General features: G+C 43.5%; 2 protein-coding genes across 6 annotated transcripts; both read left to right on the forward strand.

Annotated features, from left to right (window-relative positions):
• The first annotated feature begins 1,531 nt into the window (after positions 1-1,531).
• Positions 1,532-15,855, forward strand: cstf1 (cleavage stimulation factor, 3' pre-RNA, subunit 1). Of its 2 annotated transcripts, XM_061689014.1 has the most exons (6): positions 1,532-1,774; positions 1,885-2,071; positions 6,078-6,355; positions 6,436-6,633; positions 6,789-7,179; positions 13,823-15,855. In XM_061689014.1, the coding sequence occupies exons 2-6, from the start codon at positions 1,903-1,905 to the stop codon at positions 14,080-14,082; spliced, it is 1,296 nt and encodes a 431-aa protein (XP_061544998.1). In that variant the 5' UTR covers positions 1,532-1,774; positions 1,885-1,902; the 3' UTR covers positions 14,083-15,855. The 2 variants fall into 2 exon arrangements, with proteins under 2 accessions (XP_061544998.1, XP_061544997.1); XM_061689013.1 differs by having other exon boundaries at positions 1,532-2,071.
• Positions 15,856-18,287: 2,432 nt separating this feature from the next.
• phf2 (PHD finger protein 2) lies at positions 18,288-121,612 on the forward strand. Of its 4 annotated transcripts, none has more exons than XM_061689120.1 (22): positions 18,288-18,390; positions 30,056-30,141; positions 39,542-39,656; positions 45,760-45,920; positions 53,057-53,198; positions 53,296-53,482; positions 53,643-53,805; positions 57,110-57,197; positions 57,324-57,430; positions 77,460-77,551; positions 77,634-77,723; positions 85,223-85,546; positions 96,431-96,547; positions 97,325-97,434; positions 102,813-103,000; positions 106,302-106,369; positions 110,143-110,321; positions 111,499-111,803; positions 112,247-112,342; positions 112,425-112,534; positions 112,608-112,914; positions 117,976-121,612. In XM_061689120.1, exons 1-22 carry the CDS (start codon positions 18,293-18,295, stop codon positions 118,062-118,064), a joined length of 3,222 nt encoding a protein of 1,073 aa, XP_061545104.1. In that variant the 5' UTR covers positions 18,288-18,292; the 3' UTR covers positions 118,065-121,612. The 4 variants fall into 4 exon arrangements, with proteins under 4 accessions (XP_061545104.1, XP_061545105.1, XP_061545106.1 ...); XM_061689121.1 differs by having other exon boundaries at positions 102,813-102,988; XM_061689122.1 differs by lacking the exon at positions 18,288-18,390 and adding an exon at positions 18,483-18,980.
• The last annotated feature ends 17,462 nt before the right edge of the window (positions 121,613-139,074 follow it).

Genomic DNA, 139,074 nt, shown 5'->3' on the forward strand with positions numbered 1-139,074 from the left:
GTCTTTATGTCTCCAAAGTGTTCTCTGTCAATTGACTGTCTGTTGTCGCACAAGAGCGGTTCCAACTACCGGAGACAAATTCCTTGTGTGTTTTTTGGACATACTTGGCAAATAAAGATGATTCTGATTCTGATGCAACACAATGTACTGGAATCCTTGGTCATTTGGTCTCCTGCCCGCCCACAAACGTGGACCGCGCCGACGATTTTGACCCTCCTGGTTTAGCGTCACCGTATGCACGCAAAGCAAAGGGGGCGTATCTTATCTAGTTATAGATGTCTATGCGTTTTAAATACCTTTTATCAATAAAGTTTTGAAACAGCACAAGAAGAAGAAGACGAAGAAGAAGAAGAAGAAGACTAAGAAGAAGAAGAAGACGAAGAAGAAGAAAGAAGAATTTCTGCTTCGGTCTGTCTCAGTAGATAGCAATACGGAGTTACTAGACATTCTGTTGTCGCACAAGAGCGGTTCCAACTACCGGAGACAAATTCCTTGTGTGTTTTTTGGACATACTTGGCAAATAAAGATGATTCTGATTCTGATGCAACACAATGTACTGGAATCCTTGGTCATTTGGTCTACTGCCCGTCCACAAACATGGACCGCGCCGACGATTTTGACCCTCCTGGTTTAGCGTCACCGTATGCACGCAAAGCAAAGGGGGAGTATCTTATCTAGTTATAGATGTCTAGTCTTTTTAAATACCTTTTATCAATAAAGTTTTGAAACAGCACAAGAAGAAGAAGACGAAGAAGACGGAGAAGAAGAAGACGAAAAAGAAGAAGAAGAAAGAAGAATTTCCGCTTCGGTCTGTCTCAGTAGATAGTAATACGGAGTTACTAGACATTCTGTTGTCGCACAAGAGCGGTTCCAACTACCGGAGACAAATTCCTTGTGTGTTTTTTGGACATACTTGGCAAATAAAGATGATTCTGATGCAACACAATGTACTGGAATCCTTGGTCATTTGGTCTCCTGCCCGTCCACAAACATGGACCGCGCCGACGATTTTGACCCTCCTGGTTTAGCGTTACCGTATGCACGCAAAGCAAAGGGGGCGTATCTTATCTAGTTATAGATGGCTATGCTTTTTAAATACCTTTTATCAATAAAGTTTTGAAACAGCACAAGAAGAAGGCGAAGAAGAAGAAGAAGAAGAAGAAGACGAAGAAGAAGAAGAAGACGAAGAAGAAGAAGAAGAAGACGAAGAAGAAGAAAGAAGAATTTCCGCTTCGGTCTGTCTCAGTAGACAGCAATACGGAGTTACTAGACATTCTGTTGTCGCACAAGAGCGGTTCCAACTACCGGAGACAAATTCCTTGTGTGTTTTTTGGACATACTTGGCAAATAAAGATGATTCTGATTCTGATGCAACACAATGTACTGGAATCCTTGGTCATTTGGTCTCCTGCCCGTCTACAAACATGGACCGCGCCAACGATTTTGACCCTCCTGGTTTAGCGTCACCGTATGCACGCAAAGCAAAGGGGGCGTATCTTATCTAGTTATAGATGTCTATTCTTTTTAAATACCTTTTATCAATAAAGTTTTGAAACAGCACAAGAAGAAGACGAAGAAGAAGACGAAGAAGAAGACGACGAAGAATTAGAATTTGAATTTGAATTTCCGCTTCGGCCTGCCTCAGTAGATAAGTAATACGGTGTTACTAGACATTCGGCTATTATATCGTTTTACAGTTAACCCTAGCAAGTCGAAGCGTGCCGCCTTGGTTGAACTCAAGCTGCTAAGCTAACAGTAGCTACACTACATCCAGGTATTGGTTCATTTTAGGTGACAATCTTTTTGTGCAAGATATAAGCGCGCTGATTTCACTTAACAATTTAACAATTAAAGTACAGTGATTTTAGTTACCTACGTTTTCAGCCTTGATTTTGTCAGAAGATGTATCGAGCCAAACCAACGTTGAAAGACCGGCAGCATCTGTATAGGCTCATAATAAGCCAGCTACTTTACGATGGCTACACAAACATCGCGAACAGCTTAATCAATGAAGTTAAACCTCAAAGCGTGGTGTCACCATCTGAACAGCTGGTTCAGCTGGCAAAAATTGGTAAGTTGCATCTCCGTATTTCAGTAAGTAGTAGACAGTGTTGGGGAGTAACTAATTGCATGCAATAAGATTTGTGTCGTTGACTTATAAAATGTCTGTAAATGTTTTCTTTCACATTTGCAATAGAGCTTTGCATTGTGGGCTGTGCGGCCATTTTGGGGGCTTCTTAAACTGCTCCAAAGAATTGTAAATCGTTAACATCTCATCTGCAGTTTATCAACGTGTGAGTGCAGGACCTTAAAAGAAGTATGGGGTCTTAATGGTCAATATTTTACTAACAAGTTGCTTTTATTAATTTTTGCCCAAGAAAACTTAACTAGCAGCCATTTCCAATAATATCAATCTTTTTTGGTGCAATTTGTAAGTAACCCATTGGCTTTGGAAAATCCAGACTTTTAATATAGGCAAAAATGACACTGCAGAATATATGGAAGTCCAATGAGGAAATGTCCTCTCCGTCTGCCATGGCTATGATAGGCTGACATATCCAAAATGCAAAATCTGACTGAAAATGGGACATGGACTGCACTTATCGCGCTTTAATCAAATATTTAATCAGAAAACATGCCTCAAATGACTGCTGATTCTATTTTGGGGGGATTGTTTTGCTACAGACATAATGTTTAAGTAAACAACTATGGAAAAAGTGCCCGTCTTCTCTCGATTAACTCGTTCCTTGGACACAATGCCAACACGTCATCTCTGTCAGTGGCACTGCAGCTGAACCAAGTAGCGTGTATTTTTGCTTTTTAACCATCTGCTTTAAAAGTTCAGTCAAATTATATAAAATACATATGAACGTTCTCGGATGTTAGTCAGCAAATCTAGCTAGAATGAATGTTTCTGATATAAAGATGTCAATAAATGCAGCTGTCAGATAACGACAAATCTCACATGTTGTTGCATGTAAAAAAACAGGATGCAGATATTGTATATATTTTTTACTTGCAGTAATAAAAATGTATGGAGCACACTGGTCGTTGTGATATTGTCAAAGGTTAGGTTTTTTTTTTTCGTTGAACAGCTGACATCGAAGCCATCCGATGTCTCTGTGAGCGCTACTGTATATACTTGTATACTAAGTATCTTAAAAAATCTTCTCTATTCAGGTCATGTATTCTAATAAGTCAGGTCAAACCAACATTACAACACAGAAGTAATGGGTGCTAACTTACTGTAATCCAATTATTTTATTGTAATGAAATTACTTCACACACACCGAAACTTTAGAGCATGATTCAAGTATTGCAATATTAGTCATTCGAAGTGCTACAGGACTTTGCATCTTTTTGCACAATTATCAAAAAAACAAATTTTTTTTTTACCGGCATTACCAGATAACTAGCAACCCTTTACTGCTCAGTGACTTTTTTTTTTTTTTTTTTTTGTCAATGTCTTTCTGTCTCCAAAGTGTTCTCTGTCAATTGACCATCTGTTGTCGTACTAGAGCGGCTCCAGCTACCGGAGACAAATCCCTTGTGGGTTTTTTGGACACACTTGGCAAATAAAGATGATTCTGAGAATGCCGGGATGTTTATGTACAACCGTTAGTGCTAGCTCTAGCTTGCTAGGCTTAAGAACGTTTTTGTTGGTGGCTTGTGAGCCCTATCCCATTAAAAGTATGTGTACATACCTCAAGCAGTCCTTGAATGAAAATCTTCTCCACCACCACCCGTTTTCCCCCTTTTCTTTTTTGACCAACACAATACACACGGCATGATCCATTGTTGTTGCCGTGGTAACGGGTGAATCCGGTCACGTTTGAATTGACAAAGTCCAGTGATCATAAATAACGTCAAAAGACACGCGACAAGACTAAAAATAAAATATCTTTTGGATTCAAATATCTACTGTATACGACTGCGATGCGGAGCAAATGCCTTTTGTGCAGTCATTCATCGGATCAGAGAATTATGTCATTAAAGCCGATCAGCATAAAATGGTAATTATCGGCCGATACCAACCGAGCCGATCAGATCGGTGTAAAATCTAGTAAAAACGTAGTCTTGTCGGTTTATTTATTCCCCCCCCCCTTTGCAATCATGTGACGAGTTGCTCACCATGTAAATATTGTCTAATTTGTACTTTTGTATTTCGATCAAAATGGTATGGTGGTTTTTAACATGCTGTACATGGAATGTAACAAACAAATTTTATTCTGTATTTACATTTCATCATGTTTTGTTATCAGTTCTTTATTTGTATAAAGAACAAATATGTGGTCAATCCGGTATATGCGCAAAGTACTTCCGCATTCAGCAAATCAAGTAAAAGCACTTCCGCCTCGCTCGGGTGTATGGGGAAGGGGACCGTTTTGAAGCACCTGCAGGAGCTTTAAACGTGTACAATATATATTTTTTAAACACAAGATGTCACCACAGAGCCACCAAAGATGACGGTGTTTGGGGTTCGTTCATGTTTACATGTATGATATATTTATAAATAAATGATATACGTGTATTTAACTTTGAAGACACCAGCCCTAAAGAATACAAATATTTTAGCAAGTTCAGCTTCAAAGAATATATAATCAATCAAGGCTGGAATTAAGCGTTCTCGTATTGCTATTTTCGAGTTATAATTTGCATTTTGCGCCTCAAAAAGCACATTGACAAGCAAAACTGCGACTCAAAGTTTGACCACGGAGACTGTCCTGAAGACGTAAGCATGCAGGAGCCTATGTGACACGAGGCGGAGAGGGGGTCCGGTTATGGTGGCCTCAGTATTGCATCTCTGCTTTTTGCAAATGATGTGGTTCTGTTGGCTTCATCAAGCCGTGACCTCCAACTCTCACTGGAGCAGTTCGCAATTGAGTGTGAAGCGGCCGGGATGAGAATCAGCACCTCCAAATCTGAGACCGTGGTCCTCGGTCGGAAAAGGGTGTCGTGTCCTCTCCGGGTCGGGGATGAGATCCTGCCCCAAGTGGAGGAGTTCAAGTATCTCGGGGTCTTGTTCACGAGTGAGGGAAGAACGGAACGGGAGATCGACAGGCGGATCGGTGCGGCGTCCGCAGTGATGCGGACTTTGTATCGATCCGTTGTGGTAAAGAAGGAGCTAAGCCGAAAGGCGAAGCTCTCGATTTACCGGTCGATCTCCGTTCCTAGCCTCACCTATGGTCACGAGCTGCGGGTCGTGACCGAAAGAACGAGATCCCGGCTACGAGCGGCCGAAATTAGTTTTCCTGTGCAGGGTGTCCGGGCTCTCCCTTAGAGAGAGGGTGAGAAGCTCGGTCATCCGGGAGGATCTCAGAGTAGAGCCGCTGCTCCTCCACATCGAGAGGAACCAGATGAGGTGGCTGGGGCATCTGATTCGGATGCCTCCCGGACGCCTCCGTCCATGGTGAGAACGTCTCACCGGGAGGAGACCCCGGGGACGACCCAGGACACGCCGGAGAGACTACGTCCTTCGGCTGGGCTGGGAACGCCTCGGGATCCCCCCGGAATAGCTGGATGAAGTGGCTGGGGAGAGGGAAGTCTGGGCATCCCTGCTAAAGCCACTGCCCCCGCGACCCGACCTCAGATAAGCGGTAGAAAATGGATGGATCGTATCTCTTCCGTTTTCTAATAATTGCTCCCACGTTTGATTTCTTCACACCAAGCTGCTTACCTATTGCAGATTGAGTCTTCCCAGCCCGGTGCAGGTCTGGTGTCCTTTGACAGCTCTTTCGCATTTACAGGAAGTCGGCTATTCCGTCTTCTGCGTTGGTCTTGTGACGTTCCGCGTATAGCGGATTCCGAAAATTAGTGTTTTTAATCCGCTTTTTAAAAAGAAACATCCGAGGGTCCTGTTGATGTATTTATTCATTTAAAACTATGACAATTAATCCAAATGCAATCAAGTGTAGTTATACTTGCATTACTTTGAGAAAGTAATTGAACGACTTCCACTACGACTAGATTTTTAACAGGGTAACATGTAATCATTTCCAAAGTAATCTTCCCAACACCGGTAGTAGATGAGTCGTGTGTACGGGACCAAATGACTAAATCCATCATTTGTGTGTCAGGTATGGAGAACGATGACAGTGCCGTGCAGTACGCTATTGGGCGCTCTGATACAGTAGCGCCCGGTGTCGGAATTGATCTCGAATTTGATGCTGATGTACAGACGATGTCTCCCGAGGCATCCGAGTATGAGACGTGCTACGTTACCTCGCATAAGGGACCTTGTCGCGTTGCGACATATAGTCGTGATGGCCAACTAATTGCCACAGGCTCTGCTGATGCTTCGATAAAGATACTGGACACTGAGCGTATGCTGGCTAAAAGTGCTATGCCGATTGAGGTAAGTCAGGCCACTAGCACAAATTGGTGTCTGTTAAAAAAATCTGAGCGGATATTGTAATGTTTTTCCTCCCCGCACAGGTTATGATGAATGAGACGGCTCAGCAAAACATGGAGAATCACCCTGTGATTCGAACCCTGTACGACCACGTCGATGAAGTCACCTGCCTGGCCTTCCACCCAACCGAACAGATCCTTGCTTCCGGCTCAAGAGATTACACCCTCAAACTCTTTGACTACTCAAAGCCCTCTGCAAAAAGAGCCTTTAAATATATACAGGTCAGATTTGCTGCACATACGGATTTTGCCTTTGTCCATGTGCACGTGTTGATACCACTTGCTGACCGGTGTTAGTTTTGTATGCCGTTGAACCGACTTGTATGATTTCCTCACATTTTGTGGAAAGGGAGAAAATAAAATCTTCTCCCCTTTAGGAAGCTGAAATGCTGCGTTCCATCTCGTTTCATCCATCTGGAGACTTCCTTCTGGTTGGAACACAGCACCCGACCCTGCGTCTTTATGATGTCAACACCTTTCAGTGTTTTGTGTCCTGCAACCCTCTGGACCAGCACACAGACACTATTAGCGGTGTCAGTTACAATCCCACAGCCAACAGCTACGTCACCTGCAGCAAGGACGGCAGCATTAAACTGTGGGATGGTGTCTCCAATCGCTGCGTGACCACCTTTGACAAAGCTCATGATGGAGCAGAGGTCTGCTCGGCCATCTTTACAAAGAACTCCAAGTACATCCTCTCCAGTGGGAAAGATTCAGTGGTCAAACTGTGGGAAATATCAACAGGCCGAATGTTGGTGAAATACACAGGTGAAGATGATGCTTGTATTTTCAGAGCCAAAGAGATGCTTGAGTCACATTTACTAGTTTCGAGTCCATATCCTACCTCTACAGGGATCGTGTTTGTGTGTCCCGTGTCAGAGACGCGCAAAAAGCATTGTGAATGCGCGTCCACTGACGCGCAACATTGATTACCCACGTATGTGTGCAAGGCTCAAATTAAGCAGTCTCGCATCGCAGTTTGCGGGTCGGAATTAGCATTTTGCACATCCAAAAACACGTTGACAAGCGAAACTACAAATCGGGTTTACCGCGGAGGCGGTCGCAAAGACTGAAGCAGGCAGTGGTATATATGACATGCGCTTACGTCACCGCTGCACGGACGCGGAAGTTAAGCGTTCGATCGATTAGTAGGAAGACAGCGGTTCCAAAATGCGATGCCAAAGTGAGAAGAGAGGGGGAAAAAGACACGGCCAAAGTGTGGCAAGGCGAGCGCCCGTTTGTTGTAACACGGCCCTTTCTCTCCGCTGAGTATGACGCCGCATCGCAGGACCCAAGAGACGAAGGTGAAGTCAACATAGCGCAAATCGGTGAGCTTAACGTTAGCCTACTTTACAAACATAACGTTAGCGCTGCGTAGTGTCTCTCTTAATTCTGATTACCGTCGAATGGGTGACTTTTTAAAACAAATTTACTGTGACAGAGACTGTATAACACAACCATAATGCTACTTAGTGTGCTTTTTGCTCAGTGTAGTCACTGTGTGACATGGCCAATCTGATGATCTGTAAGTGGCAAATCTTGGAGTGAAGTTAGTGAAAAATGTGGCCACAGAGGAATAAGAGTAAAGTGGATTATCATCATGTACCCAAACAGAGGTGAAGGGAGATGAAGCAAATATTTTTCCCTCTTGAGGTTTCTTAATTTTAGTTTGAACAATTTCAACGCATCCCAAACTTACAGTCGTACAAAGAATATTTGTCTTAGTCCTAGTCAACTGGTTTATGCTCATAAATGCACAGCCATGAACCTAATGTCACAAAATGCTAGCTATTTAAGTGAAGATGCACAAAGGCTGTTAATGCTTTAAAAATGCCTCTTTTATGCACAGTGTCCATCCAGCCATTCATCAATTTTCTACCGCTTATCCGGGTCGGGTCGGGTCGCGGGGGCAGTAGCTTTAGCAGGGACGCCCAGACTTCCCTCTCCCCGGCCACTTCATCCAGCTCTTCCGGAGGGATCCCGAGGCGTTCCCGGCCCAGCCGAAGGACGTAGTCTCTCCGGCGTGTCCTGGGTCGTCCCCGGGGTCTCCTCCCGGTGGGACGTGCCCGGAACACCTGACCAGGGGGGCGTCCGGGAGGCATCCGAATCAGATGCTTCAGCCACCTCACCTGGCTCCTCTCGATGTGGAGGAGCAGCGGCTCTAAAACGGTTCAGTTAACATTTGTTAAATTAAAATATGTAAAATTGAGATGTCATTGTTGTCTCAAGATGCCAAACAGAAAAGGGGAAACTCAGGATATTTTTCATCAGTTCAACGCTTTATTTGAACACGTGCAACTTTCTATGTATTTCGTTGCGCTTGAGGAATGCAGCCCGACTGTTATTTGGTAAATGAGAGGATATTACACAATTATGCTCGTATGTTTGATTACCAGGGCAGAATTTGTAAGCTGTGTACAATTTTTTTTTATTTTTTTTTTTTTTGGCAAATCATTTTTTTTTGGCATAAAAAAAACATCGACACTATCGTTGAAGGTTTTTGGGAATATTTGTTCTTTTAAAAATGTGCTATTGTGGCCTGAACATATTAACACAAACATATTGTTCAAACAGTCTAAAAAAAATGAAATATTAAAGAGTAACAACTATAGTAAAAATCTGCAATATAAGCGTGACGGTGAACAGGTACTGCGATGTAGCGGAGGATTACTTTATCTGTATTCCGTGATGATAAATTGCAGGGACTCATTGTTTCCATGACGTGCATCCGGGACTCGCATAGTCTCAAGTGTAAAATGATCTCTGCCTCTATTGAAAAAAGTTAGAATTTTCAACTATGCTCAAACAGTTATCAGAATCCCTTGGTTTTCATTTCACTTTTATCTGAGTTGATCACTAGTCACTGTTTCTAAAGGCCTAAATACTAAAAACTTGACTGAGGGGAGTATTTGCAAAAATCACATTGGTGCTTGCTGAACTATAACTTAGCGCAAATGGTGCGCATCTCAATATTCGTACCAGCACAAGGCTTGCTGTGCGCTTGCCTATTTGGCAGACCAGTCCGTGCCAAGTTGGGCGTTGTCTGTGCAGCAAAGGGCGTCCTTTGGGTTCCACTCGGAGCATGTGACATTTTGGTGACTGAGGGCTCCATTTTCAGTGACGAATCTTCATTTTTTGTGAAAGCGCAAGCCTCGCTGCACATTGGCAGACCCCTCTTTGCTAAGGTGGGCAGTGTCAGTGCAGCGAGGGTGTGCCCTACTTGGCCGAGTGACATGGTGTCAGAAAGTCCGTCTAAACTTAGACTTGCTAAAATGCCACGTCTAAGTTGTGGCGCGGGGATCTAACGCGACTTTGGTGACTGATCGGTGGACCCGAATGCAGAAAGACACGCGAGGTCCTCGGACTTAGGTAGTGGATGACAGATTTATTTCAACAGGAGGCATCCAAACCTCTTTAGAGAAATCATTTAATTGAATGCATTATGATCATCATATATTTTTAAAATCCATTTACTGGCCGCTATGGGGGTGTGAGGTGGAGGGAAACGAACGATTGTGAGAGGGGATATCAATGAGGTCCGCGTATGCATTTCAGTCACCAGCTCATTCTGTATTTAATAAGTGAATACTGCCAAGGTTCATTGCTCCAACCTCGCACAGTGCGCCGAGACCGCTTCCATATATATGATGTCATCATAGGCGAGACTGTTACACTGTTTTTAAAGGGTATCCAATAACGCGCTTCGATTGGAGATGATTGAAGCTGGCTGTGGTGACTCCCACAGAAGCGCAGACGTCCCATTTTAAATCCGGTGGTCGTACAGCGGTCCGTCAGAGTACCATAACGGAGTGGAGCCCACCTCTTCGCATAGGGTGGGTAGATGATACACGAGCTCCGTAGACGTTGGGTGGAGCAGACTCATTTCATTCATAAATATGTGATCAGCGGATATCGAACTCATTGCGCCTCACTGAAAGGAAAGAGAGGAATTAATGAATTTGTTTGGCGGCAAATTAAGTCAGCAGTGTTTCCACGCAGACCACCCCTTTGGTGAAATACACCGCTGCGTGCGTCTGTGAAAATACGCCAACCAGCTCTAACCCGGCCCGATTTGTGCTCAGGAAAATAGTCCCGTGAGTCAACATGGTACCATAGCTAATTGACCCAATGTGTAGCTACTATGGGTGGGACTTAAATGCATTAATTGCGATTAATTCATTACGAACAAATACATTAGTCTAAAAAAATTACGTGGAACCTTTGTCATTGCCCGACTCCCTGGTACAACCGATTAAACTGACGCACACGTTGCTAGGACTGATGGGAGGCAAAAACAAACAATAAAAAACAACACTACCCGATGGAGGCCTTGATGAGCCTGGTTTTGTGCAGTCCATTCAAAAAGTAGTTTTCATACCACCGAAGCACTTAAACCCTCTAACGTGATCAAAGTTTTCAACTGCTACACCGAATCCATTTAAAGGCAATACTATAACAAACCAAAAAAATTCTTAAAATACCACTTTAATTTTGGCCAGGGATAATGTCGATTAGTTTTTCTACTGTTTTGTGTTGAAATGCAGTTAAATGCATTTTTCCAGAGTTAACAATATTCCTGTCTGTGTCAATTACAGTCTCCTCTAAAAGTATTGTAATGGCACGGTCAATTCCTTTGTTTTTGTTGGATATGGAAGACATTTGGGTTTCAGATCAAAAGATGAATATGAGACGAAAGTTGAGAATTGAAGCTTTTATTTCACGGTATTTACGTCTAGATGTGTTAAACAACTCAGACAAAGCAGATTTTGTTCGAAGCCACCCACTTTTCAAGTCAACAAAAGTATTGGAACATGTGACTGATTGGTGTTTCTAGCTCAGTTAGCAAGCATGAAGACCAGAGAGCTGTCTGTAGGAGAAAAGCAAACCATTTTGAAGCTGAGAGAAGAGGGAAAATCAGAGCTATTGGACAAACATTGGGCATAGCCAATAGAGCAATTCGCAATGTCTTGAAAAAGAGAGAAATTACCGGTGTACTGAGCAACAGACATCGAACAGGTCAGCCAATGGTGTCAGCAGCAGTTGATGACAGGAACATTGTAACAGCTCTGAAGAAACACCACAGTCAGTGGCATCACTGCCAACCTCCACAGGTCGGGGGTGAAGGTATCACAATCCACTATTCGAAGGAGACTTCAAGAGAAGATACATATATATATACAGGACATACCACAAGATGCAAACCACTCTTCAGCAAAAAGAATCGGAAGGCCAAATTGGATTTTGAAGTACAGAGATGAGCCACAAGAGTTTTGGAACAAAAAAAACAAGTGGAAGGTCTTAGACTGGCCAAGTCAATTACCGGACCTTAACCCAATTGAAGCACATATTTTCCCTCCTGAAGTGAAGACTGAAGGGACAAATCCCCAGAAACAAGAACTGAAAGAGGCTGCAGTGAAGGCCTGGAAAAGCATTTCCAATTAAGAACGCAACAGTCTGGTGAAGTTAATGGGTCGCAGGCTTGATGCAGTTATGGCATAAATGATTAAATGTTATTCAATTCAAGTTAAATTAATAATGTCTGTTCCAGTACTTTTGCTCACTTGAAAAGTAAGTGGCTTCAAACAAAAAGTGCGCTGTCCTAAGTTAACACGTAGAAGTTACTACCATGAAATAAAAACTGGAATTCTGAACTTTTGTCTCCTATTCATGTACATTTTTTCACCCCAAAAAATTGTCAAAAGTCAATAGTGGGGATAAGGCCATCTAGAGGTTATGACAAAGCTGTACACTTTCATTCCAAAATGCCACCGCCACCTAGAGGTTATGAGAAAGATGTACACTTTCATTCTAATATGCCACCGATGAAAAATGTGTAACCTACACTTTCATTCCAATATGACGGCTACGTATAAGTATAGCTCATAAGTTTACATACACTGGCAGAAATTATTTTTATTTTTTTTTAATTTTTTTTTTATTTTTTTTTTAATATGACTGAACAACAACCGGCGGCACGGTGGCCGACTGGTTAGAGCGTCCGCCTCACAGTTCTTAGGACCCGGGTTCAATCCCCGTCCCCGCCTGTGTGGAGTTTGCATGTTCTCCCCGTGCCTGCGTGGGTTTTCTCCGGGCACTCCGGTTTCCTCCCACATCCCAAAAAAACATGCATTAATTGGAGACTCTAAATTGCCCGTAGGCGTGACTGTGAGTGCGAATGGTTTGTTTGTTTGTATGTGCCCTGCGATTGGCTGGCAACCCGGTCAGGGTGTACCCCGCCTCCTGCCCGATGACAGCTGGGATAGGCTCCGGCACGCCCGCGACCCTCGTGAGGAGAAGCGGCTCAGAAAATAGATGGATGGATGGATGAACAACAACAATCATTCATTTCTGATGGTTATGTCTTGTTTCATGATAATGATTTTCTGAAATGCTTGACTGTTAATTTGAATCCCATTGAAATAAAATTTAATGTTTCGCCTGGCCCTTCATGTTTGAAAAATTGTACCCATCTTACAAATTCTGCCTGGGTAATCAAACATGAGCACAACTGTGTTTTCTAAATTACTAAATAAAAGTCGGGTTGTGAATTTCAAAATAAGAGCAAGTAAAAACAGAGCGGATTTGCAAAAGTTTGAGAAAGAAAGTCCGGGGTAGACTCCATGATGTTTAGTAAGTCTTCCCTTGTGTAATTGAGTCACGTAATGTCTCCAAAGACGAACGAAAAACACAAAAGCATAGACAATGGTAAAGAGCACGTAACCAAGGTGTCCACATGGCTAAGCGCCATCTTTCAATAATAATAATGTTGTCCTGGGTTCCTTTGTGACCTCTTTGATGAGTCATCACTGTACTCTTAGGGTCATTTGTGGAGGCTGCCCACTCCTGGTAAAGTTCGCCACTGTTCCGTTTTCTTTCCATTTGTGGATAATGGCACTCACCGTGGTTTGTTGAAGTTCTTTGCAGGCTGATAAATGTCAATTACTTTATTTCTCATCTGCTCTTAAATTCCTTTGGATCGTGGCATTTTGTTGCAGCTTTTTCAGATCTTTTTAATTTTGTCTAAGGGATTTCTTGATTGAACAGGTCTGGAGGTAATCCTGTTTGGGTTCGCTCAGTCAAAATGAACTCTGCTTTCTATTAAATATGAGCCACAGTTAATTCATGGTTTAACAAGGGGGGCAATTACCTTTTCACACAGGGCCAGGTAGCTTTGAATAGTTTTTTTTCCCCTTTCATAAATATAATCACCATTTGAAGTCTGTATTTTATGTTTTCTTGGGTTAGCTTTGATATTTACATTTGTTTGTTGATCGTAAACAGTAAAGTGGGGAAACTGCAAAAACAGAATTTGAGAAGGGGCAAAAACATGTTTACGGCACTGTACGTTTTGTGACAGACACGTCATTGTATTTTGGGCTGGGGATGCATCTTAATGTGTTTGCCGTTGCAGGTGCTGGTCTAAGTGGCCGTCAGATGCATCGTACACAGGGCGTGTTTAACCACACAGAGGATTATGTTCTTCTTCCTGATGAGCGCACCATCAGCCTGTGCTGCTGGGATTCCCGTACAGCAGAGAGGAAAAACCTGCTCTCTCTGGGTCACAACAACATTGTCCGCTGCATTGTCCACTCGCCCACCAATCCTGGTTTCATGACTTGCAGTGATGACTTCAGGGCTCGTTTCTGGTACCGGCGCACCACCACCGATTGATGACCCGTACCGCCGCATCCTTTGTCCGAGAGAAACAAAGGATTCCGCACCCAGGACTCTTGGGCAGAAACAACGAAAAAAAATGCTGTGGAGTCTTTCAGTCGGATGGATTAAAATTTAGATTTTTCTTTGCTTAGGAATTGTCCCCTCTTTTCAATACTATTTTGTCAAACTCACTCATCATCCACATAGACTATAAAGTGTTTGTTTCCCCCCAGCACTTTTTAGTTTTGCATATGTTGCAATACTTTTAAAATTGTATTTCTTATTTTTTTTTTACATTATCGTTCTGTGTATAGATAGAATTAAAAAAAATAAAAAATAAAAAAAAACAGATCCCTTAACAGTAATGACGACGACTGATTTTAGGCAAGTGGTCAACCTGCTGGAAGCACACATTTGTACTCCTTGAGCTTCTGCGGTTTCCTTTCGGTGGTCTGCTAATACAACCTCCTCTTGTGTACAAATGTCAATTCATTTTCTAATTAATGGCCTCTGCAGTAAACTTTTGATAATTACGGGGGGGCAAGACAGCTGCAGGTGTGTGCGTGTCTCCTCTGGCCAATGGAAATGTGTAAATCAGAATCATCTTAAATGACATTAAGCAGCATCTTCCCCACTCGGGGTGGAAAATGACCTGACCTGCGTGACAGCTCATACAATGTGAGACTGATGAGAACTAAATCATACTTTCACATCAGTCACATCATCCAAATGGTTCACTAAAACCAACTGTAAAAAGACTTGATCTCTGTGGGCACTGAAGACAACTTAAACATTGAGTCCTATAGTTGCCCAGTTAAACATGATAAAACGACACTTTTGAAAATGTTTTTTTGCATTTCAGCATGGAATGTAAACAAGCACAAAAGGTCATACTTTACATGTTATATTGGTTTTATGTGGTTATTGCAACACTTTTCAGGTTGAGTAATAAACTGAAAACAAATTATTTCACTTTCATTGACTGTTCATGTTTACATTTTCATCAGTTGCTGAGGGAGTGTGAATGTTAATTTTGCAACAATAAGCACTGGTTAGTATCACTATCTGACGTAACTGCGACAAGTCTCACTAAAGAGATGCAGCTGCGTCAACAACATCAAACCCATTAACTTTTTAACGGGACGATCTGCCGGTTGAACCGATTGTTCGATATGATACAATTCATTAATCAAAGTACCAAGCACACACAAATAATCGCAACAGTACAAAATGATGTATTGACTAATACGTAGTTGACTTGCCAGAACCAAAGTTGAAACAATCATTTTGGATGCTTGATCTCTGTGTGAGACAGTTTCAAAGTTGGGAATTGTTTACTTGAAAATGTGCTGAGATTTTACCCGTGCTTAGGGCATGACTCACGCATATAGAATATAAGTTAGCCGAGAAACCTGAGCAGGTACAAGTGCACCCGCGTGAATAACAATAGCTTTGTTTTCATCGCCCCCTTTGGTTTTCTTTTTTGTGCATCTTTCGCAACCAAACCTGCTTCCTTTCCTCCTGAGACAATTGAGAAAACACCATCCCTGGATCATGTGATCTATGATCGTGAGTAAACAATTGCAGTGATTACTAGAAGGTACAAATTGGTGCAGAGTAACTTGGGGTTAGATTAACGATCTCACATGAGTCCCAACTTTATTCTCTCTCACGCTTCAATTCATTCACGCTCATCTCAGAAATTCAGCCTTTACGCTATATCCTGTCGTGTTAGGTATGCTTTCTTTTGATTTTGTAGTAAAGTCCCTCTGCATTTGTCTCTAGATTCCCCTGTAGTTTACATTCAACTTTCACTATATTAAACATCCTATTGTGTTCTGTGTGTGTTCGAGTCAAGATATTGACCGCTGTAATCGAGAACGGGTTTATATAACTGAAAATCCCTTCAGAAAAAGATTGATCCACCAGGTCGTTTTTTCCCACTGTACACTAATCAACGACGTGATGCCCCATTTTTATACTAACCATCCATCCATTCTCCTTAGCCGAGGTCGGGTCACGGGGGCAGTAGCTTTAGAAGACAGGCCCATGCTTCCCTTTCCCCCCCACTTCATCCAGCTCTTCCAAGGGGATCCCGAGGGATTCCCAGGCCAGCCGAGAGACCTAGTCTCTCCAGCGTGTCCTAGGTCGTCGCCGGGGTCTCCTCCCGGTGGGAGGTGCCCGAAACACCTCACCGGGAAGGCGTCCAGGAGGTATCCTAATCAGATGTCCATGCCGCCTCATCTGGCTCCTCTTAATGTGGAGAAGCAACGGCTCTACTCTGTGCCCCTCTCGGATGACCGAGCTTCTCACCCTATCTCTAAGGGAGAGGCCGGAAACTAATTTTGGCTGCTTGTAACCGGGATCTTGTTTTTTCGGTCACGACCATCAGCTCGTGACCACAGGTGAAGGTAGGAACATAGGTTGACCGGTAAATTGAGAGCTTCGCCTTTCGGCTTTGCTCCTTCACCACAATAGACCGTTACAAAGTCTGCATCACTACAGACACTGCACCGATCCCCCTGTTGATCTCCCGTTCCATTCTTCCCTCACTTGTGAACAAGACCCCAAGATACTTTTTTTTTTTTTGTCCTGTTCGGCTGTTAGGTCAAGCAGAATGGAAAATCTGTATCCCTTTTATGCTGAAACAGTTTTACTGTGTCCCAGTAGAGTTTTTAAGCTTCTACTGTGGTATTATAATTGAGGTTTATTGAGAATCAAACTTGATCAGTGAAACAGAACAAAGTTTCTAGAAGGGAGAAAGAAACAGACAAAAGAGAAAGCACTAATTGTAAACAGGATGAGATAAGTAAATCATTACATTATCTACAACAATGAAACGTTAAATATGAGTGTTGCATGGGACTGTAGTGCTATACCCTGTGAGGGAAGGACAGGACAAGATAGAACAGCACAAGGACAGGAGAAGAAGCATGCAGGACCAGGGTCGTGAACCCGGCTGTACAACTGAAGTGTGTTGGCATTAATTATGTAAATTATAAAAGTGTACAGGACGAGAGTATAAGTGAGGGGATACTCAAGCGATTTGCATATCCATGAGTTATTTGTTACAGTAAGGGGTGTGTGCCTGCAGATACATGTAAGTGAATTGATCCTGTTTTACATGCACAAACACTGACAGAAGTGTCCTGTAATTGCTGTGGCCGCACCGCGGCGGCTGAGGACCCCACCCAATCAATTAAAGGACGGGATCAGGCCCAGGGGTCCACCCGAGAGGCACCGATTCTGTTCATAACTTTTACGGACAGAATTTCTAGGCGCAGCCGAGGCGTACAGGGGGTCCGGTTTGGTGGCCTCAGTGTTGCATCTCTGCTTTTTGCAGATGATGTGGTTCTGTTGGCTTCATCAAGCCAAGAAGAACCCCGTTTATATGTGCGGAAATTAATCTGTAGGAACGACCGTGTGTCTTCTTTCCTCGAGGGGGCTTTCACCGGTCGAAGGTTTAAACAACAAGCCTTCCAACATGTTCCACTATTTCTATTTTAACTCCTTACTGTCTTAAAAGAAAACATCCAAACTTTTAATGCAGGCAAAAATGACACTGCAGAATACATCGTCGTTCAATGAAAAACTTCCAGCTGCATTGAAACAGCCTCTTGCATTCAAAAAATGGTTTTGTAACAATAATCCTGTTCCAAATGTTATGGTTGCTTTGGTCTGCGTCATTCATCCCCCCCAAAAAAGACAAATGATTGATTTGATTGATTCAAGATATTAATTGTTGCGCATGCAGTTATCATGTTAATCCTCCGTTTCTTAACGAGGTGCTCTGAAAAGCACTTTGAACATGTCAAGGTGATGCCGAAGAATGTGATATAGTACATATGTTTAGAAAGGCTATTTTTTTGAAAAGATACATGTTCTTAACTCACGCAAAAGTGGGTCGTGGTTTAGCGATAATCGAAAAAATGTTGATCCCAGGGTGACAACATTTGAGAACCAACGCTTTCGAGACTGTCACCAAATGGAAGACAGCACATTGTCGTAAAAAATATAAAATAAAGGATATTCATGATGAGAATGGATTTCAGGAAAGCCTGTGACTCATTCGTTTGCTTCTGCTGATCCGCATGACTGAAAACTTGTACAACGGTGGGAAAGAGATGGACGTTGAGGTTCATGTGTCCGGACCGCAGGGCACGCGCCCGCGCGCGCGCGCACGCAGGCACGCACGCACGCACGCACACGTAGTTGTGAATCGAACATGGCGACTGTACCCGTCTATTGCATCTGCAGATTACCTTACGACGTGACTCAATTTATGATCGAATGCGATGCTTGCAAGGACTGGTTCCACGGCAGGTAGGGGCACTTTATTCAACGTGATGCTTTTTTTGGGGGGGGGAGGTGGGGGGCGGCGAGGGGGGGCGGTTGTTTGCATGTGAGGACTCGAAATCAACACGGCGAGCCCTCAATGTGCTTGACAGCTTTGTGACTCTCAGTCGCTCGTCGACATCTGAAGAGAGGCCGCTCGGAGAAGAAGGCGGAGTCACAGCTGAGCGGGGTCGGCAATTTTCCGCTAATAACTCCAAACAGATTCTCCTAAAAACATATATGTGGAATATAATCATGTTATTTTCCCGGTGGCCTTCACCATTTACACCAGCTTAAGTGCTACGTTCGGCATGCCCCCGCGTAGCCCCGACGAGCGCGGACTGCAACGGGGGGGGGGGGGATCATCGGTCCACATCGTTCGCTTTGAATCGTTCCATGTTTTGTGCTACGCTTGCGACGTCGCGCCAGGCTTTTAGTTTCTCACCGGAATATCGGAAAGAAAACGACTCCGAACAGTGGCTCCCAGCAGCCTTCCAAGTGAGACTGCAACTATGGCGCTGACAATGGCCCCTGTCGGATGTCGCTTCAGCGGCTGAAATGAGAACATTTCCTTCAAGGTAGGTCGTCTGTGAGCACAACTCCCCCAACCTTGAGCGTAGCGACGCGCTTTCGCCACGTAACCTTTCCCCCCGTCCCCGTTGGAAGGTTTCCGCTTATTGCGGGCATGTACAATGCCGCTCCTGCTACCAAAATGGACCAGCACACTTCGTTAACGGATGAAACGGTGTTCACCGCCCCTGATCGGGAAGCCCTTTCCAATAATTATTTCATCACGTGCTGTGTGCATTGCAAAAATCCGCTGGTGTGGCTCAACTCGCTTTCACGCGCTTGGACCGAATCTGAAATTGCCCAGCATCTGGAAGTACACTCGTGTAGTGGTTACCATTTGGGCATGGTACTGTGTAGGGTGAGCTGGTATCGAAGAAGCGTTGTTGTGAGCTGGAGATGTCAAGGGGAGACTCGAAGGGCCCCGATGAAAGTCTAGTTTCAATTTGTGGCGTTGACGTGGAGGTCCTCAAAGAGATACAGTTTCTCATTGGCCCTGTGGCAACACTTCTGGTTGTGACCTATGTGGTTCGCTTAAGAAATACGTACGTTCGTCTGAGTTTGTTCTTCTGAAGCCAGAATGTGAGCATGAACGGTTGTCTGTCTGAATGGGCCCTGTGGTTGACTGGCAACCAGTCAGCTGGACTTGGCTCCAGCTTTGCTGGGAGTTGCGGAGGAAGAAGTAGAAACTGGAGAAAAATGATCTTCACATGGTGTATCTTATCAGACTGCCGAGTTTTTAGGTCACGGGTTTTAATCCGGGCTCTGGCCTTGCTTTGTGGGGTTTGCATGTTTTCTCTTTTGTATTCTATATTTGGTTTTGTATCCCTGTTTTGCTTTGCCTCCCCCATTCCAAAAACATGCGCATGTTAGGTTAACTGAAGAGTCAAAATTGTCCTTGGGTTTAACTGTAAGGTAACCTGAATAACTTTGACTATTCCCACAGTGGGGAAAACTTGCAAATGTGAGTGTGAATGCTTGTTTCTGCATGTTTGTCCACACGTGCCATGCGGTTGGCTGGTGACCAGTCCGGGGTGATTCACCCGCCGCACGCCAGACGTCAGCTGGGATGGGCTCCAGCGCAGCTGCAACCCGAGTGAGGTTAAGCGGTATCGAAAACATGGAACATTAGACCTTTGCGCCTACACTTGGTTGACAATAATGTTAACGTTTGTATCTTAACTTGTCGTTTAATGTTTATGATGCCAACAGTTTGGAATAATTATCCCAAATATGATTGATCTCAATAATGTATAGAATTTCTAGAATAGATAATATGTTGATTATAGTTCCTTACCGTTATTTAGGAAGCAAAGCGCATCAATATTCCATTCATAACTGGGTGCCACACAGTGACTCCTCGCCAGTTTGAGTCACCCAGTTTCAGTTGCTCAGACACAATTTATACAGCCATTCATGTTGTCTATGGATGCAATTTCAAGGCTGGCTGTGTATGCCGTTTATGTAGGAATAAAGAATTATTCAGGATCCTGTGAGTCTCAAATCTGGAACAAAGGGCAGATACTTGTCTGTATAAATTATGAACTTTGAGGTTGGAACAGCAAAAGCAATGAACAACGAATATACCAATAGTAAATGATAAAATTCCCATGACACTCCTCTCTCTCACTTATAATACCATTTTTATTTCATATGATTTGAGCAATTAAACACCAGGCAGCAACTGAAATGACAACCTTCACATTGCCCAAAAGGATTAGGCAGAAGCAAAGGTTATTGGGCCCTCCCCCTTTACCCATTAACACAAAACATTTTTGAGTGTGCTTTGTTATCGGATTTCTGTGCTCATCGTGGCCTGTCTATGAATGAACACTATATATAAACCTACGGGTAGGGCTGGGCATTGTTAAGAACTTCACGATTCAATTCGATTTCGATTCTTTACGTTGTGATTCGGCGGCACGGTGGACGACTGGTTAGAGTGTCTGCCTCACAGTTCTGAGGACCTGGGTTCAGGAACCGTCCTACGGGAGGGAGAGCTAGAGGAAATGGTGGTTTGGCTCACCACGGCGCTCTTGGATTGTGGGGAGCCTGGTCTTTTGGTCGCGAGGGGCATGTCACAATTAAGTTACCAGATTGACCGCAATAAATGCACAGCCGCCGGATGGAGCAACGCTGAGGTTCCTGGGGATCTTGACGTGTGTTACCAATTTGCATAGGCTCATTAGGTGCAGTGGGGGGGGGGGGGGGGGTGATGAAGGGAAAGTTGATATGCAGAAGGCAGGTGAGATACTGACGGCGCGGTGCTCACGGTGGAAGTAATTTTATGTGCTCGGACCCCCGTCTCTTGTGTTATCTAGGCAACTGACTGGAGTACCGGGGGAGGAGTTGTGCCATCACGGGGTGGACCATTTGGCTGCTTTGCCACGGAGGAGATTCGTGACAAATGCGACCTTGGATTGTTCGGTGGGATAACTGTACGGTTGAAGGTTGAAAACTAGGAAGCAATTGAGGAGAAACTGGCTACATGCACCTCGGTCCCCGGAGTAGGGCTCGGGCGGAGGGACATGAGCTTCTTTGTACAGGAGGGCGGGGTGGCTCGGAGGCTGTGGGCTTGGAAGGAGTATTTACTTGGGGTTGGTGGGATTGCATCTTCGAACAAAGCAGGGAGACCTGTTGCGTAAGGGAGTTTAAAGATTCCATGATTTCTTGAAGAGCTTTGTCCTGTCGCCCTATGTGGGCCTTAGTGGGTGAGTGCATATTTTAGTACCTCCGGGTTTGCTGGGGCCATGATTGGCCAGAGTATTCTGTCATGAATGGATGGAGACTGGACCCAAGAGCAGGCGGAGGCAGATTGGTTGTGATGAACAGTGAAAAGGGAAATGGAGATGGTCCTTGAGATGCGCTGGCGGGATGTTAAGGCAGAGAATGCATGGCAGGAAGTAATGAGGACAGGCAGCTGGCTTGGTGGCGTGGGGCCAGAAATCCACTTGGCGAGGGACACGGAGGAAACACTGCGGACAAGGGAAAAAACACAGAGTTCAGAACGGTAGTGTTGGTAAGGAGGGCTGATTGGTGACAGGTGCGCGGCCGAGGAAAGTGCTGGAAAGGGGGCGGTGGGTGGGGATAGGAGGTTGGGCGCAAGGCGCCACCCAGGCTCCAACAATAGTACTGCAGGGCAGCTCATGACACAGTCCCCTCCAAATGTATAAGAATGGCAAGGTTAATTCCTTTGCATTTGTTTTATACTGAAGACATTTGGGTTTCAGACCAAAAGATGAATATGAGACAAAAGTTCAGAATTCCAGCTTTTATTTCATGGTATTTACATGTAGATGTGTTAAACAACTCAGAACAGAGGACCTTTTGTTTGAAGCCACGTATTTTCAAGTGAGCAAAGGTTTTGGAGCATGTGACTGGTGGGTGTTTCTAGTTGCTCAGGTCTTGCCTTTTAGATTGATTGCTTAAACATTAGTGCTTGTTTTTGGCTTTGGGTTTCACCTGCGAAAACTGCATTTGCTGTTAAGCAAACCAGAGAGCTGTCTAGGGGAGAAAAGCAAACTATTTTGAAGCTGAGAGAAGAGGAAAAATCGATCACAGCTATTGCACAAGCATTGGGCATAGCCAATAAAACAATTTGAAATGTCCTGAAGAACAACTACTGGTGTACTGAGCAACAGACATCGAACAGGTCGGCAAAGGGTATCAACAGAAAGCTGATGAAGAAACACCCAAAGACAACAGTCAGTGACATCACTGCCTACCTCCACAGGGCAGCGGTGAAGGTATCACAATCCACTGTTCGAAGAAGACTTCAAGATAAGAAATGTAAAGGCCACAAGATGTGAACCACTCATCAGCAAAAAGAATCGGAAGGCCAGGTTAGATTTTGAAAAGAAGTACAGAGATGAGCCTCAAAAGTTTTATGGACTGATGAGACCAAGATTAACCTTTACCAAAGTGACGTAAAGGCCAAATATGGAGAAAGGAAGGATCTGCTTATGATCCAAAACATCTGTGAAGCGCGGTGGAGGTAATTTCATGGCTTGGGCTTACATGGCTGCTTCTGCAACGGGCTCACTCGTCTTTATTGATGATGTAACTCATGTTGGTAGTAGTAGTAAGTCTACGTAACCATTTTGTCTGGGAATTTACAGACAAATGCATCCACCTAATCAGCACAAGCTTCATCATGCAACAAGACAATGACCCAAAACACACTGCCAACACAACAAAGGACTTCATCGGGGGGGAAAAGTGCAAGGTTTTAGACTTGCCAAGTCAGTCCCGGAGAGGAGACTGAAGAGAGAAACCCCCAGAAACAAACAAGAACTGAAGGAGGCTGCAGTAAAGGCCTGGAAAAGCATTTCAACTGAAGAATGCAACAGTCTGGTGAAGTCGATGGGTCGCAGGCTTGATGCAGTTATTGCAAGTCAGGGTTATGCTACCAAATATTAAATGTTATTCACTTGAAGTTAACTTGTCTATTTCAATACTTTTGCTCACTTGAAAAGTGATTCATCTTTTGATCTGAAACCCAAGTCTTCAGTATACAACAAAGGAATTGACCTTGCTGTTCCAATACTTTTTGAGGACACGCACGCGCACAAACTTTCAAGATAAATGACAGCGTTGTTGATGTTTTTTTGTGCCACTCATAATGATACTATTCATCCATACCTGCCCTGGTAATCAAACATGTGAGAACAACTGTCATGTTCTCTCATTCTCTCTCTCAAGATAGGCTATTCGCAAAATGTTTTCCTGGGAACAAGAAATTTGTTTGCAAAAAGCAATGCCTGGCAACACAGGCCAATTCTTTTATATAATTCAGAGTTGAAATCATGGATAAACTATAATGAATTGTTAATATAATGCCTACCTGATCAACACTAGCCATACATGATGAAAATATGTCTGGAATGCCAATCAACCACTAAAACGTAATGCCAATAGAAAAATGTTTTATCTTAACATTTGTGTATGATCTCATTGACATAAAAATAATTATGTAAACTGTACATTAAATTCACATTTTGAAGAACAGTAGTTGTGTATTTTCAGGTATCAGAATCAGAAGTATGTCCAAAAAGGAATTTGTCTCCGGTAGTTGGAGCCGCTCAAGTACGACAACAGACAGTCGATTGACAGAGAACACTTTGGTGACATAAAGACAAACAATACTCTGAGCAATAAAGGGTTGCTAGTTATCTGGTAATGCTGGTACAAATTATTTTTTTTTTTTGACAATTGTGCAAAAAGATGCAGAGTCCTCTAGCACTTGCAGTGCAGATGCAGTTCGAATGACTAATCTCGCAATAGTCCGGTGCAATGACCATTGTGCCAAGGGCGCCGAGACTTCAACGAGTGTATGCGGTTTCAAGTGCCGAGTCGTGTGATAACCAGGATTTTTGGGGCCGCTCAAGTTTAAAAAAAAAAAACAATAACCGATCACCGATCCGATCACAAGATGGAGCAATGTGGCCATTTACATAACTTGTTCATTTATTGTATATACTTGTGTACTGTATACTGAGTACTGTATCCATCCATCCATTTTCTGTACTGCTTAGCCCATCCCAGCTCAAAATTATTCTCTAGCATTTTAGACAAAAGTTAAAACATCAATGACCCCTAGGGGTTATTCAAGGATTGGCCAATGACATAAGTTTAGGTCAGATCAACATTACAGCATTACAACATTATGACAGAAAAAATGGGTGCTAACTGAGTGTAATTAAATTACTTTATTGCAATTATTCAGTCATCTTCCGTTCCGCTTATCCTCACTAGGGTCGCGGGCGTGCTGGAGCCTATCCCAGCTATCTTCGGGCGAGTTACACCCTGAACTGGTCGCCAGCCAAGCGCAGTTATTGCAATTAAATTACTTTAATAAATACTGCTAATGACATGCTTACTCTAACTTTCTCACTGCCGTCTATATGGACTGGTGTTGTCCAGAGTTTGCGTCCGTTTGGCTTTTCGTTTTTTTTCTTTTTTCCTCCACGCTGTGTTGCTTGAACGCTCCTTATGTACATTGTTCAGGTGCCCGATCAAATTTGTTGTGTTGAAGCAATTTAGATGACGCTCCTCACGACGTACTTCAGTTGTGTACAGACTGCAAATAACCGACGTGTTGCTTGTCTGAGACACCGCCAAATAGTCCGACACCGATGACGTGTTTTTATCCGACAAGATTGCAAAAAACTTTATTGGCCGTCAGATAGTTACAGTACTCTGCCACAAGACACGTGACAAGGCTAAAAATAAACTAGCTTTTGGATTCATATGAGACGGCGACGCGGAGTAAATGTCTTTTGCAGAGCTGATCGATGACGTCAATGATCGGATCGGCGAATTGTGACATGAAACCCGATCGGCACAAAATTCTAATTATCGGCCGATACCGATCAGATCGGCGTAAAGTCTAGTTTCTTCACTTCCTTACCACAGTCATCAATGTTCTGGACTGTTGACCCCAAGTATTTAAAGTCCTCCACCATCGCTATCACTTCTCCCTGTAGCCTCACTCTTCCCCCACCACCCCTCTCATTCATGCACATATTCGGTTTTACTTCGGCTAATCTTAATTCCTCTCCTTTGCAGTGCATGCCTCCAACTTTCTAACTGTTCCTCCGCCTGCTCCCTACTTTCACTGCAGATCACAACGTCATCTGCAAACATCATGGTCCACGGGGATTCCAGTCTAACCTCATCTGTCAGCCTATCCAGCACCACTGCAAACAGGAAGGGGCTCAGGGCTGATCCCTGATGCAGTCCCACTTCAATCTTAAATTCCTCTGTCACACCTACAGCACACCTCACCACTGTTCTGCTGCCCTCATACATGGCCTGTATTATGGTAACATACTTCTCTGCCACTCCAGACATCTGCATGCAGTACCATAGTTCCTCTCTGGGTACTCTGTCATAGGCGTTCTCTACATCCACAGACACAATGTAGCTCCTTCTGACCTTCTCTGTACTTTTCCATCAACATCCTCAAGGCAAATAATGCATCTGTGGTACTCTTTCTCGGCATGAAACCATACCGTTGCTCGCAAATACTCACTTCTGTCCTGAGTCGAGCCTCCACGACTCTTTCCCATGACTTAATTGTGTGGCTCATCAACGTTATTCCTCTCTAGTTCCCACAGCTCCGCACATCACCCTTGTTCTTGAAAATGGGCACCAGCACACTTTTCCTCCATTCCTCAGGCTCACCTACTGGAGTTATGTTGGACAAGCTGGTCAAAAACTCCACAGCCACCTCTCCTAGATGCTTCCATACCTCCACAGGAATGTAATCAGGACCAACTACCTTTCTGATTTTTCATCCTCTTTAATGCCTTTCTAACTTCCCCCTTACTCATCATTGCCACTTCCTGGTGCACCACACTTTCCTCTTCTATTCTTCCTTCTCTCTCATTTTCCTCATTCATCAACTGTCCAGCACATTACTGGCATGAGTCAACACATTTCCGTCTCTATCCTTAATCACCCTAACCTGCTGCACATCCTTCCGATCTCTATCCCTCTGTCTGGCCAACCTGTATAGATAATGTTCTCCTTCTTTAGTGTCCAACCCGGCATACGTGTCATCATATGCCTCTCTTTTGGCCTTTGCCACCTCTACCTTTGCCCTGTGTCGCATCGCAATGTATTCCTTTCGCCTCTCCTTGGTCCTTTCACTGTCCCACTTCTTCTTAGCTAGCCTTTTTCCTTGTATGATTTCCTGTACTGTGAGGTTACACCACGAAGTCTCCGTCTCTCCTTTCCTGCCAGAAGATACACCAAGTACGCTCCTGCCTGTCTCTCTGCTCAGCTTGGCTGTAGTGGTCCAGTCTTCTGGAAGCTCTTCCTGTCCACCGAGAGCCTGTCTCACCTCTTCACAAAAAGACGCACAACACTCGTCCTTTCTCAGCTTCCACCACATGGTTCTCTGCTCTGCCTTTGTCTTCTTAATCTTCCTCCCCACCACCAGAGTCATCTTACACACCATCCTATGCTGGCTACACACACTCTCCCCTACCGCCACATCTTTTTTACTGTAATAATTAACATTTGTGTGACATAATGAATTACGGGAACTGTGTGGCTTTTCCGTCATCATGCTAGCGGCTACTAGCCCAAACGGAGCATCCCGATTGTTACCCAGCCTCGCTGCTTTCTGCCGTTCAGTGGGTGGATTGCTTGTTGCGTTTTATGTGCCCCAGCTACCTACGAGCTACAGATAACGCGGCTAAATACGATGGCAAGCCGCGGAGGAGACCGTGCGTCTCGCGTCTGTTGTCAACGTAGCATAAGTCACTAATCATCGCCTCCATGTAAGCGAATCGTAATAACGATGGACGGAGGATGAGACAAGCGACAGATCGGAAACCATGCTAATCGCTAAGCTATCACATGAAGTTGCAAGAACACAAAAATAAGTCATTGGTTCAATACACTTGTCACATTAGTCTGGCTGGAACAGCGTTATAGCGGTGATTAACCAACTTTGAAGAGCAAAATAGTATGTATTTATAGAGGAAAATACTGTAGTATATGATGCTAAACAGCCATAACAGGGACCGGAAACAAATTAGTACTTTACCACTGCTATGTCACTTGACAAAATGAACCTATATTTAAAAAAAACATTAATATAATAAATCTTTATAATATAAGGCTATGTTCACACTGCTGGGCATGATGCCTAATTCGGAATTTTTTTTCAATCCGATCTTTTCATGCAGTCGTTCACATTACAAAAACAAATGCGACTTTTACTGCGGATGAATGCGTTCGTGACTGAAGCTCTCCCTTATCCTTGCCTATTACACAGTTGACCGTAAACAGTGACGGAAGCTTGCTTTAGACGGTGTATGCCGAGGTTCTAACAGCCACCTATAAAACACCAATCCTGTTCAAGTCATCCCGCGCCTCGACAGAGTGGCAGATGTTAGTAGAAGTTCTAACCGCGTTCCTTTCAAGGTGCTCCTTCTGTTATTGATCTATTGCACTTTGTAATGACCGAGGATTATTCAGTGGTCTTTATACGACAGTCAGGACCCGTTATTAATTTCTGTTGTAGCCGAAATATTTTCAGGATTCTGAGTAAAATGACTATAGGCTTCGCTGGTATGGAGTTATCATGTCTGCTAACATAGTTAACAGAGTGCCTATAATTTTTTTAAATAAAAGGAAGGAACATTTTTCTATAATTAGAAAAAGGCTTTAATGAATAGAATTTACAAGGGTTTACAAGGTTTGAATCATAAAAACAAAAAGAATAAAAATCACAAAAAGTAGAAGAGCGGGGACTTTCCACCAACTTTCCAGAAGGCTGTGTTGCCATGGATACAATTTACAGCTGTGGTCACAGCTGCCCCTCTCGTCAAACCTTCACACCCTACCTCTCGTCTTTCAATTTAAGAGGAGTGCACAAACATGATCAACATGCCGCTATATACACATATATACACACACACACACACACATATATATATATATATATATATATATATATATATATATATATATATATATAAAGTTATAACATTAGAAATTGCTGCAATTCTAACTAATGACTGCCTCCTAACAGTGATTTATTTGCTTGAGTCTAAAAATTCAAGTCAAGTCAGAAAGGCAGGAACACACTCTTTAAAGGCTACGTAGGTTTAGAAACAGCCAAGTAACAATAAACAACATGGGACTCTGACGTCGTTTCTTTTCCTCCGCTTAGTGATATTGTAAAATGTTTTATTTTGCTTAGGATGTGTGATGTGTTTTTATTTGAAATGTAGACATTACATTTAAAGTGATGGAAGTATGTAAGATGATTTATTTTTGCAGTGACATGTAGTGGACATATTTTATTATTTCATTTTTGTGACTAATGGAATGTAATTGCGGCGGTATATGTTTTAACGGGAGTTAGAATTAATATATATTATTCCCTCTCCGTGTGATGTTTATTCAACCCATGAGTTTCGACTCACCACTAAAGAGTGATACTGTTACAATATGCTTAAACAATTCAGTGGAGGACAGGGGGCGGCGACACGTGCAGATCTGACCAATGGGGCTTCTTGGTTGCAGCCGCCGCGAGCCAGGACGCTGGCTTCGCGAAGCGGAGGTCAATGGAAACCGATCCCGACCCATGTGTCTGCTTTTGCTGGGACTGAGGCCCGAGTGAACAAGGTGCCTCTATCTCACCCAGTCGATTGTGAAGCAACACTCTGATGAGTGTAGTACGCCGTAGAAGTTCCAACGCGCCCCGCTCCTCTCAAGGCTGCGGTCACGCGGGCCACTCAGCCAATCGGTATATTTCTTTAGACCTACACACATGGTCACATGGGTTGCCCGTCCAATGGGGTGCGTTAGACTCAAATGAGCGAAGCGCTGCAGCGGTCTGGCTAAGCGGCTTGGCTTCGTAAAGATGGCACAAAACTACATTTTAAAGCACAACTGCTCATTATTTTATGCCAAGACGAGGCCACGACGATATCGAGGCACTTTTAATTTCGCGATATGAATATTGTGACATCCCTGCACATACGACAATAATTGTTTTCATACGCCTGCCCGATCAGGAATGTTGTATGTTTTGCTAGCTTGCCCGCGAGTATTTTTGACTTGCCACGGGCAGTCGGGAATCAGTAAACCTCGAGCCCTGCCAACTCCGCAGGGAAGGGGTTAATGACAAAGCTGAGGCATGTTTTTTTTCTATTCCAGCCCCAAAACTGTAAAATAGGAACAGATTTGTCAAACATGACTTGCATCCAGTGTGCTGATTTATTTATTTCAAAAAAATAACAATACAAAGTCCCTCTGAAGCTGCTTCCCTGACGACCTGACGATAAGTGGAAGAAAATGGACGTTGTTAAAAACATCATAAATGCATTCATGCGGATAGCTATGTAAGGAATTATATTTTATGGCTATCTATTATTTGATTAATTAAATTGCTAAAATGCTCATCCCTCGTGTGAATTGATAGAGATTAGAAAAACGAACAACCGTGACTTCTTTTTCTTCTGAACACATTAATTGCCGTGCTTACCCCGAACTAATGTCGAACACATTCACCGTGTAATTCTACATGTGCTGTATGTTGAATAATTTGTTGTATTGTTTTCAGTTGTGTTGGTGTGGATGAAGATGATGCCCCAGATATTGACGTATATCATTGTCCAAACTGCGAGAAGACCCACGGCAAGTCAACATGTATGTAGAATATTTTGAAAAAGACTGAAGTTAATCAAAAATGTGCTGCTTTTGACAATATTTTGACTGCTCTAAAATAGGCATAGTCTGGTTAAAGTCATTTTCCATTGTACCGTCCATGCGGTATTACCGGTTTGTCATGTGAACGTTGTCTTGAAATGAACATTAGCAACCCGTGTTAGCGTGTCTCGCGTAGGTGAAACAAATGCTACAGTGTGACTGTGGCGTTTCTGTGCGACGGCTCAAGGTGCGTTCAAATCATACACAAAAAAATGTTGGAATCTTTGAATCAGAGCACCCCTGGTTTCCCCACCTTAATGTTTAAGATGATCAAACTCATATAAATAGCAGACATCGATGACCCGAGTTGACATAAAATGCTGTTTTTAAATGATTATTTGATTTCAGGAAAAACAATTCTAAGTTACCTGGCCCTGTGTGGAAAAAGTCATGCTCCCCTTGTTAAGTCATGAATTAACTGTGGCTAATCCAATTTTTTTGGTTCATTGTCACTCACCTCACCAAGCCTGTTGACCTCCAGATCTGTTCAAGTCAAGAAATCACTTAAAGCTGAAATAAGCAGTTAGTTTTTTGTCTGCATGTCCAGACAGTAAAATATGAAAACTCATCCCTCTCCGGCCTCATCTAACGCCTCGGAATTTAATTTTAAATCTTCATTGAGAAAGTCTCCGTGAAGGAAAGAATTGTCCACTCAGACGCTGTTTTAACGCATCATACACGTCTGTGCGGGAGGGGCACGGTCGGGTTCGGGAGGACACTTGGTCCTGGTACTCCGGCCTGCTCTCTGGCCCACCATGCTTCTCTCCCGCAGATTTGTAAGGCACTACATACGTTCGCATATCCTTTGGAGAGCTGGTTGGCCTGGGTGGGGGTGACAGTGGCATGTCATTATTGCCCTGTGACCGTCTTGCCTCACCCCCACCAGTTTCTCCAATTTGAACACTCCGCCACACACAATGACGGTACAGGGATAATGGTTGCCAGTCATGGTGGTAAGCATAGTAATAGGGTGGATAGTGGGTTTTCAGATTTCTCTTGGTTGGACTTCTGGGGCCTGTGCCCCCCCTCCCCCTTTCCGGTTGTCGGGCCGTGCAGCCCCTCTTTTTGGTCCCGCCTTCCTCTTCCCTCCCTTGGTACCCTCGCCCGTCCTTGCTCATGACTAGGGTTGGGTGTCGTTTGGGTTTGGGCTGTTCCGGTTCCTTGTTTCGGTTCCGGTTCTGGGCGGTTCTCGGTTCTTTTGGGGGGCTGGGTCGGGGAGGTTTGCGTGGTTTGGATGGGGGGTTTTGTGGGTGACCATTTCCTTGGCGGCCCGTGACGTGGACTGGGGTGGTGAGCATTTGGCTCAGGGTTCTTTGTGGCCAATATTGGTGTCGGACCTGTGGGCTGGGGGCGCGGTGTGTGGGGGGGTGCCCCCCCCCCCCCCACACACCGTTGATTAGCGTTTCGGCTTGGGGTTGGATGTAGCGTTGTTGAGGTGGATGTTTGGGACTGTTTCATTGCGTCGCGTGGCTGGGGGGTGGGGGGTGGCGATGCTTCGCACGGCGCTGGGTGCTGTGGAGCTCTGGTTCCTTTCCCGATTTTCACTGCTGGGGCGCAGGGTTGGTGTTTGTGGTGCTGTGGGACACCGTTTGTGTTTTTTTTTGTCCCGGTTCATTGTGGTGTGGGGTTGCTGTGGTAAGGTTTTGGCTCGATGGTCTTCTTTTTTTTTTTTTCCTATGTCGTCTCCGCTCGCGTTGGTTTGGGGACTGGAGTGGGTGCTGAGGACCGTCAGTGCGGGAGTGCGGCCGGCCGTTTGCCTCATTGGTTGTCTCGGTCTTGGCATGGATGTGTTTTGTGGTTTCGCTCGGCTGGTTGACTTGGGAATTGGCTTCGCTGGGGCTCCGTGCGGTGTGGGCTGGGGCTCGGGGCACGTCGTGGGGGCCTCCTTTGCGCGGTACGGTCTTGTTCCAGGTGTTATGCTGGGGTGACCGGTCATTGTTTTTAGAGGGGTTGGGGCACGCTTTTGTTCGCCACCGCTGTTGGGCGTGGGTGCGTCTTCGTGTGGGTTCTTCTTCGTTGTTTTTCGGGATGGGCAGACCGTGGGCGTCGGGGCCGGGGGCTGTGATTTTTGGGTTTGGTCCCGGCTCCGGTCGGTTCTCGATTCTCGATGCCCAACCCTACTCATGACGGGTGCTTAACTTGCCCGTGCCGCTCCCCTTGTGACTGGTCGGGGCGCTTCGGTCGGGACCTCCCTGGGTCCTGGGAGGTCGGTGGCCTCACCCTGGTTGGGTCCCCTGCTGGATGTGCACGGAGGCTCCCACGCCCCCTTGTGGGTGGAGGAGCTGGCCTCACCCTTCCTCGATGTGCCGAATATGTGATATGGTGTTCATTCACTAATAAGTTTGATAGAAACACTATAGACTTGAATTCCTTGTGACGGGGTCACCAATAACAACACAGGTTATAGTAACATATAAACTCAGAGGTTCTTACAGGTGTTTAGACACAAAAAAAGAATCCGACCGCACTGCCTTGCTCATTTTGCCACATCCTGTCTTGCCCTTTTCTGTCCTCTCTTATCTGGTTCTCTTGGTTAGTTTTTGGATGTCCTCACCGGGTTTCCCCCACCCCCCAATCTTCAAATAACTGTTGTAAATTTACTTGTGTTCAAATATCTAGACTGTCTGTCTCACTATTGTTCTGCTGTGGTTTTCACCCCTAGTCCCCTTGTCCACTCTGTCCCTCTGTCTGTCCCCTAAAACCATTTTCTGTCCAGGTGCATTTTCAATAAACATCAAAATAATACAAAAATAAGTATTTCAAACTCCCTTGTTGCGCAGCAAAACTGTTCCAGCACAAAGGCATACAGATCCACCATTCTGAAAGGCCATGGAGCTGAACAGGACAGATTTAAATAAAAAAATAAATAAAATAAAATAAAGAGAGACACTGTACAGTACTGTACTGTACTGTACCCCAGCAGTGTGTCAATCATTTCGCGTGAACGTGCCAATGCGCATTCATGCCAGAAGGCACATTGGTGGACGTGGAGGCTTTCGGAGGCTATCCCACGTTTGTCAACAACTGGGTCTTCTATAGAAGGAAACACAAGCAGAGCGAAGAGTCCAGAAAGGCTAAACAGATGGAATCTGATAAAGAGAGAGAGAAAATTAGGATACACATTGGACCTACAATTCGAGAGGTGGCTGGAGTCAACTCGGACTCCCTGAGGAAATTAATGGACACAGGAGCGATGTGGCTTCATTTCTGCTCGATGGGTAAGTCTATCACATACTTGTATTTTTAATTGATTGTGCATTTCACAAAAATATAACTTTGAACTGATAACATTAGTGTTATACAGCTGCGGTCGTGTGCGGCACGAACTAGTGGAGCCCAATTGCATTGGTCGCTAACAATACAGTAGCTAGCATTATGAGAAACCATAGCTACTATGTCGGAATGACTGCGTATGTTCGGAAATTCAATCTGAAGGCCTCTTTATACTCCGTGCTCGCGCAGGCAACAGCGCCCGCATTGCATCCCGTGTGCAGCCAAACCGTAATGCTTAGTGTAAACAAAATTAGGGGGGCTGGCTTGACTTCTTTTTGAGGAGAGGCTTGCTTGACCGCACTTTTATATTTATGATGATTTATGATGATCTTGCTCAGGTACATCGATTAATCCACTCTTATTTTAGTGATAATATTGTGCGTCAACTTAATGAGACAGAGGAAACAGCGAACAAAGCTAACATAGGATGTCTGAAAGCCACATTGCTACAAACTATGTTTCACTTTGCTGTTGAGTAATCGTGGTTAAAAATCCCAGACAATTATTATTTATATTGTATATTGTCACAGATTATGCTTCAAACATGCTTACTTCTGTACAGCTGGAAAATGTAACATACTGTAGTTGTTTTGACTTCTAAGTGCAACTCACAGATAAAACGTAAAGGCACTTGCACGTAAAAAAGAAAAAGGAATTGTATTATATTGATAACGTCTGTATGGGATATTTTCACATTCGGATAATTTTGGGCTCATTGTGTGGTGGATATTGTATGTATTTTTTTCCTGATATTCATTCATATTACATGATATATAGAGATTATTTTTTTCCTTCTGTGATTAAATGTAGTTTTTGTGTTTGTTTCGTAGTTATGCAAGGATCTCGCCTTTGAAAAAAGTGACCTGAGACCATCACCTCCTGCTGCTCCAACAAATGTTAAGGCTTCTTTATACTCGCGCGGACGTCACTGCGGCTGTCCCGCACGCAGTTTGCCTTTATACTTGAGCGCGGCCCAGGCGCGCTGTTTTGAAAGTGTGCTGCAGTTCTCCTCCAAGTCGAGAATGTCGCTACAGCTGGTATTGGCTAGGACGCCACAGGGTGGTGTTTCCTCTGCATTTTTTCATTTTTTTTCCATTTCTGGTAGATGTTTTTACTTTCATTTTTGCTCTTAAGCAAGGCAGCAGAAATTTAAAAATGAAAGCTGCTTCTGACATTCTGTTTCGAGATGATTTCTTAGAAGGTGGTAATGTATTACTTTTGCCAATGGATGTGGTTTTTTTTTTTCATTTGTGTAAAAAAAAAAATAATTGCTGTGATTAGGTGTTTTATAAAAACTAGCCAGCAAACTCCCTAACTGATCAGAAATATTTTTGAAATAGATTTTTGTCCTCAGCGTACTTGTTCTTTCGTTGTTGTGACTTTGTCACGCTGTGTTGTTTGAATAACTGTGTTTGTTCAGTATGACCCCATTTGCCTCTTTGTCTGCATTGTTTTCTCAGATCCACTGCAGAGCTGGAATTGTTATCGTGTATCTCAATAATTCAGTGTACCATGGTGAGCAAAAGGTACTGGATAACCTATGCTGCCTCTGCAACTGTCAAATTCTCTCTGTTCTTGTTTCTTTCAAATAAACCAATAAAAATAAAATGGAATTACAGCTTTTCTGTCACTAGTGGGCTGCCATAGATTAGAATGGCTAAGACCTGATGATGATCATCACTCCAAGGGGAGTTTTACTTCACTCTTATGGCTGTCTCAAGAAATAATAACCTACAAATATGTATTATGTAATTATCAATATCCATGCTTCATGACATTACTGAGTAAATCCATTTTTTTTTAAGTTCTCAATGACAGGTCTATTTGTAGTAATTTGGATTTCTTGTACACGTTTGTCAAAATCTGTAAAAAAAAAAAAAACAAACAAAAAAAACCAACTTATTAGTATTTAGGGTTGTGTGTGAAAAGCATTTAATTATCTAAATGTGAGATTCTTTCTGACGGACACTGCCCAATCAAGATTGAAGTGCCACGAGCCAATGCTGGAATACCAGACAAAGATCTTTGAATGACGTAATTGAACCATACATTCTGTATACCTTGTCAATAAAGTGTGTTTAAATACTTTTAATTAGTTTTATTTTTCTTGTTTTAAATACACAATCCAAGAACAAGCGTTATACAGGGCACTGATTGTTTATGGAAGGAGATTCCAAATGAAAAACCATTTCAAAATTGTAGAGGTAAATGTGCAAAGATTCCTGGAAATAAATGTTAAAAATAAGGTGCAAATGGATCGACAAATATTTATAAAGTAAATATAACATGCACATTTCTACTGGCGCAATGCTTTGAAAATTTGAAATGTAGTTCGTCATTGTTTGAATCCTATAGAATTTCCATATTACATATTGGCGATAGGTGGCCGTGGGGGGATTGTCTGTAGTTCTCTCCAGGGTCACCAAGGTCATCAGCGGTCCGGATGTCGCTCCACATTCGTCTGGCTCTGCGTAAAACTCCCTCGTTCAAGATGGTGTCATTTCTCCTCCAAATGTGGTGTGCATTATTATATTATTGTTCAACCAACATTAAACAAGGTTTGACATGCTTTTTTTTCTTTTTTCCCAGCAATCGGGTGTTGCGTGGTGAGCGTGCATACAGGCCATGGCGGTGGAGTACATTACTCAACTGTTTTCCTTGTGACAACAGTACCTGCTAATTCCAGGTCTTTTTGAAGGTCTCCACAGGTGGTCCTTAGCTCTTGAACAGCTCTTCTGATTATTCTTTGCACTCCTCTGTCAGAAATCTTGTGAAGAGCACCTGATGGAGGCAAATTTATGGTGCTATGATTGGATTTCCACTTATGTATTATGGCCCCAACCATGCTTCCTGGAACGTTCAGAAGCTTAGATATGGGCCTATAACCGATGCCATCGTTATGTTTTACAACAATTAGTTTATGATGGTCTTGAGACAGCGCTCTGCTGTTACCCATCTTGGGATGTGTCTTGATTCACACCCTGGTAAAGAGACTTTTTTTGTGACCATCAATTAGAACTGAACCAGCAGTTATTCATTTGCACTGACAAGGGGCTGGATTGCTGTTTTAATTATTGATAGTTTTTAGGTGTTGTCTTGGCTTTCCATGCCTTTTTGCACCTCCCTTTTCATGTGTTCTATACTTTCTCCCTGTGTCGTTGCACATTTCAACACACAACTTAATTTCTGATCTTATTTGTTCTACTTTCTTTGTATGTCTGGATTCCTTGGGTCAGTAACACCTTTGGAAGTATATTTAGTGAGAAAAAATAACATGTTAAATACTTCAGCCGCTGTAGGTTTATATATACAGACCCTTTCCAATAAGTTAGAATATCATGGAAAAGTTTATTTCCATAATTCCATTCAAAAAGTTAAACTTTAATCAACTATAGATTCAGGGGCCACAGTTTAAACAATTTCAAGTATTTACTTGTTTTTCCATCCATCCATCCATCCATTTTCTACCGCTTATCTGAGGTCGAGTCACGGGGGCAGTAGCTTTAGCAGGGACGCCCAGACTTCCCTCGCCCCAGCCACTTCATCCAGCTCTTCCGGGGGGGTCCCGAGGAGTTCCCAGGCCAGCCGAAGGACGTAGTCTCTCCAGCGTGTCCTGGGACGTCTCCAGGGTCTCCTCCCGGTGGGACGTGCCCGGAACACCTCAACAGGGAGGCGTCCGGGAGGCATCCGAGTTGTTTATTATTACATAATTTGGGCGTCAACCTCATAAAACCCACAAAATCAGGAATTCCAAATATTAGAATACTGTGAAAAAATCAGCCCAAATTTTGCAGGCCATAATTTTTTTAAACTCAGTGTCACACACTAATCATCAACTAAACTCAAAGCACCTGCACAGGTTTCCACAGGTGTCATTAAATTGCTTTAGTTTGTCTCAATAGTCTGAGTTGGGTTCAATATGGGGAAGACTGCAGACTTGACAACTGGCCAGAAGACCATCATTGATAACCCTCCATAGGATGGGTAAGACACAAAAGTTCATAGCTAAGGAGGCTGCCTGTTCACAGTGTTGTGTCCAAGCATATCAATGGAAAGTCTAGTGGAAGGACAAAATGTGGCAGGAGAAGATGCACCAGCAAAAGAGATGACCGAGGGCTTCGGCGGATTATCAAACAGAGAAGATTCAAGAATCTAGCAGAGATCCAGAAAGAGTGGAATGAGGGAGGAGTCACAGCTTCAAAAACCACCACATTCAGACACATCCGGGAGATGGGTTACAACGGTCTGGTTCCTCGGGTCAAGCCACTTCTGAGCCTGAGCCAACATAGGAAGCGTCTCATCTGGACCAAGGAGAAGAAGGACTGGACTGTTGGCCAGTGGTCTAAGGTCCTCTCTTCTGATGAAAGTGTGCCTTTAATTCGTGAATCAAGGTCCAAGGGTTTGGGGGAAGACCAGAACCCAAGCAGTTTGAGGTCCAGTGTGAAATATCCACAGTCAGTCAGGATTTGGGGAGCAATGTCCAGTGCAGGTGTTGGTAAACTCTGTTTTCTTAAATCCAAGGTCACCACATCAGTCTACCAGAATGTTTTCGAGGACATGATTCCTTCTCCTGAGGATCTGTATGGAGATGCAGATTTCATCTTCCAATCGAAGGGATATTATCAAGAGGAAAATGAGGGGCACCAGACCAAAAAACAAAGAAGAACTGACAGCAAGCATCAAGGAAACCTTGGCTTCCATAACTCCCAGGCAATGCCACAGGCTGATTGCCTCAATGCCGACATGAGTGGCTCATTGTCTTGTCCCAGACTTCAGTGCTCCTGGTGTAGTTCCTCTTTATTAGCAGGGCAATGTTTAAAGTGACCCACTATCTTGCGACATTTTGTTAATGCATCACTAAAACCACAATCAGTGGCTCTTTGCAAGATGTGCATGTTGAAATGGGAGGTGCCTCACTGCAGCTATCATTGTTGGTGCACTGTTCCTATTGTGGTTACTTTTGTTGAATTCTCCATTCCTCTGCCACAGAGAGAAAATGCTCCGCAGCTTTCTGCATAGTGTCTTGTGATTGTCTTCTGCATAGCCAAGGCAAAAGGCTGTCGCCGCCATGTTCCATCTGTGACATCAGCAATGTGTGCAGTGACGCCGACGTAATTTGTATTGGACATAGGTCCAATGATCCCCAGGCAGAGCCACATGTTGAGATTTCTGCAATGCATTCAATTGTGCTTGTTTTTCAGTGTCATAAAGCTGTTGAATTTTTCCTGAAATAGTCTTTCTGCATGGTAGTTGAAATCTTTTCTCACATGTCGCTATCTGTAGCACATTTTCTAATCCTTTGTCTTCCACTCCTAATAATGGTCTGCAGTCTAGAGCGATCCACTTTGCGAGTGAATGCGTGATTTTCTCCGATGTTGACTACCTATTTTTGGTCCTGAATCTGGTCACTTTCCCGAGTTTGGTTTGCCGACAACTCTTAGAACCCGTACCATGAGCGCTAGCGCTAACAGCTCCGGCTGTTTCGGTGCTTGTTCTGACATGCTTGGCAATTACTGTGGATGGTCCAAAGGATTGAAGTGCTCCGATGATACGCAAACTTCTTTTTGCATCATCTGCACAAAACCACGCTTTTATTGTGGCTTCCGTTGGGTATTTAGTATTTTTTTATAAATAAATTTGCCTCCCAACAGTCCATCTGATTTCTCCATTGTGTTAGCCGTTAGCCACGTAGAGAGATGTTTAGACAAGCTCTGATGTGTCCGTCAGTGGCGGAACAAGGTTCCGCTTTTGTTTGGACGGCAAACGGCGATTACTTACGTTTGGACGGCAAACGGCGATTTGTTTGGACGGCGATTACGGCGATTACAATGCATCGGTATTTTTTCCCCGCGCTATTTTTGTATAATTAATGTGTTAAAGTCCCACCACAAAAGTTATTCTTAAAGTTATCAATATTTTCAGCCTCATGTAAGATTTGCCTTCAGGAGAGTTCATGTCATACATATACATCTTTCTTGAGTATTGTAAGTAGCTCATTTTAGTTCGGGAAAATTCCTTCCGGTCAGTGAGCTGATTGTTTGTTTTGTTTTTGTTTTTTTGTCTTAAGTAAAAAGGAAAAAGAATTGGAACAAACATGACACTTGGCAAAGCACAGATATCCGAGCTGTTCAGAATGGCAGTCAAGTTTTCATAAAGGAGCTCCGTAGCAGAACATTTCCAAGGTAAGCATGTTTTACTGTTTATACATTGTATTATTCAAACTATAAGTTATTGAATATTATCGTAGTCAGACCACTCTACAGGGCACAGGCATCAAATTTATTTTATGTGGCCAGTAAAAGTTTGCCACTATTGTTTCTTGACTTCTGTTTTAAAACTAGCTAAGCTATATGATGATAATCAAATGCAATATAATTTAATATTATGACGAAGCGATTATCAGCAGAGTATATGTGTTCAGATTTATATTTTTCAGTACTGAAAATTCGATACGGAGGTGGGCATGATGGCACAAGGTACCACACAGAATATCTGAAGTACGGGACTGAGAAGAAGACTAAGAAGGGACTCTGTAAACAAATACAGTGCAGCTCCATCTCCGGCTAGCAGATGTCATGACTAACAATATACTTTTCGCTGTACGTCAAAACCCGACTCTTTTGAACATGAATATCAGTGTCGTATGAAAAAAGCAAAATGCCAATGTTTTTGTTGTTGTTGTTTTTAAGCATAATGCAGACTTATCAAACTGTGAGGGTCGAACTTGTCTGCATTCTTAATTTTCTAAAAGGAAGACAAACTCTTGATGTTGCACTTGACCGTGATTTTATTTTTTGCACCCTTTAGGGTTATACAGTGGAACCTCAATTTAACGGACTAATAGGGGCGGGGGATCGTCCGTTACAGCCAATTATCCATCATATTGAAGCACTTTTTCTTTGTTTGGCCATATGTACCCATATTACTGGACAGTACAAAATTATTTTCTTGTACTGTACTTTTTTTCAGGGCCTAAAGCACCCAGTACAGTACAAAGTTATTGTAAATAAATAATAAAAGCTTGAAAATGTCTGAAAAGTTTTACATTTTATTCAAACTTACCACGCTGGTGTGGTTTATGGTGAAATTGTTGTCGTCATAGGCGAGTCGAGGCGGGTCGCTTTCATGAGCTATGAGGAAATAGTGTACGGGGAGAGAGATGTCTCAAAATTATTTGCACGTGTTTTTGAAATCCACCAATATATCCACTATTTAAACGTGTTTTTGAAATCCACAAATATAGCCGTGAGTCATACGTGTGTTTTTCAAATTCACAAATACTGTATATCCGCGCTTTACATTTTTTAATGTTGTGTTTGCATTTATCATGACTTATTAGTAAATATTAAATTTTGCTTGTGAATTGTTGAAAGTGCGTTTGTGGATCAGCGGGCACGTGCATTTATTTTTTAGGCAAATAATGCAGTTTTAAGATTCACACATGTCGGAAGGCCCTCCCTCCATCCGCTAGGCGGCAGTGTTGCGGTCTCCGTCGATGACTTGACTGCAAGTCAGTTTTATAGGATTCCAACAGTCTATGGTCCAACCCTGCTGAAATGCCCAATAAACTGACCATGGCTGAACAAGGTGGACAACCAGCATTAGTTGGACAACCGTCATTAGTAAGTAAAATATAAAAGTAAAAGTAAAATATAAATGTAAAATATAATATAAATATAAAATATAGTCGCCTGCGTCATCTGTCAGCAAGATACAAAAAACTGCTTATTATTACAGTGTTTAAATAACAGTAGCTCGCTCTTAAACATCTACAGTATGTATATGTTAGACTTTACACCGATCTGATCGGTATCGGCCGATAATTAGCATTTTATGCTGACCGGCTTTAATGTCATAATTTGCCGATCCGATCAATGACCACAAAAGACATTTACTCCGCGTCGCCATCATGTACGGTATATTTGAATCCAAAAGCTAGTTTATTTTTAGCCTTGTCGCGTGTCTTTTGTCATAGTACTGTAACTATCTGACCACCAATAAAGTTATTTAAAAAAAAAAAATAAATCACCTGTGTGGGACAGACAACACGTTTGAGACAGACAACATGTAATGCAAAAAGTGGATACATTAATTACTGTATGTACTTCCTGCCATCTAATAGAAGATCATTCATTTGTTCGGTCTGTCATTATGCCTCAATGGCATAAATAGATGAACAAAGATACATTATTTATTGTAAATATAATTTTTTGAGCAATTAAGTACACAAGTATATACAGTAAATGAACAAGTCATTTGAACACATTGGTCAATTTAGTGATCGGATCGGTGATCGGCCACAAAAATCTTGATCGGTTAAAGCTTAATATACAGTGGCTACGGAAAGTATTCAGACCCCCTTAAATTTTTCACTGTTATATTGCAGCCATTTGCTAAAATAATTTGTCATCTTTTTCCTCATTAATGTACACACAGCACCCCATATTGATAGAAAAAAAACGGAATTGTTGAAATTTTGCAGATTTATTAAAAAAGAAAAACTGAAATATCATACAGCCAAAGGTATTCATACCGTTTCCTGCGACACTTATCTATTGAACTCGGGTGCTGCCCATTTCTTCTGATCATCCTTGAGATGGTTCTAAACCTTCATTGGCGTTCAACTGTGTTTGATTATAGTGATTGGACTTGATTAGGAAAGCCACACACCTGTCGATAGAAGACCTTACAGCTCACAGTGCATGTCAGAGCAAATAAGAATCATGAGGTCAAAGCAACTGCCTGAAGAGCTCAGAGACAGAATTGCGGCAAGGCACTGATCTGGCCAAGGTTACAAAAATATTTCTGCTGCACTTAAGGTTCTTAAGAGCACAGTGGCCTCCATAATCCTTAAATGGAAGACGTTTGGGATAACCAGAAACCTTCCTAGAGCTGGCTGTCCAGCCAAACTGAGCAATCGGGGGAGAAGAGGCTTGGTGAGAGAGGTAAAGAAGAACCCAAGTATTCAGACCCCCTTAAATTTTTCACTCTTTGTTATATTGCAGCCATTTGCTGAAATAATTTAAGTTCATTTTTTTCCGCGTTAGTGTACACACAGCACCCCACGTTGACAGAAAATTGAATTGAATTGTTGACATTTTTGCAGATTTATTTAAAAAAGCAAAACTGAAATATCACACAGCCATAAGTATTCAGACCCTTTACTCAGTATTTAGTAGAAGCACCCTTTCAGCTAATACGGCCATGAGTCTTTTCGGGAATGATGCAACACGTTTTTCACACCTGGATTTGGGGATCCTCTGCCATTCCTCCTTGCAGATCCTCTCCAGTTCTGTCAGGTTGAATGGTGAACGTTGGTGGTCAGCCATTTTCAGGTCTCTCCAGAGATGCTCAATTGGGTTAAGTCAGGTCTCTGGCTAGGCCATTCAAGAACAGTCACGGAGTTGTCCTGAAGCCACCCCTTTGTTATTTTAGCTGTGTGCTTAGGGTCATTGTCTGGTTGGAAGATGAACCTTCGGCCCGGTCTGAGGTCCTGAGCACTCTGGAGAAGGGTTTCGTCCAGGATATCCCTGTACTTGGCCACATTCATCTTTCCTTCGATTGCAACCAGTCGTCCTGTTCCTGGAGCTGAAAAACACCCCCACAGCATGATGCTGCCACCACCATGCTTCACTGTTGGGATTGTATTGGACAGGTGATGAGCAGTGCCTAGTTTTCTCCACACATACCACTTAAAATTAAGGCCAAAAAGTTCTAGCTTGGTCTCATCAGACCAGACAATCTTATTTCTCACCACCTTGAAGTCCTTCAGGTGTTTTTTTTTTAGCAAACTCCATGCGAGCTTTCATGTGTCTTGCACTGAGGAGAGGCTTCGGGCAGGCCACTCTGCCATAAAGCCCCCACTGGTGGAGGGCTGCAGTGATGGTTGACTTTCTAGAACTTTTTCCCATCTCCCGACTGCATCTCTGGAGCTCAGCCACAGTGATCTTTGGGTTCTTCTTTACCTCTCTTACCAAGTCTCTTCTCCCCAATTGCTCAGTTTGGCCAGATGGCCAGCTCGAGAAAGAGTTCTGGTCGTCCCAAATGTCTTCCATTTAAGGATTATTTAGGCCACTGTGCTCTTAGAACCTTAAGTGTAACCTTGGCCAGATCTGTGCCTTGCCACAATTCTGTCTCTGAGCTCTTCTGGCAGTTCCTTTGACCTCATGATTCTCATTTCCTCTGACATGCACTGTGAGCTCTAAGGTCTTATATAGACAAGTGTGTGTGTGGCTTTCCTAATCTAGTCCAATCCGTATAATCAAACACAGCTGGAGTGCAATGAAGGTGTAGAACCATCTCAAGGATTATCAGAAGAAATGGACAGCACCCGAGTAAAATATATGAGTGTCACATCAAAGAGTCTGAATATTTATGGCTGTGTGATATTTCAGTTTTTCTTTTTTAATAAATCTGCAAAACAATTGTCAATGGGGTGCTCTGTTTACATTATCCATCCATCCATCCATCCATTTTCTGAGCCGCTTCTCCTCACTTGGGTCGCGGGCGTGCTGGAGCCAATCCCAGCTGTCATCGGGCAGGAGGCGGGGTACACCCTGAACTGGTTGCCAGCCCATCGCAGGGCACATACAAACAAACAACCATTCGCACTCAGTCACACCTACGGGCAATTTAGAGTCTCCAATTAATGCATGTTTTTGGGATGTGAGAGGACCCGGGTTCAATCCCCGGCCACGCCTGATTGGAGACTCTAAATTGCCCGTAGGTGTGAATGTGAGTGCGGATGGTTGTTTGTTTGTATGTGCCCTGGGATTGGCTGGCAAACAGTTCAGGGTGTACCCCGCCTCCTGCCCAATGACAGCTGGGATAGGCTTCAGCACGCCCGCGACCCTAGTGAGGAGAAGCGGCTCAGAAAATGGATGGATGGCTGCAATATAACAAAGAGTGAAAAATGTAAGGGGGTCTGAATACTTTGCATATATGACCACCATATAGATGTGTGTGTGTGTGTGTGTTTCAAATATAATATTGGATATATGTCCAATAGATCAATCGCTTTTCCCTCTTCCCCCAGCTTCAAAATGGTTTGCTTTTCTCCCATAGACAGCTCTATGGTCTTCATTTTTGCTCAACAGCAAATGCAGTTTTCACAGGTGAAACCCAAAGCCAAAAACAAGCACTATCTAATGTTTGAGCAATCAATCTAAAAAGCAACACCTAGGAAACTAGAAACACCCATCCGATATATGATACAATACTTTTGCTCACTTGGAAAGTGGGTGGCTTCAAACAAAAGGTGCTCTTTCCTGAGTTGGTTAACACATCTCGATGTGACAGATAACCCTGTTTTTCAACTTTCTATTTCTTTTCAAGTAACAATTTTTGAGTGAAGTAATAGTTTCAATGCAGACGATTCTTTTTTGTATCGTACCCACGTCTGCCGTTTCTAATCAAACAAACCCCATGAAAATCACTTAAATTTAGCCATGAGTTATGATAATTTTTTTTTGTCTGCTTATAAGTTATGCTTTTTTGCGTGTGTGTGCTCATTCCCAAACGTCTCAGTAGAAATGAATGGAGTGGAGGCTCAGGACCATTGCGCAACTCATGGTTCAAAATAGCACGCGCTCTAACAAGGCTACCTTCATTGACGTATCGGGCACCCCTGCCATAGACAAATGGCTTAACAAAAAAATCTATGGTACCAAATATAGCAGTTTCCAGACTGCAGAGACTTGTCGTATTCCTTTTAAACACCATCACCTTGTGCGCTCTCTCTGTGCGACAATAGATGGATCTGCTGCCATCATCATCAACACGTACTGTCCAGACGGTCCGTTACTTCCAATATCCGTTAAATTGGTGTCCGTTATATTGAGGTTTCACAGTTCAACTCATTCACTGCCAGCCTTCCCAGTTAACATGGATATTTGACTTCTAAAGCCGTCAATGGCAGTGAATGTGTTTTAACAACGGCCCTCATAGGCCAGCCATAAATATGATGTGGCCTTTAACAAAACACCCGGACTCTACCATATGACATCGGATATATTGTAGAGATACAGGTGCCAATTATCAGAAACTATATTGATTACCGGATGTTCATATTGGCATTATTGGTGTTCATATTGGTGTTCATATTGGCATTATTTTACACTAGAGCCTGCTGTTGAATAACTGCTTCGAGCTGTCTTGCTCTGCTGTTCTTGAAGGAAACATTTGTGATCTTTTTCACTCACTTAAAGTTAATTAAAAAGCAATTTAGTGCATCAACCCACATTTATCAAAAGGCTTTTGATCTGATTGTTTGTTTGTTGTTTCCAGTGCTGACGATATTGTTATTAAACTAAATGGCAATCAGCTGACAATGGATTACCTGGAGGAAAACGGTTTTGATGAACCCATCCTTGTTCAGAAGAAAGATGGTTTAGGCATGTCTATGCCACCTCCCACCTTCTACATCAGTGATGTGGAAAATTATGTTGGTAAGAAACCAACTGACTCATTATTTTGTGTTAAGGTTGTAGTAATGTCAATGCTATTTTTGTCATACCGTTAAGCATGAAAGCAAGTGTATGCATATCGAGTACACCTGGGACCGGTATAAGAAGATAGAATGAATACCCGTTGACATTTCCTCACCATGTATGTACTGCGGAACCACTTAAGTCACACACAATCTATGATATTGGTCTGTCCAGTTTATTCCAATTAGAAAAAAAAATCATTCTCTGATCAATTTTAAATAAACTAATGAAATGATTACCATAATGAAACCATATTAACTGGACAGGCGCTGTTTTGAGTAATGTTTTACGTTTTTTTTTCTTTTTCTTTTTTACTGGAAGTGAAGTGTACAACTCGTTAAGATTGCTATCACTGCTTTTCATGCTGTAAGGCTGCTTGTGAAATTATTTGAAAATCACAAACATTTCGTGTCATCCACCTAGAATGGAATTATTTTTATAGTTTGTGAAATTTTGGCGTATTTTGAAAAGTGGTGATTTTTCTGCAGATTTGTCAAGGACATTGTCAATGGCATTGATTGAATCTTGGGAGTACATGTTGCACATGGTGTTTTGGCAATACAGCGGTTTTTGCAGTAAGTCTACCTGAAACTTATACTTTGTGATTAAACTTGAAAAACATGACGACAACTAAGAAACTGGCAGAAGAATCGGAATAAATTAAACATTCCCTAAATTTTTAATCTGTGGAGATTGGGAAAGTGGTTAAACAGCAAATTAACCTCTTGGGACTAATGGAAGAAGTGCGTGAGCTGAGAGCCGCATTGAACCAAAATGATCAGAGGACCGAACAACTGGAACAAAGGATTGATGATTTGGAGCAGTACTCTTGAGGACCTCCACCTGGATAGTTGTAAACACTCGAGAGGCAAGTCGTGCAGTTCATGAATGGTAAAAACATTTTTCTTCAGCGAGAGCAGATTTCAGCCTGTTCGACTCTTCCAAGAAAGGACAACAGAGCAAAGCCAACCATAATTCTTCAATTTGCAAATAAGAAGCATAGGATTGAAGTGTTGTGGCAGTCAAAAAAGCTTAAGGAAAATGGGGTGTATGTCAATGAACAGTTATGTTCATTGTTATGTCATGTGAGGTTGGTTGCTCTCGCAGCATACTTTTGACCGACTGTCAAAACTGGCTTGCACAAGTGTTCTTTTTATTATTTTCATCATAAAATGACCAGTGAAAGTGTAAGTCTGACTTTGGGAGGAAAATAATGAAGAATAGTTTTGGACAATGAAAATTATTCAGTTGAGTTGAACCAGCTTTATAAGAAGACCGATGTCCCTTTTTGAAAGGTAACTGAAGATAAATATGATTTTGAGACCGATGTTGATCTAGACACACATTTTTACCATAATTAGAAATGTAACTCTCTATACTACTCTGCCAATAAGTTTAACAACATACATGCAAATCAGGGGGGGTCACCGTTGCTGTCGTCATAGGCTGTTTCGTATTCCTTGAACGCTAGCAGCTAGATCCATTCCACACATCCACCATCCACACACAGATGTATTTTCTGATTATTACTCCGCGGCGGACTATATATATCGTATATATATGTAGTATGGCAGTGCATCGCCCTGAGGTTCCGCCTGTGCACTCGGGACCTGCTTTGGATAAGTCACGTGAGTTGACGAGACCAGAAAAAATACTTCCGCCGCTTCTGCTCTTAAGAAGTAACAGTACTTTTACTCCATTACATTGATCGAAATGTCATTCGCTACTTTTATTTATTAATTATTGCCTATTCATCAACTATTACGTGCGTGAGACTACAACTTCGACTTCCATATTGGGAGCTGTTTGCTCCAATCCAATTTAAGTCCTAATGACGTTAAGTCTAGTTCACCAATCAAACGACACAAGAAAGTCACATGACCTCACACGTCATCTTCTATTGGGCTTCCCGGGTATAGGTATGAACCCTAGATATGCCAGCCCGGCTGATCGTCGTATAGGTATTAACCCTAGATATGATAGCCCGGCTGATCGTCGTGCCTATGTGGCCACCATGTTGGGAAGGTCGTCGTTACCATGAAAGCAACGGCGCGCTACTTGTGTTTACATTTAGATGAACAAAAACAACAGCTTTCATGGATTGTAGTGTTTGTCTGGCACTGTCTGCCCAAACATGGATATTTCACCCCACTTATAACTTGAGAAAACACCTTGCAGTTAATTGCAGATGGTTTGTTGGAGGTTTGGCTGTGCATACACACACACTCACATACACGCATGCACACATACAGTAATATCAGAATTTGCACATTCACATTTTATTATCCATCCATCCATTTTCTGAGCCGCTTCTCCTCACTTGGGTCGCGGGCGTGCTGGAGCCTATCCCAGCTGTCATCGGGCAGGAGGCGGGGTACATCCTGAACTGGTTGCCAGCCAATCGCAGGGCACATAGAAACAAACAACCATTCGCACTCACAGTCATGCCTACGGGCAATTTAGAGTCTCCAATTAATGCATGTTTTTGGGATGTGGGAGGAAACCGGAGTGCCCGGAGAAAACCCACGCAGGCACGGGGAGAACATGCAAACTCCACACAGGCGGGGCCGGGGATTAAACCCGGGTCTTCAGAACTGTGAGGCTGACGCTCTAACCAGTCGACCACCGTGTCGACATTTTAGGAAGGGCATCCGGCCTAATTCTTTGCGAAACAAATATGAGCGTTCATCCAAAAAATTCCATACCGGATTGGTCGTGGCCCGGGTTAAGAACTTCTGCCACTGGCGCCGTTAACCGACAGGGTGCCGGTGGAAATTCAGCTACTGTGGGTCGAAGACGAAGGAGTGGTGGAACGCGGGTTCTAAGACAGAGGAAAGCACAGAGCCAAGAACTGAATGTTGGGACTATGGAAAAGGGAGTTGGTGCACATGATGCTTAGGAGAAAGATGGTCATCTTGTGTGTCAGGAAAGCAGGTAGAAAGGCAGAAAGGCTAGAAGTTTAGGGACATGGTTCAAATTATTTTACCTTGGTGTAGATGGGGCGAGAAATGGAGTACAAGGAACAAGGTGCTTTTATTGTCAATTCTTCAATATGCACATACACGTACAGAGGATTGAAATGACGGTACTCAAGGGACCGGGGTGCTACAAAAGAGTACAAATAATATCAATACCAAAAGCTAACTATAACTATGGTATATACAGCATGAAAAGTATTAATTACATTTGCAAATATCAAAGATCAGGTGATTTGTGCAACATAGTCAAGGTCAGAGAACCAAGGCAAAAAGACATAAATTAGCTGACAAAACCCCAATGCTGCTAAAGTGGCTGGTGTGACAAAGGCAGACCAGAGAACCATGTGGTGCAACCAGAAGAAGGAAGAGTGTTATGCGGCTTTTCGAGTCGAGGTGAGACAGGCTCTTGGTGGACAGGAGGAGCTTCCAGAAGACTGGACCACTACAGCCAAGGTGATCAGAGAGACAGGCAGGAGAGTACTTGGTGTATCGTCTGGTAGGAAAGGGGAGGAGACTTGGTGGTGGAACCTCAAAGTACAGGAAATCATACAAGGAAAGAGGTTCGGTAAGAAGTGGGATACTGAGAGAACCGAGGAGAGGAGAAAGAAATACATGAAGAAGCGACGTTGGGCGAAGGTAGAGGTGGCAAAGGCCAAACAAGAGGCATATGATGACATGTATTCCAGGGATCAGTCCTGAACCCCTTCCAGTTTGTAGTGCTGATGGATAGGCTAACAGATGTGAGACTTTAATCCCCAGGGACCATGATGTTCGCAGATGACATTGTGATCTGCAGTGAAAGCATAGAACAGGTGGAGGAACTGTTAGAAAGGAGAGGAATGAAGATTAGCCGAAGTAAGTAAGATATATGTGCATGAATGAAGTAAGTAAGATATATGTGCATGAATGAGAGGGGAGGCGGGGGAAGAGTGAGGCTACAGGGAGAAGAGAGTGTCGGTGAAGGACTTTTAAAACTTGAGGTCAACAGTCCAGAGCACTGGTGAGTGTGGTAAGGAAGTGAAGAAATTGGTCCAAGCAGGTTGGAACAGGTGGAGGAAGGTGTCATGTATGTTGTTATGACAGAAGAGTTCTCTGCGAGGATGAAGGGCAAAGTTTATAAGACAATGGTCAGGCCAGCCATGATGTACGGATTAGAGACAGTGGCACTGAAGAGACAACAGGAAGCAGAGCTGGAGGTGGCAGAAATGAAGATGTTGAGGTTCTCTCTAGGAGTGACCAGGTTGGATAGGATTAGAAATGAGCTCATCAGAGGGACAGCCAAGGTTAGCTGTTTTGGAGACAAAGTTCGAGAGAGCAGACTTCGATGGTTTGGAGACGTCCAGAGGAGAGAGAGTGAGTATATTGGTAGAAGGATGGAACGCATTGCACAATTAAAATGTGTTAAATATGATTTTTTTGGATAAGAGGGGGAAATTACCTCATTTTAATCATATGCAACCAAGAATTAAGTGTTTTTTTTCAGTGTAGGTGGTGTAGATTAACTGCTTGCTGTGTGTTTTGTTATGGGATGGCATTTGAGGTGTGATGGATTCATGCATTCATTGCATATGGCCACATATCACATACATACTGCGGATTGGAGTCTTACGGACTCCCGCTGCAAATAAACCCATATTTTATTTTTCACTGGTTGCCCCATTCGTTTGCTGCTGCTTAGCGCGGGTTTCATCAGTGCTCCCACAGGAGCCGCAGTTGTTAATGCACTGCTGCCTTCACTTGGATGAAGAAACCAGGACAACCAGTGAGCTACAGCATTGGGCAGCCGTGGCCCAATGGTTAAGATCATCGCCTGCCACCTCGGTTCAAGACCCCAACTGGACCATCCGCCAACATTTCCCGGATTCACGGCGGTGGTGTCCTTGAGCAAGACACTGATACCCCGGAATGCTCCCCGGGCGCTTCAGCTGCTCCAGTGTGTTCCAGTAACGTGTATGTGCTCAATGTGATGGGTTAAATGCACAGAACAAATTTTGTGTGCGTGCAAGCATGTTTATGGCAATAAAAGGTGAATCTATTCTATTCTATCAACAAACTCAATTTAAAAAAAATTATTAGTGTCGTTCGTAATCACGCCATAACAAGATTAAACTAGTACTGTACCCTATATCCGGTAACCGTCAGCCTACAAGTCTGAATGTACACACATTCGCTCTCTCCCCGCCCCTCAACTCCCTCAACCAATCACAAATCACACTGTTGGTTACCTTCAAGGCCTCACAGAAACTCGGAAAGTGCAGAACTTATGAACAACACAACTGCAGTGTTGCGAGTGCGACAATATTTAATGATTATTTCACGTACCACCAGAGGGAGCCCGTGTACCACCAGTGGTATGCGCACCGCACTTTGATCCATCCATTTTCTACCGCTTATCCGAGGTCGGGTCGCGGGGGCAGTAGCTTTAGCAGGGATGCCCAGACTTCCCACTTTGAGAAGCAGTGTTCGAAATTATGATTGGGATGGGGTCTATGTTTATGATCCGAATCCATCCATTTTCTGAGCCGCTTCTCCTCACTTGGGTCGTTCCTCCCAATCACCCCATTCCAGGTCTCACTGTCATTGCCCACGTGAGCATTGAAATCCCCTAGCTGAACGATGGAGTCCCCAGCGGGAGCGATCTCCAGCACCCCTCTAAGGACTCCAAAAAGGGTGGGTACTCTGAACTGCTGTTTGGTCCATAGTCACAAACAACAGTCAGGACCCGTCCCCCTACCCGAAGCGGGAGGGAGGCTACCCTCTCGTCCACCGGGGTGAACCCCAACGTACAGGTGCCAAGCCGGGGGGCAATAAGTATACCCACACCTGCTTGTCGCCTCTCACCATGGGCAACTCCAGAGTGGAAGAGAGTCCAACCCCTCTCGAGAGGACTGGTACCAGAGCCCAAGCTGTGTGTGGAGGCGAGTCCGAGTATATCTAGTCAGAGCTTCTCGACCTCACACACCCGCTCGGGCTCCTTCCCTGCCAGAGAGGTGACATTCCACGTCCCTAGAGCCAGCTTCTGTAGCCGGGGATCGGATCGCCAAGGTCCCTGCCTTCAGCCACCGCCCAGTTCGCACTACACCCGACCCCTATGGCCCCTCCCACAGGTGGTGAGCCCATGGGAAGAAGGACCCACGTTACCCTTTCGGGCTGTGCCCGACCGGGCCCCATGGGTGGAGGCCCGGCCACCGGGCGCTCGCCTTCGAGCCCCACCTCCAGGCCTGGCTCCAGAGAGGGGCACCGGTGAACCGCGTCCGGGCAAGGGAAACCTCGATCCACTTATATTTTTCATCATAGGAGTCTTTTAGCCGTCCTTTGTCTGGTCCCTCACCTAGGACCTGTTTGCCATGAGTGACCCTACCAGGGTCGTGAAGCCCCAGACAACTTAGCTCCTTGGATCATTGGGACACACAAACCCCTCCACCACGATAAGGTGACTGCTTCCAGGAGTAGAATTTTGGAATGATGCAAGTATATATTTAAAAAATTGTGATTCATTTTTATTTTTCAAAATAGTTGCTCGTAAGGCTGTTTTTGAACATTGTAAACATTATTGACTTGTCTGTTGTTTTTTTCCCCTTTTATATTTTGGAAGCTGGTAGCTTAATTAGATATGTTTGTTAAAAATTAGGCTAGGCTTTAACAAGCATTTTGCTTCTCCCTGTGCCAGTTCTGTCACCACTCAGTGTATGTATGACTTTGTAAAATGTCTGTATTGTGAAATATGTTGCTGTATATTGACTGAATAAAAATACTACTACTATGACATGTAAGTTAACCACAGTAACAATAAGGCGTAGAAACAAACTATTTGGCTACACCGCCATATCTTTGACTTAAAATGAACACGTTGATCAGCATGCAGATGGAGGAAAGATGGATACATACACACATCTGACATTGTGTTGTACTTTGCATCTTTTTGTTTTTTATTATTATTGCAGAGATGTGTCAAGCCATATTGTTCTCAGCAGACTGGTCAAAAATGTGTGGACCAAATTACCTTAAATTTGGGAAACGGTTTTATTTTACTTGAAAATGGATGGATGGCGGGATGGATGGTTGCTTCGTTGTTCATGAACATCTGTAATTTTGCCCTTTTTTTCTACATCTCAGGTCCTGATGTCGGTGTTGATGTTGTTGATGTCACTAGACAGACTGATAGCAAGATGAAGCTTAGAGAGTTTGTTGATTATTATTACAGCACGAACAGAAAGAGAGTATTAAATGTAATCAATCTGGAGTTCTCTGACTCAAGGTACACACTCAGTGGAAAACTTAAAAATATTCAACAATTTTGAAAGTGTGAAGGTATTCATGTCCAAATTCATGTTTCACTTTTTTCTCTGGAACAGGATGAACAGTATTGTGGAGAGCCCTCAAATTGTGCAGAGCTTGTCTTGGGTTGAAAACTACTGGCCTGAAGACGCTCTGCTTGGAAAGCCAAAAGTCACTAAATACTGCCTGATCTGTGTCAAAGACAGCTACACAGACTTCCACATTGAGTGTGGTGGTGCCTCTGTCTGGTATCATGTATTAAAGGTACCAAATGATTTTGGAGTGTTCGTAACCTGATTAAAATTGTGTTCAGATTGCACCAGTTTTCTTTTCGAACCTCTGACTGATTTCTCTGAAAGAAAAAATGTGGAAAACACTGAATTGCACTCTTTCTTCGTAAAAAAAATTGCTGTCGTATTTCCAGGGAGAAAAGATCTTCTTTCTCATCAAGCCCACATCTGCCAATCTTTCTCTGTACGAGCGCTGGAGGTCATCATCCAATCACAGTGAAATGTTCTTTGCTGACCAAGTGGACAAGTGTTATAAATGCCCTCTGAAGCAAGGACAGACTTTGTTCATCCCATCAGGTCAGAACTGAAAAACTACCTTCATGCCAAGTGAGCTGTGATAAATAGTCATATTTCACAAGTCTGTAGAATTTGGACATCTTCTGTTTCAATTGCATGCATAAATGTCCAATATTTTTCCTGAGACTGTACATATTTTTTAGAAAGTGAAATTCATGAAAATATTCATTTTCCCCCCTGTCCGATAAAAACCGAAGCATACTAAAGCCAAAGCATTCCCAATGGAATGACTCTAAATCCAATCAATCCATCCCAGACACCCATAAATATTGACAAAAAATACATTTTATAGACAAGTATAGTTTTACATGCAAAAAACATGGTGAAATAAATATGACTAATTAAATGGATAGATAAATACATTTATTGTCTCAAATATTGATGGCTCTAATACCAGAACAATGATTCTCAAAATTAAGTATCGATGCTTTTGATATTTAAGTCATTTAAGGGACTGTCACTTCAGTAACGTAACAGAAAGGAAATTGGTCCTATGGATCATTAGCAGACACACATAAATCTTTAGGAGACACACAACAGGAGGACATCGAGGAACATTTTCCGCGCAACAAATGCCCAAATCTATTTGCAGTGGCCAAAATGTAATTGTGGCGGCCTGCCACAGATATGAGGGAAACACTGATCAGTCTTACCTTTTTTGGAGTCTCTTGTTGATGTATGGAAGGACAAGAGAGGAAGAAAGGAAGGTTATTGTTTTGAAAAGACATCCGACCAATCCAGGCTTACTTCCCTTTCTCTTTTTTTGGTGCGAGAACCATCTTGAGTTTCACTAGAGCCCTGTCCCACAAGAAATCTGTCCAGAGAGGTCTGTTTCTGGCATCTCTAAGATTTGCTTCATCTTAAATCTGCTTTAAAGGCATTGTCATTGAATAAATTGCAGACACGGCTTGCAACAGCTTTGTTGGGGTGATATTTCTCACAAAATGTGGTACTTCACTTACACTGAAGGCACATTCGCAACTCTCTTCCTCCTCCTCTGAAGGAAGTTCCTCAGCTCGAAGGTCTTGCAGCTCTCGAGTGCTTAGCTCTTCCCTGTGGTCATTCACCAATTCTTCCATATTGTGGCAACTCACGTCCAACCCCATGGACTTCCCCGAAGAGACAATAGAGTCCACAACAGGCGCAGGGTCATCAAAATCCTACTCAAGGACACATACTGGCCACAATTTTTTCCAAGCAGTTCATTATCCTGGAAGTCACTACATGCCAAGCCTTAACAATCAGGCTTATGTAAATAAGGATATTTGTGATTCCTCCAAAATTCTCCTTGGGTCAATTCAGTGTTCAAAGTCACTTCGAAGAACCTTTGGAACAGTGCTTTGGTGTAAAGATTTTTGAGGTTTGAAATTACCTGTTGGTCCATGGGGTTGAATGAGAGGAGTTGCATTAGGAGGAACTAACTTCACATTGATGTGACCAAACTCCTCTAACAGTTGCTCTTCCAAGCCTGGAGGATGAGCGGGCGCATTGTCCGTGACCAGTAGGAGGTCCTGTTTGACATGTTTTTTCCCCCAAAAGAGGCCTGTTTCATCACAGTTAAAGAATAGTTGGCTTCGGAATCTTTCAGCCACTGTCTACTCACACACCGACGAATTCTTCGGCTGCATGTCTGCCTGAACTTGCAGCCTCGCCATGTCTTAGGACAGTGTGAATGCCAGTTCGCTTCTTCAAATTGTCAAACCAACCTCTGCTGGCCTTAAATTCATTCACAGAAGCACTCGTTCCCGCCATTGTCTTCACGAGATCCGCATGCAACAGCGGTGCCTTTTCACGAATGAAACGGTGTCTCCCACTTAGCTGTTTTTTCTTTATCCTCACCAGTAAAAACTTGTCTACATCTTCAACTGCTTGGGATCTGAGTTTTGTCAGACACATTTCCCTTTTTGCAATATCAGCTTCCTTGATTTTGTTTGTTTTCGCCAGGATTACATTTAGCATTGGGGCAGGCTTTATCTACATCCCGATGAGATCGGCCCTCCGTACGCCGTTTTCTTACTTTGCTACGATTATTTGTTTAACATGATCCTCTTTTGTGTCTTCTTCTTTGAAGGGCTAACACCTGAAATTTCCTTTGGCCCCATGGTGGACTAGCTGGCAGTTGCTGAAGATACAAAAACCTTTATAAATGCCCGAATGCCCTGGCTGCGTGATACTCATTCAGTTAGAATAGACTCTACAATGTTGCGCATGCGCACTGGATGCTTCATGTGGATGTGCAAATGTTTCGTGTGGGCGGTCAATTCCTGGACATGAGATATTTTTTTTCCCCCAACAAAAATAGAGTCAATGAACAAATTCCAGAACAAAATGTCGGTCAAATGAATCAGCAAAAACCAATATTGAACACAAATTGGGGCATACGAAAACCCAGGTCCCACTGTAGCACTTTTCATACGTAAAAATTGCAACACACCTCCCAGCATGGAGGCTCCCATGAGGAGACACTGGAGTAAAACTTAAAAAGATGAAGACAACAGGACAGGATAAAAACTGAAGGACAATAGGAGACACAATAAAATAGGGTACAAAATATATATGAAAAAAAAACAAATCAGTAGATAAATATCTAACTAAATAAGAAAGCAATCAGTTTAAGGCTAAATAAATAAGAAATCAGTTAAAAGCTAAGCCAAACAGGTGAGTCTTGAGCCTACTTTTAAAAGCATCAACAGTCTCTAAGTGCCTGATGCCATGGGGTGCGGGCCATAATGGCTGAATGTAGCCTCTCCGTAGGTTTTGGAATAGTTAAAAGGCCGGTGCCAGAGGACCTTAGGACTCGCGAGGGTTGATGGGATAAAAGCATAACAGATGTTATGGCCCAAGACCGTTAAGATGTTTAAAAGCTAGTAGAAGAACCTTAACATCGATCCTGAAACTCACAGGGAGCCAATGCAGTGATGCTTCCACCCTCTGGTCTTCGTCAGCACACGAGCAGCTGATTTCTGAAGTAGTTGTAGAATGGCCCACACCTCTCATACGACATTTCTTCTTACTTTTTATGAAGTCATATTCAGATTAATCTCAACCCTTTACATATTTCTGTGTACATGTATGATAGTTTTTAATCATGTTTGTGGCAAGATGTCGTTTTCCTGCTCCGTTTAATTTGAAGATGTATGCAGCAGATAGTGTGTATGGGCAAACGTATTGGCACACCTGTCCACTATTTTCCAAGTACCAAAATTAAAGAAAATGTGACGCTCTGTTATTAATTGTCTGTGATATCATATGCAGTTGTTAATGTTTATTTGTTTTCCTTTGAATGATGTCTGCATTTATTCAGGTTGGATCAATGCTATTCTGACTCCTGTTGACTGTTTGGCATTCTCTGGCCATTTTGTCCACAACTTGAGTGTCGAGATGCAAATGAGGTTTGAACACTTGTTTTACCACACAAAAAATCACCCTTTATTCTGCCTTGCTAGCCATTTTGTTTGATAACATTTTGACAATATAAACTTAACTTATGCTAAAGCAGTTCCGTTGATTTTCTTTAGAGCAAATGAAATTGAGAAGCGGCTAAAGGTGAAAACCATCACCCCGTTCCCAAACTTTGAGACAGCATGCTGGTACGTGGGACGCCATCTCCTTGAACGATTCAAAGGTGAACACTTAGTTTTCTGTGGAAGCCCAAGTTGTATTTTTCAGTAATATATTCTGTATTGCGAGAATGCCAACTTACATCATCATATACTGTGCCGAGCAAAAAGGTCATGAAAGCAAAGATGATAACTAGTCAGCCTGCACATTCACAGCAATGTATGCCTGCTGTACATATTACGCAGGTGGATGGTTTCATATTTCGGTCATTAAACCCGCAAATTGCAGAGTTCACAGGTCACACTTCAAAGGATTTGGCTGGCAGGAATCCCTTGTAACCAGTATTCAAATAGTTCAACAAGCATATAGTTAAAGTCACCTATTGTTTTCTTTTTGCACCATTTCATCCATGTTTGTGTGTGTGTTGGGTGTTATGAATGCTAGTTTTGATTCATATAGCCTTGTCATTCATATACGAATACTCCCCTCAAAAAGAATTGGAGATTACAGCTGAAAGGTTAAAGCCCTTGTCTCATATTAATCTTATAATGTCACACCCAAATGTTTTCAGTGTACAGCTAGGATTTGGCCTAGCTTTTCCAATACTTTTGGATGGGATTATAAAATGACATTGTAAGCTTTTTGGGTGCAGTGGGACGACTTCTGTTTTCTGTGGTCATATCGTTTCCCTTTTTTGGTGTGCATCCACTTCAGTGCCATCAGTGCTACATTAAAGTCAGCTGTAGAAAAGCATTTTTTTGAGAATTCATACTAGAATTGGAAATTCATTTGACACAGTTGTTTGAAATTGAAGATTGAATACACGAGCAATCTTAGGATTTCACCTCATCAAGGCTGTGGCTGAACCATATCCAGCCAACCATGCAATAGGTGGACAGTTGAGTCTGGCAATCAAAATTATTCAACCCCCATTAGAAATGACATTTATGTGCACAATTTACAAACTTTCAATGATGTACTAACAAAGCAACAGTTTAATAGTTCCACACAGCTAATAATTCAAGCTGTTTCAACATAAAACAATGAATAGTTCAACCTAAAAATTATTTAACCCCTTCTTGACAAGCATCTTCTTTACTTTGTAGAACACCTGTTGTTGTTGTTGTTATACAGTAGTATGCTGCTAATGAGATATATGGCCAGACACCAGCTGGCAGCATTCTTCAGGAATGTTCCTTGAGAGCAATGGTCTCCAGTTCAGTAATATTCAAGGATTTATCTGCTACTGTGACTTTTCACCCTTTGTTGGGATAGTCTTCAATTCCCTCTGACCCTGAACAGAATAAGCGATGTAGACAATGAATGGCGTGATGGTTTGCCCGTTACAACAGACTTATTTTGCAATAAAGAAGAGAGAGCAATAAAGAAGAGACCAACCAAAAACCAAAGACCAAGCCCGAAACCTTGGTGTTCTGATAGATGCCGACCTGACTTTCAACCTTTATCAAATCAATTACTAAAACTGCCTTCTACCATCTGAAGAACATATCCAGAGTGAAGGCTTGCATGTGTCAAGCAGACCAGCAGAAGCTCATCCATGCTTTTATCTCAAGAAGACTTGACTATTGTAATGGTCTTCTGACTGGACTCCCTAAAAAGAGCATTAAACAGCTGTAGCTCATTCAAAATGCTGCAGCTCGGGTACTGGCCACAAACAAAGAGGTCAGAGCATATTACTCCAATTCTAAAGTCTTTACATTGGCTTCCAGTCAGCTTTATAATATATTTTAAAGTTCTGCTACTTGTATATAAATCACTAAACGGTTTAGGTCCTGAATACATGAATGAAATGCTAATGGACTATAAACCCAGTAGGTCGACAGACTCAGGTCAAATAGTGGAGCACAGAGTCCAAAGCAAACATGGTGAAGCAGCATTTATGCTGCACACAAATGGAATAAGTTGCCAACAGAAGTGACGTCAGTGTGAATGTTTTCAAGTCCAGGTTAAAAACTCTTCTTTTTCCCCATGCTTTCTAGAGCATTTCCACTTTTAAATTATATTTCTTCCACTGTACGCTGTTTTAATTGTATTTTTCTTTTTTTCTCTTTGTTTTAAACGTTTGACAACCCAGACACGTCCAAACGTGTATGTAGAAGGGGTCACTCGACGTGGATAATTCTGCCAAGCCCATATCGTCCATGCCCATTAGACAACCAGATGTACAGCTTTCCAATAGCATGCCCCCTGTTGTCTCATTTCACAGTGTGTGTCAGACATCAAACCACATCAAACCTTCAACAAAAACTCACTTGTAGTGAGAGATGCGAATACATATTGAAACAAATAAATGGCCTTCCAACGGCTGCCATAAATGTGAGGATTTCTACCCGACACAAAGCCCCACTTCTCATCAAAGTGACTCTGCACACATTCTGTCTGATGAGAAGCAAGCGGTGCCAGACCTTGTCAGATTCATTGCTTGTCGTGAACTAGTGTCATATGGACTCACACAATTCAACGACCAACCTGAGTGTTTCCGAGCCAGAAAAGCATCCTTATACAATACCATGAGAGATTTTCATCTCTCAGTTTGTGAACAACTGGATCTTCTGGTAAAGTGGCTGGGTCGAGACTCAGGCAAACGCGCTAGACGGATAAGAACTGTGCATGTTAATCGTCCAGAACAGGGACTTAGAGCTGTATGGGAACAGCTCAGTGAAAGCAATGGCCATCGAAGAGACATGATAGTTTCCCTAAAGTGATGAACAGGGATTATCGTAAATTAACAGAGTTTGGGTTGGGGACTGATTTATGGAGGTGCAAGCTGCAATGGTCTATTGGGGATAAGCTATTTAGCTACATCTCGTGCCATCAACCCAATTGCACAAAAAGCTTCCATTTCGCATGCAAAAAGGCTCACACAGGGCTCTAAGTTTAAAGACGAACACAGATTTCCTTATCCGCCATATGTTTTCATGAAATTTGTGTGTAAACAGGTGAGGATGCGTAATTACCCCACCTTTGCCTTTGCAGCGTTCATCAGCGAGTTAGCAGGTCCAAACAAGCAGCTACACAGAATGGAAAACAGAGGCCTGTTGCTGTTCTTACAACAGGCATTTTTCTTAACACGTCATCTGTCACTCACAATACGCCATATTCATCCATCAATTCTCCATCTGTCACAAGCTGGCCCACCTTTAAAGATCTAGCAAAGGTTTTGTGTTACACATAAACCACACTCCTTGTTCAAATGTCATGGCTTCCAGGAAAAGCTGATGGATGAAATGGCTTTATTAAAGAAGCATGCGATATGGTATAAGTGCTGAAAAGCATTCAATCCTGCAGGGAACTGTCAAGAAAACATCAGCTGTACAGAATGTATGAGTAAGACACACATTGGAACCCTTCATGCCAGTTCCATGGTCTATAAGCACAGAAACCCATGCTTCAGAGGACGGTCGTAAGCGAGATAGTGTAACAAGGGATTCTGCTGTTTGCTAAACATACACCGATATCTGTGGCCATAAAAACTCTAGCGATTGACCATGCTCAAAAATGTGTTGTCAAGGTTTACCCAGCCGGAGACCCTGACGGCAGTCTGGATGTATACAATCGTGGATGTTGAAAGCCATAGGTCTCTTGTACACTCAATCTTCAATCTCTCAGGACCTGCTTCACCATACTCTGTAAAAAACCTGCGCTGGAACATGGGAAACAGAAGGCAGACAGGCACATGGTTTTGTCGTGGAACCCATAATGGGAGTATTACGCTTCCATTACCAACACTGATTGAATGTAATGAGATACCCAACAATTATTCAGAAATACCAACTAAAGAAGAGGCTATGGCACACACCCAGTTGAAGCATCTTGCTAAATATATCTCACGTCGTGGAATAAGTCCCCATCATGTTTTTACTGTGGTGAGCCATAATTAGGGTTCACCCTTTGCAAAGAAGTTCGACCTCAGTTGGGTGATTGTGGAAAATGTACTATTTGTGTTGGAGATGTCTAATATCTATACACAGGCTCTGCCTCACCACACTGCAGCGATCTTTCAAAAGAAACCCTGGAATGAAAAAACAATTTGTCACATTTATGAAGAACACATTCAAAGTGGAGAGCCAGAGGAAGCTCCCCCACTAGTACCTGGAGGAAAACATTGGTACCTAACGTCATTCAGGGTTTACCATCCCAGAAAATCCTCTCTGATCAGCCTCTCCTTAAACCAGGTGCTTTTGACAGAATCGGATCGAAACCGCAACCTTGTGGTTGTCTTTCCATAGGGAGTCAATTTCCTTTACCGTGGGCATTCAACAACTGTTCCATAACTTCATGGTACGGCCTGTAGATCACAACTTTCTGAGATTTCTTTGTTTCAGAGATAACGACCGAGAAAAGGAGATTGTGGAGTATCGGATGAATGTCCACGTCTTTGGAAAGAGCCCGTCCCCGGCTGTGGCTATTTACTGCCTAAGGAGAGCAAAACGCAAAGGTCAGAATGATCACGGGAAAGATTCAAAATAATTTGCTGAAAGAGACTTTTATGTGGATGACTGGTTGAAGTCCCTTGCGACAGCCACTGAAGCAATCAGTCTGCTCAAAAGAACGCAGGAGATTATTTTAATCTCAGGTTGCACAAATTAGCATCCAACGGTAAGGAGGTCATGTCAGCATGTGAGTCAGAGGATCATGCTGTCAACCTCAAGGACCTGGACATAACTTTTGATGAGTTGCCAGCACAGCGTAGCCTGGGATTACGTTGGGACTTGGAATCTGACTCCTTCACCTACAACTTTGAAAATAAGAGGAAGAGGATTTACTCGATGAGGAGTGCTTGCTACTGTTAACAGCCTGCACAATCCTCTTGGGTTCGTCACTCCTGTGACTATTCAAGGAAAAGTAATCCTCAGAGAACTCACCGCAGACTGGGATGGTCCACTACCTAACGGGAAGGAAAAGTTATGTGTCAGCTGGAGAGATGGTCTTCAAGAGTTGCAGAACCTGAAGATCCCTAGACCTTACGCTCATCCGTCACCATCTTCAGCCAAATTAACAGCACTGTTTATTTTTGGAGACGCTTCTGAGAGAGCAGTCGCCACTCTTGCATATAGGAAGATAGTCAATGGAGAAGGGAAATGCTCATATCTGTGGTGCACCACAAAATAACAATGCGGATAAATTAGATTTAACTACCTTAAGTAACCAAAAAAAATCTAAAAAAAAATAAATCCGCTTATTGCAATAACCAAATATCTTAAATGGTAAATGTATCAATTCTACACAGTGCAACATTGTAGAAGTAAAACCAACTAGACACACCAAATAGACCAACGAGTCTTGTGTCGAAATGAACAACAGAAATCTCAGTTCCATACAATTGACAGACATTAAAAGTCTTTGCTTTCAAAATTAAAATACAGTGGACCCTTGATAAAACGGATATCGGATGAAACTGACTGTCGGGACTGAACAATGTGTCCAAAAAAATAGTTTCACTTTGTCACTTAAACTGCTGTTGACAAAGTCTGTTAGTTCCAGAATTGGCCGCTGTTGTTTACTGGCGCTGCGGCGCAATGCAGGAAGAGAACGCAGCTAACGTATTTCCGGGTCACAGATATACAAAAATAGCGCCTACGTGGTGGCCATGTTGAAAGTGGGGCATTGACAGGATGGCCATGTCATGATGAATGTATTTATTGTCTATTGTACATAGACTGGCAACGCAGAGAGAGCAGCACAAGTCTCTGGAGTCTGGAATATGCTATTTTTGGTACAGTCACAGTTTTATTTTGTTTGTCAAGCCGTTCACCTTTGGCAATGGATTTGGAACTCGGAAGCACCAATTCATCGCAGCTCTTGAAAGCGACTCATCTATGATGAAGAAGAATCACTTTTTTATTGTCATGAACATGCATGCATGCACACAAAATTTGTTCTCTGCATTTAACCCATCACAGTGAACACAGACACGTTAGTGGAACACACTGGAGCAGGGGGAAGCTGAAGCGCCCGGGGAGCATTTCGGGGTATCAGTGTCTTGCTCAAGGGCACCACAGCCGTGAGTCCAGGGGATGTTGGCGGATGGTCCAGTCGGGGTCTTGAACCTAGGTCCCCCACGGTGGCAGGCGATGATCTTAACCATTGGGCCACGGCTGCCCATCCGGCTATGATGAGTATTGTACGTCAACGATTTCACCATGAGGAATTATAATTTTTCATAAATTACTCTATTTGAGTGTAAGCTGCTTGTAGTCCGACTTCTTCCTTTCCTTTTTTGTCCTCTAGTTTGATCTCTTTCTCAAACCTCATGCTGCTGCTGAGCACTAATCTTAATGCATCATTCTTCAGTAGCCAACTACTTGTCATTGCAGTAGTTCATAAGCCTGATTCACATATGAACTGCACCAGAGCCTCGCCCGCCCATCCCCATTGGAAAAACAATTGCAATTGACGTCGTTGACTTAATTTTTCGAGCTTAATTGATGTCTTTAGACATCAGATGCAGTGAATTAGTTAATAAATAATAATAATGCTGTCAGGATCTGATGTTAACGGGACCCAGAAGGAAGCGGAGGCTGAAAGGATTGTGGTGAAGTAGATATTATTAGCGTATCTTATGTGCAAGTGGAGAGCCGTTGTACCGCAGGAGAAACGCTAATACTCTGGCAAGGATTTTCGGGATCTGGCAGGCTTTAATGCAGGTGGTAATGAAGGCTGATTGGTGACAGGTGTACGGCTGAGTAGGTGTTGAGAGAGAGAGCGAGAGAGGTACTGCAGGGCAAACTCATGACAGTACCCCCCGCTCAACGGATGCCTCCTGGCGTCCTGCCCCAGGTGAGCCGTGTAAAAGTCAAAAAGAAGGGAGTCGTCCAGGATAAGCTTCTGGGAAATCCAGGAGCGCTTCTCCGGACCATACCCTCCCAGTCTACCAGATAATGGTAACCCCTCCCCCTGGGCCTCACATTGAGGATGTTGTCGATAATGCGGGTGGGGGGCGCGGGGGGGAGGGTGGAGTGGCACGGCCGGAGGGCTATGTCACAGGTGAAGACAGGCTTGAGTAGTGACACATGGAAAGTTGGATGAATCGTCAGAGATTGCGGAAGTTTAAGTTCAACTGACGTGGGATTGATGATTTTAGTGATGGGGAATGAACCGATAAAGGGTGGAGTGAGTTTGCGGGATTCAGTCTGGAGAGGGAGGTCGCGGGACGAAAGCCGAACGGGCTGATCCACCTTGTACTCAGGCGTAGGGGAACGACAAAGGTCTGCGAGCCATCTATTCCTCTCCGCGGACTGGACCAAGGCTGCCCTGACGTCCTTCCACACGGACTGGACCCTTTTAAGGTGGTCCATTACCATGGGAACTGCCACCGCATGCTCCTGTTCCTTAAATAACGTAGGTTGGAAACCGTAACAGGCCATGAATGGAGACATACCGGTGGCGGAGCTCGTGAGGGAGTTGTGGGCGTACTCAATCCAAGGGAGGAATGAGCTCCAGGAGGTGGGGTTGCGTGCGGCAACGCAGCGAAGAGCGTGAAACTGATTCGCCCGCTCCCTCTGGCTGTTGGTCTGAGGGTGGTACCTGGAAGACAAGTTGGCTGAGGCGCCCACTGCTTTACAGAACTCCTTCCAAACAAGGGAGGAGAACTGAGGACCTCAGTCCGAGATGATGTCGATGGGGATAACGTGGAGTTTGAAAACATGAAGAACGAGGAGGTTAGCAGTTTCAAAGGCAGAGAGAAGCTTGGGAAGGGGAATGTAATGGACGTACTTAGAAAATCGATCGATAATAGTGTTACCGTCAGAGGGGAGTAGGCCGGTGACGAAATCCAAAGCGATGTGGGACCAAGGGCGGCTTGGGATGGGTAAAGGGCTTAGCAGACCAGCTGGGTGCAGGTGTAACGCCTTCCTTCGGGCACAGACGGAGCAGGCTTGGACGAATACCCGGGTGTCTTTGACCAGGCTCGGCCACCAGAAATGTTGGATGAAATGGATGGTGCGTGTGATACCGGGATGAGAGGTGAGCTTGGAGTTGTGGGCCCACTGAAGGACATCAGAGTGTGCGGAATCAGGTACGAACAGCCGGTTTGGAGGTCTGGGCCGGGTGAGTCTTTTGAGGCTTTTTTACCACCTGTTGGATTTTCCAGGTGGCCGCTCCAACGAAGCACGAAGAAGGGAGGATGGTTTCTTGTTCTGCAGGGCTGGAGGGGAGTCAATATATGTGAGACAGGGCGTCGGGTTTGCCGTTCCGGGATCCAGGTTGGAAGGAGAGGCTAAAATTAAATCTGCTCAAGAAAAGGGCCCAGTGAGCTTGTCGGGGGTTAAGGCGTTTGGCGGAACGGAGGTAATCAAGGTTCTTGTGATCAGTCCAGATAACAAACGGTACTTTAGTCCCCTCCAGCCAGTGCCTTCATTCCTCCAATGCCCAGATGATGGCTATCAGTTCTCGGTTGCCAACGTTGTAGTTCCGTTCCGCGGGGGATAGACAACGGGAAAAGAAGACACAGGGGTGAAAATAAAAAAATAAAAAATAAAAGCTTTTGACAACTTTTCGTTCGACATCTTGAGATGAGACACTCAAAGTTACAACTCAATTAGATAAAATCTCTAGGAGAAATTAGTTACAGTGCAGTGAAAAAATATTGGCCCCTTTCTCAAATTCTTATATTTTTGCATAGTTTCCCGACGTTAATGTTTCAGACCATCAAGCAAATGTAAATATCAGACAAATATAACCCAAGTGAACTCAACCTAACAACGGTTGGCCCATTCTCAGCAGCAGCAACTGAAATCAAGTGTTTACTCTAACTGGCAATGAGTGTTTCACATCTCTGTGGAGATATTTTGGCCCAGTCTTACTTGCAGAATTGTTTAAATTCAGCAAAAAGTCTAGACTTTGAGTAGGTCACTCCAAAACCTTCATTTCGTTTTTTTAAGCCATTCAGAAATTGACTTGCTGGTGTGTTATGGATCCTTATCCTGCTGCAAAACCTAAGTGCGCTTCAGCTTGAGGTCACAAACTGGCTGAACATTCTCCTTCAGTCCTCCTTCACTCCTTATGTCTCAATAGTATTTTCTATCGAATGTTGTACTAGAGCGGCTCCAACTTCCGGAGACAAATTCCTTGTGTGTTTTTTGGACATACTTGGCAAATAAAGATGATTTTGGTTCTGATTCTGATAAAGATGATTCTGAGTGAGGATTTTCTCTTAAAGAGCAGAATTCATGGTTCCATCAATCACAGCAAGTTGTCCAAGTCCTAAATGGGCAAGGCAGCCCAAGACCATTACTCTACCAATACGATGTTTGACTGTGGGTATGCTGTTCTTTTTCTGAAATGCTGTGCTACATTTATGCCAGATGTAACGAGACACACCCCTTCCAAAAATGTAAACTTTCATCTTCATCAGTCCATATAATATTCTCCCAAAAGTCTTGGGAATCATTCAGATGTTTTTTTGCAAAAGGCCTTTGTTGGCCTCTTGGATGAGTCTTTGTTGTTCTCTTAGGGCAGTGGTTCTTAACCTTGTTGGAGGTACGGAAGCCCTCCAGTTTCATCTGGAGTTCACAGAACCCTTCTGAATTTCAAAAATAAAATATCATTTATTTCAAACTCAAAATAATTGTTAAAGGAACAAAACCAACAAAACTTGAATTTCCAACAACAACAAAAATTCAATTCAATGAAAATTTACTGTAAGTGAATGTGAATTTTGTTGTTGACATTCCCCTTGGTAAGTGCCACTCTCGTCAGAGGAACGGAATTTGTTGACTATGTTGAACCCCGGTAGGTTAATTGAAGAGTCTGAATTGCCCGTAGGTGTGAATGTGAGTGTGAATGGTTGTTTGTTTATATGTGCCCTGCGATTGGCTGGCAACCAGTTCAGGGTGTACCCCGCCTCCTGCCCGAAGATAGCTGGGATAGGTTCCAGCACTCCCGCGACCCTTGTGAGGATAAGCAGCTCAGAAAATGGATGGATGGATGGACGTTGAACCCCAGCGACTGCCTCACCGAACCCCTGGGGTTCGATTGAACTCAGGTTAAGAACCACTGTCTTAGGGTAAACTCCTGGTAAGGTTTATCACTGTTCATTGTTTTCTCCATGTGAGGTAATGGCTCTCTCGCTATGGTTCGCTGGTATCCTAAAGCTTTAGAAAGGGCTTTTGTAACCCTTTCCAGAGTGTTTGATGTCAATGACTTGATTTCTCGACAGTTCTGGAATTTCTTTGGATCGTGTCATTTTGTTGCAACTTTTTTAGATCTTTTGTCTGACTTGTCGGAACAGATTATGTTTAAGTTATTTCTTGATTGAACAGGAGGTAGTAATCAGGCTTGGGTATGATCAGTCAAAATTAACCAAAAATTGTGATTGGCCACAATTAATTCATGATTTAACAAGGGGGGTAATTACTTTTTCACACAGAAGTTTTTTTTCCTTAATAAATGAAATCACCATTTAAAAATAGCGTTTTAAGTTCACTTGGGTTAGAGTCTGATATTTACCTTTGTTTGGTCTTAAACATTAAAGCAGGGAAATTATGCAAAAAATAAAATAATTTGAGGAAGGGGCCAATACTTTTTCATGGCACTGGAAAATATGAAGGTGAAAAATTAGGTAAAATGTGAAAGTAGAATAAAAATGGCAGACATCCTGTTGGGTTCAGAATATGACTCCAAGAGACCTTTATGTAGGATTTGGCCTGTTACATATGCTTCCCAATTTCGGTTTACCTTTTTTGAAAATTCTTAGGGGGCGCTGCTGAGCCAATTTTATTAATTTTTTTTTAATTGTACCAAAAAACCTGTAAAATATTGAAATGTTTAGCAGGCTTGATGTGTGTGCAAAGTTTTATGAGTTTGCATGCATGTTTAGACTCTCAAAACGGTGTTGTTTTCTTGATGAACAGAGCGGCAAACAGCACGTTGCCACGGCAACAGCGTTTGTTGAAAACACACATTTTGTATTGTGTGTAGCGAATATGCCCTATGGAACGTATCGACAACACCCCCGACAAGCTGATAACCTTTGCATCCCTGCCTTCTGACGTCAACGAGCCGGTCCTTTTGCACAAGACAGAGGAAACCTATTTTTTAAAAATCCCCTGGGCCATAAACTGCTCAAGAGTCCTCCTTCAGCCATTCTTAATGACTTCTCCAACAAGGACCTTTTTAACAAGAACTGACCAAATGACCAAGAATTTGGGAAAGCCCCTTTTCGAATGTGACAGTTCGGGACAATTGTTGAACAATGGAACATGACCACCCCAAGTGGTGATTAGAGACACTGCCTGTGGACAGTAAAAATGATATTGAAGAAATCCCACGTTTGTAACAAACAAAACAAACCTTCATGAATATTCTAAATGTATGTCTTGATGTCCGTGTCATTAATGTGTCAATTTTACAAGTCTGGCTACGAGACTTTGAGAACTGTTCCTCATGATTTGAAGCCAAACAGTATGAAATTATGATGTATTGAACAATAAGTAGTTGATTTGCCAAGACTAAAGTTTAAACAATCATTTTATATGCTTGATATATGCGTGACGGTGACCGACTGGTTAGAGCGTCTGCCTCACAGTTCTGAGGACCGGGGTTCAATCCCCGGCCCCGTCTGGGTGGAGTTTGCATGTTCTCCCCGTGCCTGCGTGGGCCCCCCATTATATACTATGGCAAAATGAAAAGCTTTTAACAACTTTTTTATGTCCAACGTCTGGAGATGCAACACACCAAGTTTGAAGTCACTCGGATGAAAGCTGTAGGACGAGTTTGTGAAAGTATGATCGCTGTGAATGTCGAAAAATGGTCAAAAAAAGGCCAAAATTGTATTGAAAAAAAAAATAAAATAAATCAAAGCTCACTTCCTGTTCATTTTAGGATATGGCTTGTGATTACTTTTTTGTATGTCTCGGGGTGTGTGCCTTGGTAGCCATATGTCAAACGTGGGGCGGGGGCCATTATTTAGATTTGTATTGGGCGTTACAGCCATTTTTTTGTGAAATATGACGTTAAAATATGACCTCTATGAAAGGCAGAAAATGGTCAACCTGTTAAATTAACAGTAAAAAAGGTAAATGGCGGACTTCCTGTTGGGTTTCGAGTATGGCTAAGTGACCCTAACCGCTGTTTCATATGCCTCCCAATTTTGGTAGACATACATGAAACGTACAGCCAGCGCTGCTGTGTTGAAAATTTGTAGGGGGCGATACTGAGCCATTTTTAGAATATGGAACCATAAATCTCTGAAATGTTGAATATTTAACAAGGTTTTGTGTGTGTGCGAAGGTTGTATGAGTTTTTGTGCACGTTTAGACCGTCAAATACAGCTGTTGACAAAATAAACCTCCTTTGTGTGTAAAGTATGGTTTTCCAAGGCAGTGTACATCGGAGTAGCATCTGCACCACTTGCACAATCAACTCAGGAGCATTTGCAACATTTGCACAATCGACATTGTCCCAGATTATCGCACTACTAGTCACTTTAAACTGCATACATTTCTTGAAGTCTCGGCGCCCTTTGCTCAATGGTCATTGTACCGGACGTTTATTAGTCTATTAGTCATTCAAACTGCTCTCATTGCAAGAGAACGCAAGAGAAAGCATCTTTTTGCACAATTGTCCAAAAAATAAATAAATACATAAATTGTACCGGCATTACCAGATTACTAGCAACCTTTTATTGCTCAGTGACTGTTTTTCTCAATGTCTTTATGTCTCAAAAGTATTCTCTGTCGATTGACTGTCTGGCCTGTTGTCATACTAGAGCGGCTCCAACTACCGGAGACAAATTCCTTGTGTGTTTTTGACATACTTGGCAAAATAAAGATGATTCTGATTCAGATACAGGAATAGCATCAATAACCTTTGATGATAGAGATACGCCTCTGCAACATCGTGTGGACATCGGGGACAGTGCCTCTGGATTGGCAGACTGGGGTGGTGGTCCCCCTTTTTAAGAAGGCGGACCGGAGGGTTTGTTCCAACTACAGGGGGATCACACTCCTCAGCCTCCCTGGTGAGGTCTATTCAGGGAAGCTGGAGAGGAGGGTCCGTCAGGAAGTCGAATCTCAGATTCAGGAGGAGCAGTGTGGTTTTCGTCGCGGCCATGGAACAGTGGACCAGCTCTACACCCTTGGCAGGGTCCTCGAGGGTGCATGGGAGTTCGCCCAACCAGTCTACATGTGTTTTGTGGACTTGGAGAAGGCGTTTGACCGTGTCCCTTCATCAAGCCGTGACCTCCAACTCTCACTGGAGCAGTTCGCAGCAGAGTGTGATGCGGCTGGGATGAGAATCAGCACCTCCAAATCTGAGACCGTGGTAAAAAAAAAGGGTGGCGTGCCCTCTCCAGGTCGGGGATGAGATCCTGCCCCAAGTATCTCGGGGTCTTGTTCACGAGTGAGGGAAGAATGGAAAGGGATCACGACAGGCGGATCGGTGCGGCATCTGCAGTGATGCGGACTTTGTATCGATCCGTTGTGGTAAAGAAGAAGCTAAGCCGAAAGGCGAAGCTCTCGATTTACTGGTCGATCTACGTTCCTACCCTCACCTATGGTCACGAGCTGTGCGTCGCTGCGGCCGATCCCCGGGTACAGAAGCTGGCTCTAGGGACGTGGAATGTCACCTCTCTGGCAGGGAAGGAGCCGGAGCTGGTCTGTGAGGACGAGAAATTCCGACTAGATATAATCGGACTCGCCTCCACGCACAGCTTGGACTCTGGTACCAGTCCTTTCGAGAGGGGTTGGACTCTCTTCCACTCTGGAGTTGCCCACGGTGAGAAGCGCCGAGCAGGTGTGGGTATACTTATTGCTCCCCGGCTCGGCTCCTGTACGTCGGGGTTCACCCCGGTGGACGAGAGGGTAGCCTCCCTCCCGCCTTCGGGTGGGGGGACGGGTCCTGACTGTTGTTTGTGCCTATGCACCAAACAGCAGTTTAGAGTACCCACCCTTTTTGGAGTCCTTGGAGGGGGTGCTGGAGAGCGCTCCCGCTGGAGACTCCATCGTTCTGCTGGTGGACTTCAATGCTCACGTGGGCATATCAGCTTCTGTAGCTGCTTTTCAGCAAATGGTACTGGTAAACTTCACATTATTGAAGGAAGGATGAATGGGCAAATGTACTGAGACATTCTTGACAAAAATCTGCTGCCATCTATGATGATGAAAATGAAATGAGGTTGGACATTTCAGCAGGATAATGATCCAAAACATACTGTCAAGGAAATTCTCAATTAGTTTCAAAGAAAAAAAATAAAGCTACTAGAATGGCCCAGCCAATCACCTGACTTGAATCCAATCGAAAATCTATGGAAAGAACTGAAACTCAAGGGCCATAAAAGAATCCCACGGATCCTTCAAGATTTGAAGACTGCTTGTGTGGAGGAATGGGCCAAAATCACACCAGAGCAATGCACGAGACTAGTTTTTCCATACAGGAGTCATCTTGAAGCTGTCAATACAAACAAAGGCTTAATAGTATTAAAGTATTCAATGAATAACATTCGGCATGTTCAATACCTTTTCCCTGTGTCATTTGACTTTATTACACACAACTTAATTACTGATCTTATTTGTTCTACTTCCTTTGTATGTATGAATTACTTGGGGAATTTGGTGAAATTTTCATGTCAATAACACCTTTGACAATATCCATCCATCCATCCATTTTCTGAGCCGCTTATCCTCACTAGGGTCAGCATTTGTTCGACTCTTTAAAAATGGGTTTCAGAGCTAGATGTCTTGCTTTCATGAATTGTCTGATTTGTGTATTAATCCATGGAAGGGATGGCTTCCTTTTTGTGTTTTTAGGCACTTGCACATTGTTTCGTCAATAATGTCCATTACTCCAAAACACCATGCAGTTGCAGTACATTAGTACCTTCAAATGTTTTATTCTATACCACTCCCTTAAGTTCATTTCCGAACAAATGTTTTGGAATTGCCATTTTATCAGATGTCAGGATGCTATAGTTGACAAAATGCATTTTTGTGAGTTTCCTGGCTGCCAATATCATATTGTGATCTGACAAACCTCTTATAAAATTGTATGTCTTCACAATACGAAAACATCAGATCAATTTGGGACTGAGAGGACCTGGTAGTCCTGGTTGGATGTTTGATTTTCTGGGTGAAGTCAAATTTAAACATGACATTTTTGAGTTTAAAAAAAACAAAACATTTCTTATCAAACAATATTAAAATCACAAAAAAAATCACTTGGGGATAGTGATAAATTTGAGCAATTTTTCAAGATAAAAAAAAGACATCCAACCGATACATCGTCAAATTCTAATACCATAGATTTAAAAGTGCCCCTTATATAAATGGCTACTCCACCCCATCTTCCAGTATTATAATCCTTTCTAAAACATTTAAACCCGGTACATCAATGAAAGTGTTTAAGATTTCTGAAATTTAAGTGGCTACCAAATAATCCTCTAGGTTTTACAAACCTACTTACTAGGTTCCCATATGACTTTCACCTGGTTGATTTTTTTGGAAGATTTGGGGTTTCTTGTGTTTCTTGTGTTTCTGGAGAGAATGTTTTGATTTGGGGTTTTCTTTGTTGATTTTACTCTTGCATAAGCCATTAGACACTTCAGTATCATGATTTGCATTCAGGGCGGAACCAACCGTGGACATTTTGTTCGACCACATCGGCTACCGTCATTCTAAATTCCACTTGGCCACTGCTTAACCCTGACTGCAACACCAATACTCCTGCAACAGCACCGCTTGTATCCAGTGCGGTAGTGTCAAGGCCCATCGTATCGTTGGTGCTCGTACCTGATTGATCAGCTGGTCCACGAGGGTGTTCCACAGCCTTGGAGCTGCAGAGGAAAAGGCCCGATCACCCGTGGTGCTTGGTTCTGGGGGCTTGGAGGGTGTTTGTGGCTGCAGAACGGTGGGTGTGTAAAGAAGTCTTGGGATGAGGATTTCCTTTAGGTATTGAGGGGCATGTCTGTGATTACACTGGTGGATAAGAAGGGAGACCTTGTATTCAATTCTGAATGGGTTAGGCAGGCATTTCCGGATGTGGTGATATGGTCATATTTCCACACCCTCATCAGCATCCTGACGGCGTTGTGAATGCACTCTCTGTCTGGATGCTCTTGCCAGAGATCCTGCTGTGGAGTCCATCGTTGTTGTCTAGACTAAAAAACCCAGAGTTTTCTTACTCCTGCTGGCCATGCCTAGAGGACAGCCCAAAGGCTATGTGGTTTAAAATGAACAACTCAACGGCCAACGATTAGCCACCTTTCTTTTGTAAATTCAGCCATCACTGCCCAAGAGCTTGACTAATTGTCTAACAGAGAATGTGGTCGTCCACAAGAATGCTCAGCTTGAAAAAAAAAAGAGGTTTATCAAAACAAGTTTCGGTCAACTTCACATTGTGTGATCTGTTACACGTGCGTGTGTGTGCGTAAGTGTGGCTTAGTTTAGTGCTGGGTGTTGTATCGCGAAGCTCAATTCAATCTATATTTTATTCATGCTTAATATGGAAAGGAGATCATCGATTTTCATTTTCTATGGTTTTCGCTCTTCTGAGATTTCGTTGCCCCGCGAGACTTACACGGTAGCGTTTGTTGCGTGGAGACAACACTGAGGAGAAGATGCTAGCGAGTCAGAAATATTTCCCAAAAAAAGGGGATGTCACGTCTGTCATTTGCAAACAACCAAAGTCTGAAAAACGTGTATGAACGATGCTGCGACGAAGACGGGCAACACTACATCTGTTAAATCACCTGAAGATGAACTACGTTATCAAGTGGCATGCAAGTATGTGTCATCCTAAAGAGAGCCGTGACTCCCTGTGTCGCTCCTGTAACCTCAAGAAAACTAACTTAACAGGGCCTATCTTCAGCTCTCTCTCTCATTCGGAGAGAACGAGCACCACATGGAGGAAGGTAACATGAACAATATCATTCTAAAGCGCCAAACACATTTATACAGTGGAAAAAGATGGCATAAGACATAAGATCTGGACTATACCAACCAATCGCAATAATGCTTTTTTCAGGATGTCTGCATTAGCCGCCGAGTAAAATCTTCAAGCCCGTCCGACTAATATGTTCGGAAATATACTCTTGAGCGGCCTTTGCCACACACCGTTCGGAAACTCAGAGCGCTGTTGGAATTTCCTGAACACTTAGTGTAGAGTTAGGGTATCGGGTTGAATTTCCGAATGCACCCTACGTAGCGGGTAGTTCCACAGCTGCGGCTCGCGAGCTACTCTGTGCTATTATGGCTAACGCGCCATTCTTCTAAAAGTCACTAATCATCACCTCCATTGCAGCAAATAAGTTACAATTTTGACAAGAATCATTATCATCAAAGCAGGATGAGTAGTAATTAACCGCTAAACCAGCGCTAAATTATCGTTAAATGTAGTCATGAAAGTGATTGGTGCTACAGTACACTTTTCACTGGTCTCATTGGACCCGCGCTTGTTTCAGCAGAGAGTACCCAACCATGAACACCAAAATTAAGTTTTTATTAAAAAAGTTTTTATGTCTGGAGAGACGATATAATACATAGCTACACACAGGACAGGCCTCTAAGATTAAAATTGTTAAAAGATATCATATTCGAAGAAAGAAAATACAATAGAAATATAAAAATATAAAGAAGTGTTGTTTTTCTGGTGGCGTGTGTTTGTTTTGGCTGATATGCAAATGTTCCTGACAAAATCTAAATGTTCCTGACAAAATATCCAGAATGTTCCTGTGAGGTGATTATAGGGGTTGGTATCTCTTTATAAGCGTGTCGGCCGTAAAAAAAATGTTCTATATATCATATCACATTGATTATTGACATTAGGGGAAAACAATATCGTGATATCAAATATTTGCTTCACTTTGTTAAAATAAACGACGAGTCGGATCCGGGAAATACCACAAATAATCTAATGTCAACATAATGGCAGATAACAAGTTAAACTGGAAAAAAAAACTGTGGGTCAACTCACATGCGAGTAACCAGCTAACACCTGTATATGTACACTATTTGATACTATTGTGTGTTCATGAGACACTCTCTGTCCAGAACGCTCAAGCAAACTGCCTGAACAAGAAGATTTGATATGAGTTTACACTGTACCTGCTGCTAATCTGAAGGGTTGCCAAGTTGTTCTGTTTTGTTTGTCTAGCCACCACGTTTAGCCCATCAGTGGGAGCGAAGTAACATGTTTTAAATACCTGCAGCATCAGAAACTCATATGTGTAAATGTATATTCATGACGTTTTCCAAAAGAAATGCTCTTTTTCTTCCAAGGGGCACATACAGAAAAATATGTGCCACTTTGACATCTTTAACACACGAGGGTTAGGGTTAAATCAATCCATCAGTGCATCTAAAGAAGTTATAATATAGATGCTTTTATACAGTATATACTGTATACTATATATAAAACAAACTGTAGGTAATAAAGCAAAAAGTCAATGATTTTTCAGGATTTTGGGGTGGCCAGTAGTTTGGTATCCCACTAGAATAGATCACCCCCCTTCACTCAGCAGCAGCAGAATCACATCTTCACATTTAGAACCACAACAGGAGCATTCTGTAGTAAACTGACCTTGACGTCGCATTTTAGTCAATGATGTGTGATTGGTCCCTTAGAGATAGGGTGAGAAGCTCGGTCATCCTGGAGGATCTCAGAGTAGAGCCTCTGCTCCTCCACATTGAGAGGAGCCACATGAGGTGGCTGAGGCATCTGATTCGGATGCCTCCCCGGTGAGGTGTTCCGGGCACGTCCCACCGGGAGGAGACCCCGGGGACCACCCAGGACACGCTGGAGAGACTACATCCTTTGGCTGGCCTGGGAACGCCTCGGGATCCCCCCGGAAGAACTGGAGGAAGTGGCTGGGGAGAGGGAAGTCTGGGCGTCCCTGCTAAGGCTACTGCGGGAGAAAATGGATGGATGGATGGATGTGTGATTGGTTGGAAAAAAAGGAAGTGAGAGATTACAACAAACTTCTTCTCCTGCCTTGCCACACAGTGTAGAAAGTACGGCAGTAAAATTCAGGCAAACCACACAGGCTGTGTCAAATGTTCATTTTTGCCTGTTACTTGGGCCGTAAAAAATTTTATGGCCGTAGTTTAGACACCCCTGATTTAAACCATGCAAACTCTTTTAACCCCGCTCTCTCATGGAAAATTAATACTGAAAAAGGGTATGAACCCTGAGTTGAGCTTCATCCATGCCTCTGTCTCATCCAGGTTGTCATGTTGTGCATTTTAGCAGGGGTGAGGGTTGTCCTTAGATGCAGTTGTGTCGTCAGCTTCACAGCGGTAGGATGTCCCATGTTGGCTAATCACATTGCCCAGGGGGAGCATGTAGGGGGTGACGAGTGTAGGGCCCAGCACCAAACTGTGATGAACACTGCAGGTGACTTTGTGGGTGTGGGATTTTGCTTTGTCCAGGACACATGTTCAGTTCTACCAGTCAGATATGAGATCAACCACATTTTCTGATAGTCCAAAGGTGTGTTGCCGGTGGTGGAGGAGGTTGTTGTGATCAACTGGATCAGAAGCAGCTGTTAGGTCCAGGAGCACGAGTAGTGATTGGGAACCAGTGTCTGCTGCGATCAAGAGGTCGTTAATTACCCTGACCGAGGCTTTTTGGTGCTTCAGCCAGGGCGGCAAAACAGACTGAATCTTCTCAAAAAGATTATTGTCTTTGAGTTGATCTTGAAGTTGTGCTGCAACTGTGCTTTCCAGACCCTTAGACAAAAATGGAAGATTGGAAATGGGCCTGGAGTTGGAGAGGACTGTCAGCACCAGGAAGCGAGAACAGAACCTTGTGTTGCTGGCACACATCGTGCACAGTTAAAGAACTCTTCAAAAATTCCAGTTGTTACAAAAGAAACTTTACAAGCATACGTTTAAGATAAAAAGCAAATTGTTAGAAACATTGGTGAATCAGGACCAAACTTACCTGTATTTTGACAATACAAAGAGGACCCTTTTTTGTTTTCCTTGTCTCTGCTTTTTCTGTGGTCTGTGATCTTTTCAATTGCATTCTGTTAATACTTCCTTAATAGTTTTACTTTTCCTCATATTAGTCTGCTTACCCTTTTAACACGCAATAGTCTTGATTTGTTCAGGAATAACTTTGAATTTCTGTTTATGCAGGATTACATAAAGCAAATAAGCAGCCAGCACCATATCTGATCCATGCTGCCAAAATCATCAACGGAGCCTTTAGAGCATGGACAAAAAAGCAGGTACGGATACAAGGGGATGGATACATGTTGTCTCTCATGATTCATTATATACACAGTGACATGTTTGTTTTCCTCTTGTAAGGCCCTCTTAGAACATGAAGATGAGCTTCCGGAAAACATGAAACCCTCACAGCTCATCAAAGATCTTGCCAGAGAGATTAGACTCTCAGAGGTACCTGTATTGTTTGTGCCAAATATTACACAATATATTGAGTTAGTTAAAAAATACATCTTGACTTGAAGACTTGTCACAAGGTATGAGTAGTAATGACTATTTTGACCTCCCCAATATTTTTGCAACAATGATCAGGTCGGAATGGTATGGTGACGCATTGGTTCCATTACAGGCAATATCGAGTCGTTTTACATTCTACAGCAAGTTAGCTACGTCTTTTCCAGAGAAAGTTAAATAATAATGAATAATGAGCTATCCATTTTCTACACCGCTTATGTGTGCTGGAGCATATCCTGGCTGACTTTGGGCGTGAGACTGGATACACAATGAACTGGTGGCCAACCAATTGCAGGGCACATATAGAGAAACATCGACAAACATCTATTCACATTCACAGTCACACCTAAGAACAGTTTAGAGTCCCTTATTAACCTAACGTGCGTGTTTTGGAATGTGGGAGGAAACCTGAGTACCAGGGGGAAAAAAGCATGTAAGCACGGGGGAGAACATCCAAACTCCAGCCCGGATACGAACCTACGCCGTTGAAACTGTGGGGTGGATATACTGCAGCTAACCAGTCAGCCACCATGCCTCCTAATGATTAATAAAAAAACAAATTGTTAGTGTTCCCATTTTTCAGTAAAAATATTGTACTGGATATTTTGGGAGGATATACAGGATGCTGTTGGTCTTAGGGGTTATCAGAATCAGAATCATCTTTATTTGCCAAGTATGTCCAAAACACACAAGGAATTTGTCTCCGGTAGTTGGAGCCGCTCTAGTACAACAGACAGTCAATTTACAGAACACTTTGGAGACATAAAGACATTGACAAAAAACAATTGTGCAAAAAGATGCAGAGTCCTCTAGCATCTTTTTGACTAAGATAGTCCTCTATCTTAGTCTGTTTCCTCATATATTTCCCCCTAACATAATAAACACTGTGTCTATTGCCTGGCGTGTTGTCACTTGAACATATAAATGTCCCTCCCCAACTAGGTGGTTATGCACCAGTTTCACAGTGTGTTGCTGATGACAGATTAGCATTGCAGATGGCAGCAGGAGTTCAGTAAATAGTGTAAAAGCACAACACCAGCACATTAATTCAGCAATAATCAAACAATGTAATAAAATACTCTTTTCTCCAGAAAGCCTGAGAAATTATTTTGATGTCCGAATTAATTAGCTGGATGAGTGGTGTCTTTCCCTGGTTTCAGTAGTAGTTGCGGCTCTTCATATGGCTTCTAATTAAGCCTTCATCTTTTATGTCTGTCACCGTTCTGTAAAATAGCGGTTGTAGTATAGACCAGAAATGTTAATCAAAATCCGTCATTGCCCGAAGCTCGACCTGTTGGCATACCGTTTAAGGCCTTATGCAATTCTGCGACGGTTAATGGGGTGTCTAAAGACTCTTTATTTTCTGAAATTAATTGAAGTATGTTTGGGTTTCTGCTAAAAGTTTCAATGTCGTTTTTATTCAGCTTATTGGGAGATGAATATAAGATACTATTGTAGTTGTATAATATGTTATTTAATATCCTATCGCTCATGAACAGATGGAGACTGGACCCAAGAGGAGGTGGAGGCTGATAGGTTGTGATGAACAATTTATTGAAAAAGGGAAATGTAGATGGTCCTTGAGGTGCGCTGGCGGGTTGTGGAGGGAGGGAATGCGTGCCAGGCGGTGACGAGGGCAGGCGGCTGGCTTGGCGACGAACACGGAGGGAACAATGAGGAAAAGGAAAGACACGGAGGTCAGAAAGGAGACGAGGAATTGAGTAGCTTACGTGGAGACTGGGGAGCCGTTGTACCGCTGGAGTAGCTGTAAAACTCTGGCAAGGTTTTCCAGGATCAGGCCAACTTAAATGTAGGTGGTAACGAGGGCTGATTGGTGACAGGTGCGCGGCCGAGGAAGGTGCTAGAAAAAAAGAGGGGATGGGAGAATGAGAGGGCGCAATGCGCCACCCAGGCTCCAACAGCAGAACTGCAGGATGGCTCATGACAGTACCTCCCTCTCAACGGACGCCTCCCGCCGTCCTGCCAGGCTTCCCCGGGTGAGCCGCATAAATGTCAGACAGCAGGGAGTCGTCGAGGATAAGCTTCCGGGAAGTCCAGGAACGCTCCTCTGGACCATACCCTTCCCAGTCCACCAGGTACTGGTACCCCTGCCCCTTGGGCCTCACGTCGAGGATGAGCGACACCATGAAGGCCGGATGGTTGTCAATAACACGGGAAGGCGGAGGACGCAGGTGGAGACAGCCTTAAGCAATGATACATGGAACGTCGGATGAATTTTAAGAGACTGTGGAAGTTGGAGTTGAACGGACGTGGGATTGAGTATTTTAGTGATGGGAAACGGATCGATAAAGCGTGGAGTGAGTTTGCGGGATTCTGTTTGGAGTGGGAGGTAACGGGAGGAAAGCCAAACGGACTGACCCACCTTGTACTCAGGTGCAGGGGAACGTTGAAGGTCCGCGAGCCGTTTAGTCCTTTCCGCCGATTGGACTAAGGCCGCCCTGACGTCCTTGCACACGGACTCGACCCTCTTAAGATGATCCCTCACCGCAGGAACCGCCACCGCATGCTCCTGTTCCTTAAATAACAGGGGTTGAAAACCATATCAGGCCATGAACGGAGACATACCAGTGATGAGGGAGTTGTGGGCTCCAGGAGGTGGGGTTGCGTGTGGCAACGCAAGGAAGGGCTGACTCGAGGGATTGATTCGCCCGCTCTGTCTGGCCGTTAGTCTGTGGATGGTACCCTGAAGACAAGCTGGCTGCTGCAGAATTATTTCCAAACCAGGAAGGAGAACTGGGAACCTCTGTCCGAGACGACGGCGATGGGGATACTGTGGAGTTTGAAGACATGATGAACAAGGAGGTTAGCAGTTTCAAAAGCAGAGGGTAGTTAGGAAAAGGGGTATGCAATGGACATAATTGGAAAATTGATCGTCAACAGAATGATAGTGTTACCTTCAGAAGGAGGCAGGCCGGTGATGAAATCCAAAGCGATGTGGGACCATGGGCGGCTCGGGATGGGTAAGGGGCACAGCAGACCAGCTGGAGGAAGATGTGAAGCCTTCCCTCGGGTGCAGATGGAGCAGGCTTGGACAAATTCATGGCTGCCTTTGACCAGGGAGGGTCACCAGAAATGTTGCTGAATTAATTGTATGGTACGGGTGGTGCCGGGATGACACGTGAGCTTGGAGTTATGAGCCCACTGAAGGACGGCAGAGCGCAAATAGACGGTTCGGAGGTCCGGTCTTGGGGTCAGGGTGAGTCATTTGTGAGTGTTTGACTATTTGTTCTATTTTCCAAGAGGCAGCACCGACGAAGCAGGAGGAAGGGAGGATTGTTTCGGGTTCTGCAGGGCTGGAGGTGGGTGAATATATGCGGGACAGGGCATCAGGTTTGCTGTTGTGGGATCCAGGTCGGAAGGAGAGGCTGAAATTGAATCGGTTTAGGAAGAGGGCCCAGCGAGTTTGTCGGGGATTAAGGCTTTTGGCGGAACGGAGGTAGGAAAGGTTCTTGTGATCAGTTCTGATGATAAACGGTACTTCAGTCCCCTCCAGCCTGTGCCTCTACTCTTCCAAAGCCCATACGATGGCTAACAGCTCTCGGTTGCCAACGTCGTAATTCCTGTCGGCAGGGGACAGGCGATGGGGGGAAAAAAAAGCACAGGACTGATGTTTCTGGGACGTGGGGTCCCGCTGCGAGAGGACGGCCCCTGCCCCAGTGTCCGAGTCGTCAACTTCCACCAGGAATTGTAAGGAGGGGTGGGGGTGACGTAGGATGGGAGCACTGGTCAACAGAGTTTTGAGTTGGCTGAAAGCTTGGGATGGGGAACTGGTGGATGTGAGGGTGGTGAGGGGAAGTGCGACCTTGCTGTAGTTGCGGATGAAGCGGCGGTAGAAGTTGGCGAATCCGAGGAAACGGAGTTCTTTCCGGGTTGTGGGAATGGGCCAGTCAATTATTGCTTGGATCTTAGCGGGGTCTGGTTGCAACTGTCCTTTGAAAATGATGTAGCCTAAAAAATGTACGGAGGAGAGGTGGAAGTCGCATTTTTCGGATTTTACATACAGGCGGTTTTCAAGGAGGCGCTGGAGGACTTGGCGTACATGACTGCGATGTTCGTCGGGGGAACGAGAGAAAATGAGGATGTCGTCCAAGTACACATAAACAAACCAGTTTAACATGTCACGGAGAATGTCACTGATGAAGGATTGGAAGACTGCGGGGGCGTCGTTTAATCCGAACAGCATGAACAAGTATTCAAAGTGTCAGAGAGGGTTAATGAACGTGGTTTTCCATTCATTCCCCTCTCTGATACGGATAAGGTGGTAGACTTTTCGTAGGTGCAATTTGGTGAATATCTGAGCGTCACAGAGGGGTTCAAAGGAATGGGTTGATGAGGGGTAGTGGTGATTTATTCTTCACGGTGATGTCATTGAGTCCACCGTAAACTATGCAGGGATGGATAGTGGTATCTTTTTTCTCAACAAAGAAGAAGCCAGCCCCGACTGGAGATGAGGAAGGTCAAATGAGTCCGGGAGTCACGGATATAGTCCACCATTGCTTCTCAGGTCGGGAAAGGTTGAAGAGTCAGCTGGAGGGAAGGGGGGTCCCCGCCAGCAGATTAATTGCACAGTCATATGGGCGGTGGGGGGGGGGAAGAGAAGAGAAGAGAAATGGCCATGTCTTGCTGGACACCGGAGACAGATCACGATATTCTTTGGGGACTCGGGAGAGGTCAACAGGCGTTGCAGATGGTGGCGGTATACAGGAGGGTGGTATCGCAGAGAGGAGGCAGTGTGAGTGACAGTGAGTGCTCCAACCAGTTATTGCTCAGCGTGCCCAGTCTATGGCGGGGTTATGTTGTCTGAGCCAGGGAATTCCGAGGACTACTGGTGTCTCAGGGGAAGGGATAACAAAAAGAGAGATGTTCTCGCGGTGATTTCCAGAAATCAACAAGGTGAATGGCACTGTTTAGTGGGTGACAGGGGAGATGACTCGGCCATCCAAGGCTGTGACTTTCTTGGGTTACGAGAGTGGTTGGAGAGGGAGTTGGAGCTGATGTGCTAATCCTTCATGAATAAAGCTATCGTCTGCACCGGAATCAATAAGAGCCATTATGGGTGTGTTGTGAGCGGAACCTAGAATGCAAGCAGGGATGGTCATACGGGAGGGAGAGCTTGAGGAAATGGTGGTTTGGCTGACCACGGCGCTGTCGAAACGTGGCGAGCCTGGTGTTTTTAGGTCGCAGGGGGCAAGTTGTAATGAAATTATCTGATTGACCGCAATAAATGCACAGCCGCTGGATGACACGACACTGACGTTCCTATACGGATCTATACGGGTGTTACTGGTGTGTATTGGTGTATCAGGTGCAGTGGGGGGTGACGAAGGGGCAGTCGGAGGTGCAGGAGGAGGTGCAGGAGGCGGGGGAGATGCTGCCGGCGAGGTGCTCATGCGGTGGAAGTGATATAACGCTCTCGGATCCCCCTCTATTGTACTCTTTCTCGCATTCTGTTATCAAGGCGGATTGCGAGCGCTATGAGAGCCTCGAGAGAGGAGGGCTCGTCCCGGGCAGTGAGCTCGTCTTTGAGTTGCTCTGAGAGGCTGTTCGCAAAGATCCCCCTAAGCGCAGCATCAACCCACCCGCAAGTATCCTGAATTCGATTGGATATTCAGCTACGGAACTAGCGCCCTGAGTGAGCGTAAGGAGGCGGCGGGTGGCTTCTCTGCCCTGAACGGGATGATGTAAAACTTTTTTAAGTTCAGCGGAAAATGAATGGAAAGACTGGAGTACCGGGGAGGAGTTGTGCCATAATACAGTGGACCATTTGGCTGCTTTGCCGCGGAGAAGGTTAGTGACAAATGCGACCTTGGCTTGTTCTGTGGGATAACTGTACGGTTGAAGATTGAAAACGAGTGAGCAATTAATAAGGAACTGGCTACATGCACCTAGGTCCCCGGAGTAGGTCTTGGGCGGAGGGACATGATGTTCTTTGTACGGGAGGTGGGGTGGCTGCGGACTCGGAAGGAGTACTGACTGGAGAGTGGTCGTATTGCATCTTCGAAGAAAGGAGGGAGACTTGTTCCATGAGGGAGTGTAGAGATTCCATGATTTCTTGAAGAGTTTTTTTCTTGTTGCCCTATGTGGGCGCCTTGGACGGTGAGTGCATGTTTAAGCGCCTCCGGGGCTGCGGTGTCTGTGGCTGATTTTGTCATGAACGGATGGAGACTGGACCCAAGAGCAAGCGGAGGCTGGGAGGTTGTGATGAACAGTTTATTGAAAAAGGGAAATGTAGATGGCCTTGAGATGTGCTAGCGGATTGTGGAGGCAGGGAATGTGTAGCAGGCAGTGACGAGGGCAGGCGGCTGGCTTGGCTCACAGTTAAAATGGTTGAGTTTCACAGTAATGTCTGTTAAAAATGTGAGGTCAAGCCTCCACTCAGTGTCGTCCAGCAGCAAGGTGTCTTTGCCTTTGGTTTGCATGACCTCTTAGACTTCTCTCAAAAGTAGAAGAAAACCAACAACAACCACCAAAATTCATCCCCTGCACATCAGATTTTTTTTGTGTGTAGTAACAGGTTACCATTTTCAACTGACTCCCCAAAAAAGCACCTTGAATGTTCTGTGCTGTTTAGCTCTGGAGCAGATGCTGTTTGTGATCTTCACGGCAGGGTTCATCACGTGCTTAAAGCCGATCACATAAAACCTGCAGTTGAATAATGCAGTGGTAAAGCAGAAAGTTTGGGAACTGCGTGTCACCTTTACAGTGAGCAATGAATTCTGAATGTCGGCCGATCATAGCAGGAACCCGATCTATAGTCACCAATGCCAATCTTTACAATGGTACCTTTTTCTCTGCAAAAAATTCCTTCAGAGTATTATACTGTAGATGTCAACTCCCCTCAGAGTTGTCTTTAGGGGCAGTAGTGTCAGAAGTTCTTCTTTTGTGGAAAAATCATTAAACACCATCAGGATAAACACGATTCACTGCGCTATACTGCTGCTGTAGTGCACTTTCCAGTGGGTAGTTAGCACGGAAGCTTGTGTGACACGTTCTATGTAAAATGTCTCTCCACATTGTGCCGTTTTGGCGTCGCCACAGTCGCTCCACAAATGGGACAGATGGATTTTTTTTCAGTAGTAAAAAAGAACTTGTCCTTCCATTCACCGTGAAAGTTATATATTTTCGTTCTTTTCTATGCCAAGTTTTTGGGGTCGTTAAATCATCTCAACGTCATTGTGCCTGCTAGATTCTCTCCACGAATGCTACGGTTTGGTCACACGCTACAATATGACCTCTGAACTCTTCTTTTTTAATATTGTCATTTCCAAATTTCCACCAATTTAAAAAGAATAGCAACAATAAATGTTAAATGTTAAAAAAATGTTAAAACCCAAATAATCCATGACCTTAAAATGAAAATACCCTGATGTTGATTTATGTAAAGATGATTTAAGTCGTTGCTCTCTTTTTGTCTCTAGAATGCAACTAAAGCCATTAAAAGTGAGGTGCCAGTGGAGGGCGCCCAATCACCCCACTTGGATCCAGGAGATCCTATTTCACCAGCTCAGGTTCCCTCACCGAGCTTTGAAATAGCCAGAAAGAAAGCCTTCAACCCCTCTAAGCCCCATAGACCTCCCAAACTCCCCAAACCTCCGAAAACGCTAAAGGCCAAACACGGAGGTAAGAAGAAAATTAAAAATATAAAAGATTCACCCCCTCCACCTAAACCCTCCAGTTTCACAGCTCTGGAGTCCCATGCAAAGGATATCTTGAGTAAGATGGACCAGCCAAAGAAGCCAAAGGTAAGCACATTGGCAGATGATGTTTAAGTATACATCCAGAATAAACATGGACAAAATTGTTGGTACCCTTTTGTTAAAGAAATAAAACCCCAAAGGCGTCACTGAAACAACTTAAAATTGACAAAAGTAATAATAGCTTTGGTCCATCACATTTATTATATTATATTGTACAGGGTGGGGCAGAAATGACAGATGTTTTTGAAAAACTCACTAAATAATAAATGGTAGCTGCAAACTAATATTATTGACATAATAGTGTTCTGATTGAATAGCATTTGACACGATCAAGTGTGGGAAAACAACATTAATCATGTCATAAACACACAAGGAATTTGTCTCCGGTAGTTGGAGCCACTTTAGTATGACAATAGACTGCTATTTTGACAAAAAAATACTTTTGAGACATAAAAACATAAAAGACACACTATGGAGTCACTTCGTCTCAAGCAATTTAATGGCAAGAGGGAAGAAGCTCTTGGAATGTCTGCTGGTTTTAGTTTGCAATGTTCAATAGCGCCTAGCTGAGGGAAGGAGCTAGAAGAGGTGGTGACCAGGACGTGGAGGGTCCAAGAGGATTTTGCATGCTCTTCTCTTAGTTCTGGAAGCGTCTTCAAGGGTGAGTAGGGGGGTCCCGACGATTTTTCCGGCAGTCCTGATTGTCCGTTGCAGTCGGAATTGTTCCTTGTTTGTGGCAGAACCAAACCAGACTGTGATGGATGAACACAGGACCTATTCGATGACTGCCGTGTAGAACTGCCTCAACAGCTCCTGTGGCAGGCCGTGCTTCCTCAAAAGCCGCAGGAAGTACATCCTCTGCTGGGCCTTTTTGAGGATGGAGTTGATGTTTGTCTGCCACTTCAGGTCCTGAAAGACTGTAATTCCCAAGAACTTGAAGGGCTCTGCGGTTGCCACAGGGCAGTTGGACTGTGTGAGGGGCGGCTGTGGCGAAGGATGCTTCCTGAAGTCCACGATCATCTCTACAGACTTGTGTGTTCACTTGTGTGTTCAGCTCCAGGTTATGTCGGCCGCACCAAAGCTCCAGCAGCTCCACTTCCTGTCGATTTACAGACTTGTCACCGTCGATGACTGTAATGTCGTCTGCAAACTTCAGGATTTTGACTGCTGGGTGCATTGAGGTGCAGTCGTTTGTGTAAAGAGAGAATAGCAGTGTAGAGAGGACACATCCTTGGGGCGCCCCGGTGCTGATGGTGCATGTGGATGAGGTGGTGTCGCCCAGCCTCACCTGCTGTGTCCTGCCCGTCAGGAAGCTGGAAATCCACCGCCAGATGGCAGGAGAGACGCTGACCTGGAGAAGCTTGGAGAAAGGTGTTCGGGGATGATGGCGTTGAATGCAGAGATGAAGTCCACGAACAGGATGCTTGCGTAGGTCCCCGCTCCGTTGAGGTATTCTATGGTGAAGTGCAGTCCAATTTTGACTGCGTCATCCACATACCTGCAGGGCGCCGTTGGAAATTCAGCTACTGTGGGTCGAAGTCGAAGAAGAAGAAGAGGTGGAAAGCGGGTTCTTCAGCAGAAAGAAAAGAGCAAAGCACAGAGCCTATAACTGAATGTGGGGACGTTAAATGTTGGGACTATGACAGGAAAATCTCGGGAGTTGGTCGACATGATGATTAGAAGAAAGGTTGATATATTGTGTGTCCAGGAGAACAGGTGGAAAGGCAGTAAGGGTAAAAGTTTAGGGGCAGGGTTTACATTATTTGACCATGGAGTAGATGGGAAGAGAAATGGAGTCGGGGGTTATTTTAAAAGAAGAGTTGGCTAAGAATGTCTTGGAGGTGAAAAGAGTATCGGATCGAGTGATGAGGCTGAAACTGGAAATTGAGGATTGTATAATGTGATTAGTGGCTATGCCCCACAGGTAGGATGTGACCTAGAGGTGAAAGAGAAATTCTGGAAGGAGCTAGACGTAGTAGTTCTGAGCATCCCAGACAGAGAGAGAGTCGTGATTGGTGCAGATTGTAATGGACATGTTGGGAAGTAAACAGGGTTGATGAAGAAGTGATGGGTAAGTACGGCATGCAGGAAAAGAATTTGGAGGAACAGATGGTGGTAGACTTTGTAAAAATGATGGAAAATAGCTGTAGTAAACACTTTTTTCCAGAGGAGGCAGGAACATAGGGTGACCTACAAGAGCGGAGGTAGAAGCACACAGGTGGATTACATTTTATGCAGACGATGTAATCTGAAGGCGGTTACCAACTCTAAGGTTGTGGTAGGGGAGAGTGTGGCTAGACAGCATAGGATGGTGGTGTGTAAGATGACTGGTGGTGGGGAGGAAGATTAGGAAGACAAAGGCAGAGAAGAGAACCATGTGGTGGAAGCTGAGACAGGACAAGTGTTGTGCAGCTTTTCGGGAAGAGGTGAGACAGGCTCTCGGTGGACGGGAGGAGCTTCCAGAAGACTGGACCGCTGCAGCCAAGGTGATCAGAGAGGCAGGCAGGAGAGTACTTGGTGTATCTTCTGACAGGAAAGGAGAGAAGGAGACTTGGTGGTGGAACCTCACAGTACAGGAAATCATACAAGGAAAAAGGTTAGCTAAGAAGAAGTGGGACACTGAGAGGACCGAGGATAGGCGAAAGAAATACATTGAGATGCGACATAGGGCTAAGGTAGAGGTGGAAAAGGCCAAACAAGAGGCATATGATGACATGTATGGCAGGTTGGACACGAAAGAAGGAGAAAAGGATCTATACAGGTTGGCCAGACAGAGGGATAAAGATGGGAAGGATGTGCAGCAGGTTAGGGTGATTGATAGAGATGGAAATATGTTGACTGGTGCCAGCCGTGTGCTAGCTAGATGGAAAGAATACTTTGAGGAGTTGATGAATGAGGAAAATGAGAGAGAAGGGAGAGTAGAAGAGGTAAGTGTGGTGGACCAGGAAGTGGCAATGATTAGTCAGGGGGAAGTTTGAAAGGCATTGAAGAGGATGAAAAATGGAAAGGCAGTTGGTCCTAATGACATTCCTGTGGAGGTATGGAAGCATCTAGGAGTGGTGGCTGTGGAGTTTTTGACCAACTTGTTCAATAGAATTCTAGCGCGTGAGAAGATGGCTGAGGAATGGAAGAAAAGAGTGCTGGTGCCCATTTTTAAAAACAAGGGTGATGTGCAAAGCTGTGGGAACTATAGAGGAATAAAGTTGATGAGCCACACAATGAAGTTATGGGAAAGAGTAGTGGAGGCTAGACTCAGGACAGAAGTGAGTATTTGCGAGCAACAGTATGGTTTCATGCCTAGAAAGAGTACCCCAGATGCATTATTTGAATGAGGATGTTGATGGAAAAGTACAGAGACGGTCAGAAGGAGCTACATTGTGCCTTTTGTGTCTCTTAGAAAGCCTACGACAGAGTACCCAGAGAGGAACTGTGGTAGTGCATGCAGAAGTCTGGAGGGGCAGAGAAGTATGTTAGAATAATACAGGACATCTACGAGGGCAGCAGAACAGCGGTGAGGTGTGCTGTAGGTGTGACAGACGAATTTAAGGTGGAGGTGGGACTACAGTGGTGATGGATAGGCTGACAGATGAGGTTAGACTGGAATCCCCGTGGACCATGATGTTTGCAGATGACATTGTGATCTGCAGTGAAAGCAGGGAGCAGGTGGGGGAACAGTTACAAAGATGGAGGCATGCACTGGAAAGTAGAGGAATGAAGATTAGCCGAAGTAAGACAGAATATATGTGCATGAATGAGAGGAGTGGTGGGGGAAGTGTGAGGCTACAGGGAAAAGAGATGGCTAGGGTGGAGGACTTTAAATACTTGAGGTCAACCGTCCAGAGCAATGGTGAGTGTGGTCAAGAGGTGAAGAAACAGGTCCAAGCAGGTTGGAACAGGTGGAGGAAGGTGTCAGGTGTGTTATGTGACAGAAGAGCCTCTGCTAGAATGAAGGGCAAAGTTTATAAAACAGGGGTGAGGCCAGCCATGATGTACGGATTAGAGACAGTGGCACTAAAGAGACAACAGGAAGCAGAGTTGGAGGTGGCGGAAATGAAGATCTTGAAGGTTCGCTCTCGGAGTGAACAGGTTGGATAAAATTAGAAAGTGTTCTTTTAAAATCTGCCGTAGAAGATGTTCAAGTCGTCAGCCAGTCCTTTATTGTTCCCCGCTTGGGGGGATGGTCGCTTGTAGTTGGCTAGCGATTTTAATCCTCGCCAGACTGACTTAGTCGTTGGCAGTAAACTGTTTTTCCAGCTTTTTTGAACAATTTCTCTTTGTGATGTTTATTTTTTGTTGTCAGCTGATTTCTAGCACGATTGTACAGGGCTCTCTCCCCACTTCGATAGGTGTCCTCTTTCGCCTGGCGAAGTTGCTGAAATTTTGCAGTGAACCGCAGCTTGTTGTTCTTGAACGTCCGAAATGTCTTTGTTGGTACACGCACATCCTCACAGAAACTGATATAGGATGTGACACTGTCTGTATATTCATCCAGGTTGCCAGTTGAAGTTTCAAAGACACTCCAGTCTGTGCAGTCTAAACAGCCTTGAAGTTCGAGCTTTGCTTCATTGATCCACTTTTTCACCTTTTTCACCATAGGCTTCGCATATTTAAGTTTGTTCCTGTATGTAGCTTGTAAATGAATTAAGCAGTGATCAGACAAGCCCAGAGCTGCACGGAGGATAGCACGGTATGCGTCATTTAGCGTGGTGTAGCAGTGGTCAAGAACAGTGTTCTCCAACCTTCTTTGCACTGCGGACAGGTTAGGAGTCAGCATTTTTCATATATATATATATATATATATATATATATATATATATATATATATATATATATATATATATATATATATATATATATATATACACACACACACACACACACACACACACACACACACACACACACACACACACACGCACGCACACACTTGCCTCGCTTCTGCTTCTTCCTTCTCCGTTCGTGGTGCGTCCACTGTGGATGTGATGCAGGAGTGGGGGTCAGAGTTGTTGTAGCCAAACTCGACTGCAGTTCCGTACCTCCTCAATGAGAGTAGACTTTTAACGCCGTAAAAGTAGTTCTGTCTGTGTCGAGCAGCAACCTACGACTGTATCTGTATCAGAGCGGACTTGGTGCGTGAGAGTTAACTGTTGCGATAAACCCGCATTTTAAGTAGGACTCCTGATATAGTGTTGTTTCTTTCTTTCGCGAACGTTTCGTTCAAAAGAACAAATCCTTTCAGTAAGCGCAAAAAGCTGAATTAGTTTATGAAATAATTTCGTTCTTTGAGCTCTGCCGCCGTTAGGCAGCCCGCTCGGACCGGAAACAGAAGCGTTCGAGCCAGATGGGACCGGAAACGGAAGCGTTCTGTGCAGTCTCGACGTGTCAATTGAGACGCGCAGCTGTTGCGGTGGAGAAGATCGGGTCAATTTTCAAAATAAAACACATTGACACGCGACTTGCATACAACAGAAATTATACAAATTGGTCATTCTTTCTCTGCAGCCCGGTAACAAATGCCTCATGGCCCGGTATGGGTCAGCGGACCGGCGGTTGGGGACCACTGGTCTTGAATGTTGTTTTCCCTTGTCGGACTGTAAATGCACTGCTTGTATTTAGGGAGTTCAGTGTTTTTAGCTTTGTTAAAGTCCCCAAGTATAATGAGGGGTGAATCTGGGTGCTTTTTTTTCAAGTTTGTTTACTTTAGCAGTGCAGCATTCGTGTTAGCCTGGGGAGGAATATAGACAACGGTGAGGATGAAAGAGGCGAACTCGCGTGGCGACTAGAATGGCTTACAGTTCAAAAACAGCGAGTCCAAGTCCGCAGTGTGTATTGAGCTCCGAGATGTCGGTACACTATTGTTTGTTGATAATTGAGCATACTTGGTTTCCCCGATAGCTCCGTGGGCCGCTCGGTGTAGTTGGAAGCCTGCAAGCATTACGCCGCCATCAGCGTGTCAGCAGGAAATTCTCCCAGTCAGTCAAGCTGAGCGCTCATCAAAGTCACACAACAACATTTACAGATTTCGGAACTCACGGCACACATAAGCACGCACGCATTATAGGGCGCCCCGTCCATTTTGGAGAAAATTTAAGACTTTTAAGTGCGCCTTATGGTCGTGAAAATACGGTACTCACATTTTGTGACTTTATAATCACAAAAGTCATTGTCTTTTGTTGAATTTTTAGTTTGAGTTAATGAGCGATGGATTCCATTGCAGGTTCAGGGCGCATACGCCCATTGCAGTGACGGCAGACGACGGCACGGTGTTAATGGGAAAGCGAAAAGTTTTCAGCGTTAACTGAAGGTCAGGATGCTTTCGTCGTAGGTTGTCAAACAGTGCCTGAGAGGTTGCCGATTTGTCAGCCTGCAAGGCCAGGATGACGTCGTCTGTTGGGCAGTCATGCAAATGAATTCCACCAGCAACACTGGGGCCGTAGCGCTTTTCGTGCGGTGGTTGGACAAGATGACAGAGAAACGTGTCAAGTTCTCTTAAGTCAGTTCAGCGGTGGCGAGGTGGCGACAGGGGACTCGGCGGTGTCATCAACGGGATTGTCGTTACTTGAAGGAGCGCGGCCTGACAGGTCGCCGTCCTCCGGGGACAGTTCCCGAGTTGGTGTTGGTAATGCCTGTTCCACCTGCGCCCACAGCTGAAGATTTTTGTAATCAATTAGTGGCTCGAACCGGCAGAGCAGGTCTTGGCCGATGAGCAGGGGGACGGTTTCAATTGGAGACACGTAGACCGGGTGGACTAATGTCATGGGGCCAATTGTCCAGTGGAGCATAGTTACAGTGTTTAGCTCAGTATTAGTCACTGGAAATGCACGGACAGTTAGTGCGCAGCGTTGCAGTTGAAGGTCGCGGCCACTCGCTTGTAGCAATGTCAGAAGTTGATTGAACACAGCATGGGACATAACAGTGATGTCTGCTGCGGGGTCAATCAGAGCTTCTCGGGCAAGTTCATGCTCAAGCGTAACGGATAAATAGAACTTTCGGGAAGTACCTTTAGCGGTTAGGTCACCCAAAAGCTGTCATTATTTAGTAGCGTGATGTCACGCGAGTCAGGGGCCTCGCCTGGGTCTAGTCCGATGATTAGGACGGCACGAGAGGGGTTTAGGGATTGGTCGTCACCAAGTGGTCCGCTAAGGTTATGGTGTCCCTACTTTCCCTCCTTAGTTAAAGTTAATGAGCAATAAACAGTTATCATGTTTATTTCGCCTTTTATTTCTTTATAATTATATTTCGCCTTTTATTTCTTTATATATCTATATATTATATAATTTCTTTCTATTTATAATAGTAATTTTTCACTTATTTCTGGATTGCACTATATTTCCTTTTAACCATACACTGATAAAAAATTAAGTATAACTTTGTTGTGGGTTTGGAAGAGATTACCGTATGTTCACGACCATAGGGCGCACCGTATTAAAAGGCGCAGTCTCAATTACGGGGTCCATTTCTGTATTTAACACATACATCAAGCGCACCGCATTATTGGGCGCAGGCATGATAAAACATACGGTAGCATGCATGCACGCTAAAACAATGTTTTTAAAAAGGCAGCGGGAGCAAAACTGAGTTCGGTTGTACTTTATTGAAGTATTTAACAATGTACTCACGTTATTTTTTGATCAATCCTCATCCACAAATCCATCAAAGTCCTCATCTTCTGTATCCGAAATGAACAGCTGGGCAAGTTCTCCATCAAACACGCCGGGTTCCCTCACCTCATTGTCGGAGTCAGTCTCGTTGCCGTGCGGCTCCTCAGAAATGATGCCGGCTTTTACGAAAGCTCGAACAACAGTGCAAGCAGACACGTTAGCCCGAGCATCCACAATCCATTCACAAATTGTGACGAAACTCGCCCGGCGTTGCCTCCTAGTCTTAGTAAAGCTGTGTTCGCCATCTGTCATCCATCGCTCCCACGGCGCTCGCAACTTCACTTTGAACACCCTGTTTACACCGATGTCCAGCGGTTGGAGTTCCTACGTCAAGCCTCCCGGAATGATGGCAAGCCCCGAGTTATTGCACTCAGTCGAATGGTGACTGTGGAGACTGTTCTTTGCTCGTTAATCCATTGCTCGAGTTGGTCTTCCAACTCGGGCCACCTCGCCTTGTTTCTGCGTTTTGTTTCATCTTCATCATCTTGACTTGGTGAAGCTCGTTTTCCTGCTTCCTCCACTTGCGAGCAAACCATGGATTCGTTGATATTGAATTCTCTCGCGGCTGCTCGATTCCCATGTTCCTCCACGTAACTGATAGCTTGCAGTTTAAACTGTGCTTCGTAAGCGTGTCTCTTCATAGGTGCCATTTTCGGGGGTCCTTAGCCAAACCGATGTTGTTTTGCACAATGCACACCCCAGCGCTATATACCTACTGGGGGCGTGGCTTTAGCGTCCTCCTTCTCGCACCCTTCCCCTGTTCTCAGCCACGTCCGCTTTTCCCCTGTGTAAGCAGCGTCTCGGCAGGAAATGCTAAAAAAAAAAAAAAGTCAAGCGGAGCGCTCATCACACAACAACATTTACAGATGCTGGAACTCGGTGCACACATAAGGCGCGCCACATTATAAGTCCGTTTCGGAGAAAATGTACGACTTTTAAGTGCGCCTTATGCTCGTGAAAATACGGTAATTGTATTTCCATTAATTTCAGCGGATAACCAGTTTATGAACATTTCCCATTACAAACGAGGTCGTAACCTGAGGTTCCACAGTATATACAGTATAATTTATAATACAGTATTGTGCAACCTTTGGAGTTGACCAAAGGTTGCACACAATTTCTGGAACTCTCAATGAGACGGCTCCATGAGCAGTATTTCAGCTTTCTTAGGTTTGAAGGGGGCCTTCACCAGACTCTGCATGCTTCTTCCACAGTTGTTCAGTAGGCTTTCCCTGTAGATCAAGACTCATAGAAGGCCACTTCAGAATAGTCTGAGGTTTTGTTCTCAGCCATTCCTGGATATTCTCAACTGTGTGTTTTGGGTCTTCCTGTTGAAGGACCTATGCCCTGCGGCTGAGACCAATTGGTCTGACACTGGGCAGCACATTTCACTCCAGAATACCTTGATAGTCTTGAGAATTCATTCTACACAGCACAAATTCAAGTCACCTTGTAGTGGCTGCACCAAAGCAGACCTAGAACACACCTGAGCCTCCTCCATGTTTCATAGTAGGTGCAGTGTTTTTTTTTTTTGTATGCTCCAATTTTGTGTCTGAAAATATGGAGCTGATGTTACTTCCCAAAAAGCTGCAGTTTTTTCCCCATTTATTCAAAGGACTTTCTTCCAGAAGCGTAGTAGCTTGCCAATATGCATTTTGGCAAATTCCTTTTTCCAAGTCATTTCTGTGACAATTTTGGGGGTTTTCGTTGTTTAACTAAACTTACAAACATTTTTGCCTGTGTAGTGTATAATAGTGTAGTGTAGTGTAGTGTAGTGTATACACTAAATAATACTGTACCTACTATAGGCTCACTTATGTTCTGGAGCTGCAGGCAACAATAAAATCTCACTACTACCAAGGTATTCTAGAGTGAAAGATGCCTCCCAGTATCATAAAGCTCAATCACAGCTGCAGATAATTGGTCTGAATAAAGGAAAAAGGCAAAAACATTCATTCATTTTCCGTGCCGCTTATCCTCACTCTGGTCGCGGGCGTGCTGGAGCCTATGCCAGCTGACTCTGGGTGATAGGCAGTGTACACCTCGAACTGGTCGCCAACACATCGCAGGGAACATATAAACAAACAACCATTCGCACTCACATTCACACCTACTGGCAATTTAGAGTCTTCAATTAACCTAGCATGCATGTTTTTGGGATGTGGGAGGAAACCGGAGTGCCCGGAGAAAAACCCACGCAGGCACGGGGAGAACATGCAAACTCCACACAGGCGAGGCCGGATTGGAACCCAGGTCCTTAGAACTGTGAGGCAGATGTGCTAACAAGTCGACCACCGTGCCAAGGCAAAAACAAAAATCACATAAAAAAAAAAAAGCAAGAACGGTCAGAACACAATATTGGACTAATCTGATGTTGCTTTCTTCTTGATGTAAATCCTATTGAACATTTGCGGAAGGATCTGGAGACAGATGTTGCCTTCTCCAGACATGCAGTCTGGAGAAGGCACTTGAGAAGCTGGAGCAATGGGCCATAAAGCCTTCCGACAGGTGTAGAACGTTAATGGAGAGGTACAAAAAGAAAGGTTTGATTTCCATGATTCCCTTTAAGGTTTGTAAAACAAAATATTAGTTAAGAGTTCCATTATTTTTCTCGAGGCCAGTTTCCGTAGTTTGTTTTGGACCACAAAAAAAGCCTTGCTTGAGTTTATTCTCATTACATTTTTATTCATCACCGTCAGTTATTTCAATAATTTGTGTTTTTTGTCCATGTGTGTCAACAGCATATGTCCATGGACTCCAATATAAAAGTTGTCTGAAATACTTCTGCTTTTATAAAGATAATGTCCAGGAACTGTTGTTTGTCAGAGATGAACATTTTTGTGGGAATAGTTTTGCATCTCAGCGGCACAATGTTTAGCAGATCTGCCTCACAGTTCTGAGGACCCGGGCTCAAATCCAGCCTCGCCTTTGTGGAGTTTGCATGTTCCCCGCGTGCCTGCATGGTTTTTCTTTGGGTACTCCGGTTTCCACCCATATCCCCAAAACATCCATTGAAAACTCTAAATTGCCCGTAGGTGTGAATGTGAGTGTGAATGGTTGTTTGTTCATATGTGCCCTGAGATTAGCTGGCGACCAGTTCGGGGTGTATCCCACCTCTCACCCAGAGTCAGCTGGGATAGGCTCCAGCTCGCTCGCGACCCTAGTGAGGATAAGTGCTATGGAAAATGGATGGATGGATGCATACCTTTGCATATCATTTATCTACAAGAGATATTATATCGCAAGTAATACTTTCATTTTTTTGCAGGGTGTGAGGAATATTGTGACGATATCAGAAAAGGAAACGTTGAAGCAAAACAATGTGGAAAAGTTTGAAAATAGAGAGCAGCATAAAAACAAGACTGAAGCAAGATGGAAGTACAAGGTGAGACATTTTTGGACATTTTTAACAATGAAGTTTACAATAGTACAAATTTCAAAACTCGGGACTGATGTCCTTGCTTGAAGAGATGCAACAGTTTACCGATAAACTGTGCAAACAATGCAAAGTTCCTGCTGCATTTAGCGTTTCTGAAAGTGGTAGTTTTCTTTCTGCTTCACAGGAATCACGAGTCAATTGCACTGAACATTGCTAAAGACATGGTGTCTATTCATACGCTGGAAAAGCAGTAATTTTATGTTGGAGACTTTTGACAAGAGGTATTGCAAAGCTAAGTACGGAGGAGTAATTGGTTTAGTTTGTTTGTTTTCTTGGTACGGTGGTCCCAGTACCGATGCATGTCTGGGGACCCAAGTTTGAGGGCCACTGGACTGATTAATCTGCAATTTGATCCATTAGGGAACATTTTTATCTTTTGGAATAGCGATTATTTTGGCGTCAAAGACTATTTTACACAGTATATTTGACAACAACAACAAAAAACGACTGACAAACGAATTTGCATACATACTCAGGTCTGTATGCTTTATGAACAATCAACTTGTGGACATTTGTTGTCTAACTAAGCTGCGGCAAACTAGCAATAAACATTGACATAAAGTACTGTATTAGCGTGCAGTAGTTGATGTTGCTACTACCATTGTACTCTAGTTTATTTAATTCCAGTATGAACTACGTATTTCTAGCCTAAAAAAATATTTTTGTTTCCTGTCAATATTGTTTACATGCTTATGTGACATTATTTCTCTTTTTTCTTTCCAGAATAGTAAACCAGACTCCCTGCTAAAAATGGAAGAGGACTGCAAATTTGACAGGACGTCAGTTTTAGGCAATAAAATCAGCTTTACACTAGCTCACAAGAAATTCCTGGGGTATGTGCAGAATGGCTACGTTTGAAATTCAATGTCTTTAGAGATTCAATTAGAGTTCTACCCATATTGAATAATAATAATCATCATAATCATAGTCATCAAAATAATAATACGTCTTCAAAACAAGCAACAAAGTGCTTTAAATTCCAAACAAAAACAAGAATTTAAAGTAAAACAATAAAAAACTAAAATAAAGACATGCATATTTCAACAAAGCAGTAAAATAAACAATGAACAAAATCAGATGATAAAATGGTGCATTCAGAAGAAATTTAAAAGAAGGCACTGATGTGCCCGGTCTTTGAGGTCCTACGGCAGAGTTCCACAGATGTGAGTAAAGTCCCACCTGGCGATCTCAGACAGCGGTCAGACTTATAGTTCCAAGAGCCTGACCGTTTCGTGTTTTAAAAACAATCAGAAGTATCTTCAATTTCTAAAGCTCAGGTAGCCAGTGGCAGCAAGAATGGCGTGGTGTGACTATTGACGGCTTTTATAATGTTTTGGAAAAACTGAATTAGGGCTTCACAATATATCATTTGAGCATTGTCATCACAATGCACATATGCGCAATAGTAACATCGCAATGTAGTCACTCCACTGTAATATAAGTGATCAGCAGAGGGACCTGGTTGGACATGCTTGTAAGATTAGGACCGATGTTACGGTAAATTATGCCGCATCAAACAACACACACGGAATAGCCCAGAGTGTTAAATACTTCTTGTATGATAACTATTAATGAGGTCACGGGAAACAATGGCACGCCTGCATTTATTTGTATCTGTCTTCAGAATGTGACAAACGCATGTATGTTGCAGCAGATTACACTTGGGTGGAGGAGGGAGAGCCGCAGCATTATTGAAGGGACACACTTCAGGTGTACACAATAACGTGTTCTGCTTCAACTAATGCACTAAAATATAGAAATACTGACGGATCAGAATAAGAATCATCTTTATCTGCCAATTATGTCAAAAACACACAAGGCAGCCATTTGACAGAAAATACTTCGGCGACATAAAAACGGAGAGTCACTGAGCAATGAAAGTTTACCAGTAATGTGGTAATGCCGAAACAATTATTATTATTTTTTAGACAATTGTGCAAATCATGCAGAGTCCTCTAGCAATTTAGAGCTGTTTGAAATGACTAACCGAGCAATAGTCTGGTACAGTGACCATTGCGCAAATGCGCAGAGACTTCAAGAAATTTAAGCAGTTTAAAGTGACTATTAGTGCGATAATCTGAAACAGTGTCAATTGTGCAAATGGTGCAGATACTTCTCAAGCACATGAGTGGCCAGTATCGGTCAACAACAGACATGCAAATAGTGCAGCTTGGCGAGACTACTCCAGTGAGTGCACGAATAATGTATAATGGGCCCGACAGAGATGTGACAACAATCTCAAGGCAAAATCGGCAGCATGTTACAATGGAATTGTAACTGTTTAAAAAGTTAATGGCAAGAGGGAAGAAGCTGTAATGTCTGATAGTTTTAGTTTGCATTGTTCGATAGCACCTACCTGAGGGAAGGAGCTGGAACAGGTGGTGACAAAGGATGTGGAGGGTCCAAGAGGATTTCGTCTGCTCTTGTCTTCGTTTTGGCAGCGTCCAAGTCCTCAAAGGTTGGTAGGGTGGTACCGACAATGTTTTCTGCAGTTTTGATTGTCTGTTGCAGTCGGAGTTTGTCCTTTTTTTGTGGCAGCACCAAACCAGACTGTGATGGATGAACACAGGACTGATTGGATGACTGCTCTGTAGAACTGCCCGAACAGCTCCTGTGCCAGGCCGTGGTTCCTCAGAACTCGGAGGAAGTACATCCTCTGCTGGGTCTTTTTGAGGATGGAGTTGATGTTGGTCTCCCACTTCAGGTCCTGACACACTGTAATTCCCAGGAACTTAAAGGTCTCAACGGTTGACACAGGGCAGTTGGATAGCGTGAGGGGCAGCTGTGGCTAGAATGCCTCCTGAAGTTCACAATCATCTCTACAGTCTCTACAGTTTCGGCTCCAGATTGTGTCGGCCGCACCAAAGCTCCAGCCACTCCACTTCCTGTCAATAGGCAGACTTGTCACCGTCTTTGATGAGGCCGATGACTGTGGTGTTGTCTGTAAACAGGAGTTTGACAGCCGGATGTGTTGAGGTGCAGTCGTTCGTGTATCGAGAGAACCACAACCGCCATCGCTGTCCAGTGTGGGTTGTTTTGGGTCATGCCGTTGCTTCTTGGGCTCCTCAGTTAGCATTACCTTGCTCGGGTGGTGGCGTTTTAGGTGCGCTCGTAGGTTGGTGATATTTCCAGAGTATTGCACGTTTGCGTGACACAGTTTGCATACCGCCAAACTCTTATCTAAATCATTGCTCGCCTTCTTCTTTATAAAACCGAAATGCTCCCACACATCTGCTTTAAAGCATGAAGGTGCTGAATTTATTCCCGCCGCCATTCTCCAGAATTTCTTAGCTCTAATATAGGAAGAGAGAGACTTTGGCGCCTATAACTAGGCGGGTAACTTTCTCGAAAAGCTCTACAGCGACACTGAGCGGCTGGCTGACCTAATCGCGCCTCCTGCAAAGGAACAGGGAAACACGGGGGATTTGAATGGGGTCTAATGTATCGATACTTGCAGCTGTAAAATCGATACTTTGTGAGGAAATAAAATATTGATATATATCACAGAATCAATACAATTGCCTGGCCCGAGACCCAAGCGTATCGTGAGGGTATGTTGGGAACATCTGGCAGTCCCCTGTCAGAAGGAGCTTCAACTCCCACCTCCGGCAGAACTTTGCCCCCATCCTGGTGGAGGCGGAGGACACGGAGTCTAAGTGGACCATGTTCCACTCCTCCATTGTTGAGACGTCTGACTGGAGCTGTGGCCATAAGGTGATGTGTGGCTGTCATGGCAGCGATCCCCGAACGTCTATATAAAGCTCACCTAGGTGATGGGTGGCTGTCATGGCAGCGATCCCCGAACGTCTATATTGAGCTCACCTAGGTGGTTTAAAAAGCTCCTCAGGGACAGGGACCCGGGGGTGGATGAGATCCGCGCGGAATTCCTGTAGGCTCTGGATGTTGTGGGGCTTTCCTGGTTGACACGCCTCCGCAACATTGCATGCACATGCACAGTGCCTCTGAATTGGCAGACCGGGGTGGTGGTCCACCTTTTTAAGAAGGGGGGTGCTTTGGGAGCATGGAATACCGGACCCCTTGATAAGGCCTGTTCGGTCCCTGTACGGCCGTTTTCAGAGCTTGGTCTACATTGCTGGCAGTAAATCGGATTAATTTTCAGTGAGGTTTGGACTCTTCCAAGACTGCCCTATTTCGCCAATTCTGTTCATTATCTTAATGGACAGAATTTCTAGGCACACCAAGGTGTGTAGGGGGTCTGGTCTGGTGACATCAGTATTACGTCCCTGCTTTTTGCAGAAGATGTGGTTCTGATGGCTTCATCAAGCCTTGATCTTTAATTCTCGCTGGAGTGAGTGGTTCACAGCCGACTGTGAAGGAGCTGGGATGAAATCTGAGTCCATGGTCCTCAGTCGGAAAAGCATGGAGTGCACTCTCGGAGAAGTGTTCCTGAAGTGGAGGAGTTCAAGTATCTCGGGGTCTTGTTGACGAGTGAGGGAAGAATGGAGCTGGAGATCGACAGGCAGTTTGGTGCATCGTCTGCCGTAATGCGGACTCTGTTTCAGTCTGCCGTGGTGAAGAGGGAGCTGAGCCGAAAGGTGAAGCTCGCGATTTCCCAGTTGAGCTCCTTTTTTCACCCTCACCGATGGTCATGAAGTGTGGGTCGTGACCGAAAGAACAACATCGCGGATACAAGCCGGCCGAAATGAGTTTCCTCCGCAGGGTGTCCGGGCTCTCTCTTAGAGAGAGAGTGAGAAGCTTGGTTATCCGAGAGGGGCTCAGAGTCGAGCCCCTGCTCCTCTGCATTGAGAGAAGGCGGATGAGATGGGTCGGGCATCTGGTTAGGATGCCCCTGGACACCTCCCTTGTGAGGTCTTCTGGACATATCCCACCGGGAGGAGGCCTTGGGGACGACCCAGGACACGCTGCAGAGACCACATCTCTTGGCTGGTCTGGGAATGCCTCGGGATCACCCCAGAAGAGCTGGACAAAGTGGCTGGGGCGAGGGAAGTCTGGGCTTCCCTGCTTGAGCTGCTGCCACCGCATCCCATCCTTGGATAAGCGGAAGTAAATGGATGGACAAAGCTGTTCTGCATGCCCAGTTTTTTTCTGGCTCCCACACTGCCGTAGCAGTTACATTTATCAGAATGTTCGAAACGTGGCATATTCTGAAAGACAAGAAAGCGATCATGCTCGGGTGACCAAGTTTTGAAACTTATTGTTTTCAATTTAGAAACTTATTGAATAGTTTATTTGACTAAAGCCTGCATTTGACAGCTTTTATTTTTGTTTGTTTTCACTTGACATTTTGTGATCGAGGCAATGTTTGTGTGGCATTTCATTTATTAGACTTTTTGGACTATTTAGCCTTTTGAAAATCCTGATTATTTCAATCTGTTACAGATTGTGTTCCTAAAAGCTGGTATATTTAATTTTTTCTGTTATCTTTTTGACTGAATAGTTTCTGCATTGGGGGCACGGTGGAAGACTGGTTAGAGCATCTGCCTCACAGTTCTGAGGACCGGGGTTCAATCCCCGGCCCCGCCTGTGTGGAGTTTGCATGACAAATTCCTTGTGTGTTTTTTGGACATACTTGGCAAATAAAGATGATTCTGATTCTGATTCTCCCCGTGCCTGCATGGGTTTTCTCCGGGCACTCCGGTTTCCTCCCACATCTCAAAAACATGCATGGTAGGTTAATTGAAGTCTCTAAATTGCCATAAGTGTGAATGTGAGTGCGAATGGTTGTTTGTTTGTATGTGCCCTGTGATTGGTTGGCAACCAGTTCAGGGTGTACCCCGCCTCCTGCCCGATGATAGCTGGGATAGGCTCCAGCATGCTGGCGACCCTAGTGAGGAGAAGCAGCTCAGAAAATGGATGGATGGATAGTTTCTGCATTGTGCCAGCAAGGATTTTGCATTGATTCTCTTGAAAAAGTAAATTAAAAGTTTTTGTCTAAATTAAGGTGATTTTATGATTCCTTTTTTTCGGATCCTATTGCCAATAGCACTCATCATAAATAAACTACAGCTAATCCATGTGATCGGTATTGGTCGTCATTGGCAGATTTCACTCACGGATGGTCGGTATGGGAATCGGCAACATAAAACCTTGATCGGAGCACCCCTAATTTTAACATGCTATAACAACTATTACAACATTTCTTTGGGGGGCTTCGAACGTGGAAAAGAGTTTCAGCCAATTCAAGTGCCGAGCTAATCAGCTCTCTTTTATCCTGTTGTTTCCTATTTAGTTCAAAGACACCGAAAACCCAGACTGACACAAGTATTTTTGGGATGCAAAACCTAAAAGAAGACAAACCCAAGCCAGTGAGAGATGAATACGAATACGTCTCGGATGAGGGAGAACTGAAGATTGATGAATTCCCCATTAGACGAAAAAAGAACACCCTAAAGAGAGACCTTTCCTGTGAGTACTGTTGTGAGTATTCCAGTGGCCGCTGAATAACTGAATATTTGACCACTTATTTGAAAACCTGAAAATAACATATTACCGTCATTTCTCGTGTATAATACGTTCTCGAGTAAGTCGTGCACCCCCTCAAAGTCGACCCCAGAAATCAAGTCTTCTACCCATGTACAATGTGCACCAAGACTTTCTATCCATTCATATGTTCATATGCTGCAAAAGGTTGGTGATTATCCACTCTTTATTTAAATTTCTAAATTATATTAATACTACTGAGATTTATTTATTCCTACATAATGTGTTCAATATTGTGGCAGTGTATAAATATTGTGCAGTGTTATCGTTTTGACACTGCAGCTTTCAGTAAGTACTAGCCCTTGCAGCGTGTCATTAAGAACAAATACTTGCACAATGCTGTGACAACTTGGCATGTGATTGGTCTCGATGCCACTTTCACTCCTGGTGGAAAATAATAAAAATAAATAAATACGTAGATACAGAGGGGGGATAAACACACATAAGGTCTGTTCACATTAACATTATTGTAATTAACAGTAACTGACATAACACAACATTCTTAACAATTTACAAGGATGCTAGGCCTGCTGGGAAATCCTCCGACACTGCGCGTGAGGTTATGGTCAAATCATGGTGGCTTGCTATCAGAGCTGTTTTGCGGCGGCGATGTTTTTAACTACCTTAATTTCTCTTGTATAATGCGCAATATTTCCCCTATAATTGTCAAAAGTCAATAGTGCGCATTATGTAGGGGAAAATAGAAAAAAACTTTCACATTTTATAAATGTCTGCCACCACCTAGAGGTTATGAAAAAGCTGTACATTTTCAATCCAATATGCCACCGCCACCTAGAGGTTATGAGAAAGGTGTACACTTTCATTCCAATATACCACCACCACCTAGAGGTTTTGAAAAAGGTGTAGCCTACACTTTAATTCCAATGTGACAGGGGTACGTATGACTGGATGTATGTACAGTTGTGCTCATAGTTTACATGCACTGGCAGAATTTGTGAAATATTGTTTTTTTTTTTAAATATACAACAACCATCATTAAATTCTTTATGGTTATGTTTTGTTTAATGATTATCCTTTTCTGAAATGCTTGAGAGTTTAATTTGAATCCCATGAAAATAAAATTAAATGTGTTTCGCCTGGCCCTTCATGTTTTCTTTAAAGAATTGTAGCCATCTGACAAATTCTGCCTGAGTAATCAAACATATGAGCACTACTGTGTTTTCTCACTTACTAAATATTAATGTTAATTTAAAAATAAGAGCAAGTAAATAAAAATAAAGTATTACGTGCTCAAATAAAGTGCTTAAATTCAGTATAATTATTTGAAAACAACAACAAAATACAGATAATACTCATTTTGATCATACAGGTAGAAGCAAAATAATACATTGTAAAAATTCGTTATACATAGAAGGGTTTTGCACAATTTTGAGGTCAACTTTGAGGGTGCGCATTATACATGGGTGCATATTATACATGAGAAATTACAGAACTTGGAACTTGTTTTTTATCCATGTAAACATGTAATTTATCAAGATGGAGGTCAGTCGTGTATTTAGCAGAGTAGTTGTGATTGTTTTATTACAGCAACACCGTCTAAGGATTTCCCAGCAGGCCTAGCGTTGTCGTAAATACTAGTTGTTAAGAATGCTGTGTCATCTCAGTTAATGATATTTATAATAATGTTAATTTTAATAGACCTTATGTACGTCCCCCCACTTCCTCCGCCTCCTGTTGTTGTGTGTTAACTATTTTTATTATTATTTTGAAAATGGCATCGAAAATGATGACCTGCCTAGTTGTCAATGGGTTCTGCAAGTTTGTGGTACGTGCCAACGATATGGTGGAGGGGCAGGTTCTTACTTAAAATGTTAAATTGCCAAGTGACAGAAATACAACTAATTTATATGATTTTCCCAAAAATGTATTAACCAGTATACCTCATTTCATTGTGAAGGATTTTTTTTTTTACTTTTCCTATACCGACAGTATGTATTGTGTTATTATACATGAGTAATTATGGTAACCCTGTTGCTTTACCAATGTCAACAAAACAAAATTTGATTTGAAATCAACACACTAGTTTATTTCTGTTCAGTTAGATAATATTGTTTTTTTTAAAGTTTTTGCTGAAGCAGCAAGGAGTTTGGCCTATACAAAATTACATTTGGATTTAAGGCCTTAAATCAGGGGTGTCAAACTCATTGTAGTTTAGGGGCCTAATTTGATGTCAAAGGTGCTGGATCACTAAAATCATACCGTACTTAACATCATAATAAACCAATAAGGTTTTTCCCGTTAATTTAATGCAAAACAGAACAAGTACATTAGGAAAGTCTTGATTTGATAATTTTTTTTTACATTATTTTCGAGAGAGCAGAAAAGAGAGAGCAGATTTCTTGAGAACCTTTTGCTTTAGTTTGTCATCCACATGTGTGCATAGTAACTGATCACAGTGATTGTATTCTAAGACACTAAACTTTAAGTCACAGGTATTTGGAACTGAAAAATATAGTGTTGCACTTTGAAATTAAATCAACTCATGAAGACCTAGGAATTATTACCACTCCATTTTCTACATGAGCATAAGTCTACAATAGCATGATTCTCAAAATTATCCTTAGTCCCCACCACCACGTCCCATGTACTTTTTCACTTCAAAATTTCCGGATTGTATACCCAAGCACGCAGGTATCAAACTCAAGGCCCGGGTGCCAAATCCGGCCTGCCACATCATTTTATGTGGCCCGCAAAAGCAAATCACTTGCACCGACTATATGTTTCTTGCTAAAATATACAAATTGAATTGAAAAACTGAAATTGTCTTCACTTTTAACAACGCAGCGATATTGCAAGCATTTTTTATTACAAATCTCCCTTATTAAAATTGAGTAATATTTGAAAAAAAATTTTTTTTAATGCCTTCTGATTTCAAAACTTATTTGTTGTTTATATGTAAAAAGAGACATAAATTTATATGGATTCACACTCATAACGGCCCTCAGAAGGAAACCATAACTATGATGTAGCCCGCGATAAAAATTTGTTTGACCCCCCCCCCCCCGCCCTAGCAGGCCGGTTTTGCCCCGCGGGCCGTATGTTTGACACCCCTGCCTTAAATGATACTAAATCAGGTTACTGGGTAGATTGATGGCAATGTCGTTAAATGTCACAAACAATCAACCCAATGACTGTTTAGATATGATTGAGTATAAACACACCATTGAAAACAAATATTATATATATCTGTTACATAATTCAAATTATTGTTTTGCAGTTTTGTCAGAAGTCAGAGAACCAATTCAGCCAACCAAAAAAACAAAGACCAAGCCCTTGGTGTCGAAGGTATGTATTGACATGCGATCGGATCTGGAAATCTGATACCATGTAGCATGTTGGAGGTGGTGAAGAAAATACCTGAGGTGTTAGATTAAAAAAAAAAAAGTGTTCCATATTATTTTCTGTTGAATAATGAAAGGTCAATACCATAAGAAGAGCCATAAGTCTGATCTGTTTTTTCAGTGGCTGTTTTAACACCTCTTCCAAACAAACTAGTGTAATTGGTGACACAATAAGGTACTATTTGACACAATAAGATGAACCTGTTGTCCCCACCAGTGTTAAAAAATGTTCGTCATCGTCAACGACCTTTTTTCCCCGTATAAAACGAGACGGTGACGCCGTAAAAAAATCATTTGCGCAGACTAAGCCGATGAGAAACTGTACTGAGATGTTCGTCGACGAATAAAATTGAGACGAAAACGTCTGCCAATCACGAGATCCAGTCAGAACTACTTTTGATAAATGGTAACTGGACTGCACTTCTATAGCGCTTTTATCTACCCTTGCATCACAGTGCCCAAAGCGCTTTACAAAGCCTCACATTCACCCACTCACACACACCAATGGGCGACTGCTGCCATGCAAGGCGCTGCCAGGCCCACTGGGAGTAAATTAAGGTTCAGTGTCTTGCCCGAGGACACTTCGACACGCAGACAGTCGGAGCCGGGATTCGAAACAATGACCCTTGGGTCACCGGACGACCCGCTCTACCTACTGAGCCGCAGCTGCCCAATCTTGTTTGAAGAAGCGAGAGGAGTTGACAAGATAACCAATAGGAAGGCGGTAAGGACGTTACGTACCCACTTGCGGCCGGGAACATACACAGGTACTGTCTGTATCACGGACCGTATGCTCGTTGGTCAGAAACGGGACCAATTTGAAGAGCAGGCAGGCCGGGCATCAAGAAATCCATGCACAGGTGAGGATTTGAAGTCATGAAAAATACGACTTTTATCGATCACTGAGGGTATATAAATCTGCTTCGTCCCAAGACTTTCCCACTGTTTTGCTAACCCTCCGTTATTTGCGTTGGTTTTCAACAAAGGCTCAATTTCACTTTGTGGCTTGGTGGCGCACATCAGGATGCATGTGTTTGATCATGTCACAGTGCCGGAGTAATTCGATTGTAGCATTGCGTTAGCTTGCAAAAAGAAACCAGGACGAGCAGCAAGTTATCAACCAACTCTTTATTTCAAAACAAATGATTACTGTCGGCCATAATCATGCCAAAACAAGATTCAATAAGTACTGTATTTTCTGCAACCGAATGCAGCCCTATGGGGGGCACAAGCCAGTGCAAACTGTAGGCCGGTCCCACCCTGGACAAATGCAAAGGGAAGGGCGTCCGGCTTAAAACTTTGCCAAACAAATATGAGCGTACATCCAAAGAATTCCACACTGGAGCGGAAGTGGGCCGGGTTAACCACGTCCGCCACCGGCGACGTCAACCTGCAGGGCGCCGGAGGAAATTCGGCTACTGTGGGTCGAAATCGAAAAAACAAGAAGAGGTGGAAAGCGGGTTCTTCGGCAGAAAGAGAAGAGGAAAGCACAGAGTCTAGAACTGAATGTGGGGACTTTGAATGTTGGGACTGTGACAGGAAAATCTCGGGAGTTGGCCGACATGATGATGAGGAGAAAGGTTGATATATTGTGTGTCCAGGAGAACAGGTGGAAAGGCAGTAAGGCTCGAAGTTTAGGGGCAGGGTTGAAATGATTTGACCATGGTCAGAATTAAGTACAACAGAACGCTTCTTGCTCTCACGACTGCAACACACAACAATAAACACACACAACAGTTTGTTACAGTATTAAAGGGTAAAAAGAACATGTTAAATACATTCATTATTTCAGTTAAATCAACAGTGACAGCCTCATTTGTTATGGAGAAAACTGAAAAATCAATCAATCTAAGGCTGGAGCTTGATGTTATAGAAATTGCAAATTTGTGTACCGGTATGATGTTTCTCTCTTACAATGTACACTTCCTCACAATAACACATTCTCTTGTTATTTTTGTAGATATTTCTCAAAATCCTAAATACAATTCAAATGTAGATGCCAACGCACTGAAAGCACCTCATTGCTAAGACAAATGTAATGAATGAAACTTCTTAGCCAAACGACTGGATGCTCCAATATAATGAGACAAAGGGAAAATGTTTGTTGATCATTGAGTAAAATCCAGATGAAATCGTCACTGAATCAATTTCTTTCAAGTGGGGAAGCTGCACACATTTGCAATAACTTGACGACTAACTTTTGATATGGAGAACATAAATTCAAATTTCAAGAAATGTCCAATGAATATTACTACCAATGATGATAGCAAATACTCCTTCCTCTGCTGAGGGTAAATTTATTGATGTGACCCTAGAGAACTGGAAACATGTCATCAAGGCTCAAACTGTCCAGAACACCGGAAGAAGAAAAAACGGGGAAAATCGGACAAAGAGAGGTCAAATTGTTGCTGCTTTTGGTTTGAACCGTGAGGTGTTTAACATTTCACAACAACAACGGAGTTGACCAAAGTGCTGCACATACGACGATATCAACTAGAAATGTATAAAATATCACGCCAATAATAAAAAACAAATGTAGGACATAAAAACACTGTTTGCCAAAACAAAATCATAAAATAACACCACACACTAGCAACTCTCACCCAGGGTCTGAGAAAGCCAGGGAGAACAGATGGGTTTTTAAACGGGATTTCAATATAGGGAGTGTGGCAACTCCTCTAACCTGCAGGGGTAGGTCCTCCCAGAGTTTGGGGGCAACGAAAGCGTCTCCCCGGCGTTTCAACCACGCTCTCGGGATGACAAGGAGATCTCTGTCGGCAGACCGCAGAGACCCTGTTGGAGTAGAAGGGTGTAAAGGTTCAGAGAGGTCGGACGGAGCCGGCCCATTCGGCGCTTTAAAATCAAACGATAACATTTGAAAGTGTATTGGCAGCCAGGGGAGCGGACGCAAACACAGGCGAGATGCGCTCTCGCCTGCGTGATTTTGTTAAAAGTCGAGCAGCAGCATTTTTGCACCAGGAGTAAGCGAGCGAGGCTGACGACAACGTATAGGGCATTGCGATAGTCAAGCGAGAGAGCTAAAAGCATGAAGAACCCACTCTAAGTCATTCAAAGGAAGAAAAGGCTTGACTTGGGATACAATTCTCGATTGGAAGAAACTGGACTTTATGGCAGAAATGATCTGTTGGTCCATTTTCAAATCGGAGTACATTTTTCCCACCAAATCGAAGAGTGTTTAAGATTCGGAGCAAGACAACCCAAGTCAGGAGGGGCATCAGGGGTACCACTGGGACCGAACACGATAACGTCTGTCTGTCTTGTATGAAAATGTTGAAAGTTTGAGAGCCATCCAAGCTTTAATGTCCTTCAGGCAGTCTACCAAGGGTGTTACACAATTTGAGACATCAAAGGCAAGAGCATGTTCTATTTTTCCTTTTTGGCATGTTACTTTATAAATTAACAGCAATGTTCAAAACTAGAAGACTTGTTTGTAAGCTCATGGGCGGGGCGCCACATTGGCTAGGGCCTGGTTAGGACAAATCTTTGGAGTATGTCTTTCCTCCAGCTGTGCACAAACTCTACAGTTAACTCTAAATAAAGGAAGACGAATATGTTATCGTATCAGTATCGGTCTCGAGAAGCAGAAAGGTGTCGGTATCGGCTTGAAAAAAACTAATTGTGCGTCCCTACTGTTTTTTGTAATCACTCTTACCTGCTTCTTACAATTGATGGTATTTGGTTTCTTTTTTTTTCTAGAATCAGAGTGCTGATTCTTCAGATGAAGAAACTCTCCATATAGACACAGACGCCAAGCCCGAGGGGAAATGTCGCAACTTCAACACAATAATGAATAAAAAAAGTGGCAGTGCGGCAGGTATTCTTGACTTGCTGCAGGCCAGCAAGCAAGTGGGCGGAATTGACTACAGCACCAACAGGTGGGCAGACCTCCGTTGCTTTCTGCTGCTTCACTTGCTGTCTTTGTATACCCGTGCACCTTTTACTCCGGAGTGGAATCAGAATTTTCAACTGCACTTTATATAGCACTTTCCGGACAACTGAAGCTGTACCAGACCGTTTCATAACCCATCCATCCATTTTCTGAGCCACAAGGGTCGCGGGCGTGCCGGAGCCTATCCCGGCTGTCATCGGGCAGGAGGCGGGGTACGCCCTGAACCGGTTGCCAGCCCATCGCAGGGCACATGCAAACAAGCAACCATCCGCACTCACATTCACACCTACGAGCGATTTAGAGTCGTCAATTAACCTACCATGCATGCTTTTGGGATGTGGGAGGTTTAGGGCGGGGCCGGGGATTGAACCCCGGTCCTCAGGACTGTGAGGCAGACGCTCTAACCAGTCGGTCACCGTGCCGCCCCATTTCATAATTAATAATAATAAGCGGGAGCGCTCCTGTTGTGTTGTGCCGCACATCACTGTGAATGAAAATGATAGACGGTTTTACGCGACTCTCCTCTGAGAAGCGTGGTGCGCATTTCTATTCAATGGGTCCGCATTGTGCCAGGAACCCAACTTTGCCCATGGGTGCGAGGGCCCTTAATAGATGCTCGCAGCTCGAGTTATTATTATTGTTGCTCATTATTATTATTATTACTACAGATTGCACAGTTTACATGATGCAAAATTGCAGCACGGTTGGCCGACTGGTTAGCACATGTTACTCACAGTCCTCCATGTTCTCCCCGCGCCTGCGTGGGTTTTCTCCGGGCACTCCGCTTTCCTCCCACATCCCAAAAACATGCATGCGAGGTTGATTGAAGACTCTAAATTGCTCGTATGTGCGAATGTGAGTGTGAATGGTTGTTTGTTTCGATGTGCCCGGCGTTTGGCTGGCGACCAGTTCGGGGTGTACCCCGCCTCTCGCCCAAAGATAGCTGGGATAGGCTCCAGCACGCCTGCGACCCTAGTGAGGAGAAGCGGTACAGAAAATGGATGGATGATGCAAAGTTATAACTGCTCAGTGACAAAAGTTGTGGTATTTGCATGGAATTCAAAGACTTTTTCCCATATTTGTCACAGTTTCTCACCCCTGCCAGAGTTTTGCCTGTTCTGTAATGGCCGTGTTGTTGTGTATTTCTATGGACATGCTTACAGTCAGCCACCCGCATCTCCCAGCACACAGGAGGCCATTCAGGGCATGCTGTCCATGGCTAACCTGTCGTCGTCAGACAACTTGCAACAATCGTGGAGCAGCAATAGTCAGTCAAAGAACATCTGGCACATGCACAGCTCGCTAGCCAGTAAGAAGGCCAGCAGAGGAGTTGGCAATGGTCGCAGCAGCAACAGCAGGCAGTTCACTAAATGCCTCTTGAAGAAAGCCCGCAAGAGCAGCAGTATTGAGAGCCATTATTATGATGACCAGGATCACATGGATGCATGCTTTAAAGACTCAGATTATGGTGAGGAACAAAATGAACACATACCTTTCTTTTTTTTCATTTCGTCTGATGCTCATGAACATGGGCAGCTGTGGCCAAATGTTTTGGCAGTGACTCGTATTTTCTTTTTCGCGAATCAAAAACGCACAAAATTCAATGTTTACAATGTTGAAGCTTATTTTCAGAACAGAACAGAACAGAACGGGCTTTTTTTTTTTAATGCATAATAAGTTGAACTGTTCATTGCAACGACACTCAATGCACATCACAAATATGAAAACTGGAGCAGCTACCGTATGTCAGTGAAACTGCATTTGAATCACTGTTAGAACGTCTTCCTTCTACCACCGGAGCATCCACCACAAAGCAGAAAGTTATGCTCTAATTTACAAAAGTCAAAGTGAATTTATTGTTTGAATATTGTATCTAATGATTCTAACACAGGATGTTGCATTTTTCCTCAGTTTATCCGTCGTTGGAGTCTGAGGAGGATAATCCCGTTTTCAAATCCAGATCGAAAAAACGGAAAAACAGCGACGACATTCCATACAGCCCTACGGGTTATTACAGTTGGTTCATAACTTTCGACTCGCATTCGATTTGTTTTGCAGTTGAAAAGTCTTTCTTTTCGTCTTCTTGCAGCTCGTGTAGGACCCTCGGTTCCTCGACAGGAAAGGCCTGCAAGAGAAGGAGCACGTGTAGCCTCCATAGAAACAGGCCTGGCTGCTGCTGCAGCAAAGCTCTCTCATCAGGTGTGTAAATTCAGGGGCAATTCATATTTCAAATTCTCATCAAATCGAGTAACCGGTAAAACAATGTCAACAGGAGGAGCAACAAAAAACTAAGAAGAAGAAAATCATCAACAAGAAAAAAACAGCGATAGAGGAGCCACTACAAATCTCTCAGGATAGTAGCTCGTCAGATCACAATCTGGACTCCCAAGATGGAAGCCTCACAGACCATGAGTTGAACAGCGAAACCGTCAAGTTGCAAGGAGGGCCGCAGCCCATGGCACCAGGGGTGTTCCTCAGCCAAAGAAGACCATCCGTGTCTTCTCCGAACAGCAACTCAACTGGCACCAATAGTAACTCTATGACAAGAGGGGATCGTGGCGTTTCTGCAGATGCTAAAAGTGAGTGTCCTTGAAAGAATGTACATTGCATACCTATTCACAGCCTGCTTGCCTAGATGATGATCCAAAATTATTTCGAGGTCCAAAAAGCAGTTTTCTCTGGGGAGGCGCTATGTACAGTGTATCCATCCATCCATCCATCCATCCATCCATTCTCTAAACCGCTTATCCTCACTTGCTGGAGCATAGCCCCACTGACTTTGGGCGGGAGGCAGGGTACATCCTGGTCGCCAGCAAATCACAGGGCACATTTCAACGAACAACCATTCGCGCTCGCATTCACACCTACGGGCAATTTAGGGTCTTCAGTTAAGCTACCATGCATGTTTTCGGACTGTGGGAGGAAACCAGAGTACCACGACGGCACGGGGAGAGCATGAAAACCCCACATGGGAAGGCTGGATTTGAACCCGCCACCTCTGAGCTGTGCCACCACCTATATATGTATGCATGTATGTATGTGAGTGTGTGTGTGTGTGTGTGTGTATATATATATATATATATATATATATATATATATATATATATATATATATTTTGCGGCGTTGGGTTTTGTGCGATACCGTTATCGGTCCGATCCGATATCAGCAAGAATCATGCATACTTATTTTGTCGTATGGAATGTAGAAAAGGCTTGAGCTAGTGATATTACTGAAATAGAAAACAATAATCAGTAGGTATGAGGAAAAACGGACCCATTTATGATTATCCAATGGGTTACATAAAACTTTCAACATAGGATGGTACTACGATTGTGTAAAATAAATAAAACATTGATGGGAAAATCCTGAAAAATAACTTCAATAAAACCAATAAGAACAAATATATATAAAAATATATATATATATTTGAATTGCAGCATAACCACTGCTTAACTTAAACATATTCTACATTTGAATAGATTAAATAAAAAAATAAATGAGAAACCCATGGAAAATAACCTCTAAATAATAAATCAATAGGATACTTTTAATGTGCAAAATAAGTCTTCAAGTTCAATTCAGTTATTTCAGTAATTCTTTGCTGTCAGTACATGGTGGGAACAGCATTTGGTTTCTCCATGTGTGGCAGTAATGTAATGTGCATCCCTGTTGTGCACGTCTTGGCCTCTGAGCGGCAGAATGGTGCACACAATGAGATACACACTTGCAGTAACAAAGAAAGTAGAAGTCACGATATCATTTTTTTAAATACAACTTGTTTTTCACAGAGCTTTTGAATATATGCCTGAGAGTATTGTTATATTCCCCTTTGTTTATGCAGTGTTTGTGTAGCAACATTCATTATTTGGAGAGAAATGTCCGTGAGCTCGTCAATGGTGTTTCGCATTCATTGTGTGTTAGCTTTGAGCGGTTTTTCTGAACCAAAACCCAAGAAAAAGACCAAAAGTCTGTGTTTTAGATTGAATTTCAACTGAAGTGGCCATAAACGACTTTAAGCAAACAACGTTCACTCTGACGTCTTGCTGCTATGTCAGCATCTTTGCAACCTGTTGTGATCACGTCGGCTCTGCATGCCGTCCAGGCGCTTCTGGCTAGAAGTGCTGGAGGAGAGCATGGTACGGACTGCTCGAATAAGATTGGAAAAAGCCGAGAGTTTAGTTCAAGTCCGATCCGATACTCTTTTGCTGACAACGGACCGATTTCCGATCTTAAAGACCGGTTGAAGTCAAGTTGAAGGCGATTTGCCTTGGCTATCGAAAAAGGAAATGAGAGCTGTCGCACAGAACCTCGGGATTAATGAATCGATTATAAGACGTCGGAGACAGCAGTGTGAAGAAGTGACGCGATGCAAAGACGACAAAAGCTTTCAGAGGGCAGAAAAACACATGGCCCGAAACAGAAAACAAACTCGAAGACTGGGTCAACGCACAGAGTTTCTCCGTCGTGCAGATTCGACTGAAAGCCAAAACAATCGCCACTGAGAAGATGATTGAAGATTTTACAGGTGGACCATCGCGGTGTCTCAGATTTCTGCAACGAAAAGGTTTGACCATCATGGCATGTACGACTTTGTGCCAGCAACGCCGTCCCGACTACGAGGAATAAAATTATAAACTTCCACAAATTCACTCAGCCGAGTATTCCATTGGCCCACGCGGCAGCATCAATATGGATGTTGGGACCTGTCTCTCATTCATGCTGTAAACAAGAAAAACAAGACAAATCGTCCGTCACGCTGAAAACAACCGGCCGTGAAAGAACGCACTTACTTGTGTTCTGAGCTGCATGGCATCGGGACGAAAGCTTCCGCCAACGGTGATTTTTAAACGGATGACGATGCCAAAAGAAAGACTCCCACAAGGAATCTTTGGGAAAGTCAAGGAGAGAGGGTGCATAGTGAAAAGCCTAATAAAGGAATGGCTGACAGAGTGCTAAGGCAAGCGAACGGGAGGATTCGCTCACATAAACAAGGCATTGCTCGTTTTGGACACCATAAGGGACCATATCACGGAATCTGAGGGGACAAATTCGGTTCCAGCTGTGACTTCCGGGAGCGCAATGAAGTATTTGCAGCCACTTGACATCTCTGTGAATTGCGCATTTCTTGTGGCACTCAGTGTTGGGTGGCAGGCTTGGATGACAAGTGGCGAGGAATCATTCACATGCGCAAACTGTCCGAATGTGAAGAGGAACTTTTGGTCAAGTGGATCCCGACAGCGTGGAACAGCGTAAATCAGCGACGGCTTTCTAAAGGCTTCGACTGCTGCGCGTTGAGGGAGATGGAACAAGCGCCGGGCGAATTTGCCTCGAGACGAAAGTGAAAGTGCAAGTGAAAACGGGGCTGAGAAAACACTTGTGAGTCTGTTCTACTCCAACACCAAAGAAGATCACTTCAGTGGTTTCAGTGTGCTGGAGCAAAAGGATGAAGGTAGCACTCAGTGGCTTTTGTGGTAGGCTAGGTCATGCCGTGTTACAGGCACAAGCTTTTGTTAAATTGGGCTACTGTATGCCATGTGACGGGCACAGTCTGTGTTAAATTTGTGAATAAACACAAGCGCCTGTGTAAATATGTCACGTTTCATTGTGTACACCATGCGGCCTACAGACCGCTGCGTCAAAATGGGAGGCCAAATTATGTGCGATCAGCTCATATTTAGCTGCAGTTTACAGCCCGGAAATGACGGTACATTTTAAAAGGGGCAAATGTATTAGTTCTGGGCTTCTTTCTACACATGCTCGTACATTTTTACACGTTTTCTTTTTTACCTCAATGCTGCAAATTGTGAGATGCCTAACTGATTTTCATGATTCTGACTTTGAGCTCATCTGTGTGCTTTTAAAGATTCGGGAAAACACAACGAAATCATCGTGTTCAGTGGGCACCACAAGCGCTTGAAGGTTTAACCTTCCTCCCTCTTGCGTTTTACATTTTAAATGCAGAAAAGAATCACATACATTTGTTAATTGCATCCAGGCTTTTTGACTTTTGTCAGGAACTTTGTCTATTTCTACAAAATAAAAAAAATATTTTCACTTAATTTTACAAATGCTCTGGTTCAAATTATGACCTTTGTGTTTCGACCCAGTTATAATAATATGATTATAAAGCAATACTTAGAGCCAAAACTGAAATTCATAAGTGCACTGTCGGCTGACACACTGACAGCCAGCTCGTCTCCTATTTATGGGAGCTTGAGGGTTTTCTGATTTTGCGTGGTTTTCCCAAAACCAAAACAAAGACGGGCATGTCATGTAAATTCACTCATTTGACTTGCAGAGGGAACGTTTACAAATTGCAGCATGCAAAAATGAGAAGAAGATTTACAGTGAGCCAAGTTCAGGATCGCATTTTGGGTGTCAATGAGGGAGAGGACACAGAGCAGCATAGGGTTTCAGATGAGCAGGTTTCTGAGGAGGAAGACAATGTGGAGTATCATCCAGAAGACACAGCACAGACACACGTGATGAGTCGCACGAGAAGGTCGCTGGTGCTGAAGCTGCTCCTGCTGAAAGACTCAAGTCCTAAAATGGAAAGATCCTTTGGGGCTCAGTACCTCACGATGTACACGGCGGGGCAGCTGCTGCAGATGTCATCAAGATGACCCCTGGAATCCCAAGGTTTGCTGTGACAAGAGTCAGCGACATCAAGACCTCAACGTTTTGAGCTATTTTTGCCATTATCACTCAAAAGAATCATCATTACTATGACGAACCTCGAAGGGAGAAAAGGTCCACGGCGACATGTGGAAAGACATTGATGAGGAATACCTGGATGGTTTCATTGGTGTTCTTCTTCTTGGCCACCGATAGTCTACGGGATGCATGGACACGTCTCCCTTCCCGAGGAAAATGCCCCTTCTGGCAATAAATACCCAGTAAGCGTCAAAGTCTGGGCAGCCTGTGATGCGAAAAAGCAGCTATGCCTGGAATCTCCAGATTTACGCAGACAAGGCTGCGAGCAAAAATCAAGGAAAACGCGTGGTCCTCCATATGAGCGCTGCACCGCAGGGTCACAACATGACTTGTGACAATTTGTTGACAACTTGTGGGGCACGGTGGGAGCAGTGAAGAAAAGGAAAACCTGAGTTGCCTGCTGAAATCGTCCAGGAGAAGGGCAGGGCTCCACTTGCCTCCAAGTCGACACACACACAAGCACCTTCTTGTTCTTGCACACGAAAGCTTTGACTCTGATTTAGCTTTTTATTAGTTTTGGAAATAGTAGCTGATTTCTATTTGTTTGATTTGCTTGATCCATTGCTTTGACCACGCAAATCTATATTTTGTGTCATGACCTGTTCTGCTTTTCAGTTTATATTCAAATTCTATTGCTGGAAAAAAATACTTTTTTTTGCCTTTGCTTGATGTGTAAACATGTATGGGTCGAAATTGACCCGTAACACCATAGACGCGTAGTTATTTTAGTTATTGATATTTTTCATATTTTTTTCCCCCACTGACATGAAAATAAATACAAACTCTGGTTACAGTTTCTGATAGGACATGACATTGATATTTTGGGTTATCGCTGGTGATTTAACACTGCACGTTTCACAGAAGCAATGCACATGTACACTGGGAAAGTTGTCTTATCGATTGTCTCATCTTGCTCTCTTTACAGCTAAGCGGCTAAAGAAAGGCATGGCAACAGCAAAACAGAGACTTGGGAAGATTTTAAAGATCCATCGAAATGGAAAACTCCTCCTGTAGCATGCAGCGAACTGCAGGACTGGGATGTTCTTGAACTGGGTCCCACCCTCTTGTTTTTCATGATTAAAGTTAACAGCGACAAAAAAAGATGAGAAGGGGGAAAGAAGAAGTCACTGATTTTTCAATTTCGAAACTAACATCGCACATACATTACTGCCTCTCCTCATACTTTATAACTTTGAGATATTAAAGTGTACATACCTACTATAAATATTTTTAATAAAACGTCTCACTTTACAACATCAGTTTTCAGGGGTTGCTAAAACATGAAGCAGAAGTGCATTGCAGGCGTTCCAAGATTTCCGAAATTTTCCATTGCATGTATTCAATTGCATGTGTCCCTGGGTTTGGGAATTGGAACAACAATTTGCCACACCGAATTGAGAAAGAGCAAAATGACCTCAATTTGTTACCTTCCGGACGAGGCTCTGGTTTAAGTCATCCTGAGCAATTACTGTTTTGTTAATAAGTAAGTTTCCAAATCATTAGCGGAGTCAATGTTTATTTTTTTTGTACTGAGTCACTAGAAACTAGGGTTTTAAGAAATGAAAAAGTGAATGTGGGTAGCAACAGCATATTTAGCTAAGCCATTGGGAAAGGTAGGACGACACAGCGAGACAAACTTGTTGGTACATCTCTGCTCATGAAATAAAAAATAAAAAAACACACACACACAATAATCACAAAAATAACTTGAAAGTGACAAAAGAAATAACAGATACAAATTTACTGAAAATTAACCGATGATTTCTGTGACTGTCAATGAGAATAGTACGTCTCGACACATATTTGGCCTTCTCGGGTTTGAAGCATGCCTTCTCTGGATAGTATTTACATTGGGAGAATTGCAGTATATTAGCGCTCTTCGCAGGACTGTGAAAAGTGCGGGATTCTGCGGATTTTCCTCGGAGAGAAATCATTTCTGTGAATCGTCTAAATTTGCACACAAAAACGTTCTGTGGGCGTTAACGTAGTACTCGTCTGTAATCATGACCGTCATATTTACAGCAATGAAGACCGTATCACGGCAGGCAAAATGTAACGCATTCTCCATTTATATTTTATCGGTGCGATCTTTCTTCTTTCTGCACATTTAAATTCATTGTATGCTACCACGTTTTGACATTAAGTTTGCGGTCTGAGGTCCAGAGCACTCTGGAGAAGGTTTGTGTTCTGGAGAAGGTTTGGGTCTGTGCTTGGGCGCATTCATCTTTCCTTCGATTGCAACCCGTCGTCCTGTCCCTGCAGCTGAAAATCACCCCCACAGCACGATGCTGCCGCCACCATGCTTCCCTGTCGGGACTGCATTGGACAGGTGATGAGCAGTGCCTGGTTTTCTCCGCACATAGCGCTTAGAATTAAGGCCAAAAAGTTCTATCTTGGTCTCATCAGACCAGAGAATCTTATTTCTCACCATCTTGGAGTCCGTCAGGTGTTTTTTTTTAGCAAACTCCATGCAGGCTTTCATGTGTCTTGCACTGAGGAGAGGCTTCCGTCGGGCCACTCTGCCATAAAGCTCTAGGAAGGGTTCCGGTCGTCCCAAACGTCTTCCATTTAAGGATTCTGGAGGCCACTGTGCTTGTGCTCTTAGGAACCTTAAGTGCAGCAGAGATTTTTTTGGTAACCTTGGCCAGATCTGTGCCTTGCCACAATTCTGTCTCTGAGCTCTCCAGGCAGTTCCTCTGACCTCATGATTCTCTTTTGCACTGTGAGCTGTAAGGTCTTCTATAGACAGGGGTGTGGCTTTCCTCATCAAGTCCAGTCAGTATAATCCAACACAGCTGGACTCCAGTGAAGGTGGAGAACCATCTCAAGGATGGTCAGAAGAAATGGACAGCACCCGAGTTAAATATATGAGTGTCACAAAAGGATCTGAATACTTATGGCTGTGTGACATCTGAAAAGTCATCTGAAAAAATCTGAAAAAGATTTCAAATATTCCGTTTTTTTCTGTCAATACGGGGTGCTGATTTGACTTTTTCCAATTCGCAGCCCTGTTTTCAGAACAGTCCATTTGGCTTTTTTTTCTCTTCTTAGTTTGTGTCTTTCTTTATCCCGACGTGAGACCCGTGACCTGCGACCGAGCTTTCTGACACTGGGCAGTACCTTCCTCTCCGGAATGCCTTGCTTGCCTTGAGATTTCTTTTCACCCAATATACAGCGCTGTGAAAAAGTATTAGCCCACTTCTCAAATTCATATATTATTGCATAGTTTCCCCACTTTAAGATCATCAAATGTGTAAATATCAGGCAAAGATAACCCAAGTAAACACAAAAGACTTTCTAAATGGTGATTTTATTTATTAAAGGGACATTGTATTGCATTTTCAGTTGATTACTGGCCAAAATTGCGTTATCATTGGTTTATTATGACCTCTGCTAATAATCTGGTGCATTCTCGTAAGCGAAGAATTTTAGATTTATCTATACATGAGTGGTGACCCAGTAGGGGAGCACCATGACAGTCTGCCATCTTGAAACTGAAGTTGCCAGCGTTCTCCTTAACAAGTCAGTCAACACTGCTTAAATTAGCCTGAAGGGGACTTTTTTTTCAATTCCACCCCCCGCCCATAAGAATTTGAGAAGGGGGCCAATATTTTTTCGCGGTACTGTAGGTTGGAGACGCCCTGTGCCACTTTTAGCAAAGCAGCCCCAGACCTGACAGTAGGTAACGTGTTCTTTTCCTTGAACACAGGGCACAGCCTAAATTTTTCATACACATTTGTTAAAAAATTCAAAACCATAATCACTGAAATAACTTGGAGACTGGAATTTGCTGAAATGTACGAGTATATTGACAAGCCACAATGCTTCTGAGAAAATTCTTGTGACGGTTATGGGTTTTTCTTGAACTTTTTTTTTTTTTTTGCTTGTCTGATGTGTACAAAGAAAATAACACTACGTCAGAGGTGTGGACTCCAGTCACATGACTTGGACTCGAGTCATGAACTTGATGACTTTCGACTTGACAATATGTTAAAAGGCTACAACTTGACTTGCTACTTTGATTGAAGCGCTGATAAACCAACACTTAGTAGCTTTCTCTTTCCATAGCTATGCAGACCCATTCCAAAAAAAATAGAATATCATGGAAATGTTGATTTCTTTCCATATTTCCATTCAAAAAGTGAAACTTTCATAGGGTATAGAGTCAGGGGCCACAATTTAAACAATTTCAGGTGTTTATTTGTACATAATTTGGGCTTCCAGCTCATAAAACCCACAAAATCAGGAATTCAAAAAGTTAGAATACTGTGAAGAAATCCGCCCAAATTTTACAAGCCATAAATATTTGAAACTGAGTGTCACACATTAATCATCGACTAAACTCAAAGCTCCTGCACGGGCTGACCCCAGGTTTCATTAAATAGCTTGTTTGGTTCAATTGTCTCAGTTGGTTCATTTTGGGGAAGACTGAAGACTTGACAACTGGCTAGAAGAGCATCATTTGTACCCGCCATTGGATGGCTAAGCCACAAACGTTCATAGCTAAGGAGGCTGGCTGTTCACAGAGTGCTGTGTCCAAGCATATCAATGGAAAGTCTAGCGGAAGGACGAAAGTTGGCAGGAGCGCAAAAGAGATGACCGTGGGCTTCTGCGGATTATCATCCATCCAGCCATTTTCTGTACAGAGACGATTCAAGAATCTAGCAGGGATCCAGAAAGAGTCACAGCTTCAAAAACCACCACATTCAGTCGCCTCCGGGAGATGGGCTACTACAACTGTCGGCTTCCTCGGGTCGAGCCACTTATGAGCCTGAGCCAACGTAGGAAGAGTCTCAACTGGGCCAAGGAGAAGAAAGACTGGACTGTTGGCCGGTGGTCCGAGGTCCTCTTTTCCGGTGAAAGTAAAGTGTGCCTGTCATTCGGGAATCAAGGCCTGAGGGTTTGGAGGAAGGCGGGTGAAGAACAGAACCCAAGCTGCCTGAGGTCCGGTGTCAAATATCCACAGTCAGTCAGGATTTGGGTGCAATGTCCAGTGCAGGTGTTGGTAAACTCTGCTTTTCTTAAATCCAAGGTCACCGCAACGGTCTACCAGAATGTTTTAGAGGACTTCATGATTCCTTCTGCTGAGGATCTGTATGAAGATGCAGATTTTATCTGCCAGCAGGACCTGGCCTCTGTCCATACCGCCAGAAGCACCACAACCTGGTTTGATGCCCATGCCATCACAGTGCTCGACGGGCCGGCCAACTCGCTGGATCTAAACCCCATTGAGAATCTATGGGGTATTATCAAGAGGAAAATGAGGGGCACCAGACCCCAAAACAAAGAAGAACTGACAGTAAGCATCAAGGAAGTCTGGGCTTCCGTAACTCCCAGGCAATGAACGCCACGGCGCATCCAGGCTGTGAATAAAGCGAAGGGATTCCCAACCAAGTATTGAAGATTAACATATCGTTTTGAAAGTACCATATTTTGCTTGACTTAATGAGACCCTCATTTGTTTCTCTTTTCTTTTCTCCAAAGACTGAGAAGAAAATGGTGATTTCGTCACAGTATTCTAATTTTGGGAATTCCTGATTTTTTTGGGTTTCATGCGGTGGAAACCCAAATTATGTACAAATCAACAAATAAATCCTTGAAATTGTTTAAATTGTGGGCCCTTCAGCTATAATCTATGAAAGTTAAACTTTTCGAATGGAATTATGGAAATAAAAGAAACTTTTCCATGATATTCTTATTTTTTGGAAAGGGTCTGTATGTGCAATTTACTGCTTGACTCCAGGAACATGTGATAAAAGAAGTTACAACATAAGGCTAAGGACTTTATGATTATTTATTAGGTCCGAGTGTCCCACACCATTATTGCTAATGTGTAGTTAGTTGTTATCTTTTAACAGTTAACACCCGGTTGGGCAAGCTCTGGTAGAGGAATTGACCAAAAGGTCTTTCTTTCACACACTACCTAAAGTAATGGTTTCATTCCAAAAAAAATGGACAACATAAATCAACAATAAATGTGACAGCTAAATAAGGTGTACATTCCAAGAACGACATTTAGCGTAACAATAAGGACGTTATTTATTGCAACCCCCCCCCAAAAAAATAATTCACATTGCATTGTGAGAATCGTGCAGCTTGAGCTCACGTACGCTTTTTTTTCCCGCTAGCGTTAGAAGCTAGCTTTGTGAGCGATCACGCCAATAATAATAATAATTACACGGAGGGCCGGCTGTACACTGTTTGGGCGACCTGGACATTACAGTCTGGTTTTGTCAGTGTCGTGTTCTCAAGAATCAGTCATGTGCTGTATTCGATCAGCACACAGCTAGCAACTATTCGACATGAAACGACATTCTTCCCTGCCCTTTTTTGACCCATGAAAAGCCAATTGCTCGTTCCTGATTAAGTGAAATGGCTGATTTTCTCGTGTATTCATAATTGCTCTTTAACCAAGGAAAAATATATTTTAACCTTATGCTTGATAATGCCGATAGAATCGTCAGTCAAATACTCCATTCCTAATTGCGGCAATACTGGATGCAAATTCATATTTGAGACAGGTCTGTTTCGTGTCACTTGAGGGATAAAGTGAGAAAAAGTAAGTCATAGCATAACATTTTCATAGAATAACTGAAAACCTGCTATCAATCGGTTTTGAAGGGGAAATAAACTAAGCCCTCCCCCCCCCCCCCCCCCCCCCCCTTGACGATTGGCTTTGAAGGTGCAAAAATCTTGATCAGTCCCCTTGTTTTCTTATAAAGGTTCAATGCACTTGTTTATCAAATTTTTTTTGATAAATACATATGAATTTTAAAATATATAAATGCAGTATATAACATATACAGTAGATAGTAATGAAATATATATATATTCAAATGTTTTTGCTGGTAAAATGACTCGAAAGGACTCGAAACTCAAAGTGTAGGACTTGCATGTCTCAACTTGGGTCTTGAGGGCAAAGACTTGAGATTTACCTGTGACTTGCAAAGCAGTGGCGCGGTCCCACCCCTGCCGCACGGGCCTGTGAATAATATCCAGCTCATTTCATTCTCTGGGCACCGAATCGATCGCAACCAGAATGGTGCAGTTGCACTCGAGTCAATGCTCTGAGAACACTGTACCCGCTGTCAAATCAAACAGCAGGATGGCTTATGTTCTGGGGGCGCTTTGCTACCGGGTGCAAAGAAATCTCAACACTCTCGAGGCATTCTGGAGCGCAATGTCCTGCCAAATATCAGAAAGCTTATTTTGCTGTTGCAGGGCATGGGTCATCCAACAGGCTCAAAACACAATCGCGCAGCTCTTCAGAAACAAGAATGGCTGAGAACAAAACATTGGACTATTCTTCAGAGTCCAGATAGAAATGCGATTGGACATCGGCGAAAGAAGCTGAGCCAGTCTGGAGACGGCACCCTTGAAACGTTGAGTAGTGGACCAAATTCCCCGTCAAGACATGCTGAAAGTCTCAATGACAGTTACAGAAACAGTTTGATTGCACTAATTCCCTAAAGAGGTTGTACAATACAATATTAATTTAAGGGCACCATCATTGCGCCGGATAATTTGGTCGAACTACAGAAATGAGCTACCTGTCTGAGTTTCATTGGTTAATTTCGTCATAAGTCTTTCTTCATTATTGCTTTTGTCAGTTTGAAGTTATTTTAGTGATCATTGTGGGTTTTTTTTTTTTTCTATCATGAAGAGAAGCGTACCAGCGATTCTAAGTGGCGGCAGATTGGAGTTCAGGACGTTCTTATTCAAATGACGTCGAATTAGATGATACTCAATGATAAGCCTCATCCATTTCAGTTCTGCACTCACATGGGGGACACGTTCTATCTTCTTTTGCTTTCACAGGCAGCACCAACATTCTCAAGTCATCGGCATTTTTATGGCTTCTCACTGAATTTAGAATGTAGCTTGTAAATAACCTTTCGAATGCTTACCTTTTGTATTCCTTCCTATTTTCTACATTTTTAATAAATGCAAATATTTATATGTACATATATACTTATTCACACAAACACACACAAATACCTCCACGCCGCCACACACGCACACACCTAACATGGTCCGAAGTGTCGTACTATAATTCTGCATTACAGTGTAACATTTTTATTAAGACCATTGTCATTTTTTTGTTGTGTTGGGAGTAATGGTGTTGCCTGGGAAACAACTGAATAAATTGGACATTTTATTTTCATACGGCCTTACGTGCACAAAGCTAAAGGAGCTAATTGTATTGTGGTACTGTTTAAACAAGAGATGGATCTTTGAGTTCCAATGATCTAAAAGAAAAAACAGTCTTCAGGTTTCTACGACCAGCCACACATTCTAGTTCTAGTATCCAAAGGGTTTCAGAATTATTTGACTAGCACCTTGTGAAGTGTTTATGTGTCCGTGGTGTAATTTATTCATGTTTGTAGCTTTTTATACATTTCAAGAGTTTTTTTTGTTTTTGTTTTTTTTTTTGGAAGATATATTTTATCAATTTGTGAACTTATGGTTGCGAGTGGATTAATTTGTACACACACCAAAATCCAAAACAAAATGTGTTTTTCATCCACCCTGTCTTGCTACGTAATTATTTTGGAATAATATACTGTAGTTAGAAACATCAATGCTTTCATTGTTATTTTATTATGGTCGTGTTCATTTTTTGTGCTTTACGGTATAGCAGCAATGTTTTTGGCTTAAATGTACTACACACGACAAATCACAAAAATGATGCGATCTGACTAATTTCCATCAGTGAGTGATGGCCTCCGATTTTAATTTGTACAATATGTGTTGCTTTGTTGTGGTCTATTTATGTCTGATCTATTAAATGCATCCGCAGTCCCGTTACACAGAATGGTATTCGTGGTAGTGGTCTTCCCTTACTGTCAGTTACAGTAGTATCTTTTTCAACCTGAATATACATTTTTGTGTATTTAGATGATTCTGTTCGAGATAGTTTCCCCCTTTTTCATGGTGTTGGAACATGGTTAATTCTGAGCAACAAGCAAATTGTTGTTTAATGATATGCCTGTCCACTTTGTTTACATTTACAATACAGTTACTGTGGAAAACCATATTTGTAATGTGTTCCTCTCCCGCTCACAATGTGACATGAATGCTATCCCTGCTTCACATTCTTGCTTCATGTTCTATCAAATCCTGCCATACAGCTCAGATCTCACCCTGGTCTTTATATATATATATATATATATATATATATATATATTGTACTGAACGGTGTCCCTCAAGGGGAAATTCCACTCCCACACTATACTTTTGTGTTGCACACCACACGTCGAACCAGATCACAGGCATGCAAGGAGAGATTCGCGAGAGCGAAAAGTGCATGAAGAGTGCTGCACCACTTGGTGGGACAAGACCTTGACGGCAGCAAGCAAGCAGACTAGCATCTCTCTAACAACGAGGTGCATTTTCTTTCGATTTTTGTCCTTAGCGGGACCCTACAGACTGAGCTCCTGCCGTCAAAGTTGAGGAACAATATTGGATTATACAGCTTCCTACAACCAAATCATGTAAACTGTATCCAAGTCGAGTTCAAAAGAATTAAGTGGAAACGCATACCTTCATGGCACTGCTATAATTAATTATACAAAACCTAGAAATCATTCATTTGGTACAAGCAAAAACTTGCTTTTACTGTAGCTGCCTCTAACATTTCATGTTAATAAATCCGAAATCAAGCAGACATCTGAAGTAAGTCATTAGTTGTTACTGGGTTTATACTAAAATATAAAATATATTGTCAGATAATGTAGGATTCATGCTCCAAAATACAAAGGAAACTCAATTTAATGGACTGATAGGGGCGGGGGTGTCAACCGTGTTGGAGGGTTGGCGTCACTTCGTTACACAGGGCCCGAGGCCCAAATGAATAAACCTTTGCCAAACTCACCATTGCGTGTTCGTTTTTCTCTGAGCAAAAGTAACCAAATAATGAAACTCACACCTGTCGCAATGTTTCCATCTTTTCATCTCACAGTTCAGCAAAAGTCGGAGTTACAAAATTCTGGGCTGTTTTCCCCCCCTTTCCCTGAAGCTGACTTCCCACCTGCGCCGCAGGGAGACGAAAAAGAGCGCTTTTCCCTCTTAGCCCTTACAATTCGTAGCTGACAATACAAGTGCAGGAGGGGCGAGCTAGCCACGTGTGGCTCCATCTACTCCTTTTTTGGGGCCTTCACCCTCAGACGGCGCCATCTGTGATAATCACACAGCTCGCAGCGGCCAAGGCCTCCTCTAGTTTCAAGATAGCAGTACTAAGTAAAAAAATAGATCGACAATATAACATCCGTTACAGTCGATTGTCTGTTATATGAAAGCCCTTTTTTTGTGTGTGTGTGGCCAAATGCAGCCATATTCCTGTACAGTACAAAATTATTGTTTTCTAAAACGTCCAGTACAGTACATGTTATTGCAAATATATCCATCCATCCATTTTCAACACAGTTTATCCTAGTTAGGGTCACAGGGCACTGGAGCCTAACCCCGCTGACTTCGGGCGAAAGGCGGACGACACCCAGAACTGGTCGCCAGTCAGTCGCAGGGCACATATAGACACGGACAACCATTCGCACTGACGTTCACGCAGTCACTGAGTGGGAACTGAACCCACGCTGCCTTCACCAGAGTCAGGTGAGTGGACCACTACACCATCAGTGACTACATGTGTGTGTGCGTGCGCGTAAACCCCAATTCCAATGAAGTTGAGACGTGTTAAACATAAATAAAAACACAATACAATGATTTGCAAATCATGTTCAACCTATATTTAATTGAATACACTAAAAAGACCAAGATATTTCATGTTCAAACTGATAAACCTGATTGTTTTTAGCAAATCATCATTAATTTTATGGCTGCAACACGTTCCAAAAAAGCTGGGACAGGTGGCAAAAAAGACTGAGGAAGTTGAGGAATGCTCATCAAGCACCTGTTAGGAAAATCCCACAGGTGAACAGGCTCATTGGGAACAGGTGGCTGCCATGATTGCTTCCCTGAATTGCTCAGTCATTCACAAGCAAAGATGGGGCGAGGTTCACCTCTTTGGCGAACAAGTGCGTGAGAAAATAGTTTAAGGACAATGTTCCTCAACGTAAAATTGCAAGGAATTGGGGAATTTCGTCATCTACGCTCCATAATATCATCAAAAGGTTCAGAGAATCTGGAGAAATCACTGCATGTAATCGGCAAGGCCGAAAACCAACATTGAATGCCCGTGATCTTCGATCCCTCGGGCGGCGCTGTATCAAAAACCGACATCAATGTGTCAAGGATATCACCACATGGGCGCAGAAACACTTAAGAAAACCAATGTCAGTAAATACAGTTCAGCACTACATCCTTAAGTGCAACTTGAAACTCTACTATGCAAAGCAAAAGCCAATTATCAACAACACCCAGAAACGCCGCCGGCTTCTCTGGGCCCAAGCTCATCTAAGATGGACCGATGCAAAGTGGAAAAGTGTTCTGTGGTCCGACGATTCCAAATTTCAAATTGTTTTTGGAAATTCTGGACGTCGTGTCCTCCGGACCAAAGAGGAAAAGAACCATCCGGACTGTTATGGACGCAAAGTTCAACAGCCAGCATCTGTGATGGTATGGGGCTGTGTTAGTTCCAATGGCATGGGTAACTTACACATATGTGAAGACACCATTCATGCTGATAGGTACATACAGGTTTTGGAGAAACATATGCTGCCATCCAAGCAACGTCTTTTTCATGGATGCCCCTGCTTATTTCAGCAAGACAATGCCAAACCACATTCTGCACGTGTTACAACAGCGTGGCTACATAGTAAAATAGTGCAGGTACTAGACTGGGCTGCCTGCAGTCCAGACCTGTTTCCCATTGAAAATGTGTGGCGCATTATGAAGCGTAAAATACGACAACGGAGACCCCGGACTGTTGAACAGCTGAAGCTGTACATCGAGCAAGAATGGGAAAGAATTCTAACTCCAACGCTTCAACAATGAGTGTCCTCAGTTCCCAAACATTTATTGAATGTTATTAAAAGAAAAGGTGATGTAACACAGTGGTAAACATGACCCTGTCCCAGCTTTTTTTGGAACGTGTGGCAGCCATAAGAAGAAGAAGAAACTTTTATTGTCATGATCATGCATGCATGCACACAAAATGTGTTCTCTGCATTTAACCCATCACAGTGAACACATACAGATGTTAGTTGAACACAACTGGAGCAGGGGGCAGCTGCTGTTGCCACGTTCAACATGGCAGTCAACTGTCAATGCATTGCCTTTGATGGAATACCGCCACATTCAAAATGGCTGCCAAATAGGAACGGGAGGCCAACATTTGCTTGTATTTAATCATATTGCATATCGGTGTCCCCGTCTCTGCCTATATTGCGTCACAGCGTCAGTAAACAACAGCACCCAATTCTTGAGCTAATGGACTTTGTCAACGCCGGTTTAAGTGACAACTGGAAACTATTTTTGGACGCATGGACTGTCTACACGGTCCGTTACGTCCACTGTGGTGTAGAAATCACCCTTAAATATAGTGGATCTAAGAGCAGGCCTTAAGAGAATAAAAGCAAAGTCAGCTGTCAGTTGAACACATTAAAAATAATTGCTGTTTATAGACCACCACACAATAATCAAGTACAGTTGCATGTACTTGTACTCACGGCTGTTGTGGATCATTGGGACACACAAACCCCTCCACCACGATAAGGTGACGGCTCAAGGAGGGTTTTTTTTTTTTTTTTTTTTTAAATTATTATCACCCAATTCTCTTTTCTTTTTTCAATTCCATGTACTGGGAAGCTGAAAGTGGTATATGACCTTTCAAAAGATTCAAAGCCTTTTCACAGAAAGCCTTAATCAGATCTGGTGGACTGTGTGACAATATGTCTTTACGCCTCTTTGGTGTGGCGTGATACAGAGCTTTGAGAAGCGATGCATTTCTTTTTAAAAGCGTAGACATGTTAGCTTTTCGCATACTTCCTTCAAACAAAACAAAACACTTCTCTAATATCCACATTTTCTATCCGGCAGAAGCCATCTTTTGTCATCCACGACTCGTAACTTTTTCTGGAATGTTGTGTTCTTCAGCTGACAGGCTTTTTTTCCCATGTACATAGTTGTGCTGAGGGGTTTTGATGGCTCTTGTGTCACTATCTCTAGTGTCCATGTGATATTCAACCAATACTTTGATGCTATCCAAGGTTTGATATGCTTTTTGGACGTGTTGAGACAAACTCTTGAATGCTTTCACCAGACAATTCATTGGTCAATTCCCCTAAACAGGCCCCTAACTTTCACCTTCTTTGACCACATAAATCAAGCTGTCTGTGTCAGTTTAAAAAACTCGGCCCTGTAGCCGTTCTAGATATGCGTACATGATCATACGAGCCTTCGCTGTAGTTATGCATGCTACAAAGTTATTAGAGGCGGCTGATGGCGGTACAATGTTATTCTCACGATGGTTCTACTGTATCACGGTCATGTTTTCATTCACAAAGTTGAAGTACTTGATTTGGTATACCCCTGAAAACAATTAGAAAAACATTTCTGTTTTTGTCACAAGTTCAGTCTGCTTCAAATTGTCTCTTTGTGCTGTCTTCCCCCAACTCATGGTCAGACATGTTTTAGCAGTTTATCCCTTTCCTGGATTGAATTTAATTCTAGATGGGTCTCATTGATAATTCCTACCAGCCTCGTCCACGACATTCGGTGGGTTCCCCAATGCTTCTTGTTTCGCTTTAAGGAATGTAGTCACATAATGTTTAAAGACATCCGTGAGTACTGTATCGAAATGCCACACCTCTGTAATCGCTCCTAGGTAATAGCCCAACTCAAAAGCCTTATTGAATTCAAAAGTGACGCGCACTCTGGTGAGTGCTCTATCCTCGTCATCATGCTCACACGCCCGTTCTTGGTTAAGTTCACCGCAGATGAAGGAACCTTCATTTTATAATCACCTATTACTCTCGAGGTTCCATGCCTGTTCGTTTTTGTGGAAGAACTACAATTACAACAATGTGTTAAAAGTCAACTAATTTATTCCTGATAGAGTAGTCTATACATTTTACAGAGCTCTGGGTCAGCAGCTACGCTTATCCTAGCCTCAGCAGAGACAGCGCAGACTGAACAAAGCTATCTGTTCTTGCCCCCGACTTATACAATGTTTGAAAAAGGAAGTATGGAATCGTTGTCGTCTGATTGGTTCATGGTCCCATCTGACGTCATCATTGCTCTGCAGAATGATGGCCATTTGCCGCTGGCTCCAGACGCCGTCTCCAGACGCCGTCTCCACAGTCTTGCATCTCATGTTTACAGTGCCCCCCCGCCCCGCAGCCATTGTCTTCTTCAACATCTGTTCTTTGTGGCCTCCACATGCACCCTGCTGGGAGCCTTCTTGCAACACACTCCCACACCCTTATCTGATTTGCATTATATGCTATACTGCAATAAACACCCTTGTTTAACCCCCAGACCAGTTACGCCATAAAACTCTATATCAGCTTCAATCCCCCTATTTGATCTTCTGATAATCAGAGATCAACACCCCCTATACCTGCAGCCTATTTCACTACAATACTCAATAAAACCTAATCTAAACACCGCAAATGCAAAAAAAATTAAGAAGGGGATACAAAAGCGTCTTTCAAGGGAGCGAGCGCGCTCATGGTCTCCACGTCCTCTTTCAGCGGCCGCTGCAAATCTTGGCCGTGGGGGTCCTTCCCTTCAAAGGCCTTGAGAGCAAACCTGAGGACAAGACTCCTGAGAAAATGAATAATACACCCCCCACACCAGTCATGCTCTCAGGTGAAATCCGCCATATGGTTGATTTCCTGCTGAGAAAGAGGCTTGATCACTGTGGGGGTTATCATAGAAACCAATGCACAAGTGCCTGTCCATCCACACACAACAGACCATCCACCACAAATCAGACCTTTTCTTACTCAATCGGGCTGCATCATAATAGACAATAAAGAGTGCAATTTTACAAAACTGTGGATCCGGGTGGCTAATTGATCGGGAAAATTTGTTATTGGGGCCTAAAGTTACCTTACTCTTATTTTGGATGATGCAAGGTAGGGACGGGACCATTTCGACACCATAGAAGGGAGCGCCTCTTACCTTAGTTAGAGGATACACGTGGTCCCAGCGCTGGCACTCACCCTTCATTAGTCATCAGCTGGTAGGCACAGGTCGACTCGAATTTAATAGCAGCAGTAAAATTTACCTGCTTCCAGCGTCCTTCCCCCAGCGTGTAGTTCAACTCTAGGGCCCCTGTTGGCTTCACTGCCCTCTCTTCCACTTGTTCTTTTTATTTTGAAGGCATTCCGAAATAGATTCCTGTAACTATAATCAGGGAGATGACCAGAGTCATGATTATGACCTTCTTCGGCCAGACATACAGGATATATATATTTCTCCCCATGCTAAATGACCAATTTAACACCAAAACACAATATCCACACACAACACCATACACAATCAAGCAGGTCGTCTTCCCCGTCGCAGAGGCCCCTGACAAGACCTGCAAACAAACCCTTATATAAATTAATCACAACTCTGCAAAAGATACCCCTGACAAAGGGGTGGACTACATAATTCCTGTATACATACTCCAGAGAAGGGACACGTCGGCAATTGTCACCCAACATTGATATTATTCCCCAACCAATTGTTAACTTATCTCACAAAAGTTTTAATGTCAATAAAGCAAGAATCACATAAAAATCAGCGTTAAGTCACCACTCCAACAACCTACAATACAACAACACTATCAAGCTGCATCCTCCTGAGGCTTCTTTAATGCAATTAATATCCAACTTCCCTCGTTCCTGTTTGGGCAAACAGTCAACCCAACTCCTGCAACCACGTAGCTTGTATTTGAAGGTTGATAGGTTTGAAATAAATATTACCATCACTACACTAGGTCTTCCTCCTCAGTAAAGCGATATTTCTGCTCGAGTGACGATTTAAAAATAGCTCAGGCTAATAATAATTCATTTTTATCACTATCCAGGTGTAAAGAAAAAGTGGCTTGGCTAGATGTCGCACAACCAACCACATGTTAATTCTCCCCAGGTACCTTTACAAGTCTACAGGTGTCCTTCATTGCTTTCGCTAATATACCGTCACTAACTGTTTACCTAAATCCCCTAATTCCCAATATTACATCTGGCAAATTATCAAATCATGTCACCCTCAACTACTACAGCCCAGGCCTCTATCCATTGCAGTAATTAAACGATCCTATTGTAAATCTCTCCCTGGCCTTTGCAATACCAAAACTCAAAACTCGTAAAACTCACAGACGCGCCCCGTCATAAAGCTGCCCCCCCCCCCCCCCCCCCCCCCAGCTGGGACGCTTGTGTCCTGTCATAAACAATTTGGTGCCAGTTCCCTGCGATTTTAGAGCTCTGGGTCTCAGAAGGACATCTCAGATTATTCTGTCTGCTATTTCCTCAAGAAGCCTTAACTTGTATTTATTAATCTATATATGGTGCTTTACTATTAACCCTTTGCTCAAAAAGTAGCTCTCCGCTTGTCCACATATTGTTGTAATCAACCTGACTTAGGAGACAGAATGCAAATAAATAAACGTCCTCAAAATTTACTTGCCAGACAGATGGAATAATCCTCTTTGTCCTCCCTGCTCTAATGCTGAATCTGGGGAGACAATCAAATAGATTAATCCTCATACCATATTAGCCATTCTCATAAACATGTACTCCACACATTTCCCTTGTACATGATGCAAATTAGGCACAGTCTCATGACGTATATAGCGTAAGTAGCAACTCAACTTGACACCTCTGGCACATCCTTCACTTCTGTGAATGGAAAGGATTGCATTCGCTATGCTGTATTAATAGTCACTATACTGTATAAACTCCGTATTGTAAGGATGTGTTTAGTTGACTGGTGTCCCTTGCGTAATTTTCTTAATCCGGTTTGCCACAAACAGGAACTTCTATGTATATCTACTTACAAAAATTAAAGACACTCTGTATATTCCCAATTACAGTCTTCCAGTCGCTTACTTGTTTGCCAATGAAAAATGACTCCGTCTGACACACAAGTTAACACATCTTTCATTACTTTGCAACCTATGTCAAAGCTCCTCTACTCGCCACAAACAAGACTAAAGCCATCGTATGCGCTAAAGTGCTTCTCACAATCCTCTATCACTTCAAGTGCCCTGTAAGCATCCATCCATTTTCTGAGCCGCTTCTCCTCATGAGGGGCGCGGGCATGCTGGAGCCTATCCCTGCTATCATCGGGCAGGAGGCGGGGTGCACCCTGAACTGGTTGCCCGCCAATCACAGGGCACATACAAACAAACAACCACTTGCACTAACATATACACCTACGAGCAATTTAGAGTTGTCAATTAACCTACCATGCATGTTCTTGGGATGTGGGAGGAAACCGGAGTGCCCGGAGAAAACCCAATCAGGCACGGGCAGAACATGCAAACTCCACACAGGCGGGGCTGGGGCTTGAACCCCGGTCCTCAGAACTGTGAGGCTGACGCTCTAACCAGTCGACCACCGTGCCGCCGCTCTCTAAACAATATATATCAAATCCCATTCACCAGCTCAGATAGCAACTTGCACGCCATTTATTCAAACTCAGAAGCGTTTTCTGACACCAAAAACATCCGGTACTGTTTTCAGGCTGTTATCCCGGGCACGCAGAGCCGCTCTGGTCCGCTCTGCTGACCCGGAAGTAGAAAGTCACGACGCCACTCTGCCTTGATTACATCCGGCGGGCACACGCGTTAATTTATCTATTATTTAATTTATCTTCCAGAATATCATATGCATGTATGTATACATACAAGATTTATACCTTATTTATTTAGTTAATAAATATAATGGGTACCCTTTAAAGCGCTTTATAAATATTTGCATATATATTCATATCATTTATTCATCAAAGTTCTAGGGTTTACTTTATATTGTGTACACATTTATAATACGTATCACACAGAATATTTATACCATTCACACTTAATCCACGTTTTTTTTACAATACAGGCCTGTGCAGGACGTGTCTGTGACACGTAGTACCACTTGTCCGATCTGATTATTCGTGGAAACGCATGTGTCGGGATATAATGGTTAACCAGCGCTTTGACGACAGACGCTGCGTCTTCTTTCGCACAAGGATGGCCTTCGGGCCATCCAGAAAAAGTGTCGACAATCATTAATAAGTACCTTATGCCTTGGACTGGGACCACCATTGTCGGTTCAGTCCATTACCACCACATTTTTCGGGCATCGGCCCATCTCAGTGTGTTGCAGTTCCCTCGTCGTTGTAGGCCAACACTGAAATCTTGACATATATCACAAAAAAACACAAAAAACCTTTACCTTACGCAGAAGATCAGGGTGCCACCAAAAGCGCAGCTTGTACAGCATTGACACATAAGTCTTATGTGCCGGGGCGTGCGCTTCCTCAACCACTAACCACATGAACTTTCCTGTAGTTAAGACCAGTCTCCTAGAGCCTCTCGTCGGGCCAAATCACAGCTTCTCCTTGTCGTCTTACTCAGCATCTTTCTTTTGCCAATCACGTTTGTCTTCCTCTGGCGTGGCGCACTACATCAACTGTTACTGCAGGGAGAAAGTCAATTAACTGGTCCTGTTTAACAGCATATTTTCCTTCATCATCCATTTGATAGCCTGCTACTTTTTTATTTAGCCGCTGCATCTATTAATAAATAGTAACACTCTAACCTTCAGATAACTCCAGTGCCCTGCACATGGCCAGTAGTTCTGCACCTTGAGCGGAAGGTTTCATAACATAATTTATGGACCAAAGCGTTTGGAATTCAGAATTTGGGTCTCCGCGATGTCTTCAGCGGCCTCTTGTTTACAGGGATACTACGGCACGTTAACAAAAGCAGTCGGGTCTACCTCAAATTTTTACCGGAGTCACGGATGCACATAGACCCCCATCTGCAGGCCCCTCGGACCACAGTGAGTCCGGCAGCGAGTTCAACAGCTGTGCGGCGTCCTCATGGTCCGAGAGCTCTCTGCTATGGAATCGCGCCAAAGTCACATGCTCCAACATTCCCTGTCTACCGTGGCACCCTGAATACAAAAACATTCAGTACTGGGAGAGTACAACACATTGAGTATTTGACCTTGTTGCCAATCATTTGCCAAATGGCATTTTCTTACCATGGGTCCCAATTCTCAGGCTCCATGACCTAGTGCAAGTGCAAGTGAAATGTGTGGAAAAGATGTCGAACTCATCATAAACCACTCTCACTCTGCTCTGGCGTCAAGGTGGAGGCAGCTGCCACACCTTGCTTCCCTATGTAAATACCTGAACTATTGAGCATCCAGGTTTCCTCCTGTATTGACTCAAAGGCTTCCCTGTAAACAAAATCGTCATTTTTATCATAGTACAGTGTGAGATAGAGGGGCTCGATCGGAGGGCTGTCGGAGGCAAGCGAGTCGATTCAGGGCTTCCACCGCAGGAAGGTCGAGCAGATGTCGCCTGGTTTCTGTAGCGGCGCTTACGGAAGTTCATGTTGTACCATGTTCCATGCGGCAGACAACTTTCCACTCTCAGTTCATCACGGTCCCATCGGGCAACCATATCGTCAGTCCGTCCGGGCTACAAAGGATAGTAGCCCTGGTTTTGATAAGCAGATCTCTGCCCATCAGATTCACTGGAGCCCCCCACCCTTTCATCAGGACAAACTGATGTTCATGTGTGTCTGTCCAGCAATTTCAGTCTTTAATGGTGTCGTAATCGGCAGACTCATGGGCACTCCTGCAAAACTCATTCAGGTGGTCGTCTTCCCTAAGCGGGGGTAAGAGGCTCTGCCCTTCCTCCGCCCCCTGGCTCCGGGCTCATTGGGCATTCGGACCAGTCCTCCTCACAGTAGTACTGGCTAGATGGCTGTTGTTGCTGTGGAGCCTGCTGCGGATGATGTTGCCAGGGTGCCGGGCTGCGTCCACCTCTGCCGCGTGGAGCTCTGTAGCCTCCTCTTTGAGGTGGGGCCTCTCCGGGTCCCACTGGAGGTCTCTGTTGCATCAGTGGGGGAGCATGACTCCCGCTTCGTCTCCTCGTTGACCCCTGCGCCATCCACATCTGCTTTTCTGCTTCCATTTTTTTTTCTTTCTTCCAATGGCCACTTTACGGGCCTGGGCCAATTGTACTTTCAAAAGTTGTTTCTGCATGTCCTTTACCTCATCTGATGATTTGTGTTGGCTGTCGACAAAAAGTTTCAAATGGTGTGACACATGACGATTAAAGTAACTATCTCCCCTTTTCATGAGGTCAGGATCTTTAAAAGTTCAGTCCTAACTTCAGCTGGCAATGTGTCAAGCAAAGCAATTCTATAAATAACATTTGCCTCCCTTAAACGGGAGGGATGTGACCTTGTCTTATCTGTCCAAATACTTATGCAATTTTCAAAGTGAGAACTGGGATCCATGATAGGTTTGAAGTCCGGGTGCCTCGTCACCGTCGGCTGGGAGAGCGGGAACATGTCACGGATGACCGCAAACATACGTCATCACTCGCCAGGCTCATGCTGTCCGTCAACTTTTTCAGCCCCTGGATCCAAATTTCACCGCCAGCAGCCAGTCCGGGCAGCCGTTTCTGTAAAAACTCAAAATCTTTTAAAGACAATTTTTTGTATATTAACCCACCTTTTTGAATGCGGGCTCGTGCGGAATTGATGGGAGTTTTATTTCCCCTCTATAATTGTTCTGTCATTTGAGCAGCTCCCTTTACCGGTAAAGGGACGTCACTGGCGGCCGCTTTCGGGTAGGTAATTGGATTTAGTGGGGGAATTTGTCACTCCTTTTTTTTTTGTTTTTGTTTTTTTTGTTTTCTGCCGAACAGCTGCCATGGCAGTGGACACCAGACAAATCTCATGAATTTTTCTCCTCAATTTTTCATTTTCTTCTATTTTCTTATTCAAATATCTTTTCTCTATCCACCCTGCAGCGTCCAACTTTTCCTTCATCTTTTTTTTCCTTTCAGAAGAACCTCTCTTTCTTCCTTCTGAAACTCATCTGCTACGTGAAACAACTTACATTCCTTTTTCTTTTTCCACTGTGACCACACACCTCTAAATCATTCTTGTTTCTTTTTCTGCCAGCTAACAACTGACCTTCTATTTCAATCCACATATCCTCCAATGACTTCTGGTAATCACTCCGACACATATCGCATTCATTACCGCTACACTCGACTGTCCAATTCACATCCCAGGGTTTTGGTGGCACACTCATCTTATTCTAAATCGGTTTTTGGGGGTCCCAAAATCCCCAGCGTCTACCAAAACGTTACAATTTGAAACCGCGTCCGATTTCAAGTCAGTCTACGATGGGACAAGTAGGTACCTTGTTACCCTACTTTCTCCCAGGATTTTCTATTATCCTGGTTTGTCAGGAACCTCGTTACCCTGACTTCCGATTAACACAACAATAACAACACAACGTCCTTGTAACTATTGACAATGAAACAACTGTACCAAAAGTCTCCCAAATTTCACAATTTCCAATGTGCAGAATTTGTGATTTAATCAAACAGGTTTCTGCTCACCTTTTTCTGTCAGTGCACCGGGGAGATTGTAGTCCAATTGAATTCCTGTCCACTCCTCTGTCTTTGTATCTAATGCCCTTCCAGGATCACGTCGGGGTCACCATTTGAAGGAAACTTGATTTCCTTAACTTCACCTATTACTCTCGAGGTTCCATGCATGTTCATTTTCGCGGAAGAACTCCAATTATAACAACGTGATAAAAGTCAACCAATTTATTCCTGACAGAGTAGTTTATACATTTTACAGACCTCTGGGTCAGCAGATACAATTATCCTAGCCTCAGCAGAAACAGCACAGACTGAACAAAGCTATCTGTTATTGCCCCCGACTTATACAATGTTTGAAATAGGAAGTATGGAATCGCTGTCATCTGATTGGTCCATGGTCCCATCTGACTTCATCATTGCTCTGCAGAATGATGGCCATTTGCCGCTGGCTCCAGACGCCGTCTCCAGACGCTGTCTCCAGACGCCGTCTCCAGACGCCGTC

This window comes from Phycodurus eques, chromosome 10 (genome assembly GCF_024500275.1).
Source record: "Phycodurus eques isolate BA_2022a chromosome 10, UOR_Pequ_1.1, whole genome shotgun sequence".
In the NCBI taxonomy this organism is placed as follows: Eukaryota; Metazoa; Chordata; class Actinopteri; order Syngnathiformes; family Syngnathidae; genus Phycodurus; species Phycodurus eques.

Coding starts and splice junctions, on each gene's coding strand:
- phf2 (XM_061689120.1), top strand. CDS start 18,293: ATGGCGACTGTACCCGTCTATTGCATCTGCAGATTACCTTACGACGTG. Junction 53,199..53,295: donor CTGGAGTTCTCTGACTCAAG/GTACACACTCAG, acceptor TCTCTGGAACAG/GATGAACAGTATTGTGGAGA. Junction 112,535..112,607: donor CAGCAAAGCTCTCTCATCAG/GTGTGTAAATTC, acceptor CAATGTCAACAG/GAGGAGCAACAAAAAACTAA.
- cstf1 (XM_061689013.1), top strand. CDS start 1,903: ATGTATCGAGCCAAACCAACGTTGAAAGACCGGCAGCATCTGTATAGG. Junction 2,072..6,077: donor GGTTCAGCTGGCAAAAATTG/GTAAGTTGCATC, acceptor TTTGTGTGTCAG/GTATGGAGAACGATGACAGT. Junction 6,356..6,435: donor AAAGTGCTATGCCGATTGAG/GTAAGTCAGGCC, acceptor CTCCCCGCACAG/GTTATGATGAATGAGACGGC.